This window comes from Ictidomys tridecemlineatus, chromosome 1 (genome assembly GCF_052094955.1).
Source record: "Ictidomys tridecemlineatus isolate mIctTri1 chromosome 1, mIctTri1.hap1, whole genome shotgun sequence".
NCBI lineage: Eukaryota > Metazoa > Chordata > Mammalia > Rodentia > Sciuridae > Ictidomys > Ictidomys tridecemlineatus.
In genome coordinates, this window is record NC_135477.1 from 32,565,747 (window position 1) to 32,709,925 (window position 144,179).

Here is a 144,179-nt window from a genome sequence, read left to right on the forward strand (position 1 = left end):
AAAGTGCAAGATGCTTATTAGGAGATGAACACATTTGGAAGGGAGAAGAAAGAAGTTGGCTTGAGCTGAGAAAGAAAAAAATCTGTGATGTAGACACAGCAGCCTCAATCAACCCTCCAGGAAGCCATGGGCCAGCATCAGAGCTGTTCCATGTTGGAATGAAATGGCTGGGACTCTATACCATGGCTTCCATTCACCCTGGGTATAAGCTGCCCCGGGAAGTACCAGGCTCTGCAGCTGAGGCAGACCCTGAGGGTGACCACTGAAGGTGCTTTGCTGACAGCACTCCCAGCTCCCGGCAAGTCCTTCCTGGAAGGGAATCCCTGGAAGAAGCATCCTTCATGCTTGAAGTCGATGCATCTTTGTCTCCTACAAGCATCTGAGATCCAGCAATGAAGCCACTGTGGGTTCCAGACATTAAAAATTTATGCGATCTTATTTTATACTTGAGAGAGTGCAGTACCTGGATGTAGTGGTTATATTGGTTTGGCAGGAAGCCGCTGGCTATTTTGAACTGGTTCACAGTGTGATACTTTTGTTGATACCAACTTTCACACCTCCCAGAGCCTAGAAAATAGAATTCTGAGAATTGAATGAATGATTCATAGGAAAGCCACTCCAGGTTTAAGGAACAGAACTGATGAAAAGCTGGGATCCCTAGCTAATCATGGAGTGATAGATGCCTTTGAATCCTGTCCTAGAGTATGACCAGGTCAGTTTGCCCAACATGGGCTCAGGATTACTCTGTTTCCCATTCTCTGCTCATTCATTCATTCAGCCATCAAGTATTGATTGACAGAAGCAACAGAAATATGGCTTTTATTCCCCACATAGCAGGATTTCTGGGACCTTGCTATTAGTACAATATGAAAAAGTTTTCTTATTACTTAGTATGGCTAGGATTTTTAAAAAATCTTTTCATATCTTCCAATGCCTCATTTACTTTTCCTTAAGATAGGAATCACAGCCACTTTCTCCTCTACATCAATAATTTATTAAAAACCACTGGTTCCCATAGCAACTTCAAAGGTTAACAACTCATCTAGGTCAGAGGGATCTTCAGAAATTGTTTATCATGGATTCACCAGGTCTTCTAAGGAAAAAAAAAAGGTTTCATAAAACATTTAAGAGAATAAACACTGTGATAGAAAACACACACACACACACACACAGTCTGCTGGTGTAATGTGGGATTTTCTGCATTCTAGCATCTTGTTATCTTATTACAGGGTCAGAATGGTGGGGAATTCCTGGGGTGATTGGGCACAACACCATCCTAGAGGATTCAGGACTACAGAAAAGGACAGGGACCTAGCCATAGTGAGAATAATCTTTTCCTGACATAAAGCTTCAGGGGAGTGCTTGGGTTACAGGGCTGGAGTTCCTCATCTTTGCCAAATGTTGGAAGAATGCTTAAGAATCAATTATTATATCTCTGATTTTACAGAAGAGGAAAGCAGGCTTAGAGATTAAGGATACCTAAGAGAGCAAAGACTGGAACAGAAAGTAGTGACAGCAGGGCATGACCAGGAAAATGTACCGCTCAGATTTCCTGTCGCAAAGAGAAAATTGCGTGACTGGCTCCAGTCTCTGCTCATTGGCATCCACTGCCAACATGGTGTTGAAGCTCACTCCCCATGAGCTGCCCTTTCCAGTGCTGGGCATGGCAGAGATACCAGGGCAAGCCCATTCCCTCAAGAGGAGCATGGCCGACTCAAGGACTGCCTATCCACCAACTGCGCTGCATTGAGGCTCTTCCTCCTCCATCCTCCTTCCTCTCCAGTTTCCTTCCTCAGGGGTCAGGGCTGCATCTCAGTCTGAAATTCTTCCGATCTTCTTCTCCTTCCTTCAGTAATTCTCTCACAAGTCTGATTCCTTTTAACATCTGCTTCTAGTGGGACAACGAAAATAGACGGAGTTTGAAACAAACCCAAAGCAGGTAAGAATCAAGTAACATTTTGAATATGTTGACCAAAGCCACGTTGGTGTTCAAGGCAGGGAAAGCTGAAGTCAGCTTAATTAATGCCGAGAACCTTGAGCAGGAACTCTGGGAAGCACAGGTGCTCAAATTCAATGGTTGTTTCTGTCAATCCTCTGACACATACAGTGTTAGGGACCCTTATGGAAAAGAAGAAAAACAAAATGCCTACTTCTTAAAATAAAATAAAAAGCTTGAGCTCATAATTCTTTTTACTGGTTTCTGCATAATATTATTAATTGCACAATATATAATTATGTTATACAGCTGAAATTCCCATAAATATTCTAACATGTCTTCATTCTATCTCATCTCTTTCATCTCCATGGTCACATATCACCAAACTCTTCGTCAGCTTTCATTAGTTTTTTTTTTTTTTTTAATAGCCTCCTGCAGATCTTCTTGTCTTCTCAGAAGCTCTTGGCACTGGGGAGTAGATTCTTCTTGAATACACATTTGATTATGTTAATTTAATACTTAAAACCTTTCAGAGTCTGATCATTTTTTTTTTCAAAATCAAACCAAATTCTTTACTTGGACTTATGAGACCCTCCATGAGGCAGATCAGACACTCTGAAAGTTCCTTGTTTTGCTCTTCAGTTGGACAAAAGAGTTTCTTAGAATCCTTTTTGCATATTTTCTGAGAGTTGCTTGATATACCCTGATTAATTCAATAGAAAGAAAGGGGGGGTATGGCCCAAAGAGAATTGAGGGTGCTACTTTGGCACATAAAGTACATTAGAATCACATATTTATAGAAACCTGACCTGAATTTTTTTTTTTTTTTTTTTTGGTATTGGGGATTGAACTCAGGACCTCACAATGCTAGGCATGTGATCTATTACTGAGCTACATCCTTAACCCAGACCATTTTTTTGAGTTGAGTTGTGCCAATTTGCTAAGTACTCCATGTTCTCTTTTAGTTGGTAGATTCATATTTGTTTTTCCTTTTTTTCTGGAAAATCCTCTTATTTTCTTTAAAAAAAATCAATTTAAAAACTTTTCAATTTACATAGATAAAATTACCCATTTTAGTATACAGTTCAATAAAACTTTACCAGACATGTGCACTCATACCATCACCACAATCAACATAGAGTTCATCATCTAAAAATATTCCTTCATGCCCCTTTGTTGTCATTTCCTGTACCCAAGCAATCCCTGCTAAGCTTCTGGCTGCTGTAGATTAGATTTACCCTTTGTAGAATTTCTTATAAATGAATTATAGAGTATGCTCTTGTTTGGGCCTGGCATCTCTGACTCAGAATAACCTTTGTGAGGTTCATCCTTGCAGGATCATTGGTATATTTTTATGCCACAATCTATTAATTCACTTTTTTTTTAACCTTTATTTTATTTATTTATTTTTTAAAATGTGGTGCTGAGGATCAAACCCAGTGCCTCACACGTGTCAGGCAAGAGCTGTACCATTGAGCCACAACCCCAGTCCTCAATTCACTTTTTAAATTTTTTAGTTGTAGTTGGACACAATACCTTTATTTTATTTATGTGGCGCTGAGAATTGAAACCAGGGCCCCACACAAGCTAGGGGAGCACTCTACTGCTGAGCCACGGCCCCACCCCCCCACCCCCAATTCACTTTTGATGGATATTGGGTTGTTTCTAGATTTATACTATTATGAATAAAGTTCTATGAGCATTTGTATTTAAGTCTTTTTCATTTGTATATAATGTTTTTCATTTTTCTTGAGTAAAACATAAAAGAGTGCTGTATTGTATGATGAATGCGTGTTCACCTTTGTAAAGAAACAAACTATTTTCCAAAGTGATTGTACCATTTGACAGTCTCAAAGTAACAGTTCCAGTTGCTTCACGTCCTTGCCAGAACTTAGCATCATTGGTTTTTCAAAAATTTGCCATTCTTGTGCATTGTGAGTTTACTTTAATCTTCCTAGGACTAATAATGTTGAGTGTATTTTCATGTGTCTATTAGACATTTATTGTTTTCCTTTGCAAAATGTTCAAACATAATGCCAATTCTTAACATTGGGTAGTCTACCTTCTTATTTATTGAGTAGTAATAGTTCTTTATATATTCTGAATGCTTTATATGGATTTAGGAGCTTCGTTTCAATGCATTGCATTTCATTTTCATAGAAGAATTTTCCATTCCTAGTTCAAGATCACCCTCTTCTGTCAGTGTAGCAAAGTACAGTTCCTAAGGGACAACTTTTTTTTTTTTTTTAAGTCATAGGGTGAATAGGGGTTTGAGGCCACAAGTCCCCTCTCATGGCCTTCAAGAAGGGAGAAAGACCACTGGCACCTGCATGAACAAACATTATCACAAACTTCTTTATCTCCATTTCCATCTCTAAAACCCTGTGTCTTCCTAAGCTAAGGAAGTCTGTTCTCACTGGAGCCTTTTCTCCCTCTTCCTGTCCCTTACCATGTGTATAATCCCCAAATCCTAATACCCTTTGAGCAAGCACATCACTCACTGAGCGCTCCTGCACCTGCCCACTGCATTCTTAAGTAAACTTTTGCCAACCTGTATTTTGTAAGTTCAAATTTTTAGGCCCCTAGTCAGAGGGTGAAAAAAGTTTTCCCTACTTAATACCAGGATAAAACTCAGCTTTGGACACTGACCCTGAACAGAGAGAGCATTTCTACGGTGGGTCTAGGTGTGACAGCTCTGTCACCCACTGCTCTGGGAGGATGGCTCCTGTTGGCAGGAGACACATTCCTTCCTCCCTAGGGGGTTTCTCACTCCAGCCTGTTGGCCTATTTCCAGGCTGTGGTTTTACATTTTGCTTATTGTGTAAGTTTTTAAAAACATTTTTTATTTGTTCCTTTTGGTACAACACCTTTATTTTATTTATTTATATTTATGTGGTGCTGAGGATCAAACCCAGGGCCTCACATATGCTAGGCAAGCACCCTACCGCTGAGCTACAGCCCCAGCCCTTATTGTTCTGCTCTGTTTTGAGCCACTGAAATTTTCTTATTATATTTTGAAAGAAGCATATAAATGTGTATTTAATATCCTACCTCGAATTCCTATAAATTTAGAATGCAGAAAAAAAGGATTATGAAATCATTATTCTGAAACTTTTATCCTGAGGTTTTTCAGGTCTTTCAAAAAGTAAGGATGACACTATTTAAACTCAAAACATGTCCTTTGATCGGGTAATTCTGCCTCTAAAAATCTTACTTGAGGAAGTAAAGTAAAAAGTAAAGGGAAAAGGCTTCATGAACAAAGACGTTCATGGAAGTATTATTTTTGCTTATAAAGATTTGAATATATTATAAATACTTCCCACTTCCCAACAATAGAAATACTTATCAAATATATTCACACAGTGTGATATTATATAGCTATAAAATAATATTTTATAAAGAATATATAATATAAAAATGCTTATTATAATGTGAAGGAGAAAATTGTTCTTTGCTTTTATTTTGGCGCTTGGGATTGAACCCAGGGCCTCTTGCATGTTAGGCATGTGCTGTACCAATGAGCCGCATCCCCAGCCCCCTTAGCCATTTTTTTTGTTGTTGTTATTGTTGCACACAACTGTGATTTTTTAAAAAGTCATGGAAGAAAAATATGTATAAATTTTTTAAAAAACTCACCAAATTGCTAAAAATTGTTGTCGGTTGGTGGGTTTTTTTTTTTACTTTTTTCTTTACATTTTATTTATTTTTCAAAATTTCATTATGTGTAGGAATCCCCTTGATAATAGGAAAAGATCTAGATAAATATGTTGCCCAAAATCTGTCTGGTAGAAGAATGAAATTTTAAGATTAGGCATGTTTTCAATGATTCTAGAGAGCGGGTTGGCACGCTACACAGTGAGAGGCCGCAAGTGCCAGAGGAAGCTTTTGTGTTATAGGCTTATTTGTGCTTAGATGGCGTTCCAGCATCAGGGCAACCATGGCAGCAGTTTAGACATACAGGGCAAGGAGGCAGGGCTAGAAGTGACAGATGGCAAGAAGCTGCAGTCTGCAGGGAAATGGGCAGGAGCCAGGATCAGATGAGGAAGGAAGGGCAAGCCAGGATACGGGGCGAGGAGACCCTTGGCAGACGATGGGAGCCAACAATTAGTGACAAGTTGCTGAGTTGTTCCAGGCGCTGTTTGGGACCCTGAGAAAATCTGAGAAGATTGACACAGATCTTGCCTTCATGAGACTTACGGTCCAGGAAGGGGATTCAAGCTGTTTGTTTAAGAGACAGAGTCCCTAAGATGGTAGAAGAAAGAGAGTAGAGAAGGAAAGAATGGAGAATTGATGGATAATTAGAGAAAATGACCATTTGCGGTTCAGGTCGTCCCTCCCTCCCTCCCTTCCTTCCTGCCTTCCTTTCTTTTTAAAATATGCAGCAGATGAGATAATAAGAAGAAATTTAACCAGTATGTGCTACTTTATTAGGGTTGTCATGGAACAAACACACACAACATCAGTATCCATTGTTCAGCTAATATTCAGATTCCACAGGGCACCCACCCTGTGTGCTTATTTGCTAAATCTGCCCATCCCCCCAGCCATGGCTTTGCTTTTGCCGCATCAGCATCAGCAGGGAAATCTTCACTTGTTAATTGGGGACAGCTGCCACAAGGGGGCAGCCCGGTGCCATGGTGGATGAGATGAGGGTGGTCATGATTCTGGGGAGCTCTGGCCACCTTCCTCCTGCAAATCTCCTGATCACCCCCACCTCCCCGCCCACCCCCACTTCTAACCACAACTTTCCACTGCTCATTCATGATCTCGCTTTATTAAAGTAGATAAGCTCTAAAGATACATTTAAACTCCCTTTTAAATGGAAAAGGAATCCATAATATGCCATGCAGGCTGCCTTCCTATTAATTGCAGCTATAAATTAATTCTTCTTCCTTTAAAAGCCTGAATTTAGCTTCAACTACTTATAACTCCTGCCGTTTATCCCCTTGACCGGTGTCCCCTCCCCTCCCTGTTTCTCCCCTGTCCTCTCTCTATCTGCACCACCCTTTGCTCCCTCCCTCTCCGCCCTGCAAATCCATCACTATGGTTACGTGGGGACCTGTTTCTGTGGTGCTGTCTTCCATAGCCTGCTTCTGAGGTAATTTCCCCAGTGAATTCCAACTCTTCTCAGTTATCTCTGCCCTTATCCTCCATCAATGGAGAAAAAAATCGGAGAGAGGAAGAAGGAAAAGGGGGGAGGGAGGGAGGGAGAGAGAGAGAGAGAGAGAGAGAGAGAGAGAGAGAGAGAGAGATATGAATGTGAACATCCTAGCAGCTCAGATGTCAAAATTCTGTTTCCAGGAGACTTTCTATAGCTAAGGCTTCCTCTTCTTGTTTTCATTCTTTATGAAGAAAAGCTGCTCCTGACCCTGTGCCTCTTAATCTGGTGTGAACCTAAATCTACTTGTAACACTTACTAAGTAAACACCTCTTGGCTTTGTGGCTGTCATAACACTAAGCAACTATTTTATTTTTTAAGTACTTTCTGGAAGTTAAAAGACTCCTTTTAGGACAGAAAACTGAACTGAACTAAGAACAGGTCTTGTCCTAAGGGGGAGACATCAACATAGAAATTGTCTACCAAGTCAGTTCAGGCTACAGTGAGAGGTTAGAGAACAACTTGGAGCCATATGACAAGACAAGGAACTTTCTCAGAGAGATGATGAGCAAGAATCTCCAACATTTTTCAAACAGCAAAGATGATTCTGGAAAGCTTTTGTTGCAATAACATGGATGCAAAGGTCAGAAATGGCAGTAACTTGATGGTTTATTTGGTTTCCGGTAACTTAATATTTGTGAGTTAGGTAGTTTTCCATGCTTCTGTGGAGGTATAAGATGACCTGCTCAAATTATGCAAATGCTCATTCAAAGGAAGCAGCAGAATTATGTTAAACTCTTCCATAATTGAAACTATGATTCATACTGTCCATTCTCAAAGAAGAGTTGCATGAGATGAGCCCAGTCCAGCAACATTTGCTTAATGTCATAAAAGGGCTGTAAACCACAGAAACACTTCTTAAAATCCCCATGTCCTCTTTCATCCTCTCTCCTTACAAGCTTCCTTCTGGGTGTCAGAAAACACAACTGACACCATCCTCCAGCCTAACCTGAGATTTACTTTGTGTTATTCTTTACCCTCTTTTCCGGTTCTGCTCCACAGAAGTCCCTAAACAGAACTCTGCTGGGAGGGGTCCCAGAGAGGAAGATATTGAAAAGGAAGAGCCAGATCTTTAACTCAGAGGGCCCTGGAAGGGATGGGAATACATTGACAGCAACAATTTGGCCTGGTTAGACCTGCATTTTGGGTGACAAAACAAGTCATGGTTTTCTTTAAGCACTGAGCATCTGTCTAGGCCAGTTGGGACGGTCATCTGAACTAGTGATGACCCTTGCTGTGTTTGAGGACAGTAAATTCAACCACATTCAATCTCGGCCATAACCAAAGGAGAAAGGAAGGCATTTTAAGTTGACATATGAAGGGGCTCTCTGGTTTCATGTCCCAGGCTCACCATTACCTCAGCCAGAACATTCCCTTTCCTAACAGGAAGATGGAAGTCAGAGACCCGTGGGGAAGATGAGGACAAAGTTTTACATCATCTTCCCTTATCGAGGACAGTGTGCACATTGGTGACCCCGACGATGACACAATGCATAGGTTGCGGCATGCAGGAGAGGCTGGGCGGCTGTTTCAGGCTGAATCGAATTAATCGTTCATATCTTGGCTGAGTCATGAGGAGCCTCTTCCAGTCTTCAGCTCTGTAGGATCCAGATTGGATCCAAATCCAATTTCTCGAGTGGCAGGCCAGTGATGGATTTCAGGGAAGAACCTAAGCTTCAAAAGGGACTGAATAAGGGTGCTATGTTCCCATTGAGGAAAGCTGACAGAATAGCAAAGCAACTGGCTATTTAAATATTTTGTTCAGTCTCGTGTTCTACCTCAGGCCCCCACTGCCTTCCTTATCACGGTGGCAAGCCTCACTCAGCAAAAACAACTCTCATTCTAGTTCTTGAACTATGGGAGCCCAAGACTCTTCTTGGGGTCTCCAGAATGGTCCACTGGCCACTCCATGGTAAGGAAGTCTCTTTCCTTAAACCTCCTCACCCATATTAGACAAACCTTTTCTGGGGTCCACCCTTTGTGGTCCCAGTTTCTGGGAGACATGGCCATCCACAGCAGCTGCCACATGGTCACTGTGGCCACCTGCAGGGACAGGCTGGCTCTGCAGCTCTCTGCTGCATACAATGGACTCATTCTGCTTGCTAACGATTGGGTCATACCCCCCTCCCCAAAAGGCTGTGGTTCTTGCCCTGTGATTCTCCTTCTTCATGATTCCTTAACACGTACCAAACCCTTCGATTTTATTAAGAAACATGGCACAAAGCCATGCTGCAGCTTCCAGGTAGAGTTTATCTGACACGCCTGGATGAGTGATTCTGGCATTTATCATAAGGGATAATGGGTTGTTTCTGGGAAGGGCAGAAATATGGGCAGAAAATGTCTGAGCTCATCAACTATGCCCTGATTCTCATTTGATCTGTTATCAGCTAATAGAATCTCTTGACCTTATCCCCACATATTATGGTAGTTCCTATTTGAGGGCCTCTAAACACAAAGTCACTTATTATAGCCTGACAATAACTGTTATTATCACGATCTCCTGCTCTAGGATCCTTAAAGTAGAAACTGGGAATTGCAGAAATCTCAAACATCAGAATTAGATGAACTTTAAGCTGAAATAAACGGGAAAAGATTTGGAAGATGCTGATGGGGGTGCATTTGGGCATTCTGAAGGTAAAGAGACTGGGTTTAGATACCCAATGTGGTAGGTTATTAGACAACAGTTATACATGCCAAATTTTATTTTATGATGTACATCTATCTCCTTGGAGTCTAATTCGGGTTGGTAGCATGGGATCCAGAGTATACTTTTTTGGAGGGTCCACTTCTTCTTTGCCCTGGAAGAGCCTTTTAGCAGGTTAATATAATGCAAGTAATCTGTATAAGGCAAATGTAAATATTACAAACATCAACATCTGGGCTCATATTGCTAATGACTTCAGGGCCTACTGAACTCAGTTTAGGAGGGTGAGACAGCAAAACCCTCGTCATTAAATCCTCAGGAAATGGTTGGCATGGGATGGGGAGGGGGTTGTAGTCCCTTTTAATCTCTAGTGTTGGGAAATTTCTATTTTAAAAAGTTATCCAAGTATTACATAAAAATCATCTTTAAAAGTTAACAAAGGAATTTCAGGAATAACAGTAGTCCCTTGCTCCACCTCTCTCTAGTCTCATTTCCCAGGGACAAACACTCTGAGCTACTTTAGCTATTTCTAATGACATGTATTTCTGTATTCTGAATGGAGCAGTATGCACAGGCTAACATTTCTTGCTTTATCTGTTCTAGATATGCATCTGTTGATTTATTGTTAGGGTGTATGAGGATTTAGCTTTTTTCCTGTTTTTATTTATATATTTGTTCTAGTTTGTTATACCTGACAGCAGAATGCATTTTGATTCAGAGTACACATTTTAGCTTTTTTTTCCTCCCCATAAATCTTCTACCTGAATCTCCAATTTCTCCTCTCTTCCCACAGGGCTAGAGTGTGAGGTGGCATATTATAAACAGCAGGTGTTCCAGATCCAGACTGCTTAGGTTTGAATTCCAGCTGTGTGACCTTGGACCAAGTGCTTAAGCTGTCTGTTCTTTAGTTTCCTATCTTTAAAATAGAACGTTGACAATAATAGAACATAGGTTGAGAGGATGATTGGGTGAGACAGGCCATGGCACACAGTAAGTGCTCCATTAGTGTTAGCTTTTAATTAGAAATTTTTGGCTAATTCAAAATTCCATGTTTAAATTAACATAAATACATAAATGATGTTCCCTGATGATAATTCTCACTTTTTCTTCTTGTACAACTTCTGTTTTCCTGCCTTTAATCACTGCATGGCTTTTTCACTTGCTTAGTTTTCTGTGTACCTATTAGAAATTCTCAATTTCTCCAAAAGCCTCTCAGTACAAAACCATGTCAAGTAATCTGTCACCTCTATTTTTCCCTACTGGGAACTCCTTCCAGAAAGTTTTCATCTGCCTGTGTCTTGTGATCCTCATGCTGTCTTTGCTAGAGACATAGCAATCATCTTAGAACTACTCTCCACACCATAGTCACAATTCCTCTGCTTCTCATCTGTGTTGAATTCCATTTTCTCACTCCCGTATCTTCCTATTTCTTGTCTTACTCCCTTATTTTGGTGGAGTACATCCTATAGTGTGTTCCAGAGAAAGGCTCATGGAAGAAAATTCATGAGATTTTGTAAGCTGAAAAATGTCAGTGTTATTACTCAACAGCAGGTTAGAAAAGAGAACTGGGGATTCCACTATTTGTTATGCAGGGTTTTAGAAAAACCGCTTGTTTTAAGATTTGTACTTTATGCTGATCTCTACTATGCTTTGCATTCTCAGGCCTGGAATCTTCTTCAATTCTTTCTCTGGAAAGTATAGCTAATAATAGCATCGTTGTAAGAATTAAATGATTAAATGCATGTAAAATATTCAGTAGGTGTCCTGCACATAGTGAATACTCAGAAAATGGTATTATAATTTCTTTCAATCCTTAGCATTGAGTATAACTCAAGCCATCTACAGACAGGAAGAAGTTATATGAGCCAGCAGAGTTATTGCACTAACTGGAATATTGCTTTTTAGGAGACAAAGAAAAAAGAGAAAGTTACCTGGGAAGTCGAGGTGTGGGATTGCAAGTTTGAGCCCAGCCTGGGAAACATAGTGAGACCCTATTGAAAGAAAGAAAGTGTGTAAGCAAATAAATAAGTAAATTAGTTCTTCAGACCTTGAGGTGAGAATGAGTGCACATATGACTATTTGGTGATAGTGGATATTTGTGTGTGTTTTTTTTTTAATAGAGTCTCTCTGCTTATTCACATCATTCAGAATGTTAGTCCCTTTTTCCTAAATCTTTGGTGAATTTTGTGCTAAAAATACTCCTTTCCCATTTGGTGCAGTGAAATGTCATATCCATTAAACACCAACATACCAAATGCTGTGTGCAGATCCTCAACCCAGCAAACCTAAATCAACAGGAAATTGTGATCTTCCTCAGCTTGTTCGTCCTGCACATCTCAACATATTAGTCTGAGGGGTAATTTAAATTTTAATTGTTATCTTAGAGCTACCTTATAATATATGAGAACAAAGAACTCATCTACTATAAAGAAGAGTCAAGATCTCCAAACTTTGAAGTTGGAGTTTTTCCCTTATTGCAACAGAGAGCTACAGGATTTTCAGAGCTGAAAAGGGCCTTTAGGGCAATCTGATCTATTTCCAATGTTTTATAGAAAATTGGGCCCAAAGAAATTCAAATGTCTTACCTGCAGTAATAGTAACACTAGTATGTCCTGAACCTTTGGCCAAACTTTTCTAACCAAAGGCTTGAATTCTTGACACATCACCTGTCAGTCTAATGTAATTGCTTATGCCAGAGGCTCCCAAATCTCAGTTATTGGGCTGGTGATGGATTATCAACTCCAGAATAAGTTAAAAAATAAAAGTTTCTGCGTCTCATTCTTTGAAGATTCAGTGACCCCAACAATCTGTTCATGTAGTTAGCGTTGTAGGTGATTCTGGAAGGCACCCAGATTGGGGAGCCAATATTAACAGAAGTCAATGTTTTACGTGTACTATTCTCTGCTGAGATTGTCCTATCATGATTTACAGCTAATGCCTAGATACCTGAAGTCAATCTAAATCAGGAGGAGTCCTGGGCCACTAAGGAGCCTCTAAGAGTCTAATCTGCAAAGCCAACCTCAAGATGATGAGAGCAAAAATCGGGGTAGCTGGGCCACCCTTGCCAGATGGAGATTGATCTGAAATGGAAGCAAATCCAGGAAGAGAACAGAAAATGATCTAGGAACACTGGGTCTCTTGTCTCCCAGGCATGGAAGACCACTAAATTAGAATTGGCAGCTTGACTTCACTTGGGAAAACATCATTTTGAAACAAAGGCTATCAGTCTAAATATTTTAAAACAGAATATTTAATAGAATACAATTTTAAAACGTATATAGAAAATGTAACAGTGAATCATCATGAATAATAGACCAAGACGGGAGATTGCATTTTGTCATGTTTTGCAAAATAAGAGCTGGAAGGGATCTTTGAAACCTTTTAGTGAAGGGATTTTAGATGCATCTAGGGGTGTGGCCCTTCCTGAGTAACTCTAGCTCTCTGATAGAGGTTGTCAATAGAGACCAGAACTCCTGCAGATGACATCTGTTGTTTTGTTCAGCATTCTTTTTTTAAAAAAATATAGTGCTATAGTTTTTACTTTAGGGAATCACTCTTACCTCACTCTACTGAAGTGAGACAGTTCTCTTACTTGGTTCACATCCATGGGTTCCAGAAGTAGGCAGGGGGCGCTAAAGGTGGCCAATCAGAATTTTCTATCCTTAGCCACAACAATTGTAGCAGGGCTAGGTGCTGGGCCAACAAGCATCAGCCCTGAACTTTTGCTAAGAAAAACTGGAAAAGAGTAGTTTCCAGTCTTTCTGCAGGGTGTGGCTAACTGGTAGGACTAATGTTGGAGCTTTTAGTGGGCATCTTTCCACCATGGAAAGGGAGATTGACTAGGAGGAAGTCAACACAGAGGAAAGAGCTAAGAGTTAGAGAATGACAGAACGGAAATATAGTCTGAGTCTCCAGGCCAGTACTTCTAAAGGTAGATGCACTATATATTTCAATTAGTACAGTTAAGTTTTAGTAACTTACCACCAAAAGAACCTTGACCACCATGACTCCTCAGGGATCAGAACCTGGGGTAGAGAAATGGTCCAGTGTATTTGGAAAAATCCTGATAATTATAATACACCCATGAAGAGTGGACAGGGCTTGGCAACAAGAAATGGGAATATGTTTTTTTCCCACTGGAACACTTCTAGTTGAGAATAACATAAGCTAGTCTAGGGAAGTCGGCCAAAGTCACATGTGTAGAACATACTAAACCTCTTCTGAGTTCAATTCTGTCTTCTTTCAGAAAAAAAAAAAAAAAGTTCAATTAATTTTTTTTTTAAGTTAACAGGACTGGGGATGTGGCTCATTAGTAGAGCATTTGCCACGCATGTGCAAGGCCCCAGGTTTGAGCCCCAGTGTGTGTCTCCCCCATCCCCTGCTGCAAAAGTTAAGGTACACATCACTTGTTAATATAACTTTGATAATGGATACAGTGTGGTAGGATTGCTTTATTTTATCATTCAGGAACATCTGGCTTTTATTGACACAAAAATCAGACAGAAATTTGAAGAGCTTGTTTTTCACATTGTTCCCTCCTCTGATATAAACACTGACCACATTTCAACAAAAGCAAGTCTTATTAAAATATAGGTGATTTCCTAGAGGCCGAAGTCCCTCCATGTTTCTCAGTAAGAACGTGTGCCTTCCGTAGCACCTGACTCCTGCCGTCTTCTTTCTGTGTTGGAGCACAGACACACAGCTGGATGGCCTGTTCACTTGACCCTGGACACCTACCTGCCCCTCTTTTTGTGGAGTAGCTTTGTCTACTGATGGAACCACCTGGGTTTTTGCTCCATTTCTTCTTCGAGAAGTCCACAGGCATCCTCAACTCTCATAGAGATGCATGCACAGTATACAGCAGTCTCCTTCATAGAACTTGGATGCAGGCTGTCAGTGAGACTGGATTAATTGTGTGTATGAGGGTAAATGATTTAACCTCATCAGTAAAATGGAGGTATTTCAAGTAACCACCTTCTGGGATAGTTGTGAGGCTTAGGTTTTACTCTACCAACCTGCTCTATGACTATCATTATTCACATTTTACAGAATGACTTTGATTAACTTGCCCATAAAGCAAGTAAATGATCAAACTGAAAGGCAAAGCCAGACTGACACTAAAGCACATGATACTACTATGTCTGCTGCCCCAGAGATAAATACTGGGGGTACCAACAGGATCCACCTATAGGCAAAATCATGGATCATGATGTTATACCCCTTTAGAATAGACTTTTCCTCTTTAAAGCCCATGTTTTGCATGTTTTTATCTTCAATGAAATTGAGTTTCTTGTGTCAATAGGTACAAATACCCACCAGTGGTTTCTGTCTACCTGGCAGTGTACAAAGTTTTGAACTTTTAAAATATATTTGTCTTAGGCACAAATGTCAGGTGCCACTGACAGAAAACCATCAAAATGAATCTTTTTTTTGCTTCTTAACGGGCTACACAATTATGGATCAGTTATTTTAGCTTTCTCATCTGTAAAATAATATTATTGTCATAGAATTATACAGGAAAGGGTAACAATACAGAGAAAGCACTTAGTATAGTGATTGGCTTATAATAAATGCTCAGTAAATGTCATTTATTATGCTTAAAATATTGTAGGATATGTCCTTTTAAAGATATTTTATTTAATGTTAATTAGATATATAGGGATATATAGGATCAAGGGAATGAAAGATATAGGACCCAGTGCCTGGGATCTGTTACTATTAAAAGGACTGATTTCTGGGACACAGTTTTGCTGGGAATTATTGTTTAAAGCCTCAGTCAGGGAGGATGCTCCCCCTGGGGCATCTCTGAGCAGTGCTGACTGTGATAGATCTGCATTCTTCTCTGGGGATAAACATTTCAAAGGGCATAGACTTTCTGAAAGTGCTGGTGCTAAGTTTCTTGCCCTTTTATTTTTTATTTTTAGGTGGACACAATATCTTTATTTTTTTATTTTTATGTGGTGCTGAGGATCAAATCCAGTGCCTCATGCATGCTAGGCGAGCACTCTACCACTGAGCCACAACCCCAGCCCATTTCTTGCCCTTTTTGCTCTCCACATAGTCATTAAGTTAGTTTCCATTCTTAGGTAATCCATATTCAGGATTCTTTGTAGGGCTAGGAACTTCTGGTAGAGGATGTGACACTGCTTCTCAGATATGCCTACAGGAGTGTTGAAGGTGCTGGGCTTCAGCTATTTGATTCACATCACTCCTATGGACCCTCTACAAGGCAGGACTGTTCAGAAACTTTGCAGTCTGTGGAATAGAAGAGTCATTAATTTATGTCTAGGACACAGTCCTGACCCTCAAGGGTATGTCCCAGCAAAAGAGAAAGACATCAATAACCAGCCACAATTCAAGGCAAAATGAGTTATGAGCCTTGCTCAATGTAAAAGCAACAGTCTGGGAAAGCTAGAAGAGAAATCATATCTAATTAGCTGGATGAGGAATCAGACTTTAAAACGTAGAAAAGTAGGGGGAGGGTATTAAAGGTGGTGGAGCAGCCTGGGCCTAGGATCATGTAGGTTCTTGGATGATCAGGGACTAGCAAACTACAAGGGTAACTACACTGTGGGAAGAGTGGAGGATGTTGGAGTAGAAGAGCCATTTAAGTCTTCAAAATGTGGCATCCCTGGAGGCCTAGATGCCTTTGGCACCAGTCATATTAAAATGCCTTGACAATCTACATTATGATTGACATATGAAAGCTGAGTTGAGTGCACTGAGTTGTAATCAGCTAGTTCACTGCACGCATAGATGTGGTCCTCGACCAATGCCAATCCAGGAAGAGTTTCGAATCAACTTGTGCAGAGATAAATACAGAACTTGAGACGTTGTCGCCACAACTAAGCATATAATCATTTACCTAGTTATTCCTTCTTATTTTAATTTCAAAACTACTGGTTCACAACACAATTGGAAATACATTAACCCAAAATATATTAGATATCTTTTAATTTCCATAGTTCAAAACTTTTTTAATACACTGGAGTGTTTTTTTTTTTAATTGAGAAGCTCTGGTCTGGTTGAAATAATATATTTAGAAAAAATTCTAGGTTGAGATAACAGAGAAAAGAGTAAACTTGAAGATGAAGCAATAGGAAGGAGTCTAAAAACTGCAGACAAAAAAGAAAAAGAGATTGAAATAGCTAGCATATACCATCATATCTATAATACAGTAAATTGGGCTTAAACTTTCTGACTTGGAGATAGTTTTTAAATTTTTTTTTGGAAATGTTATTTATTTTATTTTTAATTTATGAGTGCATTTAAATCACAGAGCATAATGGTTTTCATTGAGACATATTTGTACATGCATATCACATACTTTGCTCATATCCACTCCCGCTACCCCCCAACCTTCCCTTACCCCGACTCCATTCCCCACTTGAAGATAATTCTTTGGCAAGTATAGCTTCTCCTCTTTTTCAATCTTCCAACCCTTTACCCCGCCCTCTCTCTCTCTGCCCCTCTGTGATGGATGTGTTGCACTGCCCAGGTCCCCATTTAGGAATAAGGGTTATCTTCCCAGCTGCTGGGAATGCTGCCAGAAGATGGTCCTCGGCGTTCTGCCATCTTTGAGGATTGCCTTGGCTAACAACTACCTCACACAAGGCCATGCTTCCTTCCAGGGACAAGTTGCAGCTGATAACTAACCAACAAGAGGATTAGGTATCTATGAGGGCTGGTCTCCTTGATCTGACTTGGGGTATCTGGGAAGAGACCTCTCAGTTCCAGAGCTCCTTTCAGGGTTTCCTGAGGCTCCAGTTGGAATTGTGTCACAGCTGAGCTTCTCCCTCTGCCCAGTCCTGCTTCCCACTCCTCCTTCCCAGATGTGGACCTCAAGAATGCTTCCTAATGAATGTTTGCACATTAACGTCTCAGAATCTGGCTCTCAAGCAGCCCAACCTGGAACATCACACCCCCAGTCTTCCTATCACAGTCCCTCCCTGCCTGCCTCTCCTTCCTTCGTGTTCTCCCTTCTCCTGTTCCTTCTTCCCACTTACTCCTTCCTTCCTTTCTTTCTGTTCTCTCTCTTAGACTCTGTCGTTTCTCACCTCGGCTTCTTTCTCAGCTTCTGCATAAGAATCTTCTCTTCTCACTTTTCCTACCAGTTTCCTCTGCTTATGCAGCACATGGCCACCATGGCTGCTCCAAAATGGTGTCTTCAGCTCCTCGGTCACCATCATGGTAGCATATGCTCTTGGCACCCCACCCAGATGCCGTTTTCTGGGCTGGGTACTCATCCTGCAGCTATCATGGGTATTGGTCAATGACAGCTCATGTGCACCCTTCTCTGGAGGATTGTCTCCCCTGGAGCTACCTGGGAGGTTATGCCCTGCACTCTTTGGCCAGGGATGGTCCAATGAGGGGGTACACCAGGCCATCCTCCATTCTTAATGTGGGACACACTCTGTGGTCCAATTCATGCTCATGTCTCCTTAGGATCAGTCTCAGACCAGCCTTTTCCTGACTGTTCAGCATCTTCCCCTGCCCCATCAGTTCTCACTCCCTTATGGCTCTATCCTGAGGGTGATCCCTCAACGAACCCCTCTGCTTTTAGGGAGGCTGATTTAAGATCAACGCCTTTCAAATTTTGGTACCTGGCTAATTGACCCAGCCTCTACTGGAGAGAGAACTAGTGGGGTTCAGGTTAATGCAGCCCAGCTTCTTGACTGAATATCTGGACTAGGAGTTCACTCCAGCTCCAGTCATCTGTGGCTGGAGTGGGGAATGGAGTTATAAGATAGGGTGGATGGAGGAAAGGGAGAGGGGGTAACTCCTAGAAAAGGGTGACCGATTCGAATGAAAGCTGACCTACCACATGCCATCCTCTTCAGTCTGCCTTAGCTTTATTTTCTCTGTTTGTCTCCTCATTTTTCCTCTCTCTACTTGTCTATAGTGCCATGTTGGGGTAGGAGAATGGTTTTTCAAAAGGTAGCACTGTGTGATGGAGCGAGAACTGGGCTGAGAATCGGGCTGAGAATCAGAAGGCCTAAATGATGGGCCTAACTCCACCAGTAGCTCTGGGCCTCAGGATTTCGGTAAATTAGAGTCAGTTTGCTGAATTCGATGTTAATGCTTCTCTGAAAACTTAACAGGGTAGAATATACGTTTTAATCTCTGAATCCCTAAACTCAGCAGAATGCTGGTACAAGGTAAGAACACTGATATATTGATAAGGAGTTACTCTTTAAAATGAAATGAATTACATTAAAACATAAGGTATAGCGTGACCCAGAAGTACAATATTCTAGATGTGGAGACAATTAGCAGGAACCATCACTTGATGAGTACTCACATGTACCAGTTCTCTGGTAAACATTTTATGTGCTTTTTTACTGCTCTTGTGTAACAAATCACCACAAAACTTAGCCATTTAAAGCAACCATTTTATTATGCTCATAGAGTCTATGGTCAGGAATTTGGACAGGGTACCATGGAGATGGCTTGTCTCTGCTCCATAATGTTTGTGGCCTCAGTTGGGAACATCTAAGTAGGATCTTGATGTTGGGGGTAGGGGATGCTGGAATCAGGAGGCATCCACTCTCGGGACTGGTGGTCCATGATGTCTGTTGGCTGAGACATCAGCTGGGACAATAGACCAAAGCACCAACATGTGATTTCTCCATGGGGCTTGGGCTTCCACAAAGAATGGTGGCCCCAGGCGAGTAGGACTTCTTACATAGCTGCTCAGGGCTCCATAAGCAAGTGTCCCAATTTACCAGGCAGATGATTTCATTATTTTATGACCTACTCTCAAAATTCAAACTGCATCATTTCCAGCACATTGTACAGATTGGAAGCAAACCTCAAACCCATCCAGATTGAGAACAGGTGAATTAGGCCCCACCTCGAAAGATCCTCACAGAGCTTGGGTGAGAGACATATTTGAAAATACAATCTACTGCACATATACTTGCTCATTTAACCTCTCCCTTGTCCTCAGAAATAGGTATTATTGTCCCTCTTTCAAAATAAAGAAACAGGCTCAGATGGGTTAAGTAGCTTGTTGGTGGACAAAACCAGAACATGGCACAGCTGGATTTAAACCCACTCTTTACAAATCAAGGGTTCCTCCGTGGAACAGAATGAATTAAGACATTCCAAGGTCAGTTCTCCCTATGTGTAGGATCAGGAATGGATAAGTATTCCCCTCTATAACTCTGATATCAGAACTCATGTCCAATCTATATGGATAAAGGAATCTGGTCTTGAGTGTACCTTTCCAGGGTGTTGCTTCCAGAGGCTGTGTAATTATTTTGTTGACCCTGGATGCCTCAGCCTGCAAGATACGTACAAAGCAGAGGAGATGCTCCCTGCCGGCTCCTACCTGGTAATATGACTCAAGAGTCTGAGGAACAATGTGCAGAAGCAGGTTCTGATGCCCTCTATAAAGACAGCATGCACACAATCAGTTTGTGCCAGGAGTATCTTCTCTGCCATGTCCACCCCTCATCATTTTTTTTTTTTGGTACTAGGGTGCTTTATCATTGAGCTACGTGCCCAGCACTCCCCTCCTTTTTTTGATAGAAGGTCTCATTAAGTTACTTAAGGCCTCACTAAATTGCTGAGGCTGGCCGTGAACTTGCAAACTTCCTACCTTAGCCTCCCAAGTCGGTGGGATCACATGAAAAAAGCACCATGCCCAGGCACAATCCTCTTTTGAAATCACATCTTCTCTTTAATTTCAAACAAGGACTACATCTTCCCAGAAGACATCCTTGATGCTCCTATAATACTTATAATCTGGAATGTTCAAATGCTTCTTGGCACTCACTGCTTGCTCTGCAGTCTTCTCAGGCCCCAGAGGATTAGGACTGTACCCTACCCTTCCTTAGTAGCTGCCCCCACCAACCATATTCCATTCTTAAAAAGTACTCAAGAAATGCTGACCGATTAAGTCAAAGGGCCTTATAAAGTTTATTATAAGAGGAGGACCCACATGCTTCTTCAAAAGTGTTTTTGAGAGCCTTACACAGGCATTATGCTAGGTGTTAATAACTCATGTAATCCAAAAGCAGGAATTTAGAAAATCAAATATGAGCCTTCCGGGCACTGTGCAGCAGGTCGGTAAGATCAAAATTAGTTTCTAGATCAAAATTAGTTTCTAGAAGCAAAGCATCCTTGATATTAAGAGGGCTTCCTAGCAGGTACATTTGAAGCAAGTGCTATAAGGTTACAATCTCTTTCAGCAGTCAGATGATTCTGAGTCAAATATTTAGAACGTCCCTGAATAGGGATTTTTAAATCCTAAATATTAATTTTAATTTCTCTATAAATTGTCTGAGTAGTGTTCTTAGCTGGGGCTAACAGACAGGAAAGGATTTATTTCAAATTATTTTTCTTATAACAGGTAACATTTCTCTATTTTTCTTTTAATTTGTCACCATTTCACCTCAAAGTGTCCCTAAAAGCCATGACCTCCGGAAACACCTTTGACTATTCAGAATCAGCCGATACAGCAGCAGACAAACATGTTCATAAATTACGGGTATTCAATTTCAATGTTTTATCTTCATTCATTATTCATACCATAAATCCTCCATCCAAATATAATCCTATTGTATAAAACTACTTCCTCAATATACCATCAACAAGAATAAAACGACTCCTGTAAATAATTACCTTTGGGATATGAAAGAAAATGTAAACATTTTATTTGGCAGTTGTTTCTGAACACATGAATAAATAAATGGAAAAGTACATATTAATATTTCTTTTTGGAGTAACAGATACCATTAAACGCTTATTTACACATCTTCACTGCAAAGAACAGTTACACAATTTAAGTTTTGTCTTATAAAAGGTAACTTCCCACACCACTGGACTGGACAGTTAAGGATGGAGATACTGATAGTGCTTGGTTCTAGCAGTCTCAATGTTTGAAAGGCATTCATTTGCGAGAGTGATAAGAGTCATCATGCATTGCGTTCATCCAGATCATGTACTGTAGAAAGTTTCTGATGGCAGCCACAGGATTTGGTGTCTCATGCGCTTAAGTCAACTATGACATGTTTGTAAATCTGCGTATTTCCCTTAAAACTGGAAGCAAAAAGAAAATTACGCTTATTAATGGACACGTGTGTGAATGATCTTGGTGCCTGAACGTTTAATTCCTGAAATTTCACGAATTTGGCTTTCTCTGCATCCCAGTTATACACTTGAGTAAAAGAGTAATCACTTCCAAGAATGGCATATTGGTAATTATTTATCTGAAGAGGCTGGAACACCATGGATCCTCGAGACGGCATCCTCTGGATATCCTGGAAGGAGGAGCCTCCCCATTTCATGACTTTGGAGTCACCAATGAACCTTGTCAAGCAGATGTACACGTCACCTTTCACTGAGAAGTGCTTGACAGCATATACATCCTCCATGTTAGGGATGTCAGTCTGGTTAGTGAATAGTTGTGTTGCTTTGTTCCACTGATAAATTACAGGACGCTGGGAACTACTGGACAGGATTAGATGAGGCGTTCTGAGGGTCAGAGGTGTTCTGGCAATTTCTAGGTATTCCACGTCGGTGTCCCTGTACCACGCATGTAAGGATTGATGGGAGTAGAATCCATTTCCATTCCATTTATAAATAGTAGTAAAACCAGCTTTTGAGCTGTCAGCAACGACAAAGTACCAGTTGTTTTCGATCTTGAATGTTTCAATGTCATTGGGTTTTCGAATTTTGAGAATTTCAATATCCTGGATTTTTATGAATTTGTTTGCAAAACCATCTCGCTTATAGATATGAGAGCCACCAAACAGCTGGGCCACAATAACATAGAGCTGAGTTTCAATGACTATAGGCTTGCACACTACAGTGGACGTGCCTGGGAAAAGACAAGCAAGAGATTAGTTGTGTGGCCATCCTCTTTGGAACGTGTTGCTGAGGGTGGCCTTGAACTTGCAATTCTCCTGCAGGCTGAGGCCATACAACAAAATCAGCCTAAACCAAGAGTTTTCCTTGGCTGATTAAGCAAGACCAATCTCCAAGGCCAATGGCCCCAGTGTTCTGAAATTCTGTACCTTTTCACCTCATAGGGCTGTGTTCCCAGCAGCAAAATTGTCATGTCACACCTAGCCTGCTCTAGATGTTCAGGACACACAGGTATAGTCTGAATTTTGTCCTCTTAACTCTTACCGAAAAGAACATTGTTTTCCTGGACATGTCAGAAGTTAAGCAGAGTAATTCTAATTAAAAACTGCCATTTATTGAGAGTTTACCTGTGCTTTATCAAATCATATCATTACATTTTCCTAACAACCTTAAGAGAAAAATTTCATCTTCCTTTTCCAGATGAGAAAACTGAAGCTCAGAGTAGCTAAGTCCTACTACCACAAGGGAGAGTTGGAATACAAACCAAGTTCCACCAATAGACTCCCAGTCCCTCCCCGACACCTATTACCTCAACTCCTGAATGAGGGTTTATTTCCCAAATACTTTTTTTTGTGGGGAGAGGGCATTGGGGATTGAACCCTGGGTACTCTACTACTGAACTACACCCCCAGCCTTTTTATTTTGAGACAGGGTCTCACTAAGTTGCTGAGGCTGGCCTTGAACTTGCAATTCTCCTGTCTCAGACTTCCAAGTCAACGGGATTATAGGCTATGCCAACTGTGACTGCCTAACCCAATTTGAAGCCAGGTTAGCTGTTTCAGGACTTATAACTTGGGCTAGGATTCCTCAAGGTTCCAGAACTACTCTACAAAGCCTAGAGCAATGGTTTGGTCAAACCCCAGCTGTACCTGTAATTGGTTTGCTTTAAATGTGAACTGCTCCCTGCTCTAGAAAAACTGCTTCATCTCTAGAATCCCCCAAGGAAGGAAGGAGATGATACTCGTAACTTTTTTGGAGCTTTAGGTTACTGGTTGCAAGAGAGAAAAGGAAGAAGAATCCTTGAGAAAGTGAAAGAGGGATACCATCTCTAGTGAGGCTCCTGAAAGTTATTTTGGGAAAGGTAAGGAGACATAGCTTATTAACAACCCTGTGTGTTAGGTACTATTCTCAGTTTACAAGTGAAGGAATTAGGTCTTGGAGGATAATTCTTAGTTATCTAATAAAAGGTAGCGTTGAGATTTGAATGACTCTGGCCCTGCTCAGTGCCTGCCCTCATACCTCTCATCTTCTCTTGTTACCCTTAGCTAAAGCAGTTTAACTTCCCGTTCAAATTTTTTTTTTATTGGTTGCTTAAAACATTACAATGATCTTGACATATCATATATCATACATTTGATTCAAATGGGGTGTGAATTCTTATTTTTACCACATGTACAGATTGCAGGATCACATTGGTTATACATCCACATTTATACATACTGCCATACTAGTGTCTGTTGTATTCTGCCATTCAAATTTTTATTAGGGTTTTCATACCTGTAATATTGTCATAATTCCGGAAGGTCTTTTCTACATGGTCCCATTCAAGGAAAATGCATTTTCCAGTAAAAGGCTGAGCAATCACCACATATTCATCATTCATATAAGAAAAAGTATCTATGGACAGTGATTGATAAGGCAGGTCTTGAGACTTTGCAAATTCTGCAAAAATAGGAAATGATGATGAGTAATGGTAACTTAATAGTAATACTTTTTTCCTTGGCTAAATCTCAAATATCCGTAAGAAATACTTTTATTTTAGAAAAACAGCAAAATGACAATTTTACTTTGCTTTTAAGCACATGAAGTTTTAATGGCTCATAGTTTAAAATCTAAATTGCTCAAGTGGTTTTTTAAGATGTAAAAATATGAGTTCTTGTACATTAAAAAACCACAGCGCTTATTTTAATTTTATGATGCAAAACGATTTTGCATATATTACCTGTAATGATGCAATCAAAATCTTTGGAGGAGAGGCTATTGATTTTGCGCTTCTTGTATTCTGGGGGGCCTTCGCAGTAGATGTCTTCCACAGTTGCATTGGTGTGGCCGAGCCATTCCACCAGCCACTTCAGTTTACAGTCACAGTTAAATGAATTCCCTCTCAGGTCCCTGAAAGAGAAACCTCTGCTACTTTTGCAGTACAAAGGCCCCGCTTGGCATGACATATGCCCCATGATCTGCCTTGAACTTGCCTGACCATTCAATTTGGGCTCAGAGAATGACCACAGAGCAGCCTTAAAGGCTACCCCAGTCAATGGAACCTCATCACTTTCTCTCTTTTGGATTTAAAGGTAGCTTAGACTACAGCAGTGCTGTCAATAGAAATAGTATATGAACCATACACGTAGCTTAATTTTTTTTTAGAGCCGCACTTAATAAAGTAAAAAGAAACAGGTGTAATCAATTTTAATAGTATGTTTTATTTAATCCAATACATTGAAAAATATTATCATTCAGGCATACAGTCAATATAAATATTATTGAGATATCTTGCAGTCTTGTTTATACTAAATTTTTGGAAGCCCACTGTGTATTTTATGCTTATAATATATCTCAATTCAGATGCTAAATTCTCATTAGAAACGTGTGATCTGTATTTAGATTTTATAAGATTTGCAGTTGAAAAAATAGTTTCACATACTCAAGTGTTCCAAATGTACTTAAAAGTCTTCCTAATACTGGAACTGAGAAATAGTTTTTACACTTTTTTCCCCCCCAGTTTTGGGAATCAAACCCAGAATTTTGTGCTGAGTAAGCACTACACACTGAGCTATGTCCCTGGCCAACAGTCTTTAAATTTAAACTTGAAAAAATTAAGGGAGTTGGAGTGGAGCACCTCAGTGGTAGAGGAATTACTTAGCATATTCAAAGCCCTGGCTTTAATCTCCACACCAAAAAAAAAAAAAAAAAGAAGTAAAATTTTTAAATTCAGTTCTTCAATTACTCTAGCAGCACATTTTAAGTGCTCAGTAACACAAGTGTCTAGCAGACACCATATTGGACAGCATAGGTCTAGAGGATAAAACGTAGGACAGAATTAAATTGAGTAAGCTATCTGCATTTCTTCTTTCTCATAGACATAATTAATCCTGATCCTATTCCATAGTCTATAAATTCAGTTTTAATAGGAAATGACTGTGCCACAGCAGAGTTAATACAGACATACAATAGCTCATGCCTGTAATCACTTAAATTTCCACATGTGACCCTAATTAACCAAGGTCTTTGTTTATTTGTACTGCTTCTGTTCAGGAATTCCATTTCCTTTTTTGATCACATAGAATTTCAAGATAGGTGCTGTCTACTCTTCATGCAACATAAATAAATAAATGCTTCATGCCAAGCATTTTAAAAATGCTTTTAGGGGATACATTCAAGAAACCAAGAAATTCACTAAAAGGTAGGTTGGCATGGGTCCTTAGATTTCTAAGACAATTCTTGATTTGGACGTATCAGACTAGGTCCAAAAGACCAAATGCATTATGGAATTCCCTAGAGAAACTAAGACAATTTCAAGGGTTAGAGTAACACAAGGAAGGTACAGAGGATCCCGCCCCCCAAACAGGAGCTACATCTCAATCTGCCAGGGAGCATCATCCAACTTTCAAGACCTTCCCAGAACTGACCTCATATCTCAAGAGCATTTTGACCCAGAATAATGAGTGTCAACCCTTCTGACCTATTGTAAACCAGAGCAGATAACTGATCTGTCCAGCACGTTCTTGGAAGTGACTTGATTTTGTCCCTCTCTTGGAAATAAACCATCATTCAGGAATTGGGGTAATGGTGTGGAGGAGGGGCTGGGGCCTACTGCAAGGAACAAAGGAAGTTTTTCATGAGCTTCCTGACTTGAAGTCAAATACTGGGCTTAGAAGAAAATATTTCACTCAGATTTTTTTTTGTTATTGAAGAAAAGTTGTTTTGAATATATATTCTATGGCAAAGTACCTGAACAGTAAAAAATCATTTATTTTCACATATCCTTTCATTTGTCCTTATATTTTACTTATGACATTTAAATACCCTGCTAATGTTATGGAAGGCACTTAATGAAATGAAATTGCTTTTGAGAGGGTTAGGCATATAGTACTCGCTTTGCTTACAGCAAAATATACAAATTCCTTGCAAAGATCTTTCACTCTGAGGCTTAAAAGTCAAAGTTTGAAAGCTCTTTTGTTTGAAAAGGGGTCAAAAATAATTAAGTTCATTCCCTTCCTGGGGTTTAAGCCAAATTCCTGGGGATTAAGCCTAGAGTTGTTGTTCTGTCTAATGAGAGAAAAGGCAAATGTTCCTCCCTTCCCCCATTTCCTGCTCCATTTCTCTGTTGACTGACCAACCCATGGGTGTAACCTTTCATCTTACTCTGTCAGTTTCCCAGACTCCTTTATGTTTTTTCTTTGCAGCTGCATTTCCTGGATCTCATAAGAAAAAAAGGGATCTTGAAATTTCTATCTGGGTCTCTTCTTCCCACCCACTCGAAGACATTTATCAGTACTCTTCTTAGAAAGACACATGCTGTCAAAGTAATGCCTGGGTACTGTGGATTCAGAATTGCCAATAGTAAATACCTTAGAAGATTCATTTGCTAGTCTATACAAGTTTAAAATTAAAATCTGATAATTTTCATTTAATTTCAAAGCCAATTAAAAATTTTAGTAACCAATATCTGGTTTCCTTTTAATTACTCCAAATGAATTGATTAATCATTGACTTCTTAGGTCCTCTTACACATTTGTTAAAGAATCCAGGCCTTTGAAAATATCTTTTGGGAGTGTCTGAAGATTGTTGTTTGCAAGGCTCCTGGAAAAAAAAAAAAAAAAAGAGTGATATAAACTGTAGTGATACACAAATGCATTTAATGATACAGGTTGGTTATAAGACCCTTTTGTCATGTCTAGTCACTAAATCACTTCAGTACTTTTTTTTTTTTCTCTTCTAGGGTATTCCTCAGATTCCTGCTGTTGTATTTTCAATTGCTGACTTCTTTGTTTCAACACCCACTCAGTATTTAGGTAACACTTTGTGTTGCTTCAAGGCAACAACAACAAGGAATCAACAACAGGGCACCACTCATTGCATCCAGAGCAGAGCAGGAGATTCACACCCTCAGATGCTTGGTCTAGGAGATGTATCTCAACTGATGGTTCCCTAAACTGGTGATGGTGACCATCTCCAGTGCCCTCTCTCCTCTCGCTTAGGCTTCCTCTTCTTTCTCCTCCTCCTGACTTGCTCTACAGCTCAGCAGAGCCTCAAATCAACAGTACCAACAGCTCTGTCTCTTGGCCAGTACATCCTTTCTTTTCTCTAGAGTATATGTCTTCTTTTTCTGTATTTAAAAAAAAAAAATCTTTTAGTCTCATACATTCCATCTCAGAAAAAAAAAAAATTTTTTTTTTCTCACAAATACCCATCCAACCATCTTCTTTAATCATCTTGGTGGGTGCTTGCCCTATCATGGGAATTGTTTTCCCTTTCTCTTTCTCTTTCTTCTTCCCTGAATCACTACAATGATTCTAATCAAAGTTAATGAGGAGGAAGGAGTCCCAATAGTATCAAAGAGAGAGAAATGTGTACATATTCCCAAAATACAGACATAATAAAGTGCTGCTGTTGTATGATCATCAAAGGGCACCAGGTACCGGAATTTTGCATTTTTAGTTGGGACATGTTATATATTTTTCTTTTTTTCCCCTCGAAAGCAAAATAAAAGAGTCTGTGCTGTTGGTCTCCAAAGCCCTTGACAAACCTCTCAACTTTCTTTTAAAAACACTTACTTCAATAAAAAAACTGACACATCTGGCTGCTTTTAAAGGAGGGAAAGGGAGGGATCATGGGGGTAAGAAAGGTGTTGGAATGAGATGGACATCATTACCCTAGGTACCCATATGACTGCACATGTGTGCGACTCTACATGGTGTACAACCAGAAAAATGAAAAGTTTTGCTCCATTTGTGTACAGTGAATCGAAATGCATTCTACTACCATCTATAACTAATTAGAACAAATGAAATTACAAAAAAAAAAGGAGATAGGATGTGGGGCTGGGGTAATGGCTCAGTGGTAGAGCGCTCGCCTCGCACGTGCAAGGCTCTCAGCACCACATAAAAATGAATAAATAAATAAAATAAAATTATTTTAAAAAGTAGAACGTGTGTTTAAAAAAAAAAAGGAGATAGGATGCACCTTCATGTCTAGATTTGATGAATGGCAGGCCTGAGAAGGATATGACTCAATAAAGAAACAGAAACAAGAGGAATTAAGGACCCAGGAATGAAAAGGAGGTTTGCCCAATGCCTAAGGCCTGGGAATTGAAGTCAGCTAGCTTATGGAACTCTCAGAGAGGCCCCAGTGACATCAGGTCACATTTGGATAGATGGAAAGCAGGCAGAGGGACTTGGCAGAGAATGACTTAGGGAAGCAATACCAAGCCCTGGAATTATTCTGCAAAAAAAAATTAATTACCAAGGCCCTGAAATAAAGCAACCTTCTAGTGCAAGCTGACTGGGGCGGGGGGGGGGGGGTGGGGGTTTGAAGGATGCCTCCAACATATGGAAGGGGATCAGCAGAACCTGCAAAGGTAAGATGAGAAATACGAAATGGCCCCAGAGAGAAGGAACTCTATCTTAGCTACAGTCAGTTCAGAGAGCTTACAGTTCCTGAGTGAGGAAAAGTGCCTATGTGGGAAAAGTGATTTGTTCTAGTATTGTCTATAGCAGCAAAGAATTGGAAATAACTTAGGTGTCCACTAATGAGAGATTGTGTAATAAATAATGGTTCATACTTAATGTGGAATATTTTGTAGATTTTTTTTTTTAAAAAAAATGAGGTAGAACTCTATGATTTAACATGAAGTGGTGCCTAGGTAAAAAGAGATAGGGAGAAGATTATGTAGAGTACAATCCCCTGGAGGAGAGAAGATACACATCTGAAGATACATGAAGCTCTGCATCTTTATATGTAAAAATTGTTGAATGAGGTCGAACAACAGAGTGGATTTACTGGAATCATTCACTTTGCTATGGTAACTATGTGGGCTGTGACAAAGTTTTACTAGAAAGCACGTATTATTATTTTATCATCAAAAGAAATAAAGAATGAGGTTGACTTTTTAGAAAGACCCTATTGCTCTGTGTGTGTGTATGTGTGTGTGCGCGCACACACTTGCATGCATTCTGTCAGGTGAGGATTCAGTCCTTCTAAATCAATCACTCAGCTGCATTCATCAGGTTCCAAAACTTTGCAGCTGTCCTGGGAATAACCGTGATGGTCAGCATTGGGGGCCTGAGTGGTCAGATCATGCAAATGTTTTTCACGAGACCTCCTGCAGGATGAAACTGGCTTGTTTCCTCCAAAATTCCCACACATTTCAGGCCCTCTCTGTCTCTGGGGAGGTTTGGGACTACTGTCAACTCAGGCTCACAGTCACTGTTATGAATTCCCTGCGCTGGGTCAAACCAGCAGTCTGGGAGGCCAGGAGCCTCCCAAATCCATCATGAGCATGGAGGGCTTTGGGAAGATTCTCCACAGGAAGAGATGCTAAGGGCCAGAGTTACCAGGAAGCAAAAGGCTTCAGGAAGGCTGCTCAGCGTTACCAAAAGGATGATAAGAAGGAGACCTGGTGCCTGCTAGTTGCTCCAATGGCTAGAGATAGTGACACAGCACTTTGAGGTGAAGATTAGGATTACTTTAGTTTTGGTATTTGGATGATTCGATTCTTCAGATTCCAACTCTGCCTTGAGTTTTGTCACCATAAAGCAAAATATCTGGAATGAATTTTCTTAGTTTCCTCCTCCTACTCCTCTACTTTCAGCCTCACAGAGCAAAACAATATTATTATTCCCTTTCCTCAATAGAAGCTCTGTGTGAAGTCCGTGCTCTTTCTTTGGTAATCTGCTTGTCGTTGTTCTCTTCTCCATCACTTCGTGTGGTGAAGTGCAGTGAAGCTGCCAGTTTTGTCAGGGATGCAACTTGAACTTCATTGCTCTGGGGGTGGGTAGGGGTGTGCGTTAACCCACTTAATTTAGTAGAGAGAAGTCTGTGCCTTGGTCCGTCCTCTCTTTTACTAGCACACGCATGTGCCACATATACACATATATCTACTACTACATGGGCACACACATAATCATAATTATTATTTCTCTACTTCAAGAAAATTTGAAGGGGCTGGGGATGTGGCTCAAGCGGTAGCATGCTTGCCTGGCATGTGCGGGGCACTGGGTTCGATCCTCGGCATCACATAAAAATAAAATAAAGATGTTGTGTCCACCGAAAAACTAAAAAATAAATATTAAAAAATTCTCTCTCTCTCTCTCTCAAAAAAAAGTTAAAAAAAAAGAAAATTTGAAAATACAAAAATTATTTTTCTTTTTTAAAGGAGAAAAATGACAATCATCCTGGTAGAAGCCACCACTGTTAAGATTTGGTCACATCTTCTTCCAGTCATTAATACAGAGCCAATCAAGAGAAAGCAGTTTTGAAGAGCCATGTCACTGTTCCTGGTCCCCAGGTCTCTCATCCTTCTCTCTTCTCAAGATGTGATGGCACAGCTGGGTGTGGGGGCCCATGCCTGTAATTCTAGCAGCTCAGGAGGCTGAGGTAAGAGGATCACAAGTTCAAAGCCAGCCTCAGAAATGGTGAGATGCTAAGCCATCAGTGAGACCCTGTCTTTAAAAAAAAATACAAAATAGGGCTAGGGAAGTGGCTCAGTGGTTGAGTGCCCCTGAGTTCAATCTCTGGAACTCCCCTCCTAAAAAAAGAAGAAAAAAAAAAAAGATGTGGTACCCATGAGGGAGGTGTAAATATAAGAATTCCTCATTGTTAGGAGTAAGAGAAGAGAAATTACAAGGATGAAGGAGGAAAGGTCAAGGTGTCTGAGAGGTCATGGTATGACTGAAGGAAAGCCAGGCTGCTGGGCCCAAGACAACCCCTCATGTATCAGACTTGCCCTAGGACTCCCTGAATCAGCCATAGGAAACATGGGAATGGCGTGGGTCAGGAAGGGGAGATCTGGGTTTGAGCTTTGGGTGTTTCCTTTTCCATAAAGCGAATGATCACTTGGTCAGAATGATCTCTATGTTCTATTCTTGTCCTTAAATCATGCCTTTATAACTTTCACTGTGAGAGGCTATGGCTTCATGTTTAGTAATCATATGACACCAGGAAATCCTTGAGGAGCCAATACAGATGATGACGGGTTTCTCTGGGAGTAAAGAGCGCACTGGAATATCCAACAGGGACAGGGTAGAGCTGATGGAAGACAAGGGCAGAAAGAGGTTTGAGGAAATGTTCTATTACTGTGAATTCCTTCTAGGAGGATTCTGCCACAAGTACTGGAAGAATGTTTTTTCTTTCCACTATATCCCCAGTGCCTAGCACAGTGCCTGGCACAAAGCAGGCCCTCAGTAGATACTTTTGAACTGAATGAAAAAATAAGGCAGACTGGAGTGGGTGAGAGGAAGGGCACCAATCTTGTTAAAGAGCAGCAGGTGCTTCTCTCAGGCCCCTGTGCCAAGAGACTGCATTAGGGAGAAAGTGTGTAGCCCTGTCAATCAACCTGGCGGATCCCACCCCATCATGTAGCCCTGCTCTCACAGACTGCCCTGCTTCTCCTCAGCCTCACTGTGGCGATAATTCACAGCCATATGGAGGCTCTTGAAAGGGTGACTTCAACTCAGAGTCTACCTAAGAAACATCCTTTAAACACCCAGGAAAACTGGGTGTGGTGGCACATGCCTGTAGTGTCAGCAACTGGGAAGACCAAGACAGGAGGATACAAGTTTGAAGCCAGCCTCATCAACTTTGCGAGACCCTGAGCTACTTAGTGAGACCCTGTCTCAAAAAAAAATCAATATATAAAAAAGGACTGGGAATATAGATCAGTGCTACCGTATCCCTGCATTCAATCCCCAGTACCAAAAATAAATAAATAAAAGTAAAAATTAAATTAAATAAAACACCCAGGGTATCGCCCAATGGAATATCTAGTTGCCTTGAAACTCCGGAGTCGAGTGGAGCATTTTCCAAGGCAGCCAGCCAGCCACTCCTTTCCAGCAGTTCTGACAAAGCAGAACGCCATTCCACTTTGGTGTTTGCTGGTTTACCTGAGAAAACCTCTGATGATGGCTATGGAACCTACTGGAAAGTCTTCTCTCCGAGGCAGACCACACTGGCTCAGACAGCACGTTTGTTTCAGTGCCGCGGGGCTGTGCTGCGAAGAAAGCAACGCCCACAGCCATCTGGGGCGCTCCCAGCCCCCCTGCAATGCGGATTCTCAGCTTGGGTTTGTGTCTCACTGAACCTGCGGCACTTCAAGTGCAGTTATTTTAATTTCACAGGAAATGTTTAAAGGGGATAAGTACACTGCGGCATCTGAAATCCTGATGTAGGACTAATAGAGGTTAGACGGTGAATTTGAGTTTCTTCCTGTACAATGGTGCTTACCACACACCAGGCTCTTCTCTAGGCATTTTGTAGATACTAACTCATTTAATCTCAAAACAACCCTAGGAGCCTGATGCTCCTGAGTACCTTGTTATCCCTCACCTTCATTTTAACAGATTATGATCGCCTTTCCTTGTACACATGAGCAATCTGAGGCACAGTAAGGCTAAATTACCTGGGCAAGGCCTCCCAGGCTTCGAACCCAGGCAGTCTGGTGACTGAGAATCCTCTGACAGCCACTACCTCTTTACATTTACCTCTTTATTTCAATGTGAAAGCTAAAATGAAGATATCCTGCCTACCTAATAGGGGACACACAGGCCTCCTGAGTTTGGGGACTGTTACCTATGGTCTTCACAGCCACAGAGGTGAGCAATAGTTGCTACCCCACAATATGGAAAGATTGAGGGCAATTTTCCTTCAAATAATTATGCATTCATGCAAACACTCCTGGCTCCACGGGGCCTTAGCCGCAGTGACACTTATGTGGTGCCCAAGGGGAAAAAGCTCGGTAAGTATAATGGAAATCAATAATAATGTTTAGAGATTTTGTCATCATTGGCCATAAACTAGTTTTTATTGATTTTTTTCCCCTGATAAAAAAAAATGTAATACATAGTCATCAGAAAAACTAATTCAAACATTAAACTATTAAAACATTAAAATTAAATATGCTGCTATGGTTTGTCCCAGAACTCAAGAAGGAGTTTAATTCTCAAAATCATAGGCTATTGGTATTAAGAAGATGGAGACTTCATCAGACAATGGTGTTTGGAGGCGGGGCCTTTAGGTGAGGTCATTAGGGTGAAGCCCCCATGATTGATTCCTGATGGCTTTATAGGAAGAGAGAAAGTTACCAGACACAGACATGCATGCTCCCAGTGTCTTGCCATGTGATGCCATGTGCCACCTCAGGACTCTGCCAGCAAGAAGGCCAACACCAGAACTAAGCCAATGTCAGTACCACACAGTTGAACCTTCCACAACTGTGAGCTATACAAATCTCTTTTCCTCACAAAGTTAGCCTGCTTCAGGTATTTCACTATAGTAATGAAAAACTGACTAATACACAAACATGGTATTAGGACAGTGATTCACAATAAAGGAATTGAGAGAGAGTCCTAGGATTTCATACATTTTATAGGGACTTTATAGGAAACTCAAGGGCAGGTCTCTTAGCTTCAGGTTTGATTTATCTTCTGTCATATTCATTCCTCGAATCATACCCCATGGAAAGATCCAGTGAATTCAATGAGAACTTTCTGGTACTGCTCTACCTGAAGTGGTAGAGATATCTCAAGATATTTTGCTGAAGACCTTGGGAAATTTCTGGCTTTGGTGCTCCTATTGGGAAGTTGCTTGAACTGAACACATTCTCCCATGTTCACATTCACTGGGGGAGGGTAGTGCTACTGTCTCATTAGGTCATCAGGAGACGGCAACAAATTCAAGAATATGAAATAGCTTTGCAAACTCTTTGCAGCAGGTGCAAATCGGAGGGAAAGGTGTTAAATCCTTGCTGTTTGAATATTTGCCTTTCAGTGGGGAAGACTTGGCCAAAAGTAGAGAAAAGAGTATTTTTGAGGCCTAAAATCTTAAAAAGGAAGCGAAAGGCTCAAGCCAGATTTATTTATAAGCAGTTAAATAGTGGAAAGTGAACTTGCAGGCACAGGGACATTTGGAATTCAAATGCTACCTACTCATCTCTCCTTAAAAGGAAGAAAGGAAGGAAGAAAATATACCTTGAAGAACAATATAATAATAAGAAGAAGAAAGATTGGAGACAAAGGCATTCGTTGAGAACATATTTGTTTAGTCTAATTTCTCTTGCTAGAATGAGCTCCTCTAGGGTGGCACTGGATCTTGTTTTTCTTTGTGGTTCATACCCCTTTGTAAAGTATAAGTCACATCCTAGAAACTGTTTAGAATGAACCATATGGCACTCCATTCTTCTAGACCCTGACAGTGTAATATGGAAATGGCATGAGTCAACCTCCTACATGTTAGATAAAGACCTGAGGGTCATCCTGGTTCAGTCAAGCATTACCCCCTGTCCTGTTACCACACCCCCTTCCCACTTGCAGCACCAGCTTAGAGCGAGACTTCCATTTCACTGTCTGTATTCACATGACCCTTGAGATTCATGCCCCTTTCTTGGGAGGCTGCCCTTGAGCTTAAAAGTTCCTAGATAGTAAATTCACTGCTCTTTTTTTTCTTTTTTTGGTACTGGGGGTTCAATCTTCACTAGCTTAGCTGCTTAGTGGTACTAAATTATATTCCCTTTTTATTTTTTTATTTTGAGACAGGGTCTCACTAAGTCACCCAGGCTGGCCTTGAACTTGTGATCCTCCTGCCTCAGTGTACAGAGTAGCCGGGATTACAGGCATGAGCCACTATGCCCAGCCAATTTCCCTTATAGTTTCTATACCATCATAAAAGCGTTTTGATCATCACCCAAATATAAATTTTCACCTCATCGGATGGATACAATAGCTTCCGGTCAAGCAAAATGTGTATCCAATATGGTGTTATACAGATTTTTCTCCGTCTTCCCTCCTCTTCTTTCCTTCTTGGTGAAGGAGGGAGAATATTTTCTCTGATCTGTGCAGGAAATCCAAGTGAAGGTCTAGGTCTTTAGCCTGAAGAGGAGATGCACCTGGGCAAATCATCTCAGGTTGCTAGAGAGGTCACTGGGTTTATATCTCTCCTGCAGCGCCCCTACCCCCATGTTGACCATGGCCATGGGCTGTGTTGGATAGTATTTATGTGAATCAAGTGGATCTCAATTTGAAGTCATGAATTTCCATTTCTCCTTCAACAAATTTGTTTTTTTATTTATTTTTGTCTGAAAATGAAGTTTGGAAAAGTTGAACTCTGATACAATTGCATAACATTCATTTTGTTTCCCAGCCATTTTTGCATCGTATCATTGACATGAACAGCAGCATACAGAGGCTGTTTTTATTGTTATCACTATATATGGACATGATTTTATAAAATAAATCTGGCTGGGCACAGTGGCGCACGCCTGTAATTCCAGCTCCTCAGGAGACTGAGGCTGGAGGATCACGAGTTTGAGACCTGCCTTGGTAACTGAACAAGACCCTGTCTCAAAACAAAAAAATAATAAGGACCAGGGATGGAGCTCAGAGGCAGAGTGCCCTTGAGTTCAATTCTAGGTACCAATAAACAAACAAACTAGCAAAATCTGGCCATCAATACTCTCTTGATGCAAACCAAACTGCAGGAAAGAATGGCTCCTGGTACCAAGAAGACTATACAGATAAACTAGAAAGTAGAGGCAAAGAGCAGGCATTTTTATCTGCTTTGTTCTTGCTACCCCCAGGGCCTAGAACAGAAGTGGAATTGAGGTGCTATGAGGGATCAGGTTAAAGATGACAGGATGACATTTATGCATGTATCTCTTGCATCTTTACCTAAAACTGATAAGACACATACTGGAATGACTTGAGAATCAGTCATGGAAGGGATGAATAGCCAGGGCAATTCAACTGTTGAGTTAATGTTCTTATAACTGTACAACTAAACTGTCCACTAGTCATATACACCCTTCAAGACTCAGTTCATTCATCTCTAAATGGAGATTATTATGCTTATTTGGCAGGATTATCGACAGGGCTCAGTGAAAAATGTTGTAAAGCATATTAACTGACACAATAAATGTTAATGCCTTTTCCTCCTATGCTCTACTAGTTTCCTTAAAAATATGTCTGTGTGTGTGTCTGTGTGCGTGTGTGCATGTATGTATGAGCACATGTGTAGAAGTGTACAAGTGTAGAAGATGGAAGAAGCTAGAAGAAACAAGTTGGATAATTGTTGTTCAGTGTTTCACAACCTCCCCACTCCATCATTTTAGGCCAATAATTCTTGGCTGGGGGGACTGTCCTATGCACTGTAGATTGTTTAGGACCAACCCTGCCCTCTATCCATCAGATTTCAATTACATCCCCTACTTATGACCAGCACGCATATCTCTAGATGTTGCTAAATGTTCCCTGGGAGAAAAAATTGCTCCCTATTAAGAATGACTGCTGTATACCTATGGAATAATAACTACTTCATATGTAAACAAGTTGCTCAGGTACTCTGTAGACATTGCCTATGGCTATATTAGGTTTAAATGAATATAAAGTCAGAGCTTATGCAGAAAAAGAAAAATAGCCAATATCAAATTAAAGTACATAGTCAACCCATAATTATCCATGAAGTGAGTAATGATGTAGATAATAAGAAAGTTATTTTAGTCATGTAATTTCTCTGCATTAGACCACTTTTCTAATTATGGTCGATTTAGGCTAGAAATATTAACAGTAATCAATTTCCTGAACACTTGCTGACAGATGACAGAGAGATGGCAAGTGTGCATAGAGGGAGATCATTTGGGTTCTTAAATTTTCATGGACGCTCATAAAGTGGGTGCTTTAATCACAAGGGATTGACTGCATTGTCCATCAGCAAGCTTAAAAAGTAACAGCAACATTCATACTTACAGGTGAATTAAAGATTTTAGTCCCCGGAAGGTATGTCTTGAAATAGACTTGATGTTGTTGTTTTCTATGAATCTGCAATAGGTTACAAAATTTTTGGTCAGATAGCTACGGGAACTTGAGAGTTCTTGTCCTGCATCATCATGTGAGAGAACATTTTTTTTTTTTTTTTACTTACAAATACTCTAGATGTGGAAGACCAATAAAAGCATCATCACTGATCACATCAAAGGAGTTCGATGTGAATAGCCTGCCCAGAAAAAGCACACAATGAAAAGAGTTTAACTGACAGATTGTCAATCTTTGCTGCTTTTATCTCTCAGAGAGAAATGAGTGGTGTTTGCACACAGAGAAACATCTAGATGTTTGTCTTCTACAGTTTTATTTATGCGGATAACCTTCACAGCTTTTCTTACTCTTAATTGTCTCCTCATCAAATGCTCATGGAAGGGGTGCTTTGTGTCCCACTCCTCACAACGACGACTGTCACTTGCCCTGGGTAACATATTGAGATACAAGCAGAGCAGGTATGACAACAGATGCAGCCAAGTCAACATTTTGCACATTTCCATCACAAAGACACTGAAAATCTTTTGCACTTGCTCTGTAAACCTCTGGAACTTTCTGATGGCTCAAAAACAATGGTGGTTTGGTGTTTTAATCATAGGAAACTTAGAAAAATTAATGTCTATGCTCAGCAATGCTGTGATAGCTCATGGCAGCCAGGCCACTGACACTGAATTGATGAACAGCCTTATTTGAAAACAGGATAGGGTGAAGGTGGGAAAAGGGAGACTTAGAAAAGTTAGACCATTTTATGATTAAATAGTTGGAAGAAACAATTTCACTTGAATGAATTTATTTGCCATTTTAAAATCCATGGGGATCCGGTTTGGAAATCACTGATGAAAAAGGACTTCAGTCCACTGACTCCACCCCTGTTAAACTTTTTTGGAAAGTTTGTTTTCAGTTTTCTGAAAAAAGGGCTTTTAAGAGATATGTTTAGGCCAAATAATAGGATTGTGCATTGCACAATATAACAATAATACAATGTACAATCATTACGCTGTTAGTAAACCCTGGTGATATTTACTTTTGGATATTTAGGGATTAAAAATAAGTGTCACTAATTCATTAAGTGACTTCAACTCTGAGTTTGTTAACCAAAGGGGTTCGAATTAAGAGAGCTCACTTTCTGAACATTCATGAGTAATTTATCTAGGCATTAAATTATCTAAGCATCTAGCATTGCTTCAAAATAGTCAGAGGAAAAGGACAGCAGGAAGTTAGAAATGAACTGGGCACATGTTTATTATTTTTGAAGCTGAAAGGTGATCCATGGCATTTACTGCTCCCTCTGCTTCCATATGAACTTGAAATTTTCCATAAAGATGGGAAACAAAATGAAATGCTCACTTGCATTTCTTCCTAAACTGTCAATCCTGGGGTGGTGTTGGATTCTCTTCTAATCCCTTCTTCTGATGTCACAACTTTTATGCTCAAATAATTTGCTAGGTTCTGAAAAGTAAATATGAATCAATTGGATGTATATTGCAGCCTATAGTTATCAAACAAATCTGAAGGTTTAGTACCCATCACTACTTTGGTAATTGTCTCTTCTCAATTTATGGTTCTGAAAAACAACAGGACTGATGTTCAGCCTTGCTCCAAGGTGAGCTAAAATCCCAAGGCTTTCCCAGCCTCCAGGTCTTTGTTGTGTCCCGTATAAGCAGCACCAGAGATGTGGACAATGGAACAAAGCAGAAGGAGGTCTAGGGAAGTGCCTTCCACACTCAGGGGTTTGCAAAGGGCCGGCAGTGTGGTTGACCAAAGATTTCATCATCGCCTGCCCCAAGTTGCCAGAATAAACAGCTTTCATCGCTCCTTTCCCCTTATGTTAAATTGGGTGAAAGACAGTGGGAAAGGATGTTAGTGGGCATAGCTTGCCCACACATGTCAATGAAATAAAAGAGAGGATTCCCACTAGAATTTTTGTCTGCTTGTTCACTGCTTGTCCCTGGCACCTGTGATAGTGCCTGCCCATGGCAGATACTGAACAAATATTTGTGGAACAAAGAGGATTTCACTTTACATTAAATTCTGATCATTACTAGATTACTAGATTGAATGTTCTTTAGAGCGGGGACTTACCCTTATTTGTTTTTGTGTCCCTAGCTCGGAGCACAGTTCCTGGTTGAAAAACTGTTTGTTGATCTAGATTTCAAACTAAAACCTCTGGCTTACACTACAACTTTATGCTAAAAAAAAAAAAAAAAAAAAAGGAAAGAAGCCAGAAGACAACGAAGTTCATTGTTCATGATTGCAATTACATATAAAACAAAAACTAAAAAATTAAATTATGCTGGTAGAAGTCAAGACAGTGATTAAACTTGGAGGCCAGTTGTAACTAGAAGATCATCATTGGTGTCTTTGGGATAATGATAATGTTTCTTGATCTGGGTACTGGTTACAAATCATTGAGAAGTACACTTGTGATATATATATATATATATATATATATATATGCTTTTCTTTATGCAGATTGTACTTTAATTTTAAAAATTCCTTGTAAAAGCTAAAAACAATCCCTCTGCTAAGATGAGAATCATAGTTCTGTAATTCTAAATTCAATGGTAGTTTCTATGGATAAGGATGTATAAAATTATATAGGCATTCCAAATATAATTGAGTAAGCTATCCATTTTATTATCCTACACATACTTGAAAAGACTCATAATATCATGTTCTATAAAGAAGATAAAATGCTAATCCTTAATTTTTTAATGGATTCCAGGAAATATGTTTGATTATGATTTGTAATTGAAACAGATATGTTCAAGCATTGTAGTTCCTATTGAGTCCCACCTAGTTCCTATCCCAGTCCCACCCCACATTCACACACAGCAGACCTGGGGCAGACCCGGGTGGCTGTATTCTATATGATACAACCCCCATCCCTTCCAATGGATCAATAGGGCAAGAGAGCTCAGCTCTTCCACCTGAGTAGCCAATCCCTAGGTCAGGCGGTATCTCACGGCCCGCAGTGAGTTGGGCTGAGATGGTACCTTTCTTGGAGATGTGGAATGGCAAGCTAAAAATGGAGCCAACCTGCAGAGAAGCTGGAGGAGAAAGGATGCCTTAGGGCTCAGTTGGATCCACAGCAGGGAAGAGGTGCGGTCCAGGAACACTTCAAAGTGATCAGATGTGGAGAAGACCTCACAAAGGGAAATGTGTTGGTGGCAGGGAGATGCCTAGAACTGGATCAGATCCTAAGCCAGAGTTTCTTGTTCTCTGTTGCACTTGAAATCACCTGGGGAGCTTTAAAAATACTGGACACCTGATTCCCAGCTGCAAGGACTCTGGTTAAATTTTGCACCTGGAGTGTGGCCCAGGCTATTTAAAAGTTCCCCAGGTGACATATACAGCCAGGGTGCATATGGTAAGCTTTCCAGGTCACTTAAATACCTCCCCCGCTTTGCCTGTGGTGGCAGAAGAGGTAGGCTCCTTGCAGCAGTCTGACTGCAGCCGTTGCTGTGGGACATGGAGATGCTGCGGGTTTTCTTATTCCCTAACCACACAGAGCAAGAGTCTGCAATAACGCAGGTCTGATGGGTTAACTATGTTCACAACAGCAGAGTCACAGAGGGGCTTGTAGGGACCAATGCATAGTCTGAATGACCTTGTTCCCTAAGCAGAGATCAGAGATCTGGACCCAATAGATTTGTCAAGAGACCTCCCACGTTTATGCAGAGATCAAGTAGAATTTGTCCTCTGCCTTGGTCCCCTGGGAACATGTCAAGTCTCTGCCACTTCCTCTTCTGGGAAGAAGCCAGGCATTTCCCCCTAGGGTGGAGGTAGACAGGGATGTGCTGTGACCTATCTGAATCTTCTGGCAAGGGCTATATACTTTTAAATTCAGTAAAGAAAAGGGGCCGTGGGAGAAGTGGGGAGGATTTTTGTGTTCTGCAACCATGTATGTTTCCTCATCAGGAGGGAAATTTAGAAAGACTGTATATATCAACTATCGATGCCAGGCAGGCACGAGCTCATCTTTAAATGATCGTTAGTGCCATCCTATAGCCTACATTTCATAGCCTCCTCCCTGGATGATCTCGCTTGGACTTTGGAACAACTCTGAAAGTGCCAGAGCCAGTATTGGTATCTATTTGACAAGAGGCCACTACAAAGGGCTTTGCTCAAGGTCAAGTGGCCCCAGGCCCCTAGTTCAGTACCCTCTTCCCATAATGGGTGGCCTCTCAGCATAGGGCCCAAGTCACATAATGACGTAATGTCTCCATGTGGTGAACAGCCACAACACTGTTCAGCTCATATAAATTCAAGACATATAATTAAATAATTATTCCTTTTTGAAAGAAATTAAGCAACATGAGTAGTCCCAAAGTCACATGGAAGTCCCAAGTCACATCATATCAATCTGTATTTTGTAAGTAAAACATTTAAAAACCTTGAATGCTGGTCGTGGAAGTTCTGGAAAATACAGAAAGGCTTAAATAGTAAAATAAAGAGTATCATTATCATACTACCCACAGGCTCTTATACGCATATACATAAGACAGATAAAGTACATACATGGGGATGTTTATAGAGGTTTTTTTTTTGTGTGTGTGTGTGATACTGGGGATGGAACTCAGGGGCTCATGCCTGTTAAGCAAGTGCTCTTTCACTAAGCTTTGTCCCCTCTCCAAGTTGAGATAATTTTTAAAATATTATTTTGTGTCCTTTACATTTGCTTATTTTATCATTGAATAATGTCTCAATAATGGAGTTTTAACAGATATAGCTTTAGTAATTTTGGATTTTAATACATCATGATTTAACTTTCTTATTGCTGATTCCAGCCTTCACTATCATAAACACTACCATAACCATCCTCATATAAAAATACTTTTCCTATCTCTATTTCCTTAGGATAAACCCAAGATAGATTCTAAAAGTAACACAATTGGATTAGAGATGTTTTTAAGTCTTCAGTTCTTTATTGCTAACTTTATCAAATTACATGCCCAGGGGCTATGGCTGTGGCTCAGTGGCAGACCGGTTGCCTAGCATGCCTGCGGCACTGGGTTCATCCTCAGCACCACATAACAATAAACAAATAAAATAAAGGCATTCTGTCCATCTACAGCTACAAAAAAAAATTTTTTTTTAATTACATGCCCAACTCTTAAGTATGGAAATGCCTATCTGATCACATTCTCACCAACATTTAGTATTATCATTTTTTTTCCCAGTTCTGGGGATGGGAGGAACCCAGGATCTCATACATGCTAGGCAAGTACTCTAGTACTAAGCTATTTCACAGTCCTAGAATAATATTTTTAAAATTTCCTATTGATGATAGGAATTCTTAAAAAAAACTTTCTTAATTTTATCATTCATATTACATTGTGAACAGAGGATGCAACTTGTAAAATGTCTGTTAACCCCAACTCCAGTTACTCCTCCCAGCTGTCTATATCCCATGTCCTGTGGGGGTGGCTCTCCTCTCTTCATCAATAACAAAATCTCAGCAACAAGCCCATAAGGGTATTAGGGGTTCCTGGTTAGATGAAAGCCAGGACCAGAGAATCTATTTTAAAAGGAAGAGAAAAGCAGGCAGCATGGTTTGCGTGGAGTTCAGAGGAAGTCTGGGGTCAGCAGCAGAGATGTGAATGAGGGAGCAGAGGGTCTAAGGAGGATCTGGCTATAGGGCTCAAGGCCAAGGCTTTCCCAGGGGCAGCTGAGAGGCCAAAGACAGGGTTCACAAGAGCACAGGCAATGGGCAGGCCCACGTGTCAGTGCCAAGCCTAATATAGGCCCGTTAAGTGGTTTCTTGGCCTGGCTTCTCACCTCTTGTGGTCTCGAGCTTGCCACTTCTCCTCCTTGTATTGTAAAATGAAGGGGAGAAACTAGATGATTTCTGAATTCCCTTTCATTCCAAAGACATGTGAGTCTGGGCTTAGAGCCTTGCCGGCTTCATTCATGGAAGAGCGGGCATGGCGTTTCCCCACGGGTCAAACAGTCTGCTCTGCAGATGGCTGAGTGGTGAGGAGAGTGTGATCCCTGCTGAGAAAAATCTCCCATTGTCTCAAACCAGGCTGCTCATCCAGCCCTGTGCCAGGTTCTCTGGCTCTAATACGACTCCTTCGGACCCTCTCCATTCACCTGTAACATCTTGACTAGCATCAGAATGGTCATTGGCCCATGAAAAGCCTGCGCCCCATCTTCCACTGGAGCAGGTTCTCCTGGCTATGGAGGGGAGATGATTCAGAGGACTCTCCCTTAATCCCTCAACCCCCACTCCATGAAAACTACTCTGGATGAAGATGAGAACAGTAAATAGTCAACATCCTGTCATTTGCAGACTGCATTGATTGGATGTGGAATAGAGAACTGACCATCAAAGCTTGTAGCTGCCACTTATTTTATGTGAACACATTAAGCAGGTGAATCTATTCTATTGGGGATTAAAATGGAAATTATAATTATAAAAAGACTTCCTGGAGGATTCTACGAAGTCTGCATGATAATGTATATGAGTATGTCTCCAGTGCTTCTGTGAGGACAAGCAAAGAGCACAGATATAAAATGTCAGCCCTGAGACATTTAGACGTTAGAGCTAGCAAAAGATCTTAGTCGTATCACTAAGGAAACTGAGGCCCAGTGATGTCATCATTTGATCAAGAAGACTTTGATGTGCATTATCCAGGATAATGGATAATGGGCAGTGTATATGAACATGAATGTGCACAAATACTAGTGTGCACACACCCAGATCCATGGGTCTGGGTATATGTATGTGTATATATAAGTGAAAGAGCACAAAATGCACAGGTTATAGCTGTGGGAGGATATGGGGCACACCTGGAGGAGCTGGCTCACTTGTTTAGCACTGGCCTTGCTTAAATGATTCAGACCCTCTGGTTGTTACTAATATTCTCCTTTATCCAGAAGAATAGGCCTGGTTGAAAGATAATTAATAATAGGCTGATGATTCACTTTAGTTAAATGCACATATTCTGAGTGCATGTGGCATGTGAGTAATTTACATTTGAATATTTTTAAATATGCTCCTAAGACAGGAAAGCATTGAAATGGGAAGCATCATACAAGGACATTATTTGACAGTTATTTTTGACTCTTATCCTTGACAAACATTTTCAGTATAATTTGGCTGATCCTTAAGCAGTCTGCCACCACTTCAATCTGGATTGATTGGAATTAACCTTAATTTGGCTCTGCATAAATGTAAGAGGTAGATACTTCAGAGAGATGTAGTTTAAATTCTCTTTTTACAGAAGAGTAAACAGAAGGCCAGCAGAGGTTAGGTGACTTGACCAAGGTCACTTCTTTTGTCAGTGGTGGGCCATGATTAGCATTTACAGGATTATCTGTGGTATGGACCCACCTCTTGGTTTTATAGAACATTACTTATTCTCAAGACTGTCAAAACTCTTTCTTTCTAGGAGTTGGTACAACTTTCCAACACTCACATTCCACATGTCTTTACAAAAGTCACTCTCTATCTCTGGTCCTGAGACATCAAGTAGAAGGGACTTATATTTTATCTAAAGCCTGTTCTGTGCCAGGCCTAATCTTTAGCAGCTTGACATCTCATTTTATTCCTCAAAGGAACACTATAATGTAGGTTTTGTAATCTTTTCTTAAAACATAAAGAAAACCATGGGGAGACACGTAATTTCAAGTTTGTAAGTGGCAGAGCTGGATCCTAGGTTCAGACAAGGTTTTCTCACCAGGTCTAGTTAGTAGCCATGAGTGAAGCCATGTTCCTCATTGTAGTCCCCTCAGCTCTGACCACTACCTGTTGCAAATCCAGAAAAGCCTTGCCCAATATTTCCCAGAACATATGCCCTGGAATACAAGATCTTCAAGGGGTGAGAGATTCACATGCAGAAAAAATGGTAGATACATTTAGGAAGAGTATGTTAAAGAAGTGAATCGGGATTCTTAGGTATGCAAGTCTTCTGTGTCTTTGAGTAAATTGAGATTTTTCACGAGGGAATTAAATATGCAGGTTCCCAATCTTATTGATAATGGGACCCTTTAACCATTGAGCTGTACACTAACAAACATTCCATGGATCATACCCAGGGAAACAATGGGTTACCACTTCCAAAGGAAGCTTCCTTCAGATAAAGAGCCTACATTTAAGCCTGGAGGATTCTTCCTTTGGAACGAGCTGTAAATGATCATAAACTTCCTCCAAAAGATGGAGTATCTACTGAGAGTTCCCTGTGGAAGAGGTGTGTGCCAAGGAACTTAAAAAGGTGGTGGTGAGGCCCAAATCCCAGGTACCACATCAATGAATTCCACACTAACAAAACGCTTCAAGTTGCTCCTTATCCGGAGAGAGGTGGTTTAATGTGTGCATCAGGATGGGATTCTTTCTACCTGTCTGTGCTTGGCTATCTAGCCTCTCTAGGTCAACATGAGTATAAATAATTAAGCTAATAAATAAAAATGAATATCACATTATCTATTTCCAGAGTATCTTCCATAGAACCAATAATCTATGGAAGTTAAGAAAAGTGGAATAATTTTACATAATTACGGAGATTGTTCTATGCCAAAGCACGTTGTAAATAGCCGTGCAGGGACTGAAAGTGCAGCTTCCCTAATTAATTTGAGCACAGAACTCTATGCTTTCAGGACAACTGTTCTCCTGGACAAGTTTAGAGAACATTGATCTAAGGTGTAACTTTAAAGTAAACAAGCTCTTTTTCTTTTACTCTTTCCTTTTCTGTCTGTCTGTCTCTTTTAAAGCAAGGAGACCAGAGCTTACACATACAAATGAGAGCTGAAACCTAGGGAAACTAGATGTTCTAGCCAGAAACGCTGCCACTCTTTCAAAGGGCTTTTGAAACTTCTTTTCAGTCTTTGTCTCCAGGAATCAGGACACATTCCCCTGAATACCCTTGTTAATGGCAGAGGTTGACCCTTTGAGAGGGGATTTGATTTGGAGAACAAAACTATGCAAAGTCAAGCCCTCTGATTTGCATTCAGGAGGAAATAAACAGAAGTGGTTAGAAATGAGGACCATGGTTTCAACTCCATCTCTTCTATTTATTAGAGATGTGACATTGAGGAGGTAATGTAATCCTTTCGGGACTCAGTGCTTTATTTGGAAAATGGAATAATCATACACATCTCAAAAGATTATCATGATAATGAAATTTTAAAAATGAGATGCATAAAATACCTAGCAGCATGCAATACAAAAGTGACCAATACCTGTGACCAAACTTTGCCTGGTCTGATTGCAAGGCTTATAAACTAGAAGCAGAGATGATACTCAAATAAGGGCCCAGAAATCTTAGCCATGGAAGCACAGCTGGGGAGGCTCTATGGTTCTTCACAAGGAATTCTCTGTAAGTCAAGGGTTGCTTGTATGTATACATTTTCCGTTGTAGTTTTTAGATATTTATTGCTTTTTAATTGTATTTATTCTGACAAACATCTGTCATCTTGCTACATAAATGGGCCAAACCATCCCTTTCCAATCCTAGCCCCAAGAAACAGACACTGAAACATTGTTTTATCATCAGCAATCATAGAGAGTTCCTTTGGACTGTATAAAATTGGGAACTTCATTATTATTTTAACAATAACTTATTTTCTTTCTTTGAAGTTCTAAGGATTGAGCCCATAACTCCTCTACCACTGAGCCACAACCCTAGCCCTTTTTATTTTATTTTGCAACAAGATCTAAGTTGCTGAGACTAATCTCAAACCTGCAATCCTCCTGCCTCAGCCTCCTGAGTTGTTGAGATTACAGGTGTGCACCATCAAGCCCAGCTAACAATAACTTTTTTTTTTCTGGGTACCAGGGATTTAACCCAGGGGGACTTAACCACTGAGCCACATCCTCACCCTTTCGTGTGTGTGTGTGTATTTTATTTAGAGACAGGGTCTCACTGAGTTGCTGAAGCAGACTTTGAATTTGTGATCCTTCTGTCTCAGCCTCCCCAATTGTTGGGATTATAGGCATGCACCACTGCACCCAGCCAGCTAACAATAACTTTATAACAGTGAATTCTGTGTTAGAGGCTCTTTCAATTACCAATCTAATTTAATAGCTTGCTAGAATTGATAAAATATTTTTGTCCATTTCTTTAACAAGGCCATTTTCTACATTATATTAAAGCAACCCTGTTTGTAGAATAAAATATAATGCAATAGAATTTTAGGATAGGAAGAGATCTTTAGATATAATTGAATGTGAATCTTCCCAAATGCCAACTGATGTTGTGTTTGGTCTTCATCCTGTCTGAAAAATCTGCTTCCAAATTTCTCCCTTCCCTTGAAAAGTAGGAAGATAATGGACCTGTACCTAGGCACTACATTCTCATCCTCAATAATCAGGTGGACCTAGGACATCATTTTGAGCTATGATGTATCTTCTATGGTTTATCTCAATCACTCCTTATTGTCTCCTATCCAACTGCCTCCTTCTTTATCTAGCATTTGAGTTTGAGAACCATAATTTATTCTATCTATGGTGTTTTATGGATATAAAACCCGAGGCCCCGGGTCGTGACCTACCCAATGTGCAGAGCCCATTCGTTGTCAAACTGGATTTTAGATCCACGTCTCCTAACTTCTAGTTCATGCCTCTTTCCATCCTACCAGAGGACCACTCATCTGACGACTGACTATTATTAATTATTTTAAACAAAATCTGACACGTTTTACAAAATGTGGTGCCAGTTATTTTTTTCATGAGGAAGAAAGGAAAGGGTTACACTAAAAAAGGCGGGCGGGCGGGGCAGAGGCGGGGAAGAGCTCAGGTTTCCTGTGAGAAGTATTAGAAGGAAAGATTTTTTTAGCAGTTTCTGCTAGAGAACAGTGTGTAGAACCAAAAAACTTTAAAGCTGGGATTATAGGCAAACCCAGATTGTACAGGCTGACACTAATCTGATGTTATGGAGCTCAAATTAAAGTGATTTTTTTCAGCTACTATAATAAACATTAATGTTTATTGAGTTACAGGAACTGTGTCTTCTTTTGATCCTGACTATAATTCTGTGTCATGGTACAATGATTATTCCCCATTTTGTACAGATATTAAAACTTAACTAAACTTGCCCCAAGACACACAACTAGTAAGCAGCAGAGCGGGGACTGGATCCCATAGCTCTCTGACCACAAAGCCCACATGTTCTTCGCCACTTGCCACATTGCTAACCCCCCTGGGGCAGCCATACTGGTGTCAAAAAGCCCCTGCAGTTGCTCCATAGCCCATATTAGCCACAGCATAAAAACTGCTAAGCACCACTATTATCGCCAATGAACTGAATAACATTTTGAACACAGGGAATCAAATAAAGGCAAAATATAATGTACCGTTTTAGGAATCACCACCAGCTTGGAGCTGCAGGACCAGGGTGGGGAGTGTCATTGTGTCGCTTCCTCACAAAGCCCAACACTGTACCCGCTGCACAGTAGAACTCTAAAGTGTGTTTGCTAAAGTGGGAAGCTCTGCCTTCATTTTGCTACTGCTTGCAACTACACAGTAAATAAATACTTGTTTTAACTGAGTTGATGCAAATAAGTCAACAAGGAAATTATCTTTGTGTTAATAAATTTGTTTCATTTTGAGGCTTAACTAACATTTCCCTTTGGATGTCCCATTGGGCAAGATAAAAGGGAACATTCACCCCTTTTAGGAGAGAGGCTAGTTAGCCTCCAGGGCCAAACTTAGAACAGAGGAGGCTAAAGGTGAAGTTGGGGTAGGTAAAAAGAGATTCGAGCAGTGGATCTCAGGAAAGACTGAGATGCTTTGCTTTTGAAGTTCTGGAACTCTCTGCTGAGGAAGTTTGAAGCCAGAAAATAACTGCTCACAGTTTACTTTAGGACCTCCACCCTGTAATTCCATGTGAAATCAGGTAGGAATATATAGGAAACCATGTCCGGGCTTATAATGTCTAATTGTATCACTAGGCCACAACCTACTGAGGATCCTCCATGACAGACACAGGACAGAAGATGAACGGAATGGCATGAATGGCAGAGAGTATAGAGACCTCAGTGAAGTCTTCAGAATATGAAAAAAACAGGTCACAGAGTGAGATATTCGGTCTGATAAGAATGGATGGAGCTTGTGTATATGGCAGGTGGGGTTTAGTGTAGATGTTGGGAGTGATTAACTCTGGACAGATAGGATGGAGCTGAATGCTATTAACACCAACTCCTGTATTCAGACTCTCCCTGTTCCCAGGGAACCATTAAAGACTTCCAAGCACAAGAGCCATGAATGAATTAGAAGGTAATGCTAATGGAGATGGCTGGGGTGGGAACAGAAAGCACAGGGGTGATGTGGACACTGTGAATGCTGTACAGCGCCCGGGAAAAGAGGAGCAGGCAGATTCTCATGCTGTTCAGGAGGGGACTTGTTCAGATGGAGGTGGATCATGAGGGAGAAGGGACTGGTTAGGTTTTTTTTTGCCTGAATAACAGGGAGGATGAAACATTCTATCAGAGAAAACATTCCTTGTACAGAACTAGTTCACACAGTTACATGAATTAGTTAATTAAAAAGTTAAAAATCAGCCAGGAGTGGTGGCATATGCCTGTATCCCAGAGACACAGGAGGCTGAGGTAGGAGGATAGAAAGTTCAAGGTCAGCCTGGGTGATTTAGTAAGACCCTGTTTCAAAGATATAAAATAAAATTAAAAAGGGACTGGGGATGTCCCTTTTTAATTTTATTTTATATAAAATAAAATATAATTTTATTTTATATAAAATAACACAAGGGTGATAGAGCACCCTTGTGTTCAATCTCAATACTTAAAAAAAAAAAAAAGTTGATCAATCTATCCATCACTGGGCAAAATGTAGACAAAACAGTCTTCATGACTGAAATTTTCTTTTGCAATCCACTGATATGAGGACCTCAGCTGGGCACAAACCCAAACGAGCTCATCTATATATAAACCAGCTAATATTTCCTCTAATACCCTCATAGGTGTTAAGCCTGGCTTGAGTGGTCATCGAAGATTACCAAATTTTTCTTATACTTGCAATGCAAGAGAAATAGAAAAAGATAGTAGTTGCTATAAAGGTAAGAGAGTTCATAGATATTTTTCTCTAATCAAGGAATATTTTGAAGGATCCAATGATTAAAGCCTAATAAAGATGGAATTATTATTTCTCTTGTTCATGATGTTTGCTTTTCTATTTGTTATTAGTTTTTAATTTCTTATGTATTCAGAGTGGATTAATTTTCTAAAACAATACTATTTTCCCCTTAGAAAGATCAATTCTGTTTCAAACAAGACCAGAATTTCTTTCTGACCATATCCATATTGAATTCCTACAGATTTTTTTTTTTTTAATGTGATACTAAAACTAATCCTGGAATTCGCTTCATGCAAATAGAACCCTCTTAGGGGCTTCTGAGGCTTACTTCATTAAAATATGTTATAAACAAATGGCAACATGGCCACATTTTAGCCTCATAAATTTGAATCTTACTTCTGACGTGAGCCTGCTTCACTGGGGATTTCAATCTGTAGTTGAGGGCTGTAATGTGTGAAAACACATTTCTCTAAATTGCATTCACTGAAAGTACCACTCTTTCTCTAAGAGCAAACTAGAATGCATAATCATTCGCATTGGTGAGGTTTCAAAACTGGCCATATGAAAAATATGAATAAAATTGCATTTGCTTCAGAAACGTTTTTTTAAAATTGTTTTTTTAAACCATAAATGAGATTTGGAAAAGGGAGTTTTGTACAATTAATCTGATGAGTTTTTATTGGATCATTTTATTCTTTCTCTTCTTCTTTCAGAGTGTGGGTTTTTTTTTTTTTTTCCTTGTTCTCCAACACAAACTGCCAGTCATGGCCTACCAGGATTTTTTCCCCAAACACTGAGTGGAACTTGAAGTATCGTGTCTGTTTTCCTTAATATCCAAGGTTGACATTTCAAAAAAAGTACTTCTCATCATGTCTTCTACAGAAGGTCTGAAAAAGCACTTTAGGGTCATAATAAAATGATCAGATTATTAAGGTGGGTGATAGAAATGGGGCATATCTTTTGCCTTTCCGAAAGAGTAAGAAATCAACATCCTTTGAACATTCGTGAAGCAGAATTGACTCTGAAGCTTATCTCTTTACAGGATATGATGGGACCCTTTGGTGATCCATGGTCACAAGAACCATTAGAACTCATTAGGCCTGATCTGGTGGCCCCTGGTCTTCATGTTCCAATGGCAGGTTGACAGCCCATGTGGGATTTTCAGGGCACTGGATAGTGCTATCTCACAGAAGGACACTTTCTTGATCTATGTATCTCCACAATTGTTATGAGCATGGTACAGCTCACGTTTATTTTCTACTCAGTGAAAATCCGTTTTTCAACCTTCTCTTAAGGGCAGGACAAAGCAGAGAACATTGGGCAGGAAGGATGGAGAACACAGTCCTTAGATCTCACTGGCCACTACCAGAAACAAACTTTGAGCCCTGAGAGTTCTGCCCAAGATCAGCATGGCACGAGCCTACCGCGGTGACGTTAGCCAATGTGAGTTAACTGAGGACGTACAGGGCAAGATTACTCGCCCTTTTGTTATTTCTGAAACCTGAACTGCTTTTAGAAATAAGGGCTGGAATGTTCCATAGGAACTCAGAGCATGGGACGGAGGGGCATGGCACACACTCGGTGTGGGCTATTTAAAACCAGTGACTTGGCTTCCCTCTGTGATTCTAAATGCGTGTAAGCACATTACCCTGCAGCAGCCGGTAACTATTTCTATAACACTGTCCAGCATCTGTGCTTGTGTTGACTGGACTCTCCCGACAAAAACAAAGTGGAGAGGTGGTAGCTGATTAGGCTGATCAACCCAGGCTTTCTGTGTCACCACTAATGTCCCCCCTGTATGTCAGAGTGAGAGAAACTGTGTGACTGAGACTTCTCAATAAGGCGAGGGAGATGCCTTAGCACTTCAAAAAGAGGCTTTTTAAATGAGCCAAGTATTTACTCAACCACTGAGCAACATAAGCACAATTTATCACTTTCTCAGGCACAGTGAATTCTTATCTTAGGAAAGGATCTCAGCATTAGAGATTTTGTCCCTCTCTGTACTAAAAAGAGTCTTATCTTTTTGGATTGGTTTGATATGTTAACATTTCCCCTAAGTACACTGTTGGCCATCAATCAAACAGATAAACCCTTAAGGAATGATCTACTCAATTGTTAATCACTCAAAGACATTAGCCAGGGGAAGGACATTAGCCAACCTTGTTACATAATGTAAGAACACCTGATCAAGTTTGTAAATTCGATGAAATGATCAAACCAGTTTGAGGATTTCAGACAAAATAATAGGTCGAGTGACTTTTAGCTCTTTAGTTTTATGTAAAATTTTGAAACTACCATTTTTAAAACTTGTAAACATTTGCCATACCCTATGCCAAGAGTTCTATCTACTTGAATCTTATTCATCTCTGTTAACACCCCTTCAAAGTATTAGCTCCATTTTACAGATAGAGAGACTAAGGCTCAGTGAGATTCAGTGATTTTTCAAAAGACTACATGTCTAGGTTTTTGTGAGTAATGAGGTGAGATTTAAATATAGGGCTTTCCAATTCAATTCCATGCTGTTTTCCCGTGTGTACCTAATCTCAAACAGCCAAAGTAGCCAAGAAAGGCAAGAAAACAAATAGCATGCCCCCACATACAAAAGCAAAAATCTTGGGTCCCAAATCATGCAGTTAATAGACCACAAACTCAGTGGATCGGCAATTGACTAATTCTCCCTTGTAACCACCTCGCTACCAACTCAAGTCTGTTGCCTAATACCTGAGCACCAGGAGACCTCTTGACCCCCTCGTGATACTGCTCTAAGAACTAGAACTCCAATTGCCAAATATTACACATCAGAAAAAATTATACATGTTACGTTATGCCTGTGAAGAGATCTGATTTCTTAGTCAAATATTATTTTGGGGGATATTTTCAGGCATAGGCTGAATATGTGGCTCCCGTGTGACCAACTCAAAACATATAGCATAGAATAATCTTTTGCACAATCCTATGTTAATATTTTCTTTCCCTCCTTTTAGGGACACTAGTTATAAATTAGATGAGATTAGAAAGCAGTCCCTCAAGAATGGATGTTTTAAGGAATTACCTAGAAAGAACCAAGTTTTTTCCCCCCACATGGTAAATCATACAGAGTAGCAGCCTGCCCCAGATCCCCGGGAGACAACATCTTGAGCGCATATGGTATGCTGGGCTCTGTATTGACAAATGCAAGAACTCTAGGGCAAAATAACCAAAGTTCCCAAGTTAAAAATGAAAGTAAAATAGTGGAATGGAATTGGGATCCTTGTTGCAACATTCTAGCAACTTCATAAATAGACATTAAAGCACACAGTATTACAGGTTAGCAAATTTACCATTGCAAGAATCAACCTGCACTATTGGTGTGAAGTTGCAAACAAACCCATCTACCCCTCACTTTACTGATATTCTCTTTCTTTTCAGAAATATCATCACATGCAACAAAATTAATATCGAACTCATTTTACTAGAAGGCTTATCCAAATATATGTCATATTAAAAATAGTCATGATATAAATATTTCTCACAAGAGCTGCAGCGATGGTGTGAATAAAAAACTCCCTTCTGAGATTTCAGTAAAACCAGATCTCACAAAGGATCTGAAAGAAAACACAAAAAACAAACAGACACACAAAGACACACACACACACACACATACACACACAGAACAAACCTTATGTTAATCCAGTTTAACATAACAGGCACTATTTTAACACTATTTTATGAAGTATGATTGTGTTCCTTCCTAGCTGAAGTGAGATGAATCTGCTACAGGTTTCTCATATTAATGTTCAGGGCTGTGGGGGGGTACAGATCTAAGCATGTCCAGTAGCAGCTAATAAAAATTAAAAATTTGAAATGCAGCAAAATGTTAGCACTGTCAAATGGCCAAGCATGCAAGAGGAACCTCTCTTTCCATGCCCTCCTACCAATACATACAAAACCCCAAATATACTGGCTGGAATTTTAAAATCGTAAATTAGATATCAAAATGCTTACGGGCCTTACAATGAGATAACATCAGGAGGAACGGTGCGTGGAATGGATCTGGCATTCTCACATAAAGCGTTATCTTTGGTACAAGTGCACACAGCAGGGCATTTTGGCTTCGCTGGTTTCTTCCCCTCAGTCAGCAAAAGCGCAGATAAGAGACATAGGCAATAAGCAATTCTTTTCAGGGGGATGCAGGCATTTCCCATCCTTTTGCTTCTTTCTGATTCCATGCAGTCGAAAAAATATCCCCACACATGAACAGGGCTTCTGGAATTCAGCTGGTGATTGTCTTGCTCTAAGAACAGGTCACATAGGAGTCCACCCTTTTCCTCTGCCTCTGTATCTCTGCTTTTCAAAACAGGGACCTGCGGCTGATTCGTGAGCTGCTCCTGGCTCGAGCAGTGCACTGCTCGGGGGAAGAGACCTGAGAGGTGCTGTGAGATGGGAGCGATCCAACTGCTGGAGGAAGAGAGCCGACTTGCATCACCAGCAAACACTGAGCACAGACCAGCCTTCGAAGGCAAAGCGAAGTGATGTAACAGAAAATAAACAGCTTTCTGCTTTCACCGGGAGGCCCTTTAATTGTTACCAAAAATAGGACGGCATTATGTCTTATTAGTGGGTGGGTGGGCGGGTGGGTGGGAGCAGTCATCTTGCATAGGATGTCGGCAATCTCGGGAACCTCTGGGAATTGGCTTTTCATGTAGCAAACAACCTAGTAAGAAAAACTAGCTTCAGAGCCAGCCCTGGCTGGAAAAAAAAATGAAGTTAAATGAAACTCTCCGCTGCATTCGGCTAAAACCTTGATATTTCTTGCTGAGTCCACCTGGTTGGTGGCACTGTTGAAAGACAAATTTGAACACATGGAGAATGTGACTTTCATGGGGATGAAGGTAGGTAAATACTTTTCTGACACGGATCAACTGTCATGAATTATTGATTTTCATAATCCCTCCCCACCCCCCCAGGCGTAATCCATTCCCTCTTTCCACGATGAGGGAGGGAAATAGAAGCATAGCCTGCCTCCGCGTATAATCCACCCTCCTCACTTCTCGCACCCTCCCTTCTCTGGCAGGAGCATCAGAGGCCTGGAAGGAACTCCCTGCCAGCAGGAGGCAGCCAACTTTGGCTTCCTGGGGCTTGAAAAAGGCCTGGCTCAGCCCAGGAGGCTGTGATATCGTGGGGGAAACGCTGGACTAAGAACCGGGAGATCTGGCTCAGAGATGCCAGTTCTGCTGGGATTTAGCTGATTTTATAGACAAGGAAACAGTTGAATCTATTCCCCTGTCTGCAAATGGGGGTGGTAGGACAGACACCCCATAATTATTATGAAAATGGTGGGCTGTGTTACTGCTGTCCATCATGGCAAGAAAGATGCACCTTTGAAAATGGAAATCCATTTAAAGGAGGAAAAACTAAAAAGCTCTGGCCAAGGGTGGGATAGTCTAGTCTAAGAGGGTGGAAGACTCTTAAGGTGTTAGAAGAGGAGGAAAACCGTCCCCTGGTCCTCTTACTTGCTGAAGGCAGACATCAGGCCACTGCCTTTCTCCTCCTGCTTGTTAGACTGAACATATTAAAAGGATTGTTTTAGAAAATGTGTGATTATGGAATAAGCTCATCCTTATCAGAGCATGATGTATTGCTATTCTACCCTTCCGCTCCACCTCCAATCCCTCCTTTCCCTCTCTATATGCTCTGAGGGCTGGGCAGTGACAGGCCTGTTCATTCTCTATCTGGCCACTGTCCCTTTACCCCAGAGGTCTGAAAACTCCATGAAGGTAGAGACATTGCTGGGAACCCAGGGCCTGGAGAGAACTGTGCACACAGACAGTAGGGGACCAGCAGGCCTGGGAATGCAACAGTAGCACCTCAGTCTATTCCTGGTAAAACCACCTGCTCTTCCAAATCCATTGAAACTGCACCTCTGAGTTATAATAAAGAGATTTGACTAGTTAAGGAAGTGGGGATCATCCCCCAAAGAAGCAATGATTGGTTCCACACCTTAGCTCTTGTAAATTGAGCTGCTTATAAACATTGATGTGGCTGCATTACTATAATATGCTGTTTTTTAAGTCCTTTGGATATAGACCGAGGAGTGGGATAGCTGGGGCAAATGGTGGTTCCATTCCAAGTTTTCTAAGGAATCTTCTTACTGTTTTCCAGAGTGGTTGCACCAATTTGCAGACCCACCAGCAATGGGTGTGTCTTCTCCCCACATCCTCACCAACACTTGTTATTGTTTGTGTTCTTGATAACTGCCATTCTGACTGGAGTGAGATGAAATCTTAGAGTAGTTTTGATTAGCATTTCTATAATTACTAGAGGTGTTGAACATTTTTTCATATATTTGTTGATCAATTGTATATCTTCTTCTGAGAAGTGTCTGTTCAGCTCCTTAACCCATTTATCAAGTTTTTTATGGTGTTAACTTTCTAAGTTTTTTATATATTTGGAGATTAGTGCTCTATCTGAAGAGTATGTGGCAAAAATATGCTCCCAAAATGTAGGCTCTCTCTTCACCTCATTGATTGGTTGTTTTTTTTGTTTTTTTTTTTTTGCTCAACAGATGAATGGATAAAGAGACTGTGGTAAATATACACAACGGAATATTACTCAGTATTAAAAGAGAATGAAATTATGGCATTTGCAGGTAAATGAATGGACTGGAAAATATCATGCTAAGCAAAGTAAGCCAGTCCCAAATGTTCTCTCTGAAAAGTGGATGCTGATCCATAATGGGATAATGGGGGGTGGGCATGGGGAAAAATGGAGGAACAGTGATTGGGCCAAGAGGAGGAGACATGAGGACAGGAAAGATGGTGGAATGAGATGGACATCATTACCCTAGAACATGTGAGACGCACATATGGTGCGATGCTACATATTATACAACCAGAGAAAGGAAAAGTTGTGCTGCAATTGTATACAATGACTCAAAATGCATTCTGCTATCATATAGACCCAATTAGAATAAATAAATAAATACATTTTTAAAAAAGAAGCAATGATTGAACTAAGTTCCCAGCTAAGGAGGAATGAAAGGGGGTGATGAGAACACTTCAGGTGGTGGACATGGCACATGCAAAGGTCTCCCATGATCTTCAAGCAATGGGAAGCCTCTGCAGAGTTCTAAGAAGGGTATTGATAAATGATATATGTTTCAAAAGTAGATTTTTATCACTGAGCCAGTCCCACCCCCCCACCCCCCTGTGGGAGGTTGTAAATATGTTTGTTTTTTTTTAATGGAGAAATAGAAGAAAATCCTCATCCAAAAAGAAGTCATGATTTAAAAATGGGTTCTACTACTTTTTCATTGTCAAAGGTTCTGTGGAGGAAAGAATATATGATAGTGATTTTAGACATCATTACCTATGGGCAAACCTCACTTTAAACAGTAAAACTGTAAAGTTGGCCACAAATCAGACTGCAAGTTCACAGTGGAAACTTGTTCCATAAAGTAATTGCATGGTGGATATTTTATGGGGGGGGGTGTTTTTATTCACATTGTCACCCCTTCAATTATCGGATTTAAAATGATGTTTTTATAACTATACAACAAAGACCCCAAGAACTTTCAGGGACCTCTGAGACCTTGGATTTAATCCCTGCATATTACATATGGGGAAACTGAGGCACATAATACTTAATGGCGGATCCACCATTCTGCAGGAAACAATGGCAGATGCTTGGTTAATAATACGATTGGTGGAGTCAAACGGGATCATTCACTCTTTGTGTTTCACTTTCAAATACATTTGAAGCCCTTGACTTGTGCTGGTGTGGACACAGTAAAGCAGTTTTCATTTTTGACTCGGTAAAGCTGAGAGGGCCATGAATGAGGGAAAGAAATCATACCCACACTACTCACTTTGCAGCTGTATTTATCTGGCAGTTCAGTCTGTCAGTTCAAGTGGAAAAAGGATCATTGGGGAGGAGGGGGACTCTAAGGACAAATCACAATGGGCATTCTGAAAAGACAGTAACTTATTCTTTTTCTATGGCATTTAAATCCCAGAATTGAATTTTTTTATTCAGTTAAAACACCCACCAAGATGAGGCAAAATTTTAACCATGTAAGGCAGGATGCTGGTGGCCTTCCTGGGAACAGGCTCCAGAATGAACGAACGTGAGGAAGGGGTTAGAGTGAGGACGGCAATTGCTTCACCACAGGCTGGAGAGGTCTGGGGTTGGATCCTGGAGGAGAATCTACTACTGACAGCACCTCCCATCCTGCCCCTTTGGGAAGCCCAGGGGAGAGCGCAGAGGGTGCAAGCCTAGAGGTTTCCATCAACTTGGAGGCCTTCGGATAAGGTTGGCAACCTACCTGTAGAGGCTGCCCTGGGGAAAGGGGTGGAGACAGGATGAAAGCGGTGCTGGAAGAAGCCCAGGGAAGTTGGGAGGCCTGGCCTAGGCTGGCTCAATGCCCAGTTCAAGCCATAGAGGAGGAGCTGAGCAGGCTCCAGGACTGGCTCTGCACTTTGCCAGCCGTGTGACAATGGACCTATTCCATTTTCCTGAGCCACAATTTTCTCCTCTGCAAAGTGAGGATAGTAATAGTACATAACACATACAGTTGTTGAAAGAATTAAGTAAGATAGTATATCTGAAATGCTTAGTATGGGGTCTGATACATGGGAGAGGTTCACCACCATCACCACCATGATCATCCTCACAATTCCAACTTGAATTCTTTTTTTTTTTTGGTACTGGGGATTGAACCCAGGGGTACTTGACCACTAAGCCATATCCCCATCCCTATTTTGTGTTTTATTTAGAAACAGGGTCTCACTGAGTTGCTTAGTATCTCACTTTTACTGAAGCTGGCTTTGAACTCTAGATCCTCCTGCCTCGGCCTCCTGAGCTGCTGGGATTATAGGTGTGCATCACCGCACCTGGCCCAACTTGAATTCTGAATGTGTGACTCCTGGTACTTGGAAAGCAAAACTCTCAAATAGAAATGAGGTTAGCTGGTGTCTATATTCACTCTGGGAGTAGGCACTTCTGGGCAGGATGACAGACTGGCAACATCAAGAGACTGGCCATATGAAGGAACCAAGATGCCTCCCGGGAAAGAAAGAACTTGCCACTTTAGGTGAGAGTAACAGCACCCATGCTTGGCCCAATGACAAAGCCCAAAACTGGAGATAGAAAGAGTGGTTATGAATATAAGATGAAGATTCTTTTCAGCCCACTGCTCTTGAACATGTATAATGTCTGAGGGGAGTAAAAGGAACCAACTAGGATCCCAGTAACAAGAGGTAGGTTCTCTTTGGTTGCAGCACCATTGAGTTGCATGTGGGGACTATGCAGAACACAGTGGTACCTGCAGTCACTGTAGAGAGGTGAGACAAAGTGTCCTCATCTAGCTTGAGGCTCAGACATCTCCAGGAGCAGCTCAACTTTAGTGGCCCAAGAAGCAGTGACAGCCCCTCAGACATCAGAGGAATTGGCAAATGATCCCAACAGGCAGCCAGAGCAAAAGAGAAGGAAAATACAGGACATGGTGGGATGTTTGGGAGCATGTATGCAATGTTCCCTGACCATCTTCAGAAAGATTGGAAAAAGGGTCCTAAGGGGGCGGTGTGTGCTGACAGTTCTGGAAGAGCCAATGAAAGCAACGAGAGAGGAACAGCCTGTGCCGTGGGTATGATCCCAGTTTTCCCCTCAGGCTGGTGTGGCCTAGGAAACACACATTGTGCAAGTAAACAAATCATTATTAGGAGCCTTAAAAGATCAAGCCTGGCCCTGCCTCCTTTTGCAAAAACTTGGACTAGCAAACTGGTGTCATTTTAAGCAGCTTTCTTAATAAAGCAGGGTTTTTGAAGCTGCGAGTCAGATGCAATAGTTGGTTGGGGAATCAATCTAATGAGTACAAGCAGAATTTTAAAAAATAGATGCTTTTGAATACAAAATTGAAGTATATTTTTCTCACAAGGATTGCCTTCTGAAGTCTTTGTTTCCTTTCTTTTTGGATGTTGTATGTATGAGTATGGTGGTGATATAAACTGTTACAAATGATTTGTAATAAAAAATAAGGAAGGAAGGAAGGAAGGAAGGAAGGAAAAGAAAACTGCATTAGAAGATGCTAAGTATCTTCACTCATCCCAGAAGTCTGTGAAATAGCAGGAAAATGATATAAATTCCAATAAATTTCATTTACTGATTGAGGGCATCACTAGCCCTGTTGGAATATTGTTCTGTGCAACATGGAGCAAGTTGCTCAGCTTCTTTGTGCCTTGTTTTTCACATTGGTAAAGTAGTAATGATACCATTTTTGCACTATTGATATTAGATTACTAATGCAGGTGAAAGGCACGTCACAAAGAAGGCATTCAAGTACTGTTAGTGTTAGTTCCACCAGAATTATGAGGGAAGAGGGATGAGGGCAGTAAGCAAAGGGCAAGACCTTTAAGGTTACTTAGAAGTAGTGTCACTTAGGACTTTGGTAGCAAGTGACATTGACTCTGCCAACCTAAGTATAAAAGAACCTATTGCCATCGAGATTGAATGTCACCAGAGTCCAAGGAAGGGCTGACCAAGCAGGCTTTAGAAATAGGGGAACTTTTGAGAGCTTAGGGACCTGGGTGGTGGGAGCACAATGTTCTCAGGTGAGTCCAGTTCAACCAGTTCTTACCTTCATGTTCCTCCCCAAAGGAGAGCATCTTACTGCTGAGCTTGTGTCAGGTGCCCATGCATTTGCCATGGAAAAGCAGGTACCTTGACTGGCATTCCCACCAAGAGGGCACAGGATGGGAGAGGGGCGGTTCCCAAAGGAAAGTTTGGTGCTGCTACCAGGAGATAGAATGGACCCTGGGCAAACAAAACCAGGAGATTCTCACCATGGAGTGTGTCAGGATCACTAGCCAATACCATTTGCCCTTTTCCCACCCAAACTCAACTCCATGATTTTAAAGAGAAACAACAAGAAGACAATTTAGACAAACAGCTATCGATAATTTCTCATAGGACAGTGAAACTCTGATGCCCCAACTATGAAATCAAGGAAGGGATTTTTACCTCTTCTGGTCTGAGAGAATGCACTTTGGCCCTGGGGATGTTAGGAAGGTAATGAAATGATAATGAAAACTGACACTTATTCAATGCCCATTCAGTGCCAGCTGCCATTTATGTATATTTTATGTATATTAACTTTATGTATATTAACTTACTTAGTCCTCATAACAATCCCATGGGATAGATACTATTATTCCCCCTGTAGTTACAGAGAAGAACATAGAAGCTCAGGAGTTTAGGAGGCTTGCTTAGGATCCTGCTGCTGCTGAAAGGTGGGGCTGAGATTTATCCCAGGTTTTGGGACTCTGGCCTCTGCAGGATTAGCTGCTGCTGGACAAGCCTCTCTGTTCAGGCTGTGTGGAATGGGAGATACTGTGTTGCTTTGGAGACCAATAGCGCCTCCCTGGCCAGGCACTACATTTGAACTACAATTCCCAGCATGCAATTGGGCTGCATATTAACCCCTTTTTTGCCAAAATTCCTCACCGTCTTGAGTAAATTCTTTTTCAATGGCAAAATCTAATCTCCCAAAAGGATAACTATGTAAGTGAAGTATGAATGTAGATGTAAGTGGCAGGAGATAAAGGAGCGAGTGAAATTCTAGGTTAAAATATCCTCTGCAATTTTTGTTCAAAGACAGGCATTCGCAACTACCACAGTAAAGATTTTTTTTTTTAACTTAGAAATGTGTACTGTGAAAATATCAATAAAGGTATTTTAAAGCATCCATTCTCAAAGTTGTGGAATCACTTGAGGCATTTAAAAAAAAAAATGTGATGCCGAGGTCCCATTCCTAGAGGGTCTGATTTAATCAGTCTGGGATATGACTTTTCAAAATCCCAGTAGAATCTTTATTAAAGAGTTCCCCAGGAGTATAAAACAGGAGGCACAGCATGCAATGCAGAGGACTCACGTGGGGAAGCATCAGGTCTGGTTAGGAGGCAGTCAGAGTGCAGGAAAAATGTGACCTTTATTGGAAAGGAACAGCTAAAGCAAGTGAGCAGGTTTAGGATGGAGCCTAGGGGCTGTCCCTGGCTGTCTGGTACCTAGCCCTGGGGTAATTAAGGCTGGGGGATAGTGCCCTGGAGTGTGGAAGAGGTGCGTGAGGGTATGGATCTGGATTAGTTGACTTGTACATGAAATGTGTGTTCACTTGCGTGTCATTTACTATCTCTAGGAATTGGCTCACCTGGGAGAGGCAGTCCCCTCAGGATCAGCATGGCCCAATATATTCTTCCACCCATCCTCATTAGAAAGCAACTGACCAGATTCTAACGGCCCTAGGAAGAGTGTGGAAGACCAGAGACCATCCAAACAGGAGGGGTAGTTTACAAGAAAGGGAGTAGGAAGGCAGTAAATCCAGGAGGACTTTGGCCCTGTGCCTTCTTCCATCACAGAGTGAAATCCAGGAAAATGGAAAGAAAGACAGTTCTACTGCACCAATAAAACTCTTTGAAAGGCTGCACTCACAGTTTACTTACCTGTTTACCCTTGGTCATTCACACGGAGTAATAGCTAAAATGGCTCCATAGAAAAGTTAATTGAGAGGTGTGAGCTGGAACTTTTCCCTTACTCTTAAAAAGAGTAAACTTTGTTTTGTTTAATTTTTATTGCCAAAGTGTGCCCAAATTTATATATTTCATCTATCTTCAAAGTTGGGTAGAAAGTAAATTAGCCATGAGATTAGGGTTATTGCTTATGTTGCCCCACCCCCATACCTTTTCTGACTCATGCAGATTTCTTTCCCTGGTTTAAATCCTGAGGAACAAAAAACAATGTAATTATTGATGATGACAACAACAAGGATGACCACAACAAGGAGGGCAGGCACAAGAAACTTTGACACGTGCTTATAATGTGCCTGGCACTTTTTCAGGTGCTTTAGAACTATTGTCTCATTGAGTCATCATAACACAGTTTGGGAGCTGGGGATGTAGCACGCTTGCCTGGCATGCGTGCCGCCTGGGTTCGATCCTCAGCACCACGTACAAACAAAGATGTTGTGTGTGCTGAAAATTAAAAAATAAATATTAAAAAAATTCTCTCTCTCTCTTCTCTCTCTACTTTAAAAAAAATAACACAGTTTGGTTGTTATTGGCCCCCAATTTGAAATGAGGCAAGTGAGGCATAAAGAGGCTAGTAGCTTGCCCAAGAGGAGAGATCAAGCTGGCTTAAAACTGAAGCATGTAGACATTGAGTCCATGTTCTCTATCTCTTCCTAGCATCTTTCATCAGCATGGTTTCCTGGAGCAAAATCCCTCTCACCTTATTCACACAGGAGCAGGCAATATGTGCGTGAGAGCTTTTGGGTGCTGGGCTTTTGTGCCAGTCTGGCTGCGTAATCAGGGTTGACCCTTGGAAAAGCGGTGGCTTATGGGAAGTTTTTCTCTGAGCTGTGGAGGAAGGATAATGGATCAAGGTCTTGTTCCACTAAGAGTCAGCTGTGTGACTTTAGGCACAACTCTTAACACCTATGCTCTGGCTTTCCAAGGAGATTCTTGGGCAGAGTGATCTCTGAGGATGCTGTGCATGTACCTACCCCTGCTGGCAATCCTACTGGAGATTGATTGTTGAAAAGTCAAGGAAAATGTTGAGCAGGTTCTTGCACATCCCAAAGTAACTAGCTAGCAGCTGAGTAGCTGTGCTAAAGAGTTCTGAAAACACTGGGCCTAGTTGTCTCTTTCTTCATCTTGCCCCATATGCCTGAAGTTAGTTAATGGGTGAAAATCACTCATGGCTATTCCTGGATGCTCAGGGAACTTCCAAAAGAAGAAAGGAATGATTGTTTCATGAGGAAGGAATTATAAAGTTCCTGGGAAGGGCAGGGTAGGGAGGAGGGTGAGGACTTCTCAATTGTTTTGATCCTAGAATTCCCATTTGGCAGTATGGGTATCAAGTTCCTAGGAGGTGTTTGAAAAGGCATGAGGGAATTTCCTTTGTCTCTCTAGCAAGGAAGTGCTACTTGCATTTGTTGGACTGAAAATGCTAACATCCTGCAACTCTTGGGACCTTCACACACAATGAAGGGTTGTCTTGCTCCAAAAGTTCTTAGAGCTCCCACTGAGGAAGATTTTTGAACAGTAATCAATAATCCAGGGAAGCTGATTTTTTTTTTTTTTTTTTTGGTGCTGGGGATTGAACCCATAGCTTAAGGCTATGGGAGGCAAGCACTCTGCCAACTGAGCTATATCCCCAGCCCCAGCTGAATTCTTCATACAGAATCCAGAACACATTGACAGATATCCTCTAGCAAGAACTGGGGAGAGACTGTGTGGTCTCGAACTGGCATTTTCTTTCCTTGGTTCCTCAGTTTCTCCATTTTTATAGCGCTAACATTCTATGACTTCCTAATTTCTCTCTCCAGCAAAGGGAAATTCCTTGCAAAAACAGAGATTTGGAGATTCTTTGTTTTCCCCATTTTGTATGGTTGATATAGGCCATTAACTAATACACACATGATAAAGTTTAAACCAACAGTGTATGGAATCAAGTGATCCCAGAATGTTTTTTATAAAGTATGATTTTAACAATTTAGTATTTTCTCTGGAAATATATTTAAATTTTATCAGAACTAAGCACCTAAAACTCAAGAATGATCATAAAAGATTGTCCTTCCCATGGGTTAGACTTGAACAAAACGTCTTATTCGGAAAACATTAGGGAACAGGATAAATGTAATTCTAAATCATGGGCAAAGTGAAAATCATTTAGCTGAAATATATATTTTGGGATGGTACTAATGAAAAGCAGTGACTCTGAGAGGTGTTGCCACAGAGTGAGGCTTAGCTATTAAAATATGAAGTAAAAAAATGTGATTATCCTCTTTCTCCTATTTTATGTCTCAGTTACTCCCAAGATAGTTCTTAGTGGTCATTAAAAAAAAAAAAAAAAGAGGTACTCACTCCTTCAGTCTTTCAAGGAGATCTTTAACTGCCTTGTTTTTTAATTTTGTGTTTGTTTTTTGGCTTGAGATTCTGAAATTAAAAGGAAAATCTTGCACCTAGACTTTCATGCTTTGGAAACTTGAACTTCATGATGTTGGATTTCAGCCTTTTGTCTTTATCCCTTTAGAAGCATTCTGTTTTGTTTTGCTTGGCTGTATATTCTCATTCTGGAAGAACAAGAGACTTCCATTGCGGCCTGTGATTCACGGCATCAGTTTCAGTAGAAATGTGATTCAAGAAGCTCGGAATTTGACCCCAGAAAATAACAAGGGAATGACAGAACTGGTTCTGACCACGGGATTTGTGCTCTGCGGGCACAGGGCAGGAATGGGTGTTAATGGCAGGGAAGCACCAGGATTCTACACCAGCACTATGGCTGGCCCCGTCTGTGGCACTGCCTACGGCTCCCAGCCTTGAAGCCAGGGAGTTAGAGGCAGGCAGGCCTGAGGGGCCTCCTAAGGGCCAAGCACTTTCTGTGCATCGTCTCAACTGATCCTTTCATCCACCTGGTAAGCAAGACATTACTCTGCCCACAGCACAGATGAGTAAACAGGAGCTTAGGGAAGTTAAATAATATGCCCAAGACCATTTTTTTTTTTTGTCTTCAAACTGACTTGTGTTAATTTCCAAAATACTTACCATGTGATTTCTTCATTATATATGTGTGATATTACAAACAGTTCTCCAGTGCCTTCCTGTGGGAAACAAGAATTATACAAAACAGCTGAAAAGTATTGTTTGATTTTATGATGGTTGAAGCAAGAAAATGACTAAGTCAGATCCCACCTGGCCCCAGAGGCTCTTGGGGCATCCTTGAGTCATCCCTGTGCAGTGGGGTGCAGTCTAGTGTGGCACCCAGGCTTTGCTGTCCTTGGGTAACTTTTTGTATTATGCTTCCTCATCCGTGGCCTGGGGTCTGCTAGTGCCCTCTCAGGACAGTGATGATGAGAAGTGAGATAGTGGAAGAAAATGCTTAGCACAGAACGAGCCATTCTTATTCCAATCATCCTCCCCCTCTCCATTGTTCCCCTTCCTATAAAGCCCCTTCCTGAAACTGGCAGAATGACAGAGGAACTTGGGTGAGAGATGAAACTAGGCCTGAGGAGCCGTGAGAACCGACTTGGAATGGGGACCTCTCTGGCCAAGACTACACCCCTGAGGCCCAGGCCTGTGTAAGAGGTGCCCTAATTCTACTGCAAGAGGAAATCCCAGATCCCTGAGGGATCACAGCCCAGGGGCAGCATTTCCTTCAGTCCCTGTTCTGGAGGAGAGACAGCTTCAGAGGTCACTCAAATGAGCAGCAGTACTCTCATGGGTGAGAGTCTTGCCAGGAAAACCTCTCCTTTCGTTGTTCTTTGGGGTCTGTGTGAGAGTCAGTTGTGATAGACACGGGCCTTGTCCAAGTGATGTGTTACCCACCCAACGTTTAACCATAAGAGCTAAGGAAGTCTGAATTTGAGTTTTGTTTTTAGTTTAATTATTTTTAAAATCATGAACTAAACTTCTTATTTCTTGCACAGCACAGTCATCTCAGTTCATTCATTCAACATGTGTGTGTGTGTATGTGTGTGTGTATGTGTGTCCTCCATGTGAGTCAGCTTAGCACTGAACATTCAGAAGGGAGCAAAGCCCACAGAGTCTCTGCCTTCAAGGCCCACATGGTTCAGTGGAGCAAACAAGCAATTAATCAAGAGGACACAAAGTCGGGGGAAGGGACATTCAGGCTGGGGCAGGAGCAACAGCAGCACAAAATCTTGACTAAGGTGTCAGGAAAGTTTACACTAACCACAAAGGGCTCTGTCCCTGCCGTGGTCCATCAGGGAAGCCTCCCCAGGGCCCAGCTTCCCTGCACACGTCAGGCAACCACTCGAGTCAGGTGACTGGGCAGCGGACAGTATTCCTTCCATGTTCTGCCCCTGAAGGGAGCCGGGAAACTTCCTTCCTCCTTCACCTCCAAATTCTCACAAAGATGACCAAGGGTTTTTGAGACATAATCTCTAGGGAACAAAGAGAATAATGACAAATATGAAATAAAGTGGAAGAAGAGTAAGGTGTCATGACTCACTGGGCCATGTCCACACATGGTGCTGAGAATAAGCCACACATGTCCATCAAGCATGGTGCTAAGAATCTTTACATGTATATATTTCACTGTGTCATTTATTTCTCATGACAATTCCTTGAGGTTGGTATAATTGCTATGTCAGTAAGAAAAGAAATGAAATAAATAGTTCATAAACCTACCTGATGGCAGGTCTAGGATTTGAACCCAAGAAACTATAATTGGTCATTTGGTCATTTCTTATTAAGGGTAATTATTTTCTTTTTTCTTTTCCAGGAGTGAGAGACACTATTATTCTCAGAAAGGAGACTTTGGGTGGAATAGAGAAGGAGATCCTTGGTAAGAGCTTAAATCCTCCAGCACCTGGTAGTGCTGGCTGCAGAGGAGCTCAGTAGGTCAGTTGATATGGAGTCAGGCACTGAGGGAAGAGTGGGAGAAGGGCATGAAGGAGGGAGAGAGGCCCCTCAGATAGTTTCCCCAACTTATCAGAATCCAACTTACCAGGACTGCTGGTCCCACCAATCCCAGCCACAGGCCAGCTGCCTGTCCCCTCTTCTCTTCCACCTTGCTACTTCAAGGAATTGGGGCAGCAGAGTGGTAGATTTCCACCACTCTCTGTGGTCTCTGGAGCCGTCATTCTTACAACACTGGCTATGCCCATGGCTTTCCCAAACAAAGCTGCCCAGGAGGACACTCCCCCAGGATCTTTTCCTTTTCAGAGTAAGAGGATTACAGCAAATAACAAATAAAAGCAAGTTGTAGGATTGTGGGACCTTCCTGGGGCTTCCACAAATAACCTTGTTACCTCCTGACTCCCTGTGACATGATCTCCCCAGGTAGTTTGCTGCTTGCTACCTGGTTGGTGATCTTGGGCAGTGACCTAAGCTTCCTGACAACATTTGTAAAATGCACCCCCCAGCCTTCATTTTGGGGTGAGCAATCAAGACAGTTGTGCAATTGGAAGCTCTTGGCACAAAGAAAGTGCTAAATAAATGTTGTTATGGTCTGAATTGTATCTTCCCCAAATTCATGCGTTGAAGCGCTAGCCTCTAGTGTGACTGTATTTGGAGAGAGGAACTTTAAAGAGGTCATTAAGGTTAAATGAGGTCATAAGAGCAGGATCTTAATGTGATAGGATTGTTGTCCCTGTCCTTAGAGAAAAAGGAAGAGCAACCAGGGATGCACATGCACAGAAGGATAGCTTTGTGAGGACACCAGGAGAAAGCAACTGCATGTGCACCAGGGAAAGACCTCAGGGGACACCAACCCTGCTGCCACCTCTGTCTTGGACTTCCGATTTCCAGAAATGTGAGGAAATAAATTTCTGTTATTTAAGCCACCCAAGTCTTGGTGTTTTGCTATGGCAGCTCTAGCAAGTAATACAAATATTCTCCCCTTCCGCTTTTTCCCTTGTTTGAACACACTCATGTATCCAAAGGCAACTCAGAATTGGAACTAGATTTTTGACCCGAGCCCAACTTGAGCCAAGAAGACTCAAAACTTGGAAAGAAGGGAAATCGACAACAGCAAGTCCTCTTGGTGTCGTAGTGGAGCATCATTAAGCATCACAAGCCTGCCCAAGGGTTATTTAATTACGGAGGCCAAGGAGTGGACCTTTGATTTTCTTTTTACTGTGGATTAAAGGCTCAGACAGGTTACACATGACCCTGTGGACTTTCGTCCAGAAGAGATGTAAATGAATTCTGAAAGGTCTGAAAGATAATCCTCCACGTTATGGTTCTATGGCTTGTGGGCCAGTAACCAGTTTTCATTTTATTCCAACATTCTTTCTCTAATGCCCGTATAATTCCAGGGACTCTAATTCTCCTTGGAATCCAACTTCACCGTTCTTCACTAATGAGCTGAATGCATCTCTGACACATGTTCACGCCATGTTTATATAAAGATCATGTTGTTGACTTTTCAAAATGTATCTTTTGACAAGTATAAGGAACTCTAACTTTTTTAAAAACATAAAGATCCCCTTTAAGGCCTTTAAAGCTTTCTTGGATTGGGATTCCACACCCCCCCCCCCTGCAACTTTTTAATTGTAGATTTTCTTGGTTTCTGCTTTAGTAGTTTTAAAACACCAATCTTTGAGAAGCACAAAATCTAATCTATTTGCCACAGAAGGTTTTGAATTCTTCCATAGAAAGAGAAAACCTAAAATAACATGTAGATTTGGTTTTATCCCTTTTCTCCTCCTTATCTCCTGATTTCACTATACACTGAGTCCTTTAATCTGGGCCTGTTTCTATCTCCTTGATTTAGGTGATAAGAAATAACCCCAGGTGGGAGGGGAAAGGTGGGGGTATGGGGGTAAAAAAGATGGTGGAATGAGATGGACATCATTACCTTAAGTACAGGTATGAAGACACGAATGGTGTGAATATACTTTGTATACAACCAGATAACATGAAAAATTGTGCTTATATGTGTAATATGAATTATAATGCATTCTGCTGTCATATATAACAAATTAGAATTTTTAAAAAATGATAGAAAGAATTTTAAAAAAAGAACAAAAAAAGAAATGACCCAATAGGATACAAGGTATGATTAATTACAGTGGCTCCTCCCAGGCTATATGCATTTAAGTAGGGCATTCAAATATTTGCATTTAAATGTTTTAGGCCAAGCCTGGTGGCCTAGGCCTATAATCCCAGCAGTTTGGGAGGCTGAGGCAGAGGATCCAAAGTTCAAAGCCAGCCTCAGTAACTACAAGGCGCTAAGCTACTCAGTGAGACCCTGTCTCTAAATAAAATACAAAATAGAGCTAGAGATGTGGCTCAGTGGTCAAGTGCCCCTGAGCTCAATCCCTGGAGTTTAATCCTTCCCCAAGTATGTTTTAGCCTAAATACTTTTAGGCTGTTTACTTGAACATTGCCTCTATCTCCAAACTCCCCTTTCTTCCTGCCTCACCTTCCCATTAAACCCCTCAGCAGAAGAACTCCAGTTATATAATAAGATCCAGGTAAAATTTCCTTTGAATGGCCAGTTACTTAGAATACATTTAGACCAAAGAGATGAAGCTTTAATGGGAGCAGAAACAATAGTCACGTGGTAGAAAGAAACTTAAAGCCGGACCTGTGAGAATGTTCTTGCTCTGTCCTTTATCAGTTGTGTGATCTCCTGCAGATCTTTTCATGGAGCCTTGTGGTCCATACCTATAACCCGCCATGCAGGGAAGTGACAGTGTAAAGAAAGATCATTAAAAAGTGATGTCTGATGGGGAAGGCTTGCTATGAACAACTTCAGGCATTGCTGACCTGCATGGAGATGTGTGAGGGCCACCAGGGGAGTCCCCAGTTAGTGACCACCTGGTCACATGGTTATTGAACCTAACCTCCGTGTAGAAGCACTTGCTCCCTTGTTACCTTAAATTCCTTTTGCTACCCATCTGGTCCTCCAGTTTCTAATTAAAATTTGGAAGTGGCACGAAAATTCGGCAGGAACAGTTTTTGTGAAATGTTTTCTCCAGTGGAGCAGATTGTGCTGCTCATCGAGTCAGCTCTCAAACCAATTTAACTCTCAGCCCTGTAGCCTTCATACAGAAAGACAGGGAAAGCAAAAATGGAGCTGTGAAGAACCGTGCCAGTTGGACTGCCTCATGCTTCTGACTCATTTCAGAACCATTATCATGTCAATAGAAACATCCCCTCTAACCCCTCCCCCATATTTTTGCAAGGAAATGCTATTAGAAAAGCAAGGTCCACAGAGAAGCCATGCATTAACATTGTGATCAGGCTTAAAGACAAAGCAGCACTAGGCATCCAAAGATGCCTTAGTCACCGGATCAAAACAAAACAACAACAAAAAAATAACACTGGGAAAATGGGAAGAGAAAAGTTCACATACCTAAAGCAAGATAGATGGCTCTTATTTACTAACATTTAACATGTGCCTGACACTGAGTTTATAAGTGAATTATCTTGCTTGAAAGTTCCAATTGTTATAATCAATCAGTATATGTTAGTTGCTATAAGAAACATCCCCAAATCTCAATGTCTTAATATTGTAATGATTGAGCTCTTTTCTGACTCATGCCTCGGGATGAGCAGGAGGAATGGGAGGGACTCAGGTCCCTTCTTGAGTAATCCTGCTCTCCCTAGGACCTTGGAATCTTCCAATGGATCTTCTGCATCTTGCTAGAAGATGAAGGGAGAGGGAGAAAGTGCACAAAGCAAGGATCCTACAGAGGGTTTTCTTAAGGTCTAGCCCTGAACATGGTATGCATTACTTCTGCCCACATTTCACAGACCAAAATTCAATCATATGGCCTACCTAGCTGCAAGAGAAGCTAGAAATGTCCACTAGGGTTATAGCAAGAAAAGGAAGCAATTTGGCAAACACATAGTCTTTGCCACAGCAACTCATTACCTCCGATATTACAGATTAAACTGAATTTAAACAAGCAAAGTAACTTGCTCAATAGTACCTAGCGAATTAGTGGCAGAGCTACGACAGGTTCTTGGAAGGGTAAATTCTTGGTAGAACCTGACTATAATTTATTGGGCTTTGAAAGTAGAGAGGAAATTCCCATTCCTCCTGAGCACATTCTCCACACCTGGGCATTTTCTGAAATTCATAAGGTAATGTGGGCATTGCAGTTTTCAATATTAAGATAAAATAGCAAGACAATAATGGGAAATAAGGTGCAGACAAGGTAATCCCAAGGCAGTGCCTCTTTAGGTACTTGATTCTCCCCAAGGGTGTGACTCTGGCTACTTGGATTGTTCTGCAAATATTAGATGACAGAATTAACCACATCTTTGGCCTCTGCCAAAAGTTCACTCTTGATTACTGTACCCTTTTCCAGACATTAAGATTTACTTTTTTTAAGAGCATTTGATGTAATATGGCTGCAGGGCACCTACCACATTTCAGACTCAGGTGCCCCTCCCCCACCATATCCATGTCCCACAGAGCAGTGGTGGCCTCAGTACATCACCTGAGGCTCAAGGTGATGAATTCATTTTCATGTGCCATTGTGGATTGCTAGGGATACCCTGGTGCCACTAATCTGTAGGACACTAAAGTGGTGGCAGTGGTTTCTAGTTTTCAAGTCTAGAGTGTGGTATAATGGGATGAGGATGTAGCTCAGTCGTAGAGCACTTGCCTAGCATGTATGAGGCCCTAGGTTTGATCCCCAGCACTGCAAGTCAAACTGACAAATAAAATGTGGTATAAATGGCACCTTTATAGGGTGTCTGTTTGTCATATTCTGAGTCAATAATAACTGTATTTAAATCTTGACCCCTCTGTACTCCCTTCAGCCCCCTAGTATTTGAACCCACAATGGCACTGCTTTACTATATCTCCCACCTCCCCAACCCTGCCTGAATTCTGTATGCAGCCAAATGAAGCTTGCTTGTGGCTCTGGGTATTTTGCTACTCCAGCTTTGGTCACACTGTTTCTGCTTTCCTAGTGTGCTCATCTCCTCTTGCCTATTTCATTTTCAAGGTTTTGCTCAACTCCCTTGAATACAAGCTCAGGGTTTCCAAGCTCTCCAGGGAAGAGAAGAGCCAAGAAAGGGGTTCTGGGCATAGAGTGGCTGCTGCACCTGCTAATCCAGCCACCTGGGCACCATAGACATTCCTTAGGGACAAAGTGTGTGTGTGTGTGTGTGTGTGTGTGTGTGTGTGTGTGTGTGTGTGTTGTGTATGTTGGCTGTTTTGTGTGTGTGTGTGTGTGTGTGTGTGTGTATTAACCAGAAGCTCTGCATCCACAGGTGATGCCATATCAGAAGTTCAGACATATTGGACCCAGGGGATCCAAGGATAGGTGTGTGTGTGTGTCTGGATGTGCATGTGTGTATGTGTGAAAGAGAGAGAAAGAGATAAAGGGTAAGAGAGAGAGAAAGGGAGAGAGATGATCTTCTGCCACTCCCTAATAATCTCTTAGAACTGTCAATGGGATCTGTCTTGTACTGTAGCAATATCGAAAACAAAATAGGTCTTATTTTGGATAACTGAACTTTACAGTTTTTGCATTGATGTAAAGCAACACAAACATCAGATAGCTGAGCCCTTTTGTGGACTGAACAGACTAAGTAGTTTCTTTTCACGTGAGATATTAACTATTTAACTTTAAATTAGCCATTTTGAACTCTCAGCTCCTGGAGCTCTTAGTCTTATTCACAGGACAAGTTCCCTGTAAGAGCATGGTGGATTATCCCAATAAACAAACGGAAACCTCAGAGTCATGGTTTGAGCACTTAAACAAATGTGACCTTATTTTGCATTCAATGCAGACGAAACAGGACATGCCAATGGAATAGATGAATTAAAAACACCTTTAATTGTATCTCAGCTTCTCCTTCATGTTGCTGATGTGCTGAAATAATTTAATAAATGTGCACTGAGTGGAGGACATGGGGACATAACTCAGTGACAGAGCACCTGCCTAGCATGCACAAGATTCCTGCTTTTGGTCCCCAAAACTATAAAGAGAAGAGAAACCCTTTAAATGTATACTGAACACTCACTCGTTGGTCACAGGGCACTCAGGAAAGTGCTGGGACGTGGCAAGGAGCCAGGCAGAGTGAACCTTGCCCTCAAGGAGTTTCGAGGCTGTAACCAGAAGCTTTGGCTTCATTCTCAGAATCTCTTTGTAGGTGTCTGTCTGTATTAGAGGGAATTCAAAAGTAGCTTAAAAATGTTTTCCCCAGGAGCGTGTAATATTATTAATCAGAATGGGAAGATGGGACTGACAATTCCACATACCAGATCCAGGGATACATGCTTTTGTTTCACGTCTGTCTTCCCCACATAAGAAGCAGCCAGCTTCTCTGACTGTGTAGGGTTGACGGTGACCTTTCTCTTTTTCTCTCTTGAAAACATGTAATTTAATGTGAAGCATCTATTGGTAGACTGAAAGTGTGAAGAATTCTCAGGATAATGAACTTGATTTTCCCTTTGAAATGCAATTCACATTTATGAAGTGTCTTTTATACAGAAGGTATGGAGCAAGGTGCTTCACAGGCATTATCTCATTTGAGCCTCACAATCGCCTCTGATGTAGGCATCATTAGCCAGCTTTTATGAACAGGATGAAAGGGGAAAGAGGAAATGGCAGCTCAGGCTTGGAAAAATGCTAATTCACTTCCAGGGAATGAATGAATATGCTTCCTATCTTGTTTCTCTTAGGCAGATTTTGATAAACATCTTTAATATTAATACCTGCTTTCCATTTGCATACTTCTTTCAACTTTTCAAAGCATGGTCACCTCTTTCGTATCTCATCTGATGCTCATGCTAGCCTTGTGCTGATAACTATCTAGAACTATTTGATGGTGTCTCCTTGTAAGCCTAAATCTCTACAGAGAAACTTGCTTTTGTTGCACAGTTAAGGCTCAGGACTAAGCCAATAACGATCAATCTTCCTTCCAGAAATCAAACCTACGCCTTTATTTGCAGGGTCTCTCTGGGATGGTGTAATCTGCTGCTTAGTAAGAGCAGGGGACATGGGTACTATCATATCAGAATCGATTGCTATGGTTACGACAGTCCCAACATTTTAGAAATGTAGGTGTCTGTCCTTGTCTGGATCCTCCTGGCACCCAGTTTTGCCTGAGTTAATGATAGCCAAAGGGAAAGAAGAAATGTGAAAAGACAGAAAAAGATAGCTGTGTGTGTTTGTGCGGTGAGGTGTATTTATCCTTAAAATCAATTAAAAAAAAACACACCAAAAAACAGAAACCAGTCTAAATGAAGCAGGGAGGCAATGACAGCAGATGAAGCATAAAGCAGGTGCTTTCTTAATTGCTACAGCGGGTGCCAAGTGTTTGGCACAATTTCTCTTCTCATTTTCAATTATTGGCATTAGGGCTCCGTTCACTTTTTAGTTGAAGCATCTGAAAAGAGTCTACGAACCTTCTCTGCTCCTTTCACTTTTACAGGAAAGCAAACAGGCAGTTTTTCTTACCCAGACTGTAAATAAACACAATCCTTTGGGTTTTATATTTTCATTTATTTTATTATATTTTATTGCCTCAAAGCAACTCATTGACTCTAGAAAGGGAAATTGGCTTAAATGCAACTTGATGTATTATTTAATTTTGCCAAAATTGCTATGAGTTGATTTTTTAATTTATTTCAAAAGATTTGATTCAGCCATTCAGACTCATCTGAGTGATTTTGACTTCAGAATTGAATGTCTGAACCCATAGCTTTCTGTGGTGGTTTCTTTTAAAAAGAAGGTTGTTAAATTCTCCCATCAGTGTGGCATATTCATTTTGTGATTGGATTTTTCTCCTTTTTGTGGTGAAGGTACAAGTTGCAAAAATATTGGCTGCAAAGTTATTTTAAGCCTTGTCATTCCACAAATGTTTACGAAGAGTGAACACTGTGCCCGAAGCTTATGAAGAGCCAACTTTGTGTTGAAAAGCAGTACAAGAAACCATGAAGAGGGCTGGGATTGTGGCTCAGTGGTAGAGTGCTTGCCCAGCATGTGTGAGGCACTGGGTTCGATTTTCAGCACCGCTTGTAAAAATAATGAATGAAATAAAGGTCCATCAGCAACTCAAGAATTAAAAAATAAATAAATAAATTAAAGAAAAGAAACCTTGAAGACCACAAAGATAAACAAGACAGGGTCTTTCCCTTTCAACGAGTTTGGTCCCTAAAGAAAAATAAAAACATGTACGACGAATAACATGACACACTTCTGAGCAAAGCAACAGCAATACAGTAAAGAAAAGCAAAAGTGTATCAATGACTTGTTTGTTGTTGCTGCCATTCTTGTGGTGCTGGGGACAGAACCCAGAGCCTCAGCATGCTAAGAAAGTGCCCTACCACTGAGCTTCATCCCCAATGCCTAGCAAATACTTCTGCTTGCAGATTTAACATTGAAACAGTTCATCAGTTTCATCCTTTCTTAAGGTAACTCTGCTTAGCAAATGCTATTCAAGCCAGGCATGGTGGCACATACCTATAATCCCAGTGACTCTGGAGGCTGAGACAGGAGAATTTCAAGTTTGAAGTCAGCCTCAATAATTTAGCCAGGTCCTAAAGCAACTTAGTGAGAACTTGTCTCAAAATATAAATAAATAAATAAATAAATAAATAAATAAATAAATAAATAAATAAAAATTAAAAGGGCTGAGAAGTGGCTTAATGTCCCTGGGTTTAATCCCCAGTACAAAAACCAAAAAAGCTGTTCAATTACTCTGTTGAAGGGAATATTTGAATTCTGATGCATGTAAATAAATGAATGAAATAAAGGTCCTGTTGACTTTATCCTGCATATAGAAGAAACAAAAAAGGCAGAGAGCACACAGGAGAGCAAGCACAAGAGTATTGTTGTTGTTGTTGTTGTACTAGGAATTGAACCCAGGTGCACTCTACCATGGAGCTACCTCCCTTCTGAGACAGGGTCTCACTAAGTTGCTCAGTGCCGCAGTCTGGCACAAAATAACCTAGCCACCACAAAAACTTGTAGATTCCAACAGCAACTCTTTATTCCCGAACTCTCACCAGCACTCTACACCTGGGGAAAATACACACCCTCCACCGGGCTCTGCATACCAAATACTCTCAGAACCCCAAGAACTCCACACGAACTCAAGGAGCGGGCGCCGGAGGCAGCAGGATACACCCTATTCCCAGCAGGATCCACCCTAAACCTGGAGCCACCCTAATCCAACAGGATCCACCCTAAACCCTGAGCCACCCTAAACCCTGAGCCGCCCTAATCCCTGAGCAAGGTCACCTTTCAAACCAAAACTCTCAAACATTCATGCAATGTCACTGCAAATGACCTGGGTCCAAGGCAAGCCCATTTCCACAATGGAGAGTCCTCCCTCTAAGCAACATTGAGTAGGCTGACAAGGAAATTGCCATGCGTCATTCCTACTTGGCTATGGCTCTCAGCAGCTCAGGCTGAACTTGAACTTGTGATCCTCTTATCTCAGTCTCCTGAATATGTTAGAATTACCCGTGTGTGCCACCACACCCAGCCAAGCACATAGTATTGAATTAAACAAACAAACTAAAAAAACCATTATTTTTATTTTGGAATTTTATTTCAAATTACATTTAAAGAAGAGAGAAAGAGAAAACTTATATACATAGAGGGCTTTAGGATTCCTGAGTTCTGGTCTTGTTTCCACTTTCAGCCACTTGCATTTCTGGGTCCCTCAAGGCCTAGCTGGGTGGTTTCCAAAGTCTCTTTTAGTCTTAATGATTTGAGGGTGATATCTCACATCTCCTCCTGAACGAATCCAGTGCTGTCCTGTAGGGAGAAAAGGAAACTGCTTGAGGGAATATCCTAGGCGCCAGGAGGGAAGAAAGAGTGCTATTTGGGTGAGATACTCTTGGCCTCTGTTCTCTCAGCTTCCTATTTAAATACCACATCATTTGTAGAAAGCCCTGAGTTCATGATTCCTTCTCATTCCCAGGGGCTGTTGCACGGGTTCCTAAGAGTGGAAAGGCGTGGTCTAGTCTGCCCCTCCCCCCCCCAAAAAACAACCAAAGATGTAAAAGTGAGGTTCTTAGCTAGTTCAAATGAGTGCTGAGTTTTGTCTACAAATAAACCTTGAAGGCAAATGAAATGAATTCTTAAGAACTGCCAGAAGGAAATGGGGGAGACTATGGTGTGAGAGGGAGGAATGCCATTTCTCTCCACAGCTCTCTCCTGTCTAATTTCACACCCAGCGGTCTGATCCAGGCCCCAATTAACCCCAGGCCTGTAGGCTGCTACTCATCCCCCAACAGACGCCTCTCTCAGACTCTTCTTGTCTGGGGCACATAACGTTGGTTCTCCTTCCTCAAACCCTCCACTCACCTTTTAGAGACAGAGAAAGAGACAGAGACAGAAAAGGAGAATAATTATGGAGATTGAACAAATTTACATATTCACCACCTTGCATATTTACTCTAGGTGGTGTGTGTGTGTGTGTGGGTGTGTGTGTACTTTAAGTCTACTCTATTAGCAAATCTTCAGTATATGACACAATAGTATTAAGTGTAATCACTACACCTACATCAGATCCCCAGGGTAATCCTACTTAGGTCAGAGCTCCCTGCCTCTACAACTATTTCCCAATCTGGGGTTCATAAACTTTTAGTTCCATTGGAACCACTTAAAGGGCTTGTCAAAACACAGATTGCTGGACCTTTCCTCCAGAGTTTCTAGACTCAGAGGGTAGGACTGGGGTTAAGCTTCCAAATTTGCATTTCTAGCAAGTTCCAAGGTAGTGTCCATTCTGGGACCATAGTAAACTACTGCTCTAATTTCTTTCTCTGATCTCAGGGAGAAAGGTTTAGCTTCTCTAACTCATGTCCACCCCACTACTTCATCTTCTCTGAGATGGAGTTCCTATTCCTAACTATTACCTTTGAATGGTATCAATATCTGCACCATTGAAAATTCCTTTACTGCAGTCTCCGAGTACCTCTCACCACTGCTGTTTTAGTTAACCTTGCTCATACCTACATAACCCAGCTCTAGCCACCAACTTAACTGTCTTTTCTCCTGCACAAAGTCTCCTGAACTTGATCTTGTGGTTTCACTTTTAATTTGACTTTAAAAAAAATATTTTTATTAGTTGTTCATGTACCTTTATTTTATTTACTTATTTATATGTGGTGCTGAGAATCGAACCCAGTGCCTCGCACATGCTAGACACTAAGTTGCTATACTGATAATATTTTAAAATTTAAAGATTACTCCCCTTCTTCCCATATCCATTGGGATTTCCTTATTGTGTAGTAATAGTAGTCAGTTTCCTTTGACTTCCAATTCTGTTCCAGCCATGTACTAAGTACTATATAGTTTATATACAGAAATATTTCATGTGAGGATTGGCCTTATGTCAACATTATGATTGAAGTAGATATTACTTCAAAAAAGAGTATCAGATAAATTAAATAATTTGCCCAATAGCCCAAGTGAAGAAACCAGGATTGGACCCAGCTCCATTTTCACATTCAGTATGTATAAACACTTCAGTAGGCCTCCCTTATCTATAGAAAATATTTCACAAGCACCCAGTTAATGCCTAAAATCACAGATAGTACTGAACCCTACATATATAGTGCTTTTCCTATATTTATGTACCTATAGTAAAATATAATTTATACATTAGGCCGAGAAGAGATTAACAATAGTTAATAACAAAATAGAACAATTATAACAATATTCTGTGATAAAAGTTATGTGAATACGGTCTCTCTCAAAAGATCTTATTATACTGTAAATCTTAGCAGCCTTAGCACATCCTTTCTTATTTCTTTCCTTTCCTTATTGAGAATTTTCACCTTTTCATTTAAAGGAAGCACTTCACTATTACCCTTTGGCATATCCAAAATGCCAGCATCACTCCTCTTATATTTTGGGGAATACTAAAGTTTTCTTAAACACAAGCACTGTTAAACTACAACAGTCCCTCTGATGCTGGGGTGGCTACTAAGTGATTAACAGGGAGGTAGTATATACAGCATGGATACGCTGGACAAGGACAAGTCACACTCCAAGCTAGACAAAGCAGTACAGTGTGAAATTTTTACTATGCTATCCAGAATGATATCCAACTTAGAACTTATCAGTTGTTTATCTTTAGATTTTTCTATTTAAGTTTTGGACCAGAGTTGACTGTATGTAACTAAAATCATGGAAAGTGAAACCACGGATAAGGTGGGACCACTGTACTCCAGAATAAGCATGAGAATCCCCAGGGACCTATTAAACTACCAAGTTCTGGTTTCAGTGCCAGAGGTTTGGAACTGGGTTGAGGTCAGGGCCTAGATGTCTGAATTCTTAACAATCCCCTAGTGATTCTGATATGGGTGTTCTCAGAACCAGAACCATATATTTTTTCAGAAACAGTCCCTGGATCCCTACATTGACATAATTGGCCATATCCTCTCCTTAAGCATGTCCCTTGGTTGCTATGATACAACATTTTCTTTTTCTTTCCTTCTTCTTCTTCTTCTTTTTTTTTTTTTGTTTTGTGGGCTCTCTGATTCTATTCTCCATTTCCTGCTTCCTCTCCTGCCTGTGTCACTGCCCCCAGACTCTGCGCTCTGCCTGCTCCTCTCTTTGCAGTTTGTCCCCAGAAGCAGCGCTCCAACTCGGGCAGATGGTTCCCCACCTTGGCCTTCTAGTGCCAACCTCCTGGTGAGAGCTGTGGAGCAGCATGAAATGATTTTGGAACCGAGATGAGATTCAGCCCCAGTTCTGGACAAAGCCGTGAGGCAGGTGACATTGATCCCCATGCCCCATGGCCCCACTCTGCCTTTGATCTTTCCTTGTGCCCAGGAGATCTCTGTGCTTTGCAGTTTTCTAATCAAATCACTTCAGCAAAAGAGCTGATCATTTTACACTGTCACACTAATGTGTTAACTCTCCCAGACATTTGCATTTTTAAAGCCTTTTAACTCTCTTTGTGAGTTCAACTCTTGTTCATGTGTTGAAGACATTTCAGGCTTCACTTAGCAGACTGGAGAACTGAAATCAGGACTGAGGAGGGAGGAGGGTGATCTGGTTTGAGAGGAGGCCTTCTCTTCCCCTTAATATTTTCTGGAGCTTAGACTCAAAAGCAGCTAGTCACACTGCTGGGAGGGTGGGGCTTGGCTTTTCTGGTCTCCTGTAAACCCCAGGGCCCTGGGCAGGGAGAAGCAATAACCACAGCTCCTGCAGATCTGTCCCTAGAAGTGCAGAGGGTGAGGGCAGACTAGAATTGGCAGTTTGGTTGGCTTCCTCCCACCCCTACCCCCACACTTAGAATGGCTGACTCCACTTCTTTCAGGTCTCAGTTTAAGCGGTCTCTCTTACAAGCAGCCAGTCTGACCACCGTGCTTATGAAGGCCCCTCTTGGTGATTCTCTGTATCAGCAGCCGTTTCCCTTCATTGCATTGATCTCAGTTTGTAATTATTTCATTTACTTGTTACTCCTATCTGCATCTGGTGAGTAAGGCTCAAGAGGATAAGGACCATGTCTGCCTTGATCCCTACGATGCTCAGAGCATAATGCTGGCTCATGGTAGATAGAAAGTAGCTGTAGCAGAAGGAGTTATACCTCCACCATCTGGCACTTATCAGTCCTTGAACTGCCCCCAGTAGCTATTCTGGTGCTGAAAGCCTGGGCAACAGAGCATTACTGCTGGGATGGGGTAAGGGTACCTTGGAGATGGTATCCAGAAAAATCATGAAAGGTTTTGAAATAGGCAAAAAACAAACAAACAACAACAACAAAAAAACACATTTCTGTGTGTGTCTAGCACATTACTGAGTTGTCTAGATTGTCCCTGTCTTTGACTTCTTACAACTTTGTAGAAAACTTAAAGTGTTACAAATGATTCCCTTTTTTGCTTATTAAAAAATTTATGTTTAAATATACATGACAGTAGAGTATATTTTGACATATTATAAGTACATGTAGTATAATTTAGAATCCCATTCTTGTGGGTTTACACGATGTGGAGTTTCACCGGTCATGTATTCATCTATGAACACAGGAATGTTGTGTCCAGTTCATTCTACTGACTTTCCTATTCCCATCCACTCCCTTCCCTTCATTCCTCTTTGTCTAACCCAATGAACTTCTATCCTTCTCTCCCTCCCCATCTCTTATTGTGAGTAAGCATCTGCATATCAGAGAGTGAAAAACCAGCCTCTACCTCAGAGCAAAGCCTGTCCAAGGAAGGGACATCACCTTTGTCCTTGGAAAGACCCACAGAGCACTCCTAGGCACATTCCCACCCTGCTAAGTTGTTTATCTACAAATAACAGGAGAGATCTGCTGCACCAGGTGTCCCTGACTCAGTCAGGCTAGGTGGGGATCCATAGCAGCCCCCTAACAGCCACCAATCAGCATGAGACAGGGAAACACCTGGGATGCCAGATGACCCTCCCAGTAGTTTATGGTGGTTGATAACGTGTTGGGAAACCATGTCGTTCAGCACATACACCCCACTTGGCTCAAACCAATCAGTTCAAATGAATCCCCCTCTTGTAGTAACCAATCACCCCTACCCAACTTGTTCCCGCCAGTGAATGTGCTAATCATGTTTTAGAGTTGTTATTTGATTTTCCTTCGGTGTGTGATGATTTGCTAAGAGATGCTATGATGTATGTGGGGGTCCCTGCCTTCTCCAAAGAATGTATAAAACTGCTGCAAACCCTGGGCTCGGGGCCTCTCAGCGTTACCAGTTGCTGTGTGTGCGCGAGGAGGACCGAGCTAGCTCACAATAAACACCTCTTTGCTGTTTACATTGATCTTGGTCTCTGGTGGTCTTCTGGGGGTCCCGAATTCGAGCATAAAAAGAGAACATTTGGCCTTTGGTTTTTTGGGGACTGGCTTATTTCACTTAACATGATATTCTCCAGTTCCATTCATTTACGGACAACACCATAATTTCATTCTTCTTAAGGGCTAAATAATATTCCATTATATATATATGTATATGTGTGTGTATACACACACACACCCACATATCACATTTTATTTGTCCATTCATCTTTTAAAGGACAACAAGTTTGGTTCCATAGCTTAGCTATTGATACAAATGATTCTTGTCCTTAAGATGCAAATGAATTTTGTCAGGTGGATAAAATTGATAATTGCTCTGCATATTGGCCAATTTTGCATCTATGTTGAAATTCATTTTAGCTTTCCTGACCTCCTACATATGTGTGTTCTTGGAATGCCTCTTTGAATTAGTTGTAGCATCTAACTGGTTACTCATTACTTAGTAAAATAAAACCTCTGACATGTTAATTTTATATTTATACATGAGTTACGATTTTAGGGTTTTTTTTTAAGAATTATCTTTTAAAATTGTACTTCACCAAAAACCAAGAACATTTGTGCATCAAGGGATACTAATAAGAAAATGAAAAGTCAATTTACAGAAAGGGAAAAAATATTGGCAAATTATATCTGGAATATATATGTAGAATATATAAAGAACTAAAACTCAACAACAGCAATAAAACAATGAACCAAATAGAAAATGCACTAATAATTTGAATAATTCTACCAAGAAGATACACAAATGGCCAGTAAGCATAATATAAGATGCTCAGTACAATTGGTCATTAGAAAAATGCAAATCAAAACTACAATGAGATACCACTTCATACCTACTGGAACTAATAGAATTATAATCCTAGTAGTTTTAAAATGGGGAATAAATGTTGGGATTAGAAATTGTTGTGTTTGCTGTGGAAAATAGTTTGGTGGGATTGCAAAATATTAAACCTATAATTTCCACATGACCAAATAGTTCTACTTCGAGGTATAGATACAAAAGACTTGAAAACAACTTGCCCATATACTTGTACACCAATGTTAATAACAGCATTATTAACAATTGCCAAAAGGCAGAAACAACTGAACTATCAATCAGTGGATGAACAGATAAACAAATGTGGTACATAAATACAATGGAATATTATTTAATCATTAAAAGTAATAAAATTCTGCCACATGCTACAACATGGATAGACCTTAAACATTATGCTTAGTGAAATAAGCCAGACAAAGAAGGCAAGTATTGTGTGATTCCACTTGAGAAACCTAGAATAGGCAAATTTGTGTGTCACAGTAAGTAGAGGTTGCTGGAGCTTGTGGAAAAGGAGAATGGGGAACTGTTGTTTAATGGATGAAGAATTTTTTTTGGAGGGAATAATGAAAAATTATGTGTATAGTTAGTGGTGGGTTATATAACATTGTGAATATACTTAATGCCACGGAATTGTCCACTTACAAATTATTAAAATTATCTTTTTTTTTCGTGTCTTCACACATGTACTTAGGGTAATGATGTGCATCAAAAATTACCTTTTAAAATAAGGAGAGGTCATGGCCAGATGTGTTGTTGAGAGCGCCATGATGGAGGACAGGAAATTCTAAAATCCTAGGTCACACTGCAGCTCACTTACTAGCTGTGGGACCGTTGGCAGCTATTGCTGATTGTGCTGGGCCATTGGTCAGAAAGGGAGAAGACAAAGGAGATGTTTAGGCCTCTGGCTTGAGCACCCAGGGGGATGGCAATGCCTTATAATATAATGAGAAAGACAGGAAGGGAATGTGGAGGGTAGTTTGGAACAGCACTTAAAAGTTCAGTTTTGCTCACATAAACTTGGAGATAGCAACAAGGAGAGATGTTAAGTGGAGAGGTTAACATGTAAGCCTGGAGCTCAGGAAAGAGGTCTAGGCTGGAGTTTTAAACTAGGATACATCAGAACATAGATGGGCCTCTGAGTCATAGGAATGACTGATAGAATTAAGTAGAAAGAATACCTATGTCCAGCCCTGAGGAGCAGCAGGTAACCCAGAAGGCTTAGACTTTGAGGAAGAGGGAAGAGCTCTTTAATTATATGCCAATATTTACAATTAGAATAGCGAATCTCAAAATCTAAATTTCTAACTTCTCTTGAAAATTGAGTGAACGGTTTTAGCAATTCTAGCCTGAATTTCTATTGAATGCCTCCTATATTATTTAACAAAATTCCTGACAGTAAAGTGTGTATCAGAAAATTTCATCTTATAAATGCAAATTTTACTTTGGAGGTTTTGCTTTTCCACAGCCAAAATAAAGGAGGATATGAACTCTCCAACTCCTATTCACCCCTGTTTACCTGAACCCATTTAGTCATTTACGTTTTCTCTGTGTGTTTAAGTTATTTCATCTCCTTCCACCAGTTGTCAGCTTTCAGGGAATTTATTAATCAAGACAGGCTGTGTTAGTCAATTTTTTTTCCCATGTGATCAAAATACACGACAATAGCAACTTCTTATTAATGGAGGAAGGCTTTATCGGGGCTCATGATTTCAAAAGTTTCAGCCCATGGTCAGCTAGCCCCATTGCTTTGGGTCTGAGATGAGATAGAACATCATGGCATACAGATGTGGCAGAAAAGCTGCTCAGTTCATGGCAACCAAGAAGTAGAGACGAGGTGGTGAGGGAGAGAAGTATGAATGAGAATGAATTTAGGGGAGACATAGACCCCAAAAGCACACCCCCAGTGACCTGCTTCCTCCAACCATGCTCCATCTACTTACTGCTTTCACCTCTTCCCAATAGTCCATTCAGTTATCAATGGATTAATTCACTGATAAGGTCGGAACCCTCATGATCCAATCATGTCCTAAAAACTCCATATTGGAACATTGCTACATTTGGACCAAGTCCTCAACATGTGAGTCCTTGGAGGACACTTCATATTCAAACCATAACAACATCACTTAGGGAAACTGCCTACTATTTGTGGTGAATCATCTGACCACACAGAAATCAGGATACTATCATTCAATGCATGACTTACTTCATTGGATATTTTACTTGATCATACAAGCACACTCTGTGTGGTCCGTTTAGTGTTCATAAATCGTGTGATTTAGTCAGTAACTACTTGGTGCCTGCTTACACTGCGTAGTTGTTGTATGGGATATTTGGGGACACTGGTGAATGTAGGGGACCTGAGATGACACGCCTAAACTCTTTTTCTTTGGGATGCAAAGCCGGTGGTGTTGTTATGGTTTGAATATGAAGTGTCCCCCAAAGATTCACATGTTGAAGACTTGGTCCCAAAGTAGCAATATTCTGAGAAGAAGTTTGTAGGAAGTGATTGGATCATGAGGGTTCTGACCTTATCAGTGGATTAATCCATTGATAACTGAATGGACTGTTGGGAGGTGGTGAATAGTTAAACCCTGTGGTTTAAGCATTTTGAACATAAGTCCTCTATCTCTGAAGTGTTTCTGGTCTCTCCTCTCTCAGAGTTAGGGGTTCCTTTCTGATATTCCCATAGCTTTCTGGGTCCATTCCTATTCCTGCTCATCACAAGGTATTGAAATTACCTGCTTCTGTGTCCCACCCAGAGGTGAACTTTGACGGTGGGGTTGTATCTTTTTCATGATTATAGACCCTGACCCAGCCAGTCCATGAGCAAAGATCCAGAGACACAGCACCTTCAAGCCTTCATACTATAGTGGCTCTCTCCCTTTGCAGTTCCTGTATGAGGCATGAATTCTCCATAGCCATATATAGTGTATGACAAAAAAAATCAGCACATCCATTTTCTGGTGACATTTAGTGTTCCTGGTTTCTGCCTCACATCTCATCTGTCCGGGTAAGTATCTCTCTATCTCTTAATCACAAGCTCCTTATCTACAACTGTTCTCAGAGAAGGGTTTTATAGACAGCCTGTCTCTGTTCTGGCCTCCTGGGATCAGGCCTAAAAATGACAATCAATTCATTTAGCTAATTGGTGTACTGCTGTCTCTCCATTTTGCTTTCCAATGTTCATTCCAACCACAGTTTGTTCAGAGCAACCTCTCTGGCAGTCTCCTCCAGTCTTTTACACAAGCAAGTGACTGACTTTGGCCAGCATGCAAAAGATAGCCACTGGACTGTGCCTCTGTTCAGGGACCCAGCTTTGCCATGGGGATTGTGGAGCTGCCTTCTTCAAGATCTGGGCTTATAAATGGAGAGGAAATACAGGCTGACCTTGCCAAGTGTTGGAGGCCTGGGCACTTTTAGTCTTTTGGATGCTGACCAGAGTCTTTCTCAGCACTTACAGAGTTCCCACCTGCCTCTGTCTCAGTGCATACAGGAAATTTGTCTTTGAGTATGTAAGCATTTACGTGGCATAATTTCTGAGGCCCCAGGAAATTCCACCTATCCCCTCTCCGATCTATTCTTTCATGCCCAAAACTGTTTTAATTGACAAAACGTCCAATGATCAATTAGAATCAAAGTTTTCAAAACTCCTAGGAACAGCTAAATTTTTCAAAATGTGAACCTTTTATTAAATGCAGCATACCTACACAAAAGTGCACAAATCATAGGTGTTAATGAATCACTCATATAATGAACACTAAACACAGAACATTGCCATTTTCTCAGAGGCCCCTGCCTCCTGCCTTGTGCCCCCTTCCAGTCACATTCCCTGCCTTCCACCAGGGAAACCACCATCTTGGCTTAAAACAAGACAAATTACATTATTTAGATTTTTTTAATTGGTAGATAAAATTTTATGTATTTATTGTTCTGAATACATATATAGTGAGGAATGACTAAATTTAGCTAATTAACATATGCATTATCTCACATAGTTATCATATTTACTTGTTTTAACCTTCATATAAGTGGGATCATATATGTATTCTTTGGGTTATGGAGTGCTGCTCAGTGTTATAGTGTCAGCTATGCACTGCACGTAATTTAACTTTATTGCTGTCTAGTATTCCACTGTGCAAATAAACCACGAATTACTTAACTATTCTAAAGTTGATGGACATTTGGGTTGTGTTTTAGTAATTTTTGTTGCTGTGACCCAAAGACCTGACGAGAACAATTAGAGGAGGAAAAGTTTTCCTCATGATTTCACAGGTCTCCACAGACAGTCGACTCTCTATCCCTGAGCCAGAGTAAAGCAGGACATCATGGCAGAAGAGTATGGTGGAGAAAAGCAGATGAAAGTATAGCAATCAGGAAGCAGAGAGAGCTCCACTCACCAGGACAAAATATAAACCTCAAAGGCACACCCCTAGTGACCCACCTCCTCCAGTTACCCTTTACCTGCTTATAGTTACCACCCAGTTAAACCATGTCAGTGTATTAGTGCAATGATTAGGGGAAGGCTCTGAAACCTCTAAACTGCCTTGCATTGCCTCCCACAATGAGCTTTTGGGGATAACTCATATCTAAATCAAAACAGGTTGATTCCAGTTTTTTTTTTCTTACAAGCAAAGTTGTTATTATAGTTATAGTTCAGGTCTTTCAGTGAACTTGTGTACACATCTTTCCTGGACATCTACTGAGGAGTGGAATATATGGAACATAGAATACACATTCCACATTAGTGGGTATTATCAAACACATTTTTCCAAAGGGGTTGTACACTTCTCATTCCTACAATCAACTTGAAAGTTAAAAGTCATGCCACGTCTTTGCCAACAGTAGATCTGTCTTTTCCAGTTAGCTTTTCTGGTGGGTAGGCAGTGGTCTGATTTTAAAGTTCTTATATATTCTGATAATCTATTGGATATACACATTGCAGACATTTTCTCCCACTCTGTGACTTAACTTTTCATTTTCTTAGTAAAATATTGTACATAAACAGAAGTTCTTAATTAAATTAATAACAAATGAAGAAATCATTTTTCTCTTATGGTTAGCTCCTTGCATGTCTTATATTAAAAACTTTCTGGCTTTAAGAAACATATCATGAAATATCAATGAAGATATTTTCTCATTTTCTTTGAAATTGACTTTTATGTATGGTGTGAGGTAGAAATCAAGATTAATTTTCTTACTCTATTATTCAATTAACCCAGAACTATTTATTTTAAAAACTATGCTTCACTCAATGCCATTAATTATGGGACTTTGTATATATGGATCTGTTTCTGGACCACATTTGAGAGACTGTTGAACTTATTTTCTGAAAGAATGGCTGTAATCTGCTTCTTTCCTCAAACAGCATTGGTTGCATACTTACTGTGAGTTGGGAATCATCTCATCCACATCATTTCATTTTAAATTTCATCAGTCCTTATGATATAGAGACTATATTATTACCCTGTTTTGTAGATTAGGAAGTTAAACTCAGAGAATTAAATAACTTGCCCAAGGTCTCCTAGCTAGTGAGTGACAGGAACCAAATCCAATGTGGATCTGGCTGACTTTGAAGTCAGAACAGCTTTGATTGGGAGAGGAGCAAAAGCACTATGTTGGAAAAGAGAGGGATAGAGAGGATGGGGACTCACAAAAAGATGAGCAAATGAAGACTCAGTGAAGAATTCCTAACATCATAATTTTGCAAACATCATAATTTTGCATGGAAGATATATTTTAGTGTTTGCATGTCTTGCTATAGCTTCTCATTTCCATCCAAAGGCAACTTACCATTTCCCAAGGCAAAGTCACTTCCTCCATTTTCATTAGGGCCCTATGTTCTTTTAGTCTCTTCAGCGTTGGAAGCATCTTTCACTTCCATAACCTTCATCCCCCATGCCCAATGAGTCACAACTTCTACCATTTATTTCTTCAACTCACTCTTAAATTCTTCATTTGTATTCCCAGCACTGACTGCTATCTGTTCTGATAAACCTCCCTTCTACCTCTCCTGCCTGCAGCCATTTCTGCCTTCCTGCATTTGATTAGCAGGATAATATATTATTATTATTTTATTAATTCATTTTTATGGTACTGAAGATTGAATCCAGGATCTTGTGCATGCTACGTAAGCACTTGACCATTGAGCTCTCTTCCTAGCTATTTTAGACAGGGTCTCAATAAGTTATTCAAAATGACCTCAAACTTGTGATCCTCTTGCCTCAGGCTCCCTAGTAGCAGGGTTACAGGCAATATGCCATTATGCTCAACAGGATAATATGTTATTAAAATGCTGCATATAGCATCTCCTGTTTAAAACAATAGTGAAAATTTATTAAGATTTACTACATACAGGAACCAGGCTAAGCTCTTCAAATGCAACATCTAAATCGATTTTCACAATAATATTATGAAGTCATTTATTCATTAATATTATGAAGTCATTATTCTCACTTTATAGAAGATTAAAAAGTGAATTAAGTAAATGGGAACATAGTTAGTAAATACCAGAATCAGAATTTTAATATAAATTTGAATCCAAATTTCTTCCCATTCAAACCATCACCTTATTTATTACAACTTTTCACTGTCTCTAGATAAAAATTATAGCCCAGAATTCAAGAACACCCCAAATCTGGCTCCAGCTTCACTTGATGATCTTTCCTTCATTACACCTTTTCAAAAATTCTACTCTGGCTGAAGTGGTGTCTCATATCTCCCTGCACAACCCATGGATATTTCTTTTTTTTTCCCCATGGATATTTCTACCTCTAATATTTTACTGAGCCCCTATAACCTTGACTATCTCCTCTCCTCTTATTTAAGATCTACATTTAAATCATAGCTTAAGCCCCACTTCCCCCCACAAAGCCTTTCCCACCTCTTACTGATCTTCCTGTCTCAACTTATCTGTAACTTTACTCCATTAAAGTGATTTCTAATTTTTTAAAATATCAAATATTGCCATGGACCTTATTGGAAGGCAATATATATGATAGTCAATAGCATGAGTTTTAGAGGGAGTTATATTTGTGTTCCCATTTACTTGCTCATGACTCTAGAATAGTTAATTTTTCTAAATCTGTTTTTTTCATCTATATGGGGAATGAAAGTACCTACTTCATTTGTTCAGTGACTATTTTGAACAATCATTTGTGTCTGGCACTGTGCTGAACACTGAGGATTTAAAAAGAGGCATGCTCCCGACCTCAAGGAGCTTACATCTTTGAGGCAGACAGACACCAATTAAATTATCAGTGTGTATGTATGCAGCTCATTGTTACAGAAAGTAATGTGTGCATCTCATAGTAATCCTACCTAGTCTGTGCGAGAATTTGTCATGAAAGATTTTTCCTTCACCCAAGCTAAGGTTTGCAGGATAAAAACAGATTTGGCAGACTGAGAGGACTTTCCATATTGAGGGAATGGTAAATTTGAAGAAGCAGTCATATTGAAAAAAATCAAGCAAGCCCAGTAAGGCTGAAGTCTCATCAAATGTTGTTGGGATTGAGATAGAATATGGTTCTGGTTATCTATTGGTATATAACAAACCACCCTCAAAATTAGTGGCCTGGAAAACATTTAATTTCCTTATGAATCTGCAGTCTGGACAGGGCTCAGTAGAGACAGCTCATCTCTGTTCCACTCTATGTGAGCAAGGAATGGAGAAAGACAGAAAGAGCCAGGTAGAAGCTCTATCTTTTGTAACTATCTCTGAATTCTTAGCATTACTTCTACTATAGTCACTAGCATATCTAGCCAGATTCAGGGCAGGAATCAAAGGGCCAAATTACTATGGAGAAGTATCAGTGTCAAGTCATAAAAAGAGCATGCTTAATGGGAAATATTGGTGTGACCATTTGGGAAAATTGAAATCTGCTCAAAGTTATAAAGTATTATCAGAATGTACATTCATAGTTTATATTAGAAATATTACTTAATATCACCACCATCATCCTCTAATTTCCCTCCTCAACTCTCACACCTACCATAGTGTTTGCTGCATTATTTGAATTACACAGGATTGATGCAATTTACATTTTCATTGAAATAGCACATTTTACATATTGGGATCCAGAGGTTCATACATTTAGTAGGCACTGGGCATATGACAGAATATATAGCTGCTATTATTCTCCATAGTCTTCTTTCTTTCTTAGTAGCAGATTTTCAAGTTTAAGGACTGGCTTTTATATATCTATAACGCTGACAACAAGGACAATATCTTGCTCAGAAAGACATATAATAAATATTTGTGGTTTTTATTGTTGTTGAGCTATAATTGCTAATTTGAGAGTTTCTGATCAGGTAGGTTTTCTTTCCTTTATTAATTTTTTTTTTAGTACTGTGATTGGACCCAGGGCCTCATACATGCCAGGCAAGCCTTCTACCACTGAGCTGCACTCCCAGCCCTTCTTATTTTATTCTGAGATTGGGTCTCCCTAAGTTGCCCAGTAGGATTCCAAATTCATTGCCAGCCTGGGCCTTGAACTTGGAATCCTATTTCCTCAGCTTCCTGAGTAACTGGGTTTACAGGCATGTGCCACCAGGCCTGAATTGTACTACCTGTTTTTCATTCAGATCATGTGATCTATACTTAACACATATAACATATATTTTCTATTTATTCTCTTTCAGTAGCTGCTACTTCAAAATGAAAAACGGAATTTTTACATGAATGGACTGGTAGCAAAAAAAAATAATGACATTCTTAGAAATGTTGGAACCAGAAGCTACTGCCTACACAATCCATGTGTTGGGGGAAGGGGGAGCCCCATCTTGCAGAATGATAAGTACTGCATAGTTATAAAATCTCACCAGGTTTGTGGCTTTAGGTTCTGTGCCTCTCTTCCTCATGTGTTTAAAAAAAGGAGGGGGGATGCTAATAAGAGCAGCACAATTTGTTGTAAGAGTAAAATGAAGCAAAAGATAAGAAGATACTAAGAATGGAAGAAAAATGCTTATAAATGCCAAATACTAGTAGAAAGGAAATTGGATACAAGGTACAGATGTGTTAGATTTTAGAACAAAGTATATATTTTTAGATAGTTATCGAATAGGACTGCAATATAGTGTAATGTTAAATTATGAGGCTTCCTATCACTTTAAATTTTTTTTTGAGCAAGCGTTTTTACTGAAGTATAATTCAATTACACTTTGAAATAATTGAATTTACGATCATTTAACTTACCTTACAGCTTTTCAAGATCACATTCACTACACTGGGCAAAGCAGGATGAATCTATAATTTACTGTCGGGGGTAGAAGGAGCCTCGAACTGATAAGGATATTTTTATCTACTGTTTTGGGCAAAAAATGTAAAATGAATGTGCACCGAGTGCCAAGGATTTTTTTTCTAAAAAGGGCTCGCTGCTAAAGCCAGAAGCATGCCAAATCAATTCAACAAATATTTAATTAGCGCCTGTGATTTCCAAGGCACGGTGTTGGGTACTGAGGAAGAAGCAAAGATGAATAAAGGCTGATGCCAGAGGGAGACCTAAACCCATGAACTGGAGTGAAAAGCAGAGTAGGGCGTCATCATGTAGAAAGGCACGACGCAGGAAGAACTTGGTGGCACTTAAAATAATTTAACTTTAATTTTTCCTGCCTGAGGGTGGTTTTTTCCCCCTTCTCTCTTCCAAGATTCTATTTTGGATCCCTTTTCACATGTGCCAGGTCGCTTGTTGGCAGAGAATCCACGACCCCGTGAAATCTCTCCTCCTCTCTATTCTTTCTTCCCTGGCAAATTAGATGAGTTCTTCTGCCACCAGCACTGCATTTGGAACAGAACCTATTGTGTGGGTGGTGAAACGATGGAAAGTTATTTTTGTTCTAATTATGAGAACTGTTTTGCAGAGGGGAGAGGGGAAAGGGAGAGGCTGATCTGAGGCTGAGATCAGGGCGAGGATGCTCCGAGGAGGCGTTACTAAGGTTACTAGAGAGAGGACGGCAGATGATAAGCAGCCATGGTTTTTTTCTAAAATGAAATATATTTGCAAATGACGGGCGTGGGCTGAGCTGCAGGCAGGGCCACACGGTACTACATGTTGGATTCCCTAGAGGGGAAAAGAAGGAGGCCCAGGAAAATACAAGGAGCTGCGACGTGGCGAAAGCAGTTTCTGCTTCCCCTTCCGGGCCTTTTCTCCTTACGCTGTTGTTTCCCGGAGCTGCTCTGGCTGTAGCACGAGGTCGGCGCGCCCGGAGCCGGTGCCTTTTAGGTGTGACACATGTCCGAGTCGGAGCGGAAGTGGCTCCCCGTCGGGATCCGTAGGGAGGTGGGAAGCTGGCCGCGGCAGCGACTGTGGCTGTTGTGGCAAATCTCTGATTCGAGCGTACCGTGTCGGTCCTGCAGCGGTTGCTCAGTACCGGGCGGTAGCAGCAACTGCCACGACTCACGGGAAGAGCTTGGAAGAGCAGCGAGGAACGCCAGGAAAGGGGTGTGTCTGGAGGGACGTGATATATGTGGTGTGGAGAGAAGGACTTGAAACTTGTTCCTCGTAATAGTTGATTGCTTTTTTTTTTTTTCTTTTGATGACAGATTCTGGAGACATTCGACGTCTCCGTTCTCCATTTTCTCGGCCCTTCTCTCAGTTTATTCGTAAACTGATGTGAGTGAGAGCTTTTTAGTGCAACCTCTGAGTTAAGGTGCGTATGGGGCCGATGAAGCGGTCAGAGGAAAAAGAAATGGGAGAGTGGGAGCCAGGTAGGAGGTGGTATGAGGGATGAGGGAACAAGATGATGATATTCAAGTTAACGTTTACAGGGTTTATGGTACTAGACACTGTTCTGAAACCCTTTAGATGTGGTAATTCATTTAGTTTTTTGAAGTTGGTGCTCTCAATTAGTCTTATTTTACAAATGGTGAAACGGAGGCTTAGAGAAGTTAAGGAACATGTCCAGAGAAAGCCAAATGAAAAATGTAGAGCGAGTCTTTGAATTATGGCAGGCCGGTTTTAGAACACATTTCCTGGCTCCACACTGTGGTTTTTTGCCATCAAGATATGAAGAAAGTGAGGATATAGGACTAGGAGTAAAAGGGTGGTGTAGCTTGAACAGATATATATAGTAAGATGGCAGGAACTAGAAGTTGATGTAAAGGGTATGCAATCCAGGTGTGAAGGCAGGGTAGGGTTGAAACTGGTCTTCTGACCACCATTTCCAATCTTGTCTGGGGTCTCCTACTCTATAGAGTTCTGCAGGGTAGGGAAGAGAAGTATACACTTGCACATCTAAGTTTGAAAATAGAATTACAGAAAGATCATTGACCTAAGTTTGAAAATAGAATTACAGAAAGATCATTGACTTATAGAATTTAATGATTATTTGACGTAGATACCTTATTTAATAGATGAAGCCCAAAGAGATGAAATGAATTACTTATAATAGTTAAACTTAGAAACGTCTTCTGTTGCAGATCCAATATAATGAAGTTCAGGGAGTTGTTTCCTCTTTTTTTCTGCTGTTCTTGCTGTCATGAATATTAAAGTTTCAAAAAATTGGAGTCTTCTGACCTAGACTGGTTACTTTAAGCCATGAGTTGAATACTTATGATATCAAATTGTCAAATAATCCATCCATCCACCATTAATGTGAGTCCCAAACATGATTCTGGAAGCAGAAGCTTCTTCCAGTGCAATTGTCTTCTTCCATGAGAACTGAGGTCTTTCAGCATTTCTAAGAATGTCAATTTAAAAATGAATGGAAACAAAACTAAGCTAAAGGGTAAGGTAGTTCTACTTGAAGAAACTTAAAATGGAAATCTCTACATATGTTGAAAAAAAAACAATAAAATTTTCATCAACTGATAGTGTACCATTCACAAATACAGTAATTCTAACCTTATTCCAGTGATACAATTTGGAATATTTGAAATTGTGAGCTTGAAAATCAAGTAAATCAGCTTAACCACTTATTTGTGTTGTAAAATTAATTTATTTAACTTTGTCTTAGATTTTTTTTTCATCCCTGAAATGGAGAATAGTTTCTAATAGTTGAAGAATCACAGTCATTTTTATAAAGTGTCTGGGACAAAGGCAGTGTTACATTATTTTAGAAGAGCATTCTGATAAATGAATTGTTGGGCAGTTTTATCATTGTGTGAACATGGTAGTATACTAGCATACCTAGGTTATAATGATATAACCTATTGTTTCTAGGCTACAAACTTATATAGTGTTTAATATTGTAAGCTGTTATATTTTGCTGGTATTTATGTACCTAAACATGTAAACATAGAAAAAGTACAGTAAAAATACTTGATAAGAGGAATTTTTCAACCCTTATAATCTTATGAGACTGTTGTCATATGTGATCTGCTGTGGGTGCATGATTGTACACAATAACCGTTAATCATGAGTTAAATAAAAGTGACTCAGTCCCCTTGCAGTTTCTGGGCCTGGTTTTTAATGGAAAAGCCAAAGAGTAACTTCCCTTGTTCTCCTAATGTCAATTAAAGGTGAAAAATATTGATGCATTTTTCTGAAGGGTAAGTTTATTATTTCAGAATGAATCCAAATTTTACATGGCTGGAGAGCCCATGAACAGTGGGCATACCATGATCTTTTAAAACTATTGTAGTTAAGATCTCTGATTTTTCTTTTAACTGTCTTATTTCCTGAACAATTGGAAACTTAGGTTCTAAGTAACTGACTTTATATTCTTCTGCAGATGCATGGGCATGGAGGCTATGACTCTGATTTTAGTGATGATGAACATGGCGGAGAATCTAGTAAGAAGAAAAAAAGGTAATTTTTTTATTGATCAGTATTTTACATCCTTTCTAAGTTGCTATGAGGTATACATAATATTAGGTTTGGGATCATGCTTACATATGAAGCCAACTGCTTAGTGAATGAATTTTTATTCACTAAGCTACAATAAATTGATTCAAAATTGGAGAACAGTTTGGGGAAAAATAAAAAGTCTGTACTGTAAGGAGGTTATTGAAATGGAAGGGGGGAAAATGAAAGGTTTCAGATTTCTCTGTTGCATGTAGTTTTCAACTGTTAAAGACTATACTTGCAAACGTCATAGCACAGAGGGGTTGGTTGGTTCTTTCTTGCTAGTACTTGCCATCAAAATGAAGATAGTGTGCAGAAAAGTATTATGATTATGGGAGGGTTCTTTTGTTTACATGAATGAGCGTGTCAATGGAAGAAGCTCATGGCAGGTTTTATTGAATTGAAAGAACACACAGCACATAGGCATGGGCATCATTTAGGGGCATTGTTATCAACTTTCAGTGTTTAGAAACTCAGTTTTATCCATTAACTCAGGAGTGGCTGACTAACTCGTACTAACTGAACCTATAGAAATCAGTTTATTATTCTATGAAAACAGTGTAGTAGGTAAAACTGGTACTGAACATTTTTATAAGATACTCAATCTTCATGTTTAACCAACAAATAGTAATAATTATAATAAATTACATTTTATCATGCTTTATATTTTCTTTTTAAAATATTACTTCATAAGAATAGAATTTGAGCAAATCTAGTTGGATACTGTGCTCTAGGGTTATATTTATCTATATGACTAGGTCTGATCATCTGTGGTCTATAGCCTCTATAATCAGCCTCTCTTTTTCCATATTATGTATTACCAAAAACTTCCTTATCACTGCTTTACAGAGAAATTAAGAAACTTAACTATAATAAGATTAATGTGGTAGCTAGGTACGGTGGTGCACACCTGTAATCCCAGCAGCTCAGGAGGCTGAGGCAGGAGAATTGCAAGTTCAAAGCCAGCCTCAGCAATTTAGCAAGGCCCTAAGCAACTCAGCAAGACCCTGTCTTTAAATAAAATTTAAAAAAGTGTTGGGGATGTGGCTCAGTGACTAAGTGCCCCTGGATTCAATCCCTGGTACAAAAAAAAATATATTAAGGTTAAGGAGATGTAAAATGTCTCATTAAACATCAGTGTGTCTTTTTTAAGTTGACTTGACTTCTGGGGCCAGGACTGTGGCTTGTTGGTGAAGTGCTTGCTTAGCATGTATAAGGCCATGGGTTTGATATCCAGCACCACCAGCACACACACAAAAAACAACTTGAGTTCTTTAAAATATGTTTAATTATGAAAATATAAAAATATTAGGAAATACTCTAAGGAAAATTAGCTCTTAATATTTTTTTTTTAATTAATACACCAGGGCAGCCGAAGATGATTTACTGCTCAAAAAGCCATTTCAGAAAGAAAAACATGGAAAGGTGGCTCATAAACAAGTTGCAGCAGAATTGCTGGATAGGTATGGTATTTCAAAGTAAATTACATTCTTTGTTCTAAGATGTTTTATAAACTTGGACTAAGGGCTTGGATTATATTAGTTAGGATATACAGACATTTGAATTTGCTTAAAATAAAAATTTCTTTAACAGGGAAGAAGCAAGAAACAGAAGATTTCATCTCATAGCTATGGATGCTGTATCCTTTTTAAATTTCTAGATTTTTATAACTAGTAGAATATTTTAAAATCTGCTTTGTTATTTTTGTTTCATCAAATTTTGTGAAGTTAAATAGGCCTTTTTATGTTTAAGGTGAAGCGTTTATTGATGTAGAATTTTGCCACTTATACTTTTGGGTATAATTCTTTTTTCCTAACAGGAAATACTTAGAGACAAAAACAGTGAAATGTATTACTATCATTCTATACATAGGCTTATAAAATCCATGAACCTGCAGATATTTTTTCCAACTTGATTTTGTCAAATTTTTAAATTCCCTTTTCTACACTTCCTTATCTTTAGTCTCATTTTAATTTATTCTCTTCCTACCTGGTTCTTGGCTATCTAAGTTCACTGCAGAACTTGTATTTAAAATTAGATCGTTTGTAGACTGTCCCCAGGCCTGCTGTAGCTATAATTCTCAAATGTGACTGGAGGCTATTGATAAGCTGTTAACTTGCTTCCTTTTGTAGTATGTTTCAACTCAATTTTTTAAATAAGACTGTGGCTCCTTACAGTACCTGGCTATCCATATTACTGCAGGGAATATTGGAGAATGAAAGGGAGACCAAGCAAGATCTGAAGTATTTCTGCATATTTATTGCTAAGGTCAGGATTGGAAGAACAAGGCAATATAATATCACTTTAATACACCCCTTACCTATAGTCATCGTTTTCACTTTGTTATCATTCTGATTCTTCTTTAAGTTATGGAAATTCCATTTGACCCTTATTTATTTATTCCTTTTACCTCCTAACCAAATAGCTTGGTGTTCCCATGAATCTCGTTGGTTACTTGTTCCATTAGCATTTGAACATTTGTCTGTCTTCTCTAACACTGTCAAGGTGCTGGGGCACTTAGCATGTGAAAGTGAAAGTGTAGGCATTCCTTTTCTGGAAGAGGTTGAAGGGGGACCATAGATTTTTCTGTTGTTTTTTTGTTGTTGTTGTTGTTGTTGTTGTTATTGTTGGAGTAGTTATTATCCAAAAATTTATCGGTCTCACTAGGCTGACTCTCAGTTGTTTGGTAAGAGAAGACAGCTTTTGTTGAGGCTATTTAGTCTTTTTTTTTTTTTTTTTAAGAGAGAGTGGGGGGGGAGAGAGAGAGAGAGAGAGAGAGAGAATTTTAATATTTATTTTTTAGTTATTGGCGGACACAACATCTTTGTGTGTATGTGGTGCTGAGGATCGAACCCTGGCCGCACGCATGCCAGGTGAGCGTGCTACCGCTTGAGCCGCATCCCCAGCCCGAGGCTATTTAGTCTTTGTCTAATGGTTGTTTCTAGGGTGCCAGCTTTACTTCCAAATCTGGGGGATATGAGACTGAATGAAAACCCAGGAAACATACAACCTGAGGTCCCTACTTGATGTACCTTCTTCTCTCCAACTTTCAGAGTCTTACTATATTTGTTTTATAATATTCCAGATTTTTAGTTGTTGTTAGTGTGAGGAATATGAAAAAATATATCTCTGTCTGTTTCATCTTCCCCAAAGCAAAAGTCTTACCCACCACTTGTTTTTGAACATAAAAAAATTGTATTGGAACATAGCCTTGCTTATTCATTTATATGTTGTCTATGATTGCCTTTCTGCTAGAATGGCAGAGCTGAGTATTTACAACAGAGACCAAATGACTTACAGTGCCTGCAGTATTTACCATCTAGCTTTTTACAGAAAAAGTTTGGTGATTCCAGCTCTAATGGTATTTAAGTGTCTTAACATAGTTACAGGAGCAGTTAGGATAGTTCAAGAGCTAGAACTGCGATCTCCAGATATCTATCTGGCTTGCTCTCATTCCCTTTCTCTCTCTCTCTTTCCTCTTTCTTAGAAACATCAGCTGCCTTGTTATCAGTTTTGGAAGTTTCATTCTGATTGTTTTTTATTAAAACACATCGTGATTGGGGCTGGGACTGTAGCTCAGTGGTTGAGCGCTTGCCTATCATGCATGAAGCACTGGGTTCGACCCTCAGCATCACATAAAAAGAAACAAATAAAATAAAGGCATTCTGTCCATCTACAACTACAAGAAATATTAAAAAAAACACATTGTGATCAATTAAATTACTATATATCTTTAATATAATAGGATGTAGTCACACATAGTATTACAGAAGGCAAAGCCAACTCTGCTGGTTCTAGAGGGAGTGCTGCTGAGCTTTTTTAAAACAAAAAGTAATGCTCATTTTATCTCTATACTATGCTGAAAATACACATAGTTGCGTGGATTCTTTAAATATTAAGAGAAAGTATAAAAAGTAATATCTGATTTCTTATATTTAATTTTAAAAAAGCTTTATATTAGCACTTAGTATGATAGAAGTTAAGTCTTCTTTTAAAGGTTTTATCATTACTAACATAACTGAAGTATATTTTGTAATGAAAGATAAATTCTGCTTCTTACCTTTAATTTTAGAAGGCATAAATTATTCATTTTTATATTATGATTATTAGAGTGATTGGTGGTATTGGGTTGCTGGCAGTCCCGCAGTAGGAAGCTCTCTTTCTCCCCGATGGTGATGTGTTTTATCACAGAGTAATATGTACTTGAAAAATATTCCAAACATTACATTATACGTAATATATGCTTGGAAAAGTATCCAGTAGAAAGTAAAAGCTCTTCTAATTTAGTCGTCACTTTCATTATGTACCCTCTTGTGTTCTTTGAATGTGTGAGCGAGCACATATCGTACATACTTGCATACATTTGGAGGATAAATAGACTTATAACTATGCTTTTTTTCACCTAGTAATATGACACAGAATGAGTTCTATGTGAATAAAATCCTTAATATTTTTAAATTTCAGTATCAAAGGCATACAAAGTTTGTAAATGACTATATTTTATACTATGGTGGCAAAAGGGAAGACTTCAGGCGTTTAGGGTAAGTATCATAGAATGGGAGGGGAAGTATGGATGACTTCAAATACCCACAGCTATTGTGTCTTCTGATTTTATCATTCTTTCCCTGCTTTCTGTTCCAGTTTCCTTGATATAAGGTGGAGAGGCCATCCACACCTTCTAGCTAAGGGCTCTTCATGAATCCTATTTCCTTGGCAGTAGGCCTCGTACCACCTGGCCATAACAGTATATGTGAGAAATACTCATGTGTCATTGGCAAAGATTTTTGAAACTATTACATTTTAGACCTTAGTGTTTAGAATTGCTTTTTAAAGGAAGGGTAAAACAAGAAAGCTCACTACAGAATTTCCCATCTGTCAGAGCCTCTTTGCCTTCCATGGGTTTTTTTTCCCTCAGTGACTTAATTTTTCTGAGTTAGTACTATTTCATCTATTCCAAATTTGAAAGATCCTATCCTTACTAACTCATCCTAGGAACTGGTAATGACATGAGGTAAAACTTGATATTTTTAAACAATTTGATCTCAATAGAGTGGTATTACTGATTAGTTAGATTCCAGAACTTATTTTCATTCACCTTTTCTTATTTAGTGTTTATTCCGTCTCATGCTAACTTTAGTAACTTAGCACCCTTTGTGTATTTGAAACTTTAGTAGAATGGATGGATTCTTTTGTCCATTTAACTTATTCTATAGCAGTACTCTTCATAGGTACCTTTTAAAAATATTGAAATAGTTTTTATAAATATACATATACATACACACATAAAACTATTTTTATGTATACATTTATTCACATTTTCAGAAATTTTTCAACACTATTTAATCTCCTCAATTTGACTAATTTTGTTTGCATAGTAAATTGAAACTGTTTTATTTTGCAGGGAAAATGATAAGACAGACTTGGATGTTATACGAGAAAACCATAGATTCCTATGGAATGAAGAGGATGAAATGGAGATGACTTGGTAATTTTAGCCATCAGAGTCATGGTGCATCAAATGTTTTAGTCCTGTCTTTCTTGTTCTCTGTTTTCTTAGCTGTCACTTATCCAAAGCTTTCAGCCTCTTCATAGGATCGTTCTGAATCAAAGACATAAAACCATGTTTAGCATTCTTGAATCTGAGTTGGTTCCTTTGGTGGTTTTGGCAGTTTTAACTGACTTCTTCTTGTTTGACTTAGTCTTAAAAAAATAACTTTTTATGATATTATGTGTTATCTTGCAATTTGCTGTTATGTTCTTCTTTTAAAATTTTTTAAATGATTTGGGAAAAAATAATACCTGAAAATGTTTTTTAAATCCAAACATTACAGGGTAAAAAATGAAGAGTAGCTGGATGCCATGGCACACATCTGTAATCCCAGTGGCTCAGGAGGCTGAGGCAGGTGGTGAGGTGCTAAACAACTCAGTGAGACCCTATTTTTAAATAAAATACAAAATAGGGCTGGGAATGTGGTTCAGTGGTTGAGTGCCCCTGGATTCACTCTCTAATACCAATAAAAGGAAGAGTAATTCACCTTATCATTTCCAGTTGTCAGTTTATCAATTTTCACTCCTCAAGAAAGCCACTTCAGTAATTAATATCCAGATAGTCTGTGCACATGGAAGCAATAGACCTCTTTTAAAACATTACTATTTTATATCTATGTGTTATTTGTTTTAACATTGCTTCCAAGTAGCAAACTATGGTTAGATTCCTAAATGTGAAATACTCATTTTTTTTAATGTATCTAGGGAGAAGAGACTTGCAAAGAAATATTATGATAAACTATTCAAGGAATACTGCATAGGAGATCTCAGTAGATACAAAGAAAATAAGGTATGTCCTCTAAATACAGAAGGAAGTTCTTATTCAAATACGGTCTTAATTTTTATTATACTATCATGACCCACATTATTCTTTTAAAGATGCTATTTCTAGTCTAGGTTGTCTTGCACCTATGGAGTATCGTTTTGACCATGAGATTTTTACAAAGGGCCCGTGGAATTTATAAAGGACAAGGGTGCTTTTTCTTTTTGAGCTGAGGCATGAAAAGCCTAAAATTAAACACAAGTGGCTCTTGGATCCTGTTTCATCTTGACTCTGGTTTAGACCCTTAGTGATTGTGATGAATGGTTAAATACTGCGGAATGATTCTTGTTTCACAGATTTATGTTTCAAAATGACAGATATTTTTTAATTGATTACCATTTATAAAGTGCCAGATGCACATCTTTTATTATACAAATATGCCTATTCTAGTAAAATTAACTTTTCCATCTATGCTAATTAGTAGTGGCAGATTTCCATACTCACTTTACATCTTACTTTAGTTAATATTAAAGTTATATTTATTTCTAAATCAACTTTAAATTTATATCTAAGAAGATGACCCAGGAACAGATGATCTTAGTTGGAAATGTGAGAGGAGGGAATGCTGCATAAATATATGTTATGAATAATGTATGTTTATATTATATTAAGGAAGACAACCTATTTTAAAAGCTGTATTAAATTTATGTATCATAGAGATTTCTTTTTCATTTAAATAGTTTGACCTTATTAGAATTAGAATTAGTTTAACAATGTTTTCAGTGTGCCTTTAATATATGTTGCTTCTCAATTTCTTATAGACAATAATAATATTCATTTTGTATAACCCTGTTTACACACCATGTGCTTTGTGTATCCCAGAGTCTTCTCAGTTTTTTGTGAATTAATTAATTATGGTTCTCATTGATATCTCTCATCTTTGTGCCAGCCAATTTCCAAAATTCGTCCAAAGAGCACAACAATTGGAATTACCTGAGTTTATAGATTACAAATCAAGTATGAAATACTGTCTTTCTAGGAGCATGTAACAAAGCAGCTTTTTCAACCCTAGCTCATTTATGGATTTTTCTTCATATTTATTGAAATTAGACTGAAAAGTTGAAGTCTAGTTGAGGAGGAAAGTTTATGTAAATAAAAATCAATTATTTGTATTCTCCATTAAAAAGCATTATTACTAGAAATCATAGTTGAAGGAGAATAATCTTGAAACAAATTGTGCTTTCATATTAGAATATAATGAGTAATTGGATATGAATTAAGTGCTAGTAAGGAATCAGATTGGATTTGCAAACTTTGAGTGTGGATAGTGATGTGTTTTGGGAAGATAATGACTTTGTGTTTTAACAAACTATGTTTGAGATATTGGAGAAAGTTGGAATAAGGCCTTAGACAATGATTTTTCACTTTTAATCAACTCCTAATTCTGTGTATAATATAAAAATATATATTTATACACACACATACTGCACATATTACATTACTTAGTGCATTTTTTAGTGAGTTTCCATCTTTGCTTCATATTTCCATTCCTTTTTTGGAAGAACCATTCATCATGAGAATGTATTTGTATTTTTGTATCAGGATTATATTTAACTGCAAGGAATAGAACTCGTTCTCAAAAAAAAAAAAAAAAAAACCAAAAAAACCCCCACTGACTTAAATAAGCTGAGCTTATTTATTTTTTTTGTAGTAAAACTCCAAGTAGATGTTTATGGAACTTGATATCATAAAGTCAGAATCTTCTCTTTCTTTTTGCTTGCATGTGTGACCTCTTTGTGAGAGTATAGAATAAGAGGAGGAGGTTTGGCACCGAGTCTTGAGTAACTCTAGCTTTTATCCAACCTATCAACAAGAAATTTATATTAGGAAAGGATATAAGAAATATACATTTGCTGGCTAGTAGGATATAATGTAATTGTTTCATTACATTTCTTATTCCTCCTATAAGTTTATAACTTTCTTGGTGACAGACACTATTTTAATAATCACTTTTTATCCTTAGTTAATGCCAAGCTGAAAAGTAGTTATTTAGTGTTTGTTAAGTATGTTAGTTTATAAAAGAAACAAATTTGGAAACTATTGCTAGTGCGCATTGTCAGTGCTTCAATAGACATTCCAAAATATGTTGAATATGCTTAGGCTAAAAGATAAAACAAAAACATTTGATTTTTTTTCCCCCTAGGCTTTGAGAATTCTATTTTTTTGGGGGGGGGTTTAATCAGAATATTTTGAAATATCTTGAGGATTTATTTGCATTTAAGATAGAAAACTGCCAAATTCAAGTAATAGATGATTTTTTAAAAATGTTTTAAACTAAAAGCCAACCAAGTATTGAACCCTTTATCTGGATTCTCTTTTAATACAACACTTCAATTAATTAAGATTGTTTCCATTTTCATTTGTATACAAAAAGACAAAATAAAATAATTTAGTAACTTTTCCAAGGTTATAGATCTAGTTAATGAATGGCAAGCTTCTTGAATTGGTTATAGGTCTTCATGATACTGGAGCTGAGTGGGGTTTTTTGTTATCTTTTTAAAAATAGGCTTTATTTTTTAGATCAGTTTTTAGGAGACAGCAAAATTGGCTGGAAAGTTAAAAAGTTCCCATAAGCCTCCATCCTCCCCTACACATAGTCTCCCCTACCATTAACATCTGCCACCAGAATGGTCCATTTGTTAGAACCATTGGACCTGCATTGATTTATCATTATCACATAAAGGTTCACTCTTGGTATTATGCATTCTTTGGCTTTTGATAATGTATAATGATATGTGTCCACCATTATAGTATCAGAGTACTGTTTCACTGCCCTAAAAGTCCTCTGTGCTCTGCTTCTTCATCTGTCACTATTCCCTAACTCCTAGCAGTCCCTGATATTTTTACTGCCTCCATAGTTTTGTCTTTTTCACTACAACATCATATAAAACCTTTTCAGATTGTCTTCTTGTACTTAGTGATATGCACTTATGCATATTATTGCAATACATAACTATATAACTGTATCTTCTCATGGCTTAATACCTCCTTTCTTTTTAGCACTGAATAATATTACATTGTTTGGATGTATCACAGTTTTATCTATCAGTTCACATAACGAAGGACATTGTAGTTGCTTCCAAGTTTGAGCCATTATGAGTAAAGTTGCTGTAAACATCTATGTTCAGATTTTTGTTTGGACATATTTTTCAACTCTTTTGGGTCAATACCAAGGAGTGTTGATTGCTGGAGATTGAGCTGTTAACCATACGTTAAGCCAGACAGAAAACTAAATTTGTTAGTAAAACTGGTAAATTAATGGATAAATGTGAAATATCTTAAAAAATAGAACAGATGGATCAACAGCCAAATAACAAATAAAATTAAGTTTAGAAATATGGATGAAAATTAACCTTTCCATTTTAGGGTTCCAGATAGGATCCTCTGTTCTGTTTCTGAGTCAAGCTTTGCCAGTGATAGAAACCTGAATAGTGTTGGATCTTTTGTCAGAGATTTCTCAGATTAGATTGCTGAGATCAGAGGTCTTTTATTTTTTTTCACTACTGAACCCTATGCTTTCATGTATCTGAGTAATAGTTGTTTATATCCATTGATGAGCCAGAGCACATGATAGTTATAACTGATAATGTTGACCATTATTACAGGGGTTGGCAAACTTTTTGGTAAAGGGCTAGATATATGGTCTCTGTCACAACTACTAAACCCTACTGTGAAGGTTGAGATACATAAATGAAAGAATGTGGTTGTATTCACTGTATTTATAAAAATAGGAAACAGACTGTTGTGCCATGGTTTGCTAACCTCCTTCCATTACCTATTACTATTGCAAGTGCTTCATATTTAAACTTTCCCAAAAGAAGTAGTTACTTATATGTCTACTTTACATCTGAGGAAACTGAGGCAAAAAGAAATTAAATAACTTGCCCAATCCTATATCTGACTCCAAAGGCTATACTTTTTTATACTATACTACACAGGCTCATTGCTGTACTACAGTCTTTTTTGTTTATTTCTTGTCAGTATCAGAAAACAGGATATATTATTTATTAGCTTAGGTATCTTGACCTGGTACCTATAATTGCAGGGTATTTTAAAAGTAAAGAAGGTTGCTCTTAACAAATGTTCAAATGTATTTTCAAGTATCTGTAGTCCTATGAGAAGAGAACATGCTCTCATGATGAAAATTAGGTTTATTTTAAGTTGGTAAATGGTTGGCTCCATATTTACATTTATATAAAATTTAAATTTAATGTTTAAATTTACTTTAGCATCAATGTAAATTTTTCTTAACAGTTTGGATTTAGGTGGCGAGTAGAAAAAGAAGTAATTTCAGGAAAAGGTAATTCTTTTTTTTTAATTTTACTTTTTTAATAGGATACAGCTTATTTTGTTGTGATATTGAATTGAAGTCATTGGGTAAGATTCTTCCATATGCAATAAATTATTATCTACATAAATAAAAGTAAAGATGCATTTGTGAAACATTATTAACAAAGGTCAGAAAATATGCTTTCATGATTTTTTGACTTTAGAACATTCAAAGGAAGAATAGATAGAAAATATTTAAAGATTTAATATAAGGAACAAGTGAATTATTTATTTCCTTTACATTTTTTGAATAATAAATTGGTTCTATTATATTCTTGCCAAATCTACATTTTGAAAATAAAAATTACATTTCACTTTATACCCGTATAGGCTAGTTTTTATCTGGGAGAGTATTTGAAATGGCCCAAATATTTACCCTCATAGCAAAAAGCCAAACATCTGGTTGGCACTCAGTAAATGCTTTTTCTATGCACTATATTCAATGAATTTTTGTCCTGAAAATTGTGTTTTTTATATAGTGTTTTATGTCTCAGACATCTTTCCCCCAAAATCCTACTCTTGTTTCTTTTACTGAATAACCAGTTTCATACCTGACATAAAATATATTCAATTTATGGAAAATGTCTGATAGTATAAATATTTAATGACTTAAAAATGTAACTTTTATTCTTAGTTTAAAAGAGATTCTAAATTAAGTTTAAAATTATAAAATTATAGTTTTCAGAAGTACTATCACATAAAATACAATTATTCTACAAAGAGCTAATTTTATAGCATAAGACTGTGTACAAATATACATTTACTGATTGCCAACCAAATGTTTGATCTTTTGCTAATGAACTAAATATTTGATTGCCACTTTCAAGGAGATGGAAAAAGAATAAATTTAAAGTTACTTCTCACTTTCTTAGGGTTTCAGTTTAGTTTGTGTCTTTACTTAAAATAATGATCCTGAAATGTCTATCAGAATTTTAAAATTTGATACTTTTATTGAACAGGATTTTTAGGCAAATTTACAGTGCTACCTTTTAAAAAATGGATGGACATTTTCTAAATTCATATAACTGATTAAGGAATTAGTTAAGAAGAGAGCAAGCTGCTGCTATGATTTAAGTTATAATTTGTGGTTGCCATTTTAGCAGCCATTACTAACCATATAAATTCAATTAAGTATTTATTTGGAATAAGTTAAAAGGCTGATTTAGAAATTGGCCTTTTGGATGATAATATTCTAAATTTATTTTGGTAATTTCTTATTTTTATAAAAATAATTTGCTTATTTCAGATTTGCTGCTGTTGGTGCAAATTACTATTTTTTTTTGTTTGTATAAATTAAAGATTGATTTTTATCTTTTTCTGCCAAAGTAAATAATTGTTGCATGGTATCTTTTTTCTTTTTCTTTCTTTTTTTTTTTTCTCTCTTGGATCATCAGTCAGTCTTAGTCCTTTGTTTGGAAGTTTTAGTATAGTGAACATGGTGATCTGTTAATATTGGCAACAGGTGATTCTAAAATTTAAAGTATCAGGTTTGATTACTTAGTGTATTTCATCCCAGAGTGCAAGAGTTTTTAAATATATTCTTATGCCCACTGATGTTATTTAAATAAATGCTATGCTAGTTATTTCAAATATTAATTTTAATATTAAGTACATTTACTTTGGAAAATGCTTATTTTCTTTCAGGATTTTGGTAAGTTCACTCAATGCCTTCACTTTACAGAGTGTAAGATTCCCTAATAGGGAAGATTCACTAAAACTTATCTCAATATAAACAGTTTATCAAGCAATAATTCTGAGACTGAGAATGCTTTTTTTGTAACAGATCAGCTCTTCAATTTGATACTTTTTAAAAAATATATTTATATTTTGGTAGTTGTAGGACACAATACCTTTATTTTATTTATTTATTTTTATGTGGTGCTGAGGATCAAACCCAGGGCCTTGCACTTGCTAGGGGAATGCTCTAATGCTGAGCCACAACTCCAGCCCCTCAATTTGATACTTTTATAAACATCTGTTGAACATAAAATCATTATTGTGGTCAGTTTTTTTAAATTTTGACTTTAGCTAAAATTTTACATACTTTTTGAAATAAATTTAATTTTAGATTTTCTGTTATAATTATTTATACATAATACAAATTAGTTTTACTGTAGTGTTTGATTTAACATATTTTAAAAGTAAATTTTAGAGATAGTAACAGCTTATATAGATGAATACTGTCAACTACCATAGCTAATATTTCTTTCCTTTTTGCAGGTCAATTTTTTTGTGGAAATAAACGTTGTGATGAAAAAGAAGGCTTAAAGAGTTGGGAAGTTAATTTTGGTTATATTGAACATGGTGAAAAGAGAAATGCACTTGTTAAATTAAGTAAGTTGACTTTAGAGGAGATAAAATTGATTTCCTCCAAGCTTTTAATTTGGAATTTAAAATATACAGACTGTTTCAAATTCTACTTAAAATGTTTAACATTTCTTCCTGGAAGTGCTCCTTTTTCTTAGAGCTTTCCAAAGTCTCAAAGACTTTTGAGCTTACACCTTTTACATACTTAGCTATACCTAGTGGCATTTCAGTAAAAATTTTTTTCCATATTTTATTGGCACAGTGTAATTATACATAATGGTGGGATTCATTGTTATATATTTGTTCATGTACATTCTGTAAAACATTTCTACTGTCAAATTTAAGCTGATAATTTGTAGAGTGAAGATCTCCATTAACTTGCAAATGTCTCTTAAGTTACATGTCTAAGAGGCAGAGTATCACAGAAAGTAGTATTAAATCTCACATTGACTGATTATATAGCCATATTGTTGTGGTGTGGATAATAAACCCATTGTCTTTGATAGTCAATAAAGAAAAATTTTAGAAAGACTTATTTTTGAAATCAGTCTTAAAAACTTAGGAATATACTCAAAAATAAGCAGTTTCCCTTAATATGCATGGATTAGAATCTATTATTATTTTTCTTTAGTGTTTGTCAGCTGCTCCTCTCGTCATGTTAATGGTCTTCAGCTTTCTCTGGATCTTAAATAAATGTAGGACATGTGATTATTACAGACTGTTTTCTGAGTTATGAAAGTGCTCATCAGGAAAAGCCATTATGGTGTGAGATAAGGGCCACAATTATGGAACTATTTGAAAAGCTCCTTTGCATTTGAAAATTCTTTAAGCTCTTCAGAGAAAATAACTATACTCAAATTATTATATTACTATTATCATCAGATATCTGTGAGACATGTTAATGCTGCCTCTGAAACAGTAAATTTATAATACTTTTTTAAATGTTAAAATATTTTTGATTCCTGAATCATACTAGTATAATTTTTATTAAAAGTAAATGTCTATATGTAGTATTTGAGGTGGTAAGGTCAGATTTTTTTTTTCAAATTACTTGTTTGCCCTCTTATAGTAAAGAAATATAAAGGAAATGAAAAATGTATGGTTATTAAAAGTAGAGTCACAGTGTAGTTATTCAAATTCAGCAGTTCAGTGTTGTTTTTGTTTGTTTTTGTGTTTTTTTAGGGTTATGCCAAGAATGTTCCTTTAAATTAAATTTTCATCACAGGTAACATTGTTTTTTTTAAAATGTCATTTGTAGTGTTAGTTATCTCAGACATAGTCATTTACCTACACTGAATGTCTAGTTGTAGACTTGGGTAGTTGATGGATGAATTGTTTGATTTGTAGAAAGTATAACCACATAAAACAGGTAATTGGAAGATCACCATCTCTATTCTAACCAAACACTTTTAAATGTGAAGGCTTATATGGGATACTATAATATTCTAAAAATTATGTTGTAAAGCAGACCTCAGGGAATGGTTCTTGTAGTAATGTTTTAACCGGAGTTTGTCATTGTTGCAGAGAATTTATTCAAATGTTAAAATCAGGTTCCTATTGATAAATGAACTCTAAAGTGCCTGCCATATTGAGTGGGTGGGAGGGAGTACTTGTGGCCTACACTGTATAATGCATATGAAATCATGGGCTTTGAAAGCAGACCTGAGTATTTCTCTCAGCTACTTAACTTACTAGGCTTACCATCTGTAGGACTCAATTTTTATCACCTGTAAAGAAGTGGGGATGCTGAAGGAATAAATAAAAGAGCACATAGAATACCTGACATAGCTCCTGGCATATGGTAAATCAAGCGTAGTCCCTGGCACTGAAGTGTTCAGCCAAAATCTGTGTGACTTGCCATTACTGTAGGGGTCGGGTTTCAGCTCCTGAGTAACAGTGCAATTCTGTGACTTTAAAATCAGCTGTAGTATAAGTGTGCCTATCTAATATTTTAGCTGTTAAAAATGAATACTAAGTCCTAATTTTGCTCATTGATTTGATTTCTCAAGAAATGACTAAAGGGGAAGGAGTAACTAGCTGCCTGACTATGCAAGCCTTGGGGAGGGCATTTGTGGAGTGGAGTGTAAGCATTTCTGATCTACACTCTCAGCTAAGCCTCCTGTTTTAGCGACCCTGAAACACTGCACTCTTTTCAGAGGAACTGGTGCTCTAGGTTCCTCAGTAGGGGTATGCTTTACAAATCCAAGTGTCTTAACTTCCTTGCTTTAGAAGATGAAAACCATGAAGCCACTTAACTTTTTAATCCTTACAGCCTTCCTTGTTGCATTACCCATGATATCTGGCATATACTGTCTTTATCTTTTCATGAGCATAGGGTGTTGCCAACTTCTTTATACTGTTTGTCAAAGAATATCCATTTTATTTTTTATTGGTACATTGTAGTTGGACATGATGATGGAATTTGTTGCTGCATATTTGTGTATGCACACAATATAATAATATAATTTGGTCAATATAATTTCTAGTATTTACCCTTTTCCTTCTGTATGGGAATTTTTTTTATTCTTAAAATTAGGAGAACTTTTTAGATTACTTGAATAACCTAACCCTTTATTTCTTCTTTTTATCCATGACACTGAAACTAGTTTGATGTCTTTTGACTTTGACTTTTGAGCTTCATTTAAAAATTGAAATGATTCTGCTGAGAGAGAAAAATGGTTATTGTGTGAACAGTGTTATAGCATTTGGTGTAGTTACCTTAATTTGGATTTTTTTAAAAAAATAATCCTCTTTTTCCTTGCCAGTTACATTTTCAAAATTGTCACCTTTTTCTATTTAGTATTTCTTTTCTGAACAAATTAAAATTGATGGCTTGCTAGCCATGGTACTTACCAGCTTATAAACCTGACCTAGATGAGAGAAAGTTATACCAGTAAGAGGATAAATTACAAATGGCCATCATACTTGCATTGCATTCTTTCATTCTTAAAAGAAGAATTTTCTGTTTACTAGTGTTTAGAGATGTTATAGTAGTTTCTTATTTGTGTTCATTCAGAGTGTATGCAGATATGAATTATGTGAAGGGAAATGAGATTTGCTTTTTTGCAGTTTTTTTTTTAATGTTGGAATGAGAGAATATAGAAAGGAGGAATTAGGTAGAATTACAATTTGTATTTATGAAGGTTTTGTATAAAACTTGTAAAAAATAATTTTTTGTTTCAATGTGTTTAGGCTTCATTATCTTTCAGTTGTCTTTATTTTATTAACCTAAAATATATATAGATTCATTTAAGGTTTCATATTACACAAATTACATTTTAAAATAAATATTTTAACTTATTGGTTTTTTTTTTTAAGTTCAATTGAAGAAGTTAACTTTTTTATGTTGTTTAACATAAAGGAGAAAAGAAATCAAGTCAAAAAAAAGAAAGGCCAAAACCAAAAAAGATTGTGACGAATCATCACATAAAAAATCCAAATTATCATCTGCAAAAGAGGCCTCCAAGAAAAAAGATAAAGGTAAAAGGAAATTAAGATATATAGTATGTACTTACATTTCTGAATATGAAATATAATCTGCTGTATCTCAAATATAGATTATAATTGGTGAGTTTTGTCTTATAGTTGTTGAAAGGAAACTAATTAAGAATTTAGATATTAATTTTTAGCAACTTAAAAATGTTGATTTTGATTCATTTTTGGCAGCTAGTATAATATTGTAAATAGCATTCTAATCCTGGCTTTATTGGATTTATTATTTTGGACATGAACTTCTTGAGCTTGCTTTTCTCATGTATGTTTGGGTAATTTGAATATGTGGCCTCCATATTAATCAGGCTTATTGTGGAGAATCAAAGAAGTCTGTGAAAGACACTTAGGAAACTGTAAAAATTTTATAGTTGGATAATATAAAATTACAATTCTATGATTTTTATTATAATATGTCTAAGTATTTTCACTGGCTTAGAACTTTGTGTGTGAGTGAGTGACTGAGGATTGAATCCAGGAGCACTCTACTACTGAGCTACTTCCCCAGTACTTTTAAAATTTTTTGAATTTTGAGATAGGGTCTTACTGTTTACTGAGGCTACTCTTGAACTTGTGATCCTCCTGCCTCAGCCTCCTAAGTACCTGGAATTACAGATGTGCACCACCATGCCTGGTTTATGAGCTTTTTGAAATGAGAAAGATTGGCATATAACTGTGCCTTCAAATTTATCATCAGTCAAGTGCTTACTTTTCCCTCAACTCCTTAACTCTCTTCTTTGTTTTTTTTTTTTTTTTGCTGTGCTAGGGATTGACCCCAGGGAATTATGCTAATGCTAGGCAAATGCTCTATCACTGAGCTATATCCCCAACCAGTCTTTAAGCTCTCTAAGCCTCAGGTTTTTTTGAAGTTATAAGTGGACACAAGGTCTTTATTTTACTTTACAAGGTCTTTATTTTACTTTATATAGTGCTGAGGATCAAACCCATTGCCTTATGTATGCTAGGTGAGCGCTCTACCTCTGAGCCACAACCCCAGCCCCTCTAAGCCTCAGTTTTTTCATGTGTAAAATGGCCATGATAACATTACCTATCTCTTAGGATTATTTGTATGTTGAAGTGAGGTAATTCATTAGGCATTTTGCTTAGTACCCGGCACATAAGTAGCTGTTATGAAGATTACTTCTAATTGCCTTTTCAGCCTGTAATAAAGAGTAAAAGCTATAACTTATAGTGAGTCAGACTTAAAACTAGGTAGTGTTAGATTGAACTAAATTCTAGCAAATGTTAATATAATATTTGGACAGGAGAGGGCTCCCTTGCTCCAGCTATGAAGATCATTAGGTATCTTGCATTCTTACATGTATTTTTTCTTCTTGCATATCTCATATATTCATTATGTAGATGGAGTTTAAAATATTCAAGTATATAATATTACCAAGTTTTAGAATTGGTAGAATTGATAAGTGGTAAGAAAAAATTGTTGTTTTATTGTTTATTGAAAATTAAAATTTAAAGCAGAATGCCCTTTTGTCTTATCTTAATCATTTTCTAACCCTAAAAAAAATTTAATACGTGTAAATATCTCATTTGAATTTTCAAATTTTTATTTTTTCTGATATGCTAATAAAATATTTTATGTACTCTTTGAGAAATTTGTTGCATTTATCATTACATTTTATAAAATTGTTGCATTGGTATCATAATTATGATGCCATGTTATTTACTGCTTATTCCAAATTAAAGAAGAATTCATCTCTACCTCATAAGAGGTTATTCAAAACAGGATTTAGTGGCTGGATGGGGGTGGACTCTTCAGATTGTACCTACATGTGCATGTGATCTTACTTATACTTGTTTTTCCTTTGGTGTTCTGTATTTCAGTAGATGGACAGCTCTATCAGCGTGAAAAACAATATTAGAAATCTGAGAATGATCCTAATACCTTCATTATTTATATTTAATTTGTCACCACATCTAATTAGTTTTACCCCAAGTACAGATTCCTCAAATTGTCTCTACCCTGTTACAGACCACCATATTTTCTCTCCTAGTTTACTGCTCTGTTTTGCTCATTGATTTGTCATCACATTCTCTCTCACTTTCACACTCAGGCTTTCAGTTTCTAGAAAATGCCATGCTTCTTTCCATTTTAAGGGTTGCATGGATGCTGCTTCCTCTCTTCCTAAAACCCTTGTTTCCATCCAACTCATTTTTCAGGTCTAAACTTAATGCTGTTTCCCAGGGATCCTTTCCTATTCTGTCTTCCACCATAAGTCTAAATTAGGACCCTCATTTTTAATGCTGGAACTTTCTTTCATTACACATATGACAATGACTTAAAAGTCCAGAGAGGGCAGGGATTCTGCCTGCATATTTACTGCTCTGTCCCTATCACCCCACTAACATGTTTGGCATAAATAATAATAAAAGAATGAAGACATTGGAAATGATTTCAGGGAAGATTCAGGAATATAAAATCAAAGCACAGTGAAATTGAGACATTTTAATTGAGGAGAGAAGACCAAGGAACCTGAAAGATTAGAAAACAATGAAGTGCATTTACAAGAATATAAACCAGTTAGACTGTGGGAAAGAATAATGGTTACAGCTACAACTATTGCAATAACCCCAAGATGATGCTTAATAAATCAATGCTATTTCCTTTTCAGGGCATTCAACCTCAAAGAAATCAGAAGATTCTGTAAACAGTAAGTATCAGGTGTTTCTTTATTAAATAGAGATATATGAGTTCAAAGTATTTGCAGTTTGGGTTTCTCATGAATTTTATCTTACTTTAATGTGAATTCTTTCCCCCCCCCCCCCGGTATTACTTGAGAAAAGTCATAAAAAGAAGGCCAAAAGTGAATGTTTATTCTCCAATTAAGAAAATTAAATGTTATTTTATCTTATTTTAACTATAGAGAACATTTAAATTTTTTTCACTGAACATAATGGATATACATTTCAGTTTCACATTGTAAAAATGTGAAGGAACAGAAGGAGAGGCAGCAGTGAGGTTGGAAGGGAAAAGAAATTTGGAGGATGGGTTGATAGGTAAGCCAAAGTTATTACATGAGTCTGAGTGATCATCTGGTGATTTTGATTGATTGAAGTGTATGGTTTGTGCATGGAAAGGAGAATTTCTTGCTGCTGGTTATTATTTTAATTAGTCCTGTGGTTTTTACAAGCTTGGATCAAAATAGATTGGATTTTACTGAATATTTGCTGCAAATTTTTTACTTGCTATAGTTCAAATAGTATGCTCTATGACTTTAAAAATATAGTTTTCTAAAAAAAGATAAACAAAAATCAAAATAATGGCAAAATAAGGTGAAATAGCAATGGAAAGCTAGAGGTAAATTTGATATGGACAAATAAGTACCAAAAAGTTTTGCATCATTGCAGAAGTAGATTTCAGATTTGTCACTGTTCTTTCTAACAGCCAAACCAAATAGTGATACCATCAATAGTACGTAAGATAATAAAGAGAACTCAGTATTGAGCTTTTTCATGGCAGTTTTGAGAGAAGACTCTGCTGTGGATTTATGAGAGAGGACATCAATTTGTGATGACTTATAGTTACTGTGCTATACAGTAGATCTCCCAAGAACCAGAGAATTTAATTGTTCAAGGTCAAATAATTAATGATAGAGCTAAGATTAAACAAATTTATAACCCTAAAGTCTATGTCCTTTTTACCTTACCACCAACAACTGTGAATCAAATATCTACTCTTTGTACCTTAATTTTGGCAGATACATCATACAGATCCATATATAAATGATTTGATCTCTGTCTCACTTCTGTTGTAAAATGGATATAAAGAAACCTACTTTGTTAAATCAGAGAAAAGAAAAACACTAGACATTAAAATGATTGTTTGTTTTCTGAAATTGATCAGATCAAAAGTCAAGTCTGTAAAGTTTGACCTATTTGTTATCATGATTATTGGAGACTTTTCTTCAATAGAGTGAGTTTTTAGTTATTATATAATATCCGCAAAAACCAAAATGATAGACTTGCTTTCAATTTCAAAGCTTTTGGGAAAATTGCATGCAGTTTTAGGTACCACAATTAAAGGGAATATTGAAGACTTGAAGCTGGTCAGGAAAAGAACATCCAAGATATTAAGAGAACTTGAAATTGTGCTGTAGGAAGAATATTGGAGGAACTGCAGAGGTTTAGATTGGAGAAAAGTGAAGGGATGAGAGAAGAGGTAAGGAAGTGGATGTGGAAACTACAGATATTGTGAAGGCTGTTACTATGTTGAAGACTTTTTTTTTTTCTTTTTGGTGGCTGTGGTTGATAGAATGGGAGTCTACAGATAAAAATTGCCTGTAAACAAATTTTTGCCTCAATTTATGGAAAAACTTGTCACTTAGAACTATCTGACAAAAGGAAAGGAGAAATAGGCTGCCTTGGAAATTGTGTTTTTGAACATAGTGGAATTGATGCTTATTATTGGAGATATTGCAATGACAGATTCATTCTTTGGATAAAGCTTGGATTAAAAGACCTCCAAGCTGTCCTTCCACCTGAGAGTCGTTGACTTAGATTCTGATCCTCACTTGCCAGTAATTACTGCAGAGATTTGATAGTGTTGATACAAGAACATCATTTTGTATTGACCTTTCTTCCTATTATTTCCTTAGCAACAGTTCTCCCACCTCTGACAGGTTGTAGCAGTTATAGCAATGATTTGTAGTGACTGTCCTCCTTAGGGAACCAGAATATTTTCGATTAATCATGTTGTAAGGTATCTTAGAGGTTGTTTAGTCCAGTTTTGTAGACTTGCTTCTCTAAGGATATTTGGCTACTTTCAGTAGATGCTTTTCAAAGGGAGTTATTTTATAATATTATTATAAACTGATTTTTTTTCGTAAAATTGGATTGTTAGGTATCAGAAAATTGGTGTAGGAAAGCTGGAATTTGGGAAGTACTCCTGGGAGGGAACTGGAAAACAGGTAGTAGTGGTAAGGCTTTTTGAAATTATTAGCTCCCCATTTTTAAAGACTTTGTAGGTTTTGTTTTCTTACATCTTAACAGAGTAACATCATAGTGTTACTTTTGTTAGGCTTAAGTAGTTTTTCTGCACTTTATCTCATGTTGGTGAGTTTTTATAAAAATAGGAGTTGATGAATCTTATCCTCACATGGGCAGATTTGGTGATGGCCTCCAATAAAACAGGAATCTTTTACTCAAGACATTATAATTTTGTCATCATTTGTATGTAGATCACTAGAAATACAGCAGTAGTCCCCAACTTCCCCCCACTTTTGCCATTTTTGTTAAAATTGGTGCCACTGTAGACTCAGGACCAAAGTTCAGATACACACATTGATTCAAGGACCAAAGTTCAACAGGCAAGAGAACCACCGTGGCAAATCAATACTGTTATATTTTTGTGTTGTGCTGAACTAAGAAACATTCTGTATTGACCGGCCAAATTTAAATTAGTAATTGCAATATTAACTCTTACAAGGTAATTATCTCTTGTAACATAGTTGTCTTTGATTTAGCTTCTTCTTGGTTATATAAAAGACAAGTTCAGATTTTTTTTTTATAGAAAGCATATTTATATTAGAACCAGTACCTCAAGAGTAGTTCTTTTTTTAGAGTAATGGTCATTATTGGAAAGGAATTATTTGTTAATGTGATTACTTTGTGGCATAAAGGTTTTTTATCTAAAAATACATCTCTCAGTATTTAACAATTTTTAGCAGATTGATTTGAAACATGTCCATTTTGTTAAATTTTCAGAATAGAAGTGTCTTTATATACAAGCAATTTGGATGTTTAAAGTAGAAAGGAAAAGTATCCCAGGATCCTAGTAATATAATCACTGGAAAGTTTGGTTGATCCTTACATTACAAACTCAATATACATGTGTAAACTTACATTATATACATATAATAAGTATAAATGATTTTTTAACATAAATTAGATAATACTGTGCATATCTTCTGTAACTTTGAAAAAATTAATATAGCATAGACCTTTTTCCTTGGCGACACATACAAATGAGCTAAGGTTTTTGAACAGCTGTAAATATTCATTTAACCAATCCTTAGTTCCTGATTGATGGGGACTTAGGTTATCATGTTTTGTTGTTTTACAGTGTGCTTCTTCATACATATGTATCTGAGGTACTTATTTATTTGAAGTAAACAATTGAATTCCTAAAAGCAACATTGTTGGTCAAAGGTTATGTGCTTTTAAACTATTCTGTGTTGCCATATTTTCTTTAAGAAAAAAGATTACAGAATGTTTACTCTTAATGATTTGAGAATAACTGTTTCTTCACCAAAACAGGCTTCTTCTTTTAATTAGCATTAATTTAACTAAATGTCTTGACAATTATTTTTTCTCACAATTTAACTGGATATTTTATATACTAATTCAGTCCTTGAGGTATAGGTCCTAATATAAATATGCTCTCGCAGAATCTTAACTTTGATTTCTTTTTTAATGACCAAGAAAAAGAAGAAACTAAATCAATTATATTGCAAGAAATTTTTTCTTAGAAGAGTTAATATTGGAATTGCTATTCTAATGCAAAGTAACTTAGGGAAGTTTTTCATGAGACATTAATTCTTGGCCTTTTTGCTGAGACTCTGGTATTTGTCACATTATTTATTAATTAAAATAATTTATTGTACCTGGAAGAGTGAATTAAATTTCCAGAGAATCATATAAAAATTGAATTTGAATTGCAATTAAGTTCAACATTAATTTAATTACATTGATGAGTAGTTCAAAATGTGTTTTAAATATAATATGTTTTTCAAAAATGTCTTTTAAATGAACAGGAAACTCTGATGAGGAAGAAAGTGTTTCCGAGTCTGAGCTCTGGAAGGGTCCACTACCAGAAACAGATGAAAAATCACAGTAAGTGCTCATATTTATAGATAATACAGACCCATTTAACCATTTTAAGTAGCTATGACCACAGCCACTCTTGATAACAAGGGAAAAATTTAACATCATGAATGTTAACATCTTACCATTTCTAGCCTGGTAAGAAGAAAGTTTTTTCCCAGACATTGTTGATGGCCATAAACAGCCAATGTCTGTCTCCATCTTCCTCTTGGTGAATACACCTTTTATCAGCTTATCCTAACAGATGGTCCGGTCTTTCCTTGGATTTCTTTAGAGAAGACTGTTTACCAACTTCCAGGGCAGTCTGTTCCATGTTACTGTGATTGTCAAAAATCCCTACTGAAGAACCCCTTAAAGATATATACAGTTGAAGAAGTAGACTTGCCAACATCCACCTTAGCTCCCCAAAGATGAATAACTCAGTGCATTTATTTCTGCTATAGGTGGAAGAGGAAACACTGACTGAATATGGGCTGAAATATTATCAGTTTTGTCATATATTGGGATGTTCACTGCTTGAATTTTATCTATTAGAAGGAGATAAAATACCATGTAGAGTTTAATGTGAAGATTAAATAGAATTAAGAAAATAACACACCTGGTACAAATAAATGTAATACATGCTCAATAAATTTTAGTCCCCTTTTTTTCAGTCCCTAGCCATTTTGGTTCATAAAAGAAATCTGTTGAATCAACTATACTTTATTACTTTAAACTACTTATAAAATATTTTGCTGATTATATGATATGTCCTCAGTGTGATAGAGTTTAGGTGTGTTAGAGGTGTTTAAGCAAAATTACTTTTTTCCTGTGGCAACCTTTTTTTCCCTCAAAGAATTCCCAAAAGTATGATTATTATAGATAATATTATTTTAAAAACCTTTGCTATAAATAAAATACTGGTGTTCAATTTAAATGACTGACTAAACTTCTATCCATTTGTTGAGCACCTCTCCTTGAGGGGCTTTATAGCTGAGAATAGCAGAAAAGGTGTTTGCCTCAGTTCACCTTTTTGGGCAATAAAGAGACCTGAGTAAATCCCATGAAAGAAGGCTTTCATAATACAAAACTTTTATATATTCAATTCTTTTGACATTGAACATCTAAGTCCCTGTAGAGGTTTCACCAATTTCATATATATAATTTCTGTAGTTTTCTAACTGTAGTTAGTACTGTTATTGCTAGTGAAAAAATAGCATATGGAGAATATCAAATTGCAGATGATTCTTTAATCATTTCTATTTGATTCTATAATTTTTCCTTTCAATTTGGACATATTTTTGTTGGCTTTATGCATTCTAAGTTATTTTAAACCAAATGATATGGTCCTATTAGACATATCTGATCTAAAAGATAATTTTTAAAAAGAGATCAGTAGGCTAATTTTTATTATCCATTTTATTCTGTGTTCCCAGAAAAAGAAAAACACCTGTGTATTCATTTAATCCTCACAACAACTCTGTGGGAATAGAAATTATCTTTATTTTACAGATGTTAAAACCGAGTATAAAGAAGTAACTTGTTCACATAGCTAATGAATAACAGAGTTAGAACTATACAGGGTGCAATTTCAAATTCTGCTATTTCCACTGTCTCACACTGGCTTCTTGCACTCATATTTATTTAGTACTTTACACTTTTCATAGTATTTTTATACACTGAACTCTTAAGGGGGAACTCTTCTTTTGTTTGGGGCAGTACTAGAGATTGAATCCACAGCCTCATGCATGCTAGGCAAGCACTCTACCACTGAGCTATATTATCCCTGCCCTGTAATCTAGTTTCATATCTCCTTCCAGAGTTCTGTTCTTTGTTTTAGATATAAGATTCTTGGTCCAGGCTGGCTGCACACCTGTAATCTCAGTGACTCTGAAGACTGAGGCAGGAGATTACAAGTTTAAGGCCAGCCTCAACATCTTAGCAAGACCCTGTCTCAACATAAAGCATAGAAAGGGTTAAGAATGTATCTATAGCTCAATAGTAGAGGATCCCTGAGTTCAATTCCCAGTATTGAAAAAAAAAATTATTGCTACTAATACATAATATATTTACTGTTTTCAATATAATAAAATACTGTAACCTAAGCAAAATCTCCCTGGTTTTGGAAGTCTGCAACCTAAGCAAAATCTCCCTGGTTTTGGAAGTAAGAAGTGTATTTTTTTCCTTAAAAATGACTTTTTCATTCACTTTTTCAGCAGAATATAGTTTGAATTGAGAATGAACAGAGAAGGTATAAAGTAAATCAAAAAGTAAAGAGAAGCAGTGACATTTCAGAGAACTTTAAAGCAAAATCTTAGGTATTACATTTTGGGAGAGGTGTCAACTTGTAAATTATTTTAATTTTAATAAATATGAGTATGGTTTCGGTTATTTTAGAAACTTAAGAATTACTCTGTGACTGATTCATGGAAATATTGATGCATACAAGACTCAGTGTTTTTATTAATCTCATAATGTGTCTCCAAATAATTTTTTATTCTATTGGTTTTAATAACTATACTTTTTCTTTTTAACAGGGAAGAAGAATTTGATGAGTATTTTCAGGATTTGTTTCTGTGAGATGGGAGAGAGAAAGCCTGCATTCCTTAATGTGTAAATATACTTCAAAACTTCATAAAATTTTTATCTGTAGGTTGCAGTTTGAATGGTTGGTCTTTGGAAATAAAAATTCAGCCACTCTCAGGATGTCTAATGCTTCCTGAGTTCATTAGCAGACACACTTCCCAGTCCTTTTTCAGATGCTCATCTGTAATTCTCTTTCATTCATAGCTCCTTGATATACATTTAAACATGAAATGATTGGCATGAAATTGAAAACTAAGTAATTTAGTGTCTTACTGTAAAAGGGTTAATATCAGAAATTTTCCTTTTATTAAACAGTTGTTATTCATTAATTCCACAAATATTTATCAGGCTTTTATTACATGTAAGGCACTGTGCTAGGCATTGCTGTCAAGAAACTGTCTAGGAAATAATTATGCAATCATTTCTGAACTTATTAGAAAATAGTAAATTGGTGTTAGGTTTATTAATGTTAAATATCATGTGTGAAAGTTTCTTCATTTCTTGAAGGTATTGTTTTTTCATCTCACAACTTTACATTGAAATAAAAAGGAATCTTGATTTCTAAGAAAAATATTTGAAAGGTCCAAAAGTTAAATTATTAGAAGTGATATATATGTAATTAAACATTCTTATGATAAAAATATAGTCCTATTCCTACAGAATTTAATGTTAATTGGAAGAATATCTAAATACCCTTTTAAAATAGATCCATATATTTAGTAGTGCAAGTATGAGTTTATGTATCAAGTTCAATGATAAATTTAGATTGTTACATAAAATTAAAATTCTTAATCCATTCAACATAATGACAGATGATGAAAGTTCTTGTGTGTGTGTGTGTGTGTGTGTGTGTGTTGCTTGGGTTTGAATCCAGGGCCTTGTGCATGCAAGGTAAGCACTCTACCAACTGAGCTATATCCCTCTCCTATAAGTCCTATTTTAAGGAGTATTTGAAAAGTGCTCCAAAATGATAGTTTAAACATTAATTCTCCTACATACCTATTTCACACTTTGCCTCAGTGCAGTCAGTAGACCCTTGGTCTGGAGGGTTTGAGACTATGCTTCCTTACAATTGCTCTGAAGCAGAGTTCTTATATTTGGCAGACCTTCAGTGGTGGCACATTGCTACCCTCAGCTCAGTTTCTGGTGACTGAGAAGGGAAGTTATTTGAACTGACTTGGTGTCTAGGGGTTAAAACTTTAAAAATAAAGCTTAAAGAATAATTTCTTATGTGATCTTAGAAGTGGAGTCTCAACATTAAGTACATGGCAGTACTTACCCAAGGTGATGACTTATTATTTCTTATTTATACATATTGTATCATTCATTCTGATTATCATTCATATTACTGGGTGCACCTTGTGCTAGAGCTGGTGTTCTTATAAGAAGAAGAAACTAGACATAAACACAGAGGGATGACTTTGAAGACACAGGGAAAACATGGCCAGCTACAGACCACGTTGAGAGGCCTCATGAGAAACCAGCCTTTCCAATACCTCCTTGGTCTTGCACTTCTGGGTAGGTTCTGGCTTCTAGAATTGTGAGAAAATAAATTTCTGTTGTTTAAGCCACCCATTCTGTGGTAGGTACTCTATTACGCAGCCTTAGCAAGTAAATATAATTAAAACTTTTTTAAACCTGACTAGTTTCACGACCACATATTTTTTAAAGTAAGTTGGTACCCAAAATGCACCTGTTTTTTGTCTTATTTTGCATTTTTGTTGAACTTTATTTCATCTTCAGGGTTTTCAGGCCAGAAATATATATTCTCTTGATACAAGTCGCAGGATAGTTTTTCTGGTGATCCTCTTAACTCTGTTACTTGATGATTTGCTGAATGAAATTTACTGAAGTTTTTTGTATTTTTTTTTAATGTTTTCTGTTTTTCTTCAAAACTAAGATGATGTTTGAAGTTTAGACCAGTTGGATTATTTTACAACATTAAGCATGTTTTGGACTTTTTGTCATCAACACCACCACCGCCTGAATCCTCAGCAACTAGAAAGAAATAAAAAAGCAATATTATTATAAGAATTAATGTAAATATAGAAATATCATGATATTCTCTCATCAACTTTATAGCCTAATTGATAATATTAATCTATAGCAAGTACTATGGGTTTCAACATTTGAAAACATTTTGATTCACAGTTGGTTCATTTAAAAAATATAATCTGACAAGTGGTTAGCCAATTAATATCAGTTTCTCATTGAGGTTATTTAATGTGGGAATGAACTTGATGCACAAAAGTTGATAACCAAGGAATACAAAATAATAGTCTACAAAGAATTCAGTGTGTACTAGAAAAAAATTCAGAAGTCAATTTTTATGTAAGTAAAAAGATCTGTTTCTAGTATACTGAATAATAAAATGTCAGGAGCCTCTTAAAGACCTGATTGTCTCTTCATCATAATGTTGGGATAAAGGGAAAATTTAATAACACTAAGGAATACTCACTTTCTAAGAGCTTGGTAAAAAATCACATATTTTTGAAGTGCAAGTCAGATTTTCCTGCTTTCCTGTCTGAACCCCTCTATTGACAGTAGTCCTCAGCAGGCCCCAGGCAGTCTGCTCTCTGGCAGCCCCTAAACTACTAACTTCATCTAATGCCGTAGCTTCCTTCTCTCTAGACTCCAGCCATACCAGTTTTTAAGTTCTTCAATTACACTGGGCTTATTCGCTTTTCAACATCTTTTTCTTTCTTTTTTTTTTTTTTAATGTGGTGCTGAGGATCAAACCCAGGGTCTCACATGTGCGAGGCGAGCGCTCTACTGCTGAGCCACAACCCCAGCCCAATTTATTTTTATGTGATGCTGAGGATCGAACCTACTGCCTCACATGTGTGAAGCAAGTGCTCTACCACTGAGCTACATACAGCCCCAGTCCTCAACATCTTTTTCTTAATGTTCAGTGTTTTCACTTCTCCTTTTTGTGTGAGCCAAGTTTACTGTCTTGAGATCTTGACATATGCATCCACATACACACCCATACTCTCTCTGAGGCTTGTAATCAGCACATTGATTATGCATCGATTGCTTAATGTGTAGCTCCCCCCATCACCACTCCGCTTGGAGATAAGGACAACAATTTTTCCCCAAGGCTTGCCTGACTTGGGTCCTTGTATGGAACAGACACTCAATGAATACATCAGTGAAAGCATATTTTGTTGAAGGATGCCCTCCTAAATTTGTTAAGGAAAATATTCTCACCCTCTGTAAATTGATTACAATAGCACCAAATGTAACCATCTAAAGGAAGTTTATCTTTCAAGGTGTTTCCATGTGGATTATTGTCAATCAGAATTCTTTACAAAACCTTTAAAATGCTAAACTTGGAAGACAGAAATTAGCATTCCACTTTCAAGATGACATTTCAGTCATTTGATGAACTAGTAGTTGCACCTAAGCACTATAACAGGCTTTCTGAATGTTAAACCTAATGAATGACTATATGAGTAGAATTTCAGGCCAGATAAAACAGCACCATGTGGATACATCTGGGAAACAAAAATATGGGGGAGTGTCCTTTAAGTTACCCCCTTTGGCCAGCTTTACATGTAGGACTTCCTTAAGTTGGGCATCTTCTAAGCCACCTTAGGTAGAGAACATGAACCTCAGAAAGGTTAAGCAAGTTGCCCAGAATCTTCATAGCTAATGGGGTACACCAGTCTAAAGCTGTATTCTCATGTATCCCTGATATCTCAGATTCTGGTTTTGATACTGTTCTTACAGTCTTGCAGAGGTGCCTCAGGAGCCACCTTCTAGAGGGACAAAGACAACTAGCTTCAACCTCTACTTCAGTTTATTCCTGTCAAATCTATATTGAATTACACATAAGATCTTTTTGAGGGATGTTGGGGGTTGGGGCCTGAAAACCACTAATTACCAGTCTGCATCAGGAAAGCAGGACTCATTTTATATTTACTTTTTTTTTTTCATTTTATATTTACTGTTCATGTTTTTGTCATGTGACATTCAGCTCACCCTGACCTCTGGCTTCTTTGTAAGGAGCAAAAGCAGAATCCATCTCACCTTGTGCTACTACCACTTCTTCTTCCTGCTTTTTCATCTCCTCTTCAATTTCCTTCATCTTTGCATCATACTCGTCAGCAAGAGATTTCCATTCCACTCTGTTGTTCTGAAGGCCATTCAGCATGGGTGTGATTTCTTTGTGAAACCGTGAGAACTCCTAAAGAAAATTTTAGGTTGGAAAGTTGGGCTTTGGTATTTTTCACATGCAGAGGACCTGTAAAGCGTTGTGCAGTGCTCAGATCTGTTGGGATGAGTGTAACTAAGTGCCTCTGAGGCTTGGGACTGGGAGGTACAGTCCTTCCTGCCTGTTCAGGAAGTCTGCTCAAGTGGTTCACATCTGAGTCCTCACACTTTTTATTCCACCCTGAATGACATTAGGGTCACATCTCAAAATTACTATGGAGAACAGTGACACCCCTAATGGCTTTCCTCTGAGGGGGTGGGTGGGTGGACTTTTGCTATGGTTATAATTGAAGAGAAAAATTCTCATCTAAGAGATTATATGGCTCATTCAAATAATTGGTTTACTTACCTTATATACAAAAGTACAAACAAAATCAATAAATCCAACTTGAAGTTTAGGTAGTTCATCTTTTTTGTTTCTGTCCATCATAGGCTAGAAAGAGAAATAAATCCTTTTAAGATAATTTCCCTATATTTAATGAACAAAATAGACTGATTTGTACTAATTTTTACTAAGTAATGCATTTTATTCCAACGTCTTTACAATAGGTTGTTGCTGCAGCACTGTTCTCTCCAGATCTCCTTGTTCCCAGAATTCATTTGCAACCAGAAGTGCTACCTGCAAAGCAGAAAGACTTGGTTCACTGCATCCACTTATTAAGAGAGAACTTGCATTTTATTAGCATGAGTGACATTGAAGGGTAGTATCTACAGTCATTGCTTGAGATGTCAAACTCTAAAGCTATTAAGTTTTAAAAAGATGTACAGATTATATTGAAATAGGAAGGGAGAAGTTTTTACTTGAATATTCTAGACTAATTCTGGGTTTGTATTGCTACTCCTCAGCAATAAAGAATGGGATTGGGAGGACGTTTAGTTCCATAAAACATGTTACAAGTGCAACATTTCTCAATTCCTTCTTTGTTTTGGTTATCTATAAGCATCTAGCACATTTCTTTGTACATGGACACATGCACAGATAGTGTGAGGACATTCAAGAGTTGGGTTAATTTATATCACTAAAAATATTGCCAAATATTTTTATTGTGTGGTGGCACACGCCTGTAATTCCAACGGCTTGGAAGGCTGAAGCAGGAGGATCATGAGTTCAAAGCGAGTCTCAGCAATAGCGGGATGCTAAGCAACTGAGTGAGACCCTGTCTCTAAATAAAATACAAAACAGGGCTGGGGATGTGGCCCAGTGGTTGAGTGCCCCTGAGTTCAATCCCTGCTACCAAAAAAAATAAAATATTACCATGTTCAATGAACATTAATTGTGTTACACTGGCATGGTCCAGGCTTGTGAGAAGGATAAGTGAACTTTTTCTTTCTGATGTGGGGAGTCTAGTGAAAATAGTCATGTGATCTATTTGGGAAGTGCTGTGGATCAAGGAAAGGAGGAAAGAAGTTCCATGAAGGGTTGCATTTATGGTAAGTACAGTAGTTTGCGAGTAAAGAAGAGGGAAAGTCTGTGCAGGAGTAAATGGAATGTCCCCAGCTTATGTGAATAGGAGCTTAATGTCTGATGCTATGGGAGAGAGTGACAGAAATGCATCTGGGAGTGTGAGTTCTGGACAGGTGGTGACAGGCCCAGTGCTTGTATAAGTCTTGTCAGGGGAAGTGGACTTAAAAGAGGCTGGAAACCTCTGGCAATGGGGAATGGGCTGAGGAGTTAATCAGAGGATAGTTGGGAAGCTGTCACTAAAATTCTGATCAAAGCTTGGTTAAAAGTCTTCACCAAGGACAAAGCAAGTGGGACAGACAAATGATCAAATGATTGTGAAATGAAGGAGATAAACTCAAGTGGAGCCCAAGGTTTCCAGCCGGGTTGTTGCAGATAGGATATGAGAGGAAGAGCAGGCACATCAGGGTGAGTAAGCACTTGGCTTTGGACTTGATGGTGATGGAGTTCAGGGGACACCACTTCCAAAATTTAAGAATTTAAGAAAATTAAGAATTTAAGAAAATCACAGGAGCAGAAGGCTCACCTTTGAAGCCTTTCTCCCCTGAGGCCAATCATAAAACCTAGGAAGGATTGTTTGACCTTACCTAAAACCAATTGTAAGACTCTTATTCAAGAGGTGACCCCTATCCCTGGAGGAGAGAAGCCTAAGACAGAGATGCCAAGAAGAACCTGAACAAATCAGCTTTGCTGTTTCCAATTCTTTACCATTAGATCCTCTTTCTCTGTGACTACTTCTTTGCCAAACCTAGCATAAAAATACACAAATGCAATTGTTTCTTGGGATCTTTTTTCCCTTTCCCTACCCCTGTGGTGCTAGGAATGGAACCCAGAGCCTCACCCATGAGAGGCAAGCCCTCTCCCACTGAGCTATACACCAGATCCTTTATTTATTTACAATAAAGCCTCTATGTCACACTTAAACACATCTATATTCTTTTGTTAATCTGTCTTTTGCTACAGGGACCTCAGCCATTAACTTAGGATGAGTAAGGAACAGATTTTTCCTCCCTCCCATGAGGAAAAACATAAAACATAAATTACTCTACAGGTAGAATCCACATCTATAGTTGAACCAGGTCATTCTGGCCTTTCTTCTGCTTTGAGTTTTTTTCCTAGAAGCAACTGAAGGAAAAGAAGTTTCTTCCATCCAATTAGTAAGTAGTCAACTGATGCCTCCATACCTCTCACTCCACACATGGGCAACAACAACCTTAAACCAGCACCTCAACTAGTGCCCTTTGGATAACTGACAGCACATCGAAGAAGAGGTTGTAAGAGCAAAACCACCCTTAGCAGCAGACAGCTTGAATGATTCACCCTGGTATTGTTCTCACTTTTCTCCTCAACTAAAAACTCAGACCTCCTCTGAATAAGTTTACAAAAATTTTTTACAACCTGTTCAGTGATAAGGAATTATTAAAGAAGCAGTTTCTTTCCAAAGTTTCCTCCATTTGCCTTATCCTGGGGCCTGATCTAGGCATCTGTTGACATACTGATATTTATAATTTGTCAGAATAGAATTCTTGGGTTGCAAGATATCTTCATGTGGACTTTTACATGGGATCTAGACTGCACCTGAGTGTGAGCAGTGAAAAAAAACACACCCTAGAGCAACAAGAACCATAGTGCAACTGGACTTGCCTGGCTTTGCACCTCCCAGGGCTTGGTGATAGCTGACAGGTCACATGCTGTCATCATCATTGCCCTTAGGAAGAAAAGAAAAATTGTTAAATAGAAAAAGACACAAACTACTTTTCCCCCCAAAGGAAAATACCATTCTGACCACTCACATAATGATCTCCTTCTTGGTTGGGTCAATGGTTACATACTTGATGGCCTCCTCCTCAGTTTGCATTTGCTCACAGGCATCCACAATCTTTTGAAACATGGTTCTCTTCCTAGAAAATAATTTTACCATATAAAGGCAGAGCAAAAGGTGTCTCAAATGTGTTTTTCATAGTTCACGTTCCCACTTTGCATCGGGATATCCACATAGCAGAAGTCAAGAGGCCAAGGGATAAGGGAACAGGCAATGGCTGCCTAATTTTGTCATAGAAAGGGCTTAAGAGAAAAAGCACAAATCAAAAAGGGGGGGGAAAACCAGGTAACACTGAATACATTAAAACTAAAAGTTACAAATGGGAACAGAGACCATAACAGAGAGGGCACAGACTGTGATAAGGTATCACAAGACAGAGCCAACAAAAAATCAGAACCCCAAGCACATAGATGCTAGGACTCATTGGTAACAAGGAAATACAAAATTAAACAGTAAAATATCATCTCACACTCAATAGATTAACAAAATAAAATTCAAGTGTGCACAGATCCAGAGTGTTCTGGATATGGATTGCAGGAACTCTTGTACACTGCTACTGGGAACATCAATCAGCCCGACTGCTCAAGAGTACAGCTTTGCAAAGTGGCACAGCATTGAACATAGGCAAACCTTAAGCATTACCACTGCTGAGCATGTATTTTAGAGAAGGTCTCATATATGCATAAGGATATACAGCATTGTAGGCAATGGTGAAAAATTGGAAATCATCTCCATTGCATCCCTAATATTCTTTTTCCTCTTTGAAAAATGAGATCAGAGGCAAATATGGCAAAAAGAAACTTGGTTGAATTTGGGTTGTGAACATTTATATTTAAGAATATATTAAGAATTTATTTTCAAGTCTGAACTATTTAATAGTTAAATTTTTAATTAAGAAGGATCAGAAAGGCAAAATTGAATATATGGATCCCATAACTGACTCACTGTTATCAACAGTGTTCACTAACAACTTCATATTTCACTTATGAGAAACTGTGTAGATGCTTAGGGTATCTGGTCTCCTTGGTAATGTCATTGTTACATACTGGTTGGCCCTCTGCTGCTTATAACTCAATTTTGTGAGGTTGGCTCATGTGTGCCACAATCACTAAGACTGTTCAGCAGCTAGACTCTGAAAGGATCAAATTTCTGAGCTGGAAACACCAGATTCTGGACCATGGTGAATTCACCAAGACAAAAGGCCACCTCATGAGGTTGACATCCCTGTGCTGGCAACCTGCAAACTTCACAGCATATTCTTTAGTTCAAACTTCTTCAGATAACAAGCAATTAACATGGTGGGGGGAGTGTAAGTTCTTAAAACATACTTCCAAGTTTCTAGTAAATTCTCTATCAGGCACCTGTTTTGAGGATATTCTAATTGACATTCCAAAAGAAAAATAAACAAATTTGCATGCATGCATGTGAAAAAATTCATCTTACCTTTAAGTGCAGCAGATAATTCCTTTAAACGCTGCAGAACCACACAGCATTTAAGAGCAATCTGTGGTACAGGTGTGGGTGTGTACTTACTTGAAATACAAAGCCAGGTCAGTTGCTATTATTGCAACCTCAAACAAATGAATAACTGTTTCATACTGACGCTTGTTTAGGTTCTGGAAGATGTTTAAACTCTGTAAAATGAAAATAAATTCACAATAAAGTGCAATCATTAATTTGCCTTTGGTCCAACAAATCAAAATATGCTTAACAAGAAGCAAGTCTCAGTTTTGCTTCCAGTTTTTATCTCATGGATTAAGTAAACCCCTCTACTGTACTTTAAGGGAATTTAAATTATAACAGTATATATTGTTAGCAAATATTCAGGTATTCAATGTTGTAAGTTTTCAGTATAAAAAAAAGTGTCTTCTTCCAAGACTATTTTTTTTAAAAAAAAAAAAACAGTAGATTTAGAATGGGCTTATATTAATTGAGGCATTTTAATAAAGAATTCCTGGGAGAGGTTTAATGGTTAAACATGTTGGATAATCTACCAGATAATCTTAGAGTGATTATAGGAAGCATTGGTCTTTCAGAAACTACAAATTCCACTAATACTCATATGAATGTAGGAAAAAATAATGAGATCCTCCCATTTGTTCTTAAAATATTTTCTTGCAATAATATTTTATAAAAACTTAACTAGACTTTTCTTCAAAGAGTTTTTCATTGATAATTATGTTCCTCAGCTTCATTTCTTTCTTTTCAAGAAAACCAGAGTATAAAACTTGGGGTGGTTATTAAAAGCCCTGATATTTCAAATGAACTGTTGTAGTCAGGCTGAAAGACAAGTGAATGGGGCTTAGCGAATGAAACTGAGAGTGACAAAATCCAGAAAAATTCCAGGAAGAAAAGAAGAGATAGTCTGCTAAGCTATGTAGAGAGAGAGGCAGCATAATATTGAAAACAATGCTGGATTACATACCACATAATAATAACAAATGGTTCTTACTATCTACCAGGTTATAATTTTGTGAAGACTTTTAATCTCCTCACAGAAAATCATAACACAGAAAGGTTAAGTAACTTACTTAAGGTGAAACAGCTGGAATAAGCCAGCCCTGGTGTCTAACCCAGTGCAGCTTGCCTGCAGAGTTTATGCTTCAGTCTCAACCCTATGCCACCTCTCAACCAGGAGTGCTGGGTCAGTTCCTGGCTTCATCACTTGGTAGTTGTATAATCCTGGACATTGTCATTAATGTCTGTGAGAATTTGGTTTCTCAGATGGGAATGGTAACAGCAGCCCTACCTTGCTGCCTAGCACTTGGTCTATGCTCGATAAAGATCTGTTGTCTCAAATGAAACGAAAACTGGGAATGCATTTTCAAAATGGAAATTGCTGTAAAACTGAAAATTTTCTGTAGCTTTATTATTGTTACATAAAGTTTTGAGCCTAGCTCTAGGTTAACATAGAACTGCGAACCCAAGACCACGTGTGGCTCTCATTGATTCCAGGAGATTGAAATAATAGAAAGCAATGATTGCATCAGAGCTCAAGTTTTACACACTCTACTATTCAATATATAAATCTGCACTTATGTAATCTTTTTATAACATCTATAACAAGAGGTATTTTTTTCCAAAGCATGTATAATAGAAAGTAAAACTGATTTTTTTTTGTTGTTAAAACAGTGAATTCACCATAGCAACTTTAATCTTTTTATATTGAGAGTTAAAGCAGTGGCTATTAACCACTCCAAATTACAATAAAGAAAAATAAAAATTGTCTGAATTATAATCAGTTTCTTAGGACAGTTCGCAGCAGCCCCACTGAGCATATTTATTCCAGAATCTCTGAACTGAATCTTGTGAATTAAGTTATTTTCAATCTGGTCTGCACTGGCCAGGGACAGGGAAAAGAAGATGGAGCATTTGTCACTTAATCCCACTTAATCTGCTCCCTATTCTCATAGAATGGTGGTCTCCCCTTTGGACTAGTGGTGATCCAGTGGCACATTTGCATTGGCCGGTCACTGCCTGTACTTTTTTACAGATGTACAGTGCTACGTTCCAAAACTAGTGTGTCTTGTGTGATTCAGACACATTACTCTGGAGATTCAAAACATTTAAAGTCAACCTTCATTGCTGTACTTGCCAAAGGGGGAAAAAAGAGAATGTCAGAGAAAGTGTGAAAATGCCTTACACTCTTAGATAAACTAATATATGCAGTACGTGAAATCCTTTTTAAAAGCCAGACTGCTGAATTCAAATGAACAATCCCCTCAGTCAGAAACTTCCCTGTTTCTACCAAGTGTCAGGTGGTAGAGTCCAGAACATACCACTATTAACCAGATCAATCGATATTTATTGTGCAATATTCATTTTAGTGCATGTTTTTTATATTTATAAACCTGAACACCTGCTTCAATGTGATAAGAACACATGTATGTGAAAGAAAAAGTCACATTTCAAGGGAAAGAGAGAAATAAATAGGACTAATGCTGTCCTGCTGTATTCAGGTCAGATCTTTTCCCAATCCAAAATAACAAGACAGTAATATTAAAGTTGATAGATTATTTAACATTCTTTTGCTTTCCCAAATAAATCAATACTGAATTTTAAAATTTTGGTATAACTAAGAGGAAAAGGTTTATATCCAACTCTTGATTGCTGCCTCCTGTGTATAGAACATAGCACACCCAAATTTCACTCTTTTTTTCATCTCACTCATCCTTGCTTTTATCTGAAAACTCATGTTTTTAATTGAGAAAATTAATCTTTTCCTAATTCTACATTCTTTTACATTTTCTTCCTTCCTTGAACCTGAGGTTTTTAAAAGAACAGCTTCTGATTGGTATTTTTTCAACAAATATTTTTAGTTGTCACTGGACCTTTATTTTATTTATTTATATGCAGTGCTGAGAATTGAACCCAGTGCCTCCCATGTGCTAGGCACACGAGCTACCACTGAGCCACAACCCCAGCCCCTAATTGGTATTTCTTTTTAAGTTGTGGTTATAGATTCATATAGAAGATCCTATTTCTGTTCTCATGTTAGTTGCTAGGATGCTCTTGGCCAAACCTGTGGCTGATGTTTAATAAATGTTTGAACCTCACTGTTTTCCCATTTGTCTTCACACATTGGGTTTGGACGGTCTTTGCCATGCTTCATCTCATTTTTCTCATTCTTTCACTAGCCGTCATTTGCTTTTTCTTTAATGTTGTATGTAGTTTTTAAAACTCCATTAAATCCCTTTGGAACAAACATACACATAAAGTTGGAGCTTTGGGGATTGCTGGTAAGTAAGAAAAACAGATCCCGTGAACCTTTCATTAAAACAATAGACCTCAGGATGTTTGTGCTCACAGCAGCAGCAGAAAGCTCTGTGGACAAGCCCTGCTCTGACTCCCTGTACTGTTCCCCATGCAGTAGGGAATGCCAGGGACGAGGGGTGAAGGAGCCGACAGCAATGGCCTGATCCTGGTGCAGAGTCCATTGCATCCTAGACTTTGCTCAGTATGAGCCTTACAACTTCTAGAAAACCGAAATCAAGGATGAGTTGTTCCCCCCGCCCCCCCCAAAAAAAAAACTAAGGGCAAATGTTTTCTCTGATATGTGGATCTAACCCACAACAAGGGGGGAGGGGATAGAAGTTCAGCGTATGAAGACAAATGGGAATAAAAGGAAGGGAGAGGGGATGGGGAAAAGAATGAATGGAATGAGTTTGACATAATTTTCCTATGTACATATATGAATACACCAGAGTAAATCTCACCATCATGTACATCCACAAGAAAGGGGTCCTATTTAGAAATAGATAGTCTATGCTTGTGTAATTACATCGAGTGAATTCTACTGTCATATTTAACTAAAAAAGAACCAAAGTTTAAAAAAAAGAGAATGCATTGGTGAAAGTGTTTGAGGCAACAAACTGGAAGCTGAGGATTTCCCCCAGCTCTTCCTGCCCCTTCCCCACAGTATTCCACAGCAGATCTGGCTGCATTGAAAGATGAGTAATTTTCAAAACGGAACAAGCACCTGCAACACACAGCAGCACACGATTGTAATCCCAGTGGGGGTGGGCTGAGGCAGGAGGATCACAAGTTCAAAGCCAGCGTCAGCAATGGGGAGACACTAAGCAACTGAGGGAGACCCTGTCTCTAAATAAAATACAAAATAGGGCCAGGAATGTGGCTTAGTGATTGAGGGCCCCTGAGTTCAAGCCCCGGTACAAAACAAACAAACAAACAAAAAAACCTACACAGTGCAATTCCAACAAAATACCAACAAGTTATGTATGTGTTTTCATAAATTGACAAATGAATTTGAAAATTCCACATGGAAATGCAAAGGGTCAATGTTTACTGGACCATAAAATTGAATTAAGTTGACAGCAGAAACGATAAAGCAAAACATAAATTTTATAGCTACTGATGATGGTAAAAAAAAATACAAATGATAATAAATTCCTTGTAAAATGGAGGTGAAGATGTGGGGAAAGTTTAAGCATCTTATCTGCTTCACATTTTATAGCAGGGAGTTAATAGATACTATACAGTTGACACATATTGTTTAAAAATAAACACTTATATGCTCAGATATACCTTCCATAACTTTTCACTGACATTTGTTGTTCACTTTAGAGGGGTCTTTAAGAACTAACATCTCTTGTGATAATGACACAATCGTGTGAAATTCTGCATTTCCTTCCATCTCTAAAATGTTTCTGATATATTCAAGTAAATCATTGAGTGCCTTTTATTTCTTATTGTTTAAATTTTTGTGGTGCTGGGGATTGAACCCGGGGCTTCACACATGCTAGCTCTACCACTGAGCTACAGCCTCAGTCCAATACCCTTTATTTAAGATTAATGGAATTCTACTGAGCAACGAAAAGGAAGGAATCACTAACAAGAGCATGGATGAATTTTAAAATTATATTCTGCATGAAAGAAGCCAGCATGGAAGAGAACTTGTTGTATGATTGTACTTGTTAAAATCCAGAACATGCAAACAAATCCACAAGGACTGAAAGCATTTCAATGGTCAGCTGAGGCTGGGAGAGGGGAGGGGCATGAGCAATCATGGGGGAGACAGGAACATTCTGTATCTTGATTGTGGTGGTGGTTCTCCAGTTGTATAAAATGGTAAAAACTCAGAACTGAACATTTTAAAGGGAAGCGTGTGTGTGTGTGTGTGTGTGTGTGTGTGTGTGTGTGTGTGTGTGTGTTCTTTAATAAAGTTGATTTAAAAAATAACTCAAAAAATAGCTTGTAGTGTCATTTTTGCTTTTGAAAAATTGTTTCTCTCCGTGCTGCCTGTATATAGTCACAAGGTGACTGCAATCAAATTCTTTAAATGTTAATGAAGTATCTCTTTCTGGGTGGAAGGATTTAAAGTGCTGTTTTTTCTTTCTATATTTGTCTTTGAGTTTTTCCCTATGGCTTGAATTTTTATAGTGGGCATATATAGCTTTTGTAATAACTCTGAAATCATTAATTTAAAAAATACATGAGATGTGGTATTCCGTCCCCTCTCCCACACATACACCGAGCATTTTGCTGAAACATAATATAAAGACAAGGGCTCCAAAGGAAGACAGGAGGGCTGTTCCCCAGGCCAGGCCCAGTCAGGCCCAGCCCCACTTGCTCAGCTGGCTTCACTAGCTCACAAAAAGAATCTATTTTTGTTCTTCCCTGACTATTAAAATGGCAATAAAAATATGAATTCCATGTAGCACAGCAAAACAGATAGAAATGGTTTTAATTGGCTCTGATTGGCGCTCACAGGTGAGTTGAAGCCAGAGAAAGTATGGGCAGATCTGATCTTCACGGTGGTGCCTTTGACACCCACAGAAGAATATTGCAACATGTTGTGGCCTCACTGGTGACTGGACACAGAGCCTTTAATTTCTTCTGTGCTATTTCTTTGTATTAAACGGAACAAAAAGGGATGTTCTGAGTAATAACGGGGTTCTGTGATTTAGACTGAGCAATTTATTTTGTCATTTGTAGAAATTTTCTGTAGAGCAAATTTTAGTATTAAAATTTATACTGGTGCTCAGCAGTAGAGCACCTGCTCAGCATGGGAAAAGCCTGGACTTCCAGCCTCAGCACTGAGAAAAAGACGTTTCTTTATGAGCAAATTGAACACTAAGAAAAAAAAAATCTGGCTAAAGAGATTTCTACCCCTTCATTCAGGTAAAGGGTTGATTTCTATCTGGTTTAAATCCCAAGGATTATTACATTCATTTAAAAATTTTTTAAAAACTTTAATATGTGTATTTTCTTTACAGAATTAAAAAGCAAAAGAACTACATTATGTTCCCAAAATAGGAAAAGCACATCTGATATATAAAAGTATCTTTTTTTTCTCAGTGTTCAATTTGCTCATAAATAAGCTATGCGATTACATCACCTAGCGACTCTATTGACAAGGCTTTAAACATTTGCAATTAGCAGGTCGAATAGTATTGTAGACAGGTCCTTGAAAAGATAGCAAAGATTACTGAGATGTAATATTCCTTTTTAGAAAGAATAATAAGTATTTATATAGCCATCAAAGCCAATTTAGGCTGCAAAGTACATAACATAAAAAATTAAGGTGGGAAAACCATAAACTCTGTTATAAACTGTCAAAGCTCAGAAGGAAAACATGTAAGATACCGGGAGCCTTCCAATGTCAAGCACTGAGATATTTGGCTGTAGCTTTTAAAATGTATTTTGCTTTAGTAAATAAATGTATAATTAAGTGATAGATATATTTGACATGGCCTCATGGTGGTATCATAGAAACAATGGGATGTACAGAAAATTCTTACTCAGAAACCAAAGATTGTTCCATAAGCAAAACAAAGAATCATAACAAATTAGGTGATGACAGTTTTCCTTCCCTGAATTCCTTCCAGTCTACTCCTCCTCTTCTTTGTTTTTAAATTTTTTTTTTATTTATTTATTTTAGTCATACGTGACAGTAGAATGCATTTTGATATATAATACATACATGGAATGTACATACATCAATCATATTGTCTATTCTATTCTGCTGCCCTTCCTATCCTCCCCTCCTCTCTCATCTTCTTTTTTTTTTAAATAATAAGGTGGACACAACACCTTTATTTCACTTATTTATTTATTTTTTTATGTGGTACTGAAGATCGAACCTAGGGTCTCACACGTGCGAGGAGAGTGCTCTACCGCGGAGCCACAACCCCAGCCCCTCTACTCTTCTTTTAATTGCCATAGAACAGCTATTACCTATGTGAGGATTTCTGCTGTAGGGAGAGATTCTATCTGCCCCTCAGGATTAAAGAGGCCTGGTTCAAATGCAAAACCCTAGACTCTGGCTCCAAAAAGGCTGGCCAGACTGTGCTTTCAAGAACACACACACACACACACACACACACACACACACACACACACACACACACACACATACCAGTAAACTGGCAATTCTGAAGAAGCTAGTCTGGACACCCATGTCTGACAACCACCATCTAGACTTACCCAAGGTGCAATGAATCAAACATGGTTTGTCCTCTCTGAAACTCATGTTGAAATTTGATTTGCAACGTAGGGGTGTTGGTGAGGCCCTTGAGAAGTGAAGGTGTCATTGGGAGGGATTAATGCCTTTCTGGAAGTTTGTTCTCATGAAAGTTGTTATAAAGCAAGACAGACGCTTACGACTGTCTCTTCTTCATGCCTACCTGCTCTTCCACCCTGAGACTCAGCAGATGTGGCCGTCTGATCTTGGATTTCCCAGTTTCCAAAAATGTGAACCAAAATAAAATTCTACTCTATAAATGATCCAGTCTCTGATATTTTGTTATAGCAACAGAAAACAGACTAAGGGTAGACGACATGTTTCACCAAGGGCATTGCTGATTGAGAAAAGCTACAGCAGGTTTAGGGTGGATGTAGTGTTGAGTGCTTATCAATCACACATTTTTAAAACCACTCAGATCATTTTCTTTTTTTTTCTACTTCTCTGCCCAGTCACTCTGCCTTAGAAGATGTTCCCACATGGCTTGTATGGACCATCTTGAGGCTTTTCATTACCTAGAAGAATTGAGTGTTCTCTCTGGATTTGACTTATTCCTGTGTATTCCCTCCCTGAATCTTTAATAAAAGATTATTACTGTAGATGAGAAAAAAGCCCCACTCTCCAGAGGGTGTATTTATCCTAATGAGCATACAATTCTAAGTAAGTTTGTTGCCTGTGAAAAATAGTGTCCCCTCTATGGAATAACGACTCATTTAAATTGGTTTTGGTTTGAAACTTTCTTAAGAAAGTGTTATTACATTATGTTCACAACTTTCCCACCTATCTATCTACCCCTTAAATAAAACTGATGAAGGGAAGAAGAATAAGCAGCTCCTATGGAAGGGAGACTAGAAGAACGTGATAGGTGCCACTCATCATGAATTCAAAAGACATAAAGCCACTTCCTACCTAAAGCCATCTCTGACCCCTTCCCTTTTTCCTCCCATGAATGTGGCCCCGCCCTTTGGAGCTCCAGAACATGACTCCGTGTCTCTCTGATGGCAGCTACCTGTCTCTGTCTTATTTCCTGATCCATGCCTATTCCACTCTCAAGTCCGGCTCTCTCCAAGGCACAAACCAGGCTCCACAGTATGTGCCCCAAGAAGTATAAGAAAACCAGGCACCTGCGTGGCCTCTTTCCCCCTTTACATTAACTTATGCATGCTCAGCACGCAGAGAGTCTTTCACATCCACCGTATGCTTTTACTTCTTTTCCCAGGGACGCACAGAGATTCTGTTGACTTTCCCTGGTTCTCTGTCTGAGCTACTTCAACTAATGGTTCAAAAACAACGGCAGTATAGCAATCCACATGGTAAGGCATGCATTGTCAATACCATAACTCAGGGCTACTCTCTTTCCAGCATTTTCTGTGGGTTAGGGCTCTGATCCAGAATCAGTAAGCTGCCCTGGAGAAAGGAGCACTTACCTCATCATTCAAGAGGGTCTTACTGTACTCCAGATGGTGCCTCTCCAAAATAGATGACCCGTGAAGCCTTGCCAGTGGAGATGTGGACCTAGGAGGAGAACCACAACTTCAGCTGTTAAAGGATCACACAGAAGTCCATACTACAGAATCTTTACTGTCTCGGGATTCTTTTTATCCATATCTCTCCTCTTTCACCCACTAAATGTTTCTGTGAAATGGTCAAAAATAACATATTGAAAAGTTTTTTTTTTTTAGGTTTAACAGATGAGAACATGCTATTTCAGAAAAAAAATTGGAAAAAAACAATGCTTAAATTATTTACATTAGAGTTCAGTTCATCTCCTATATCTAAAATCTTCCCCCTCCTTCTCTCCCTCCCTTCCTTCCTCCTTCCCTTCCCTCCCTCCCTCCCTCTCTCTCTCTTTCTCTCCTCCCTCCCTCCTTCTTTCCTTCCTTCCTTCCTTCCTTCCTTCCTTCCTCCCTCCCTCCCTCCCTCCCCCCTCTTTCTCTCTCCCTCTCTCTTTCTCTCTTTCTTTCTCTCTTCCTTCCTTCCTGCCTTCCTCCCTCCCTCCCCCCTCTCTTTCTCTCTCTCTCTCACTCTCTCTCTCTCTCCTTCTCTCTTCCTTTCTTCCTTTCTCCAGAAATTAAACCAGGGGTGTTTTCCCATTGAACTCCATCCACAGCCCTCAGGGTCTCACTAAGTAGCTGAAGCTGGCTATGAACTTGCAATCCTCCTGCCTCAGCCTCCTGTGTCCCTGGGATTATAGTAGTGCACCTAGCTTGTAGCTAAAATGTTTAAGTTCCCCCAGGATCTATGGTGGTGGACCCTGACTTACAAACATGTAGCAAACCTGTGAAAGCCCTTAAATTATTTGCTTAGAATGTGTTCAGTAAGAATTTCCCAGAATCAAGATGAAAATCGCCATAAAGTAACATTCTTCCCCTCCTCCCCCAAGACAGTGAAATACATTTATATTTAAAGTTCCCTTTTGTTAAGGGTTATATGAATGGGAACCTCAGCCTTTGGTACCCTGTTTTTCTCCAGCACCTCCTGGCCCAGGAACCGGAAGCTGTATTGAAAATAAAAAGATGAAAGGAATAAGAGGTAAAAAGAGGCTGAACCTAAGGTCTACAAGTTATAGGAATTTGTCATAGAAATATAGAAAAAATGATTTAATAAAGGAAGATACAAGAAATATAGATGGCAGACAGTAGAGAAGTTTCACTTTACTTCATAGAAAACAGAACTTTACGGAGGGATAATACTCTGATTATGGAATAATTAAACTGTTGGAGCAGTATTATAACTGATTATAATTTTAATAAATATTTAAATTCCTACTCTGTGTCAGCACTGGAGATTTTCTTTAAATGAATCAAGTTCAATTCTACTTAGAAGGGAGTGAATGATTAATTCGGTTAGGGTTATAAACATCAATCAAATATAATATTGGGAAACTAGATATTTTCCCAGCTTCAAAACAGCACTTCACCTGTTACTTATTCTTTACCAAGGAGAAAATGTTCTAAAAAAAGGGATCTGCTGCACATATCTATAAGTAGTCTTAACCTCATAGCTGAAGTGACAAATTGATATCAGGGACCTCTGATGCAATGCACAGAGAAGGCACAAGATCATCTATAAAGAATCCTTGCCCAAAATGTCAACCTGAAATTAATCAGGAAACAGTTGACTAAATACAAATTGAGGGATATTGTGCAAAATAACTCTTCAAAAATATCAACAACCTGAAAGACACAAAAAGACTGATTAAAGGAGATTAAAGATAACTGGCAACTAAGTACATGTGATCCTTGACCATATCCTGAATCAGAGAGGAGATAGCTAGAAAGGATATTATCGGGGTACTTGAAAATTTTTGAAAAAAAAATTCTGTGTTAGATAATAGCATTGTTATCAAAAGAAAATTTCCTGAGGGTGATCATTGTCTTGTGTTTATGTAGACGTATGTCCCCCTTCTTCTTTGGAAATGTATGCTGAAATATTTAGGAATAAAATGCCATGATGTCTGCAACCAATTCACAAATGGTTCTGTAAAAAATAATTAATTTACACACACACACCCACACACATCTATACATATTTGGGGAGAGAGGAAACTAGTCTGGCAAAATGTTTTCTTAGTAAAAGCAATTCACAAGCCCAGCACGGTAGCACACGCCTATTATCCATCGGCTCAGGAGACTGAGGCAGGAGGATCTCGAGTCCAAAGCCAGCCTCAACAACTTAGTGAGGCTCTAAGCAGCTTATCGAGACCCTGTCTCAAAACAAGAATATAAAACAGGCTGGGGATGTGGCTCAGTAGTTAAGCACCCCTGGGCTCAATCTGGTACCAAAATAAAAACAGGTAATTTCCAAAGAAGATGAAAGAACATTGAAGGAAGGACTTCCAAGAAAAGGAAAGAAAAGAAAAACACAATATTCGTTAATAATTTTCTACATTAGAGGGCCTGGCAATAGTTAGCCTGAAGTATTGAAAATTTAACTCTAATCATTCAGGGAGAAAATAATTAGAAGAGAGAAGGTGAAGAAACAGAGACGAGATATGTGATCTGATTACTTAGCCTACCAGGTTTCCTTATCTTTCCAAGAATAATTTTTGAAAATTTAAACTCCAGCAGGAGGTGGTGAGAGTTGAGAGCAGAGAGGCCCTTTAACACAGGTGAGTATCATTCCCAACTGCTGCTGGGATTTGAGTGTGTGTGTGTGTTGAGGGGGAATCATTGTTGGTGTTCTCTAGGAAATTTTGAGGTATTGCCTTGGATGATTGAAGACTGGATACAAGTAAAATTTATGTTAAAACTTATTTATTTGTTTTTGGCGCTGGGGGTTTAAACCAGGAGCACTTTACCACTGAAGTACATTCCCAGCCCTTTTTTAATGTTTTATTTAGAGACAGGGTCTCACTGAGTTGCTTAGGGCCTAAGCAAAATTCCTAAGATTGGCTTTAAACTTGTGATCCTCCTGTCTCAGCCTCCCGAGCTGCTGGGTAATGGGCTTGCGCCCACTGCGCCTGGCTAGGATAAAACTTAAGAAGTAGGAGAGGGTGCAATTGGAGGCTGAGAGAACAGGAGGTTGACGCATCTCTGAAACTTTAAACAGATGGCGTGTGAACACGTACAGAATAAGCAATGGGAACTGCAGAGAAGATGCAGCCACAGTGTCAATGTTAGGAGCCCTCCTGTGACGATGGAGCAGAAGGCCAGGGACAGCCTGTGTCTGGACCTCAGTGAGGCTATAGAGAAGATGCCTCTTGATACCTTCCGTGCAGGCTGGAATATTGGGCGTCTTCATTCAATACTCAAACAGCTAGAAAGCAGAGCCCACAGTGCTGCCTTGCGGGTTGCCTTAATCAATTGCCTAGACGTGGGTTTCCACTCTTGCCCCAGGGCTCTGCCTTGTTTTGCCCTGATGCATAATTTCATCAATGACTTGAATAAACATGGACAGAAGCCATGAATCTCCAACCTATAGATGATTAAAAAAAAAAACAAAAAACTGAAAAAAACCCCACCCTAATTTGTTGATTTACAGAGTATGACTGAAAAGAAGAATAAAGAATCAAATCAAGAAGATGAAGGTTAATCAGGATTCAAGGTAGTACTTCGAACCATGTGTGGATTACTCTGTCAAACTCCAGGACCCACATTTTAGGAATGACATAAAAACACTGGAGTGGGTTCAGAGAATAGTGATAAGTAGAATTACATGATGAAAACCATTATGAAAAAAAAATTAAAAGGACTTGGGGTGTACAACTGGGGAAAGAGTATACTTTGGGAAGAGGGACATGATAATTTTCTTTACTAGATGAAGGAATAGTCTGTGGATGATAAATT

General features: G+C 38.7%; 3 protein-coding genes and 2 long non-coding RNA genes across 8 annotated transcripts in view; 2 read left to right on the plus strand and 3 right to left on the minus strand.

The window, feature by feature from the left end:
* Window positions 1-21,367: 21,367 nt before the first annotated feature.
* Lgi1 (leucine rich glioma inactivated 1) lies at window positions 21,368-55,235 on the minus strand. Its single transcript, XM_005333720.4, has 8 exons — window positions 54,655-55,235; window positions 54,174-54,245; window positions 37,741-37,812; window positions 37,566-37,637; window positions 27,343-27,414; window positions 24,554-24,723; window positions 24,109-24,273; window positions 21,368-22,564 (listed from the first exon to the last, which is right to left on the minus strand). The coding sequence occupies exons 1-8, from the start codon at window positions 54,867-54,869 to the stop codon at window positions 21,729-21,731; spliced, it is 1,674 nt and encodes a 557-aa protein (XP_005333777.1). The 5' UTR covers window positions 54,870-55,235; the 3' UTR covers window positions 21,368-21,728.
* Window positions 55,236-55,281: 46 nt separating this feature from the next.
* Window positions 55,282-68,998, plus strand: LOC120885503 (uncharacterized). Its single transcript, XR_005728161.2, has 4 exons — window positions 55,282-55,532; window positions 57,206-57,289; window positions 67,936-67,998; window positions 68,816-68,998. It is a non-coding gene; the product is annotated as an uncharacterized LOC120885503 (long non-coding RNA).
* Window positions 65,312-68,347, minus strand: LOC144375008 (uncharacterized). Its single transcript, XR_013434265.1, has 4 exons — window positions 68,161-68,347; window positions 67,384-67,594; window positions 66,237-66,292; window positions 65,312-65,764 (listed from the first exon to the last, which is right to left on the minus strand). It is a non-coding gene; the product is annotated as an uncharacterized LOC144375008 (long non-coding RNA).
* A 24,962-nt stretch (window positions 68,999-93,960) lies between the features above and the next one.
* Window positions 93,961-122,529, plus strand: LOC101976474 (protein FRA10AC1). Of its 3 annotated transcripts, XM_005333722.4 has the most exons (15): window positions 93,962-94,166; window positions 94,268-94,374; window positions 96,397-96,473; window positions 97,877-97,972; window positions 98,103-98,148; window positions 100,974-101,050; window positions 101,911-101,994; window positions 102,762-102,846; window positions 107,134-107,179; window positions 109,429-109,542; window positions 110,698-110,740; window positions 112,877-112,995; window positions 115,635-115,673; window positions 119,775-119,853; window positions 122,361-122,529. In XM_005333722.4, the coding sequence occupies exons 3-15, from the start codon at window positions 96,397-96,399 to the stop codon at window positions 122,401-122,403; spliced, it is 948 nt and encodes a 315-aa protein (XP_005333779.2). In that variant the 5' UTR covers window positions 93,962-94,166; window positions 94,268-94,374; the 3' UTR covers window positions 122,404-122,529. The 3 variants fall into 3 exon arrangements, 2 of the variants coding, with proteins under 2 accessions (XP_077894061.1, XP_005333779.2); XR_005727692.2 differs by lacking the exon at window positions 110,698-110,740 and having other exon boundaries at window positions 93,961-94,166; XM_078037935.1 differs by lacking the exons at window positions 110,698-110,740; window positions 122,361-122,529 and having other exon boundaries at window positions 93,961-94,166; window positions 119,775-119,857.
* Window positions 121,307-144,179, minus strand: part of Pde6c (phosphodiesterase 6C) — a 53,316-nt gene continuing 30,443 nt past the window's right edge. Inside the window, exons 15-23 of one of the 2 annotated variants that reach the window (XR_013434267.1) lie at window positions 140,319-140,406; window positions 131,442-131,542; window positions 129,880-129,987; window positions 129,731-129,794; window positions 127,169-127,243; window positions 126,974-127,057; window positions 126,442-126,598; window positions 124,103-124,407; window positions 121,307-123,941 (exon numbers count right to left, since the gene is read on the minus strand). Coding sequence is in view for 1 of the 2 variants with exons in the window: in XM_005333723.4 (XP_005333780.1) it covers window positions 124,343-124,407; window positions 126,442-126,598; window positions 126,974-127,057; window positions 127,169-127,243; window positions 129,731-129,794; window positions 129,880-129,987; window positions 131,442-131,542; window positions 140,319-140,406 (742 nt within the window). In the remaining variant the exon portion in view is untranslated. Of the gene's footprint in view, window positions 124,408-126,441; window positions 126,599-126,973; window positions 127,058-127,168; window positions 127,244-129,730; window positions 129,795-129,879; window positions 129,988-131,441; window positions 131,543-140,318; window positions 140,407-144,179 lie in introns of both variants that reach the window. The other variant, XM_005333723.4, reaches the window with a different exon arrangement.

What these genes read in the sequence shown, in the direction of transcription:
- Lgi1 (XM_005333720.4), bottom strand. Translation starts at nt 54,869, where the DNA reads ATGGAATCAGAAAGAAGCAAAAGGATGGGAAATGCCTGCATCCCCCTG. An exon ending in CCTCCTGATGTTATCTCATT is followed by an intron (nt 54,246 to 54,654) that starts GTAAGGCCCGTA and finishes GTTTTCTTTCAG; the next exon opens with ATCCTTTGTGAGATCTGGTT. An exon ending in ACACCATCGCTGCAGCTCTT is followed by an intron (nt 37,813 to 54,173) that starts GTGAGAAATATT and finishes TTTTCTGGGCAG; the next exon opens with GCTATTCACATCGAACTCCT.
- LOC101976474 (XM_005333722.4), top strand. Translation starts at nt 96,397, where the DNA reads ATGCATGGGCATGGAGGCTATGACTCTGATTTTAGTGATGATGAACAT. An exon ending in GAAGACTTCAGGCGTTTAGG is followed by an intron (nt 101,051 to 101,910) that starts GTAAGTATCATA and finishes TTTATTTTGCAG; the next exon opens with GGAAAATGATAAGACAGACT. An exon ending in AAATGCACTTGTTAAATTAA is followed by an intron (nt 109,543 to 110,697) that starts GTAAGTTGACTT and finishes GTGTTTTTTTAG; the next exon opens with GGTTATGCCAAGAATGTTCC.